The 144,179-nt window shown below is 41.6% G+C and overlaps 3 protein-coding genes and 2 non-coding genes across 5 annotated transcripts; 3 read left to right on the top strand and 2 right to left on the bottom strand.

The window, feature by feature from the left end:
• Positions 1–26,764: 26,764 nt before the first annotated feature.
• Positions 26,765–59,958, bottom strand: Ndufs1 (NADH:ubiquinone oxidoreductase core subunit S1). The gene is made up of 19 exons (XM_048344895.1): positions 59,802–59,958; positions 57,360–57,424; positions 56,643–56,740; positions 54,694–54,801; positions 53,646–53,722; positions 52,744–52,825; positions 52,524–52,654; positions 51,654–51,839; positions 50,465–50,599; positions 48,313–48,427; positions 46,872–47,017; positions 46,324–46,452; positions 44,245–44,374; positions 42,092–42,267; positions 38,259–38,413; positions 34,656–34,831; positions 31,535–31,669; positions 31,362–31,434; positions 26,765–27,214 (listed from the first exon to the last, which is right to left on the bottom strand). The coding sequence occupies exons 2-19, from the start codon at positions 57,418–57,420 to the stop codon at positions 27,123–27,125; spliced, it is 2,205 nt and encodes a 734-aa protein (XP_048200852.1). The 5' UTR covers positions 57,421–57,424; positions 59,802–59,958; the 3' UTR covers positions 26,765–27,122.
• Positions 59,959–60,159: 201 nt separating this feature from the next.
• Eef1b2 (eukaryotic translation elongation factor 1 beta 2) lies at positions 60,160–63,637 on the top strand. The gene is made up of 6 exons (XM_048344896.1): positions 60,160–60,547; positions 61,023–61,145; positions 62,042–62,168; positions 62,689–62,755; positions 63,093–63,218; positions 63,322–63,637. The coding sequence occupies exons 1-6, from the start codon at positions 60,468–60,470 to the stop codon at positions 63,474–63,476; spliced, it is 678 nt and encodes a 225-aa protein (XP_048200853.1). The 5' UTR covers positions 60,160–60,467; the 3' UTR covers positions 63,477–63,637.
• Positions 62,526–62,606, top strand: LOC125350932. Its single transcript, XR_007210841.1, has one exon. It is a non-coding gene; the product is annotated as a small nucleolar RNA SNORD51 (small nucleolar RNA).
• Positions 62,863–62,997, top strand: LOC125350939. Its single transcript, XR_007210847.1, has one exon. It is a non-coding gene; the product is annotated as a small nucleolar RNA SNORA41 (small nucleolar RNA).
• A 2,362-nt stretch (positions 63,638–65,999) lies between the features above and the next one.
• Cmklr2 (chemerin chemokine-like receptor 2) lies at positions 66,000–121,999 on the bottom strand. The gene is made up of 3 exons (XM_048344195.1): positions 121,860–121,999; positions 115,777–115,897; positions 66,000–67,369 (listed from the first exon to the last, which is right to left on the bottom strand). The coding sequence occupies exon 3, from the start codon at positions 67,338–67,340 to the stop codon at positions 66,279–66,281; it is 1,062 nt and encodes a 353-aa protein (XP_048200152.1). The 5' UTR covers positions 67,341–67,369; positions 115,777–115,897; positions 121,860–121,999; the 3' UTR covers positions 66,000–66,278.
• Between the last annotated feature and the right edge of the window lie 22,180 nt (positions 122,000–144,179).

Genomic DNA, 144,179 nt, shown 5'->3' with positions numbered 1-144,179 from the left:
CCCACCACCCAGGAAATTCCAAGGGATTTAGGAGCTCTATGCCAGGAACTGGGAACAAAGACCAGATATTAGAACAACAAAAGATACTCCTTTCTGTCTTACAGGAAATTACCAGAGAGAGTTATTAGAAGCTTTTAAGGGACAAAGACCACATATATATCTCTTACTATGCCACATGCACATACTAATTGCTTTCTTTGAAACAAAAGCAAAAGGCAGCTATCAAAACAAAAAAAATTCTCTACAAAGGCACTAAGTTTTCTAAATTTTCATTTTCGAATTGCCTTTGTGTGTGCGCTGGTGTTGGGCTTGAACTCAGAGCTTGGGCACTGTTCCTGAGCTCTTTTGCTCAAGGCTAGCACCCTACCACTTACGCCACAGTGCCACTAATACCTTTTTGGATGATTAGAGATAAAAATTTCAGGGCTGGGAATGTGGCTTAGTGGTAGAGTGCTTGCCTACCATGCACAAAGCCTTGGGTTCAATTCCTCAGCATGACATAAACAGAAAAAGTCATAAGTGGCACTGTGGATTGAGAGGTAGAGTGCTAGCCTTGAGCATAAAAGAAGCTAGGGACAGTGCTCAGGCCTTGAGTCCAAGCCACAGGACTGGCAAAAAAAAAATAAAATCATAGACTTCCCTGTCCAGGCTGGCTTCAAACTGTGATTCTCAGACCTCAGCTTCCTGAGAGCTAGACTGTACAGGTGTGACCCACTGGCACCCGGCTTGAGTAGCACCTTTAATACATTTATTTCACTAATTTAGACTATTGGATCAAAATCAGTACAATGTTGAAGCTATCTTAGAGAAAAAATGGAACTATTGAAACAATAAGCAACATAGCTGTTGGTATTTCAGCTAAAAATATTAAAACCCATCACAAACACTTCATCTCAACAACTGGAAAAAGAACAAGTTATTGCCGGTGAATTACTGGATTACATTGACTATGTCCTCAACTCTAGGAAGAACTAACTAACAACAGGCATGTTTTGTTGTAATTTTGTTAACTAAACTATGATTTTTATGCAGCTTTCGCCAGATTCCCACTTTTCTAGATACCGAATTTGCTGTCCTTCCTGACCATGACACATTACAAGAGTACCGGTCTTAATTTGACAGACTATGTTTCATTTTGGTTTGGGCTGATATTTTCTCACGACTAGAAGGAAGTATTGTTCGGGTCAAGAATACAGATGTGATGGCTTGTCACCTGTCATAGGGCAATGATGTCAGTATATTATTACTAATTGTCTGTTTTTCTATTGTTGCCATAACAAATGGCCATAAATTTAGCAGCTTCAAACAACACTCAGGTTTGCAAGTATGGCTCAGGTGGTAGAGCACGGGTATGAAGAAGAGAGCTAGCTGAGCAAATGCAAGACCCCAAGTTCAACCCTGATGGCGCAGCACCAGATACCAGAGGAGTGAGCATGCATAAGGTCCTGACTTCAAGCCCCAGTACTTTCCAAATTTAGGCAAAGTATGACTGGCTCCCTGGCTCTGTCAGGGTCTCACGAGGCTGAACTCAAGATGGAGACTGGGCTTCCATTTCATCTGGTGTTGGGATCATCTTCCTGGTTTAGGCAAGTTGTTGGAAGTATTCAGTTTCATGAGGTTATAAACTTAATGGCTGGGCTGGGAATATGGTCTAGTGGTACAGTGTGCTCCCCTCGAATACATGAAGCCCTGGGAATTCCTCGGCACCACATATATAGAAAAAGCCAGAAATGGCGGTGTAGCTCAAGTGGTACAGTGCTAGCCTGGAGCAAAAAGAAGCCAGGGACAGTGCTCAGGCCCTGAGTCCCAAACCCCAGGACTGGCAAAAAACAAAACAAACAAACAAATAAACTGAAGGGCTTTCTTTTTCTAAAAGGCATATAAAATTATTGTCCACCGTATACTATTACTTCCAATAAAGTACATGCTATATACTTGGAACATTATGAATACTACAGAGTTGTTTCTCCTAGTTTCTGCTTAGCCATTAACCCAAATACTGAGAAGTTTGAGTTAGGGAAAAGAAAAAGCATTGAGGTCAATAAATCATTTAAATTTTTTTAAATTCAATCTAATTACAGACATGTTCCCACATTTATTGCCAACATCTATAACCAGCTGATTACATTTTCACGAACCAAGACTTAGATTTATTTCATGATTTGGTGACACTGTTTTAAACTTACCTTTAAATATCCACTTAGTTTTGCTTACTAAGTAAAACAAACCAGGATTTATTATCTAGTTTCCTCAAAACATAGGAATCTCCCCATCTGGTTGGGGAGACTGTTGGTAACAATAAAACTTTTCCTCTCAGGGAATTTTATAAATGAACTATTGCATTTAAGTGTCTGTAGAAAACCAAAGCAACCCAGCTGTGGTGGTGAATGCCCGTAATCTCAGCATTTGGGGAACAGCAAAAGGGCTGCAAATTATAGGCCACCTTGCGCCACCCAATCTCCAAAAAGAGACCTTATCTCAAAAACAAGAAAAACAACCAAATGAACAAGGACTTGACATATGGCTCAGTGGTAGAATGCTTGACTGGAACTGTGGGATCAATCTTCAGCACCTCAAACAAAATTTACATTAGCCTAAGCTCACCAGTGGCTCACACCTGTAATCCCCGCTATTCAGGAGGCTGAGATTTGAGGATTAAAGTTCTAAGCCAGCCTGGAGAAGCAAAGTCTATGAGACTTCTAGTTCCAGTTCACCACCAAAAACACTGGAAGTGAAGTGGTAGAACACTAGATTTGAGCAGGCTCTTGAGTTCAAGTCCCAGGACCAAGGGGAAAAAAAAAGCATTTTATGTATATACATGAGAAATATACCACAGAGGTGGATACTCTTAGGGAAGAAACATAAAGGCACAATGCCTACGTGCCTCTGATCATATAAAATAATATTTATCAAAATGATTTCTAGGAAATGGAGACAACAAAAAGAAATATACTATGATATTACATACTCTTCCGATAAAAGAGGTAGCTACAGAAAGCTTTTATTTGTTGAAAGTAACCAGAACTATTGACACAACAACCCAATTCTGCTAGTACTACTTTCCAAATGAATTCATCAAACTTGATTTTCATTAGAATGTAGTTATCTTTCACACTAGTAATTAAAAAGCAAAGATTCAGGGCTGGGAATGTGGCTTAGTGGTAGAGTGCTTGCCCAGCACACACAAAGCCCTGAGTTCGATTCCTCAGTACCACATGCACAGAAAAAAAAAACAGAAGTGGAGCTGTGCTAGCCATAGGCAGAAAAGCTCAGGGACAGTGCCCAGGCCCCAAGTTCAAGGCCCAGGACTGACAAAAAAAAAAAAGCAGAAATTCAGATTATATATAAGTGTCACACACTTTCCTGATTAGGCTAGCCTTGAAACCTGATCCTCAGATTTCAGCCTCTCAAGTAGCTAGGATTACAGGCATGAGCCACCTGCACCCTGCTTGGTAGAAAATTTTAATCACATATTTGAACCACTATCATTCAACATCTATGGTGCTCAGGTTGTAGATTCTGCAGTCAAAGGCCTGCATGTCTTGAGTACTAGACAGGGTTTGAACTTAGGACCTAGGTGCTGTCCCTTAGCTTTTTCCACTCAAGGCTGGTGTCCTACTGTTGTGCCAAGTCGCAAGACCACCCCCAAGAAGACCACCGAGATTCAGACACTCCAAAATGCAAAAGCAAGGCAAGGCTTTATTTAACGAGCTGCCAACTCGGGCCTCGTCCTACCCACCGACACAGCAGAGGTTAGGAGGAAGCCCCGAGCTGTGATTACACAGGGCTTATAAAGGCAAAGAACAAGGTTACAACAATCAGCTGTGCAAGCAAGATTAGAACACAGGTACAAATCTGATTGGCTCAGGGTTCGATTCTAAAATGGGGTTCATGTGGTGGGGCCTGACTTCAAAGTCTGGCACCTCATTTCCCCCTTTTTCTTTTTGGTACCTTGGGAGCCAATCATGGCTCCATTCTGTCCATTTCAATGGCTTGCATGTCTAGGGGATGATATAGAGGTAAGGCATGGGCCAGTAGGGCCCAATGTAGTAAACAAATGGCCTGTCACCATTTCTTACAAGAATATTCTCTGTACCTCTGTTTTGCATGTCTCTAGTTTATCCTGCCTCATCTTCCCAAAAACAACTCTGGTCCCTTGATTTTAAAGGGGGGCTGATGGGTGAAGATCATCCATCTTCTGTAACTTCTTCAGGCTGACTCAGGGGCGTAGACCTTACCTAGCCAGGAACCTATAACCTTAGTCTCAGTCTAACTTTCTTTTCTTGAGGCGAAGGCAAAGCGGCTGAGTTGGGTGCTTGGAGACCTCCCATGTTCCATCACGGTAGTTGTCATCCAGGGCAAAGGGGTCAGCTGGCCTGGGGTGGAAGCAATGAACCCAAGTGGCGATGCCGTCTAGGGTTCCTTCCACCGTGGTTCTTAGGATTCAGTCCCCTGGTCTGAATAAATGGGGGGTAGGGACAGAAGCAGAATCATATAATGCCTTAAGTTGGGGTCACATTCTTGTACACGAGCTGCAAATAATCGAGTTTACACAAAAATTCAGCATTATCCAAATCAGCAAGCAATTCAGTCTGAAGGCTAGGGATAATGGGTGGGGGGTACCCGTACATTATTTCAAAAGGAGTAAAGCCAAGCTGATAGGGAGAATTTCTTACTCTAAGCAGAGCAAAAGGAAGGAGTGACACCCAGTCTGCGCCAGTCTCTAAGGCCAATTTAGTTAAGGTCTCTTTTAGAGTCCGATTCATTCTCTCTACCTGTCCTGAACTCTGGGGTCTATGAGCACAATGCAATTTCCAATCCGTCCCCAGTGCTGCAGCTATTCCCTGACTTACTTTTGAGACGAAAGCCTGTCCGTTGTCTGACCCAATGGTGGATGGGAAGCCATACCTGGGTAGGATTTCTTCCAGGATCTTCTTAGCCACTACATTCGCAGTCTCATGCTTTGTTGGATAGACTTCAACCCATCCTGAAAAGGTGTCTACAAAAACTAGCAAATATTTGTAATTTCTGTGAAATCTACTTCCCAATACACGCCTGGCCTATTCCCACAGAGGCGAGCTCCTTTAGTAATCTGTTGATTGGGGGCATTGGTAAGCTGACAGATCTTGCAATTTTTAACAATATACCTTTGCAGGCCTTTAACAGATCTCAATAAGAACACAATCTCAGGTCTACAAGCTTTCTTTACTAAACAGATATATGAGCTTAAAATTCTCACTGCCAGTCAGGGCTTTGAGTAAATGCGGGGGGTGAGATTTTAATCTATCCTCTTATTTGACAAACTTACCCTTACTAACCACTATCACAGATGACTGGCAAATTCCTGCCCAGTAGACAGACATGGGCATTGGAAAGGCATGCTTATGAACTATTCTTCTAGGACTTCCCGGCTTTAACTTTTGAAAGGCCAACAGTAGTGACTCTAGGATCTGACACCATCTCTGCCATCCAAGCAGTAACTTACTGCCTCTGGATGCTCCATCACTTTTGTCCCAGGAGGAGTGACTTTCCACTGGACTTGGACTCAGGGCCTGAGTGCTGTCCCTCAGCTCTCCAGCTCAAGACTAGCACCATACCACTTTTGAGCTCCACACCACTCCGTTCCCAGCACTCTGCTGGCTGATTAGAGACAAGTCTCTCACAGGGACCTTTCTTTGCCCGGGATGGCTTCGAACCGCAGATTCAGATCAATGAGTCTTATAAGGGGCCACTTTACTCCAATTATAAGCAACAAGGTGGTCCACACAGAAGTAGTTTTTAAGCATGCTCTCTTACCTGGAACTTATTAAGGGCCAGTATTAGATCTTGACAAACTTGTAGGAATCACCTGTGTTTCTCTGTGGGCCTGCTGGAAACTGTTACAAAAAAACCTACAAAGAAGCTGGAATGGCAATTAAACATTTTGGTAGCCATAATTCTCCTTTTCTCACTTTGCAATAATTATTTAGGACAATTTTACTTCCAAATTTCTTCCAAAAGGCTACAAAAACAAAACAATTAATACAAAAGGAGGAAAACACACAGGCCTAAGAAAAGCTACGAGTTGGAGATCTCCCAAGCTGGCCCACAACCTCCTACAAGGGTGCAGAAGGAATGGACCCGAGTTGGCCCACAACCTCCTGCAAGAAGGAGTGGACCCGAGTTGGCCCACAACCTCCTGCAAGGGTGCAGAAGGAGTGGACCCGAGTTGGCCCACAACCTCCTGCAAGGGTGCAGAAGGAGTGGACCCAAGTTACGAGTTGGAGATCTCCCAAGTTGGCCCACAACCTCCTGCCAGGGTACAGGAGGAGTGGACCCAAGTTGGCCCACAACCTCCTGCCAGATAGGAGGCCCTAAGCAGAAGGAGCAGACCCAAGTACAAGGTGGGCGGGTTGAGTCTCGTTTCCTGGTCAGTTCCGGCCAAAAACCAAACTGACTCGTGCCCTACAAGTATAAGCAAAAGCAAAACAGACAGACAAGACAAATGAACAGTGCTGTTTCCTTACCTTCGGAGTCTGGGATCTCGGGGTCTCTGGGGCTATCCCGGACGAAACCCCAAATGTTGTGCCAAGTCGCAAGACCACCCCCAAGAAGACCACCGAGATTCAGACACTCCAAAATGCAAAAGCAAGGCAAGGCTTTATTTAACGAGCTGCCAACTCGGGCCTCGTCCTACCCACCGACACAGCAGAGGTTAGGAGGAAGCCCCGAGCTGTGATTACACAGGGCTTATAAAGGCAAAGAACAAGGTTACAACAATCAGCTGTGCAAGCAAGATTAGAACACAGGTACAAATCTGATTGGCTCAGGGTTCGATTCTAAAATGGGGTTCATGTGGTGGGGCCTGACTTCAAAGTCTGGCACCTCACTACCACTTAAGCCACAGCTCCACTTCCAGCTTTTTGCTGTCTTAGCTAGAGATAAGTGTCTCACAGACTTTCCTTCACAGGCTGGCTTCCCATTGTGATCCTCAGATCTTAGCCTGTTGAGTAGCTAAAATTACAAGCAGGCATGAGCCACCAGCATTTGACTATCTGAACAGTTTTCTTGCTGAATGGCAACTAAAGATCTCTCTCAGCTCCCATATGCCATGCCCAAGTTCTACTTGGCACAAATTTTCCCTTACTACAGCCCTTCTCATACTTCAACCCTCCACTTCTACACTCAGATTTAAAAGGCTTGTATGGTTAGACCAGGCCCAAACTGACAGCTTTGCTTTCTTAAATTCACCTGAGCCATATAATAAATCTAATCACAGGATAAAGTTTATCATTACTATGCAGGGCATAGAGAACTCAGTGGGAGGGAGTAAGCATCTCAGAACTTCAACTACCAAACAGGTGATACCAACATTGATTACTGGTTAATATGTTGTCTTGTGGATTTCTCCACTATCATGATCCCTTCCTTCCCAAGTGCTAGGTAGTATGCCACTGTGCCTGGCCATATATTAATTTTGACACGTATCACCGTAACTGTAAGTACTTCATTACTTATATCACTGTGGATTCTTGAGTAAACGTTTTATTTGGGTAGATAAACTAACACGCTCCTTATTTCCTTATTCAAAATAGGCCATTCAATGGAGTTCTTTCTTTGTTGTTTTCTATTTTTTTTTCTTTTTGGCTATACTAGTGTTTGAATTCATGCTTCCTATGCAGATACTTTTACCATTTGAGCCAGGCCTCCAACCATGCTTTATTTTTTGGATTCTTTTTTTGCCAGTCCTGGGGCTTGAATTCAGGGCCTGAGCACTGTCCCTGAGCTGCTTTTGCTCAAGGCTAGCGCTCTACCACTTGAGCCACAGCGCCACTTCAGCTTTTTCTGTTTATGTGGTACTGAGGAATCAAACCCAGGGCTTGACACATGCTCGGCAAGCGCTCTACCACTAAGACATTTTCCCAGCCCACTTTATTTATTTTAGGTAGGTTCTTGAATTTTTGTCCAGGATCAGCCTCAAGAAAAAAAAAATCCTCGTACCATGCGTCCCTGTAGCTGAGATCACAGGTACATGCCCAATTTACTGAGATAGGTTTTCACTCCCCTTTTGCCCACTCTGGATTCAAACGGATCCTCCTGGTCCCTGCCCCCCTCATAGCTGGGATTGCTGACCTGAGTGACCATGCATGGCAAATGTTGGCACTCTTGTATTAGTTCTTTTGTTCTTTCACATGTTCTCCAATCTTCTCATCATGTCTTTACTTCCTGGCTCATAAAATGTTCTAAATTCGTCTTTATACTTTTTTCTTCCTTAGTCTCAGAATAGATCACACTCCTAAGGATAACTCCAATTTTACACTGAAAGAACTCAAGGTAGCCTCTACTTGCTACAAAGTAGTCTCTCCATAGGTTAAGTGCAGATTAATGAAGGCACAGTTCTCATTTGCTGCCCCGATAAATTACAAATTTAGTGGCCTAAAGCAACAGAGATGTATTATCTTACCATTCTGGAGGCTAAGCTTCTAAAATTGAATTTATCGTGCTACAATTAAAATGGCAACAAGGCCATATTACTCCTGGAGGCTGGGGGAAGTATCTACTTTGCGTTTCCCAGTTACAGGAGGCTACCTGCATTCCTTGGCTTAGGCGGTCCTTTTCTTCATCGTCAGAGGCGGCAGAACAGAATCTCCCAATCTCTAACTCTAGTTCCTTGGCTCTTACAAATATCCTGATATCAGATCCACGTGGATAAGCTAAGCTCACTGCCTCTTTTTTTTTTTTTTTTTGGCCAGTCCTGGGGCTTGGACTCAGGGCCTGAGCACCGTCCCTGGCTTCTTTTTGCTCAAGGCTAGCACTCTACCACTTGAGCCACAGCGCCACTTCTGGCCATTTTCTATATATGTGGTGCTGGGGAATTGAACCCAGGGCCTCATGTATACGAGGCAAGCACTCTTGCCACTAGGCCATATCCCCAGGTCCATTTTAAGACTCTTAACTGGGCTGGGGATATGGCCTAGGGGGTAGAGTGCTTGCCTTGTATGCATGAAGCCCTGGGTTCGATTCCTCAGCACCACATATATAGAAAATGGCCAGAAGTGGCGCTGTGGCTCAAGTGGCAGAGTGCTAGCCTTGAGCAAAAAGAAGCCAGGGACGGTGCTCAGGCCCTGAGTTCAAAACAAAAAACAAAAACAAAACAAAACAAAAAAAGATTCTTAACTTAATCACAGCCACAAACTCCCTTTAGCTATGTAAGGTAACCCATTCATAGGTTCCAGGATGAAGACACAAACAAATTTGAGAGCCACTGTTCTACCTTCCCACTTGAATGGATTTGGACCATAATTAGGCAAAAGGAAAATATCTACTCCTTCCCTCCCTTTTTTTTTTTCTTTTTTCAGATGAGTCTCACATGGACCTTAAACAGATGCTCCTCCTGCCTCTGCCTCCCGAGTGCTGGAATCACAGGCATGCACTATCATACCTGGCTGGCTAACCTTTCCTGAGGGAGTCAGCACTGGGGACCACAGCCATGACCGCCTGGCTGCTGGGCTGCTGCTCTGGAGTTGAGCTACATCTCTAGCCCATAAAATATTCTTCTAATAACATACTATGGTTTCTTAGTTCAATGAGTAGCTTTTGAAATATATTTGTATATTTGTCTTAATCCTTCATAAAAAATAAAGATCACGGGCTGGGGATATAGCCTAGTGGTAAGAGTGCCTGCCTCGGATACACGAGGCCCTAGGTTCGATTCCCCAGCACCACATATACAGAAAACGGCCAGAAGCGGCGCTGTGGCTCAAGTGGCAGAGTGCTAGCCTTGAGCGGGAAGAAGCCAGGGACAGTGCTCAGGCCCTGAGTCCAAGGCCCAGGACTGGCCAAAAAAATAAATAAATAAATAAAAATAAAGATCACAAATCCTCAATTGGAGAATAATTAATGCCTATAGGACATTGCTTTTGAAGTTAAAAACTTCTGTTGATCATCTGTCTGTCTTTCTTCACATTTGTCACCAGCACAGACGTTTTCCCAGTTGTAAAAAGCAGTGATTATAATTTGCATAATGCTTTACACTCCGTTGTTATGTGAACCATATTCATGTTGTTGGGTGGGAATTCCTAGAGCCAAATGAAAAAGTTACTGATGTTCTAAACCAGATACAGGGCTGTGTATAGTTCCAGCTACTCAGGGAACTTGAGGCAGGATTGAGTTCAGACATTTATGGTCAGATTGGGTGACCTATTAAGACATTGTCTCCAAAAAAAAAAATGTTCTTTTTGAGTTCTTTTGTTTTTTTTCTTGCAGTACTGAGGATGGAACTGAAGGTTTTATACTTTGCTGGGCTGGTGCAAAATGCTGACTCCAGGGCTGGGGATATGGCCTAATGGCAAGAGTGCCTGCCTCGTATACATGAGGCCCTGGGTTTGATTCCCCAGCACCACATATATAGAAAACGGCCAGAAGTGGCGCTGTGACTCAAGTGGCAGAGTGCTAGCTTTGAGCAAAAAGAAACCAGGGACAGTGCTCAGGCCCTGAGTCCAAGCCCCAAGACTGGCCAAAAAAAACAAAAACAAAAACAAAATGCTGACTCCGGCCTCCAGCCCTATTTTTTTTTTCTTGCTGGTTATTTTTAAGATAGGGTTTTGCTTCCTGCCAGGATATGCACCTAGACCACAGTCTGCCTACTTTTCAGGAGCAAGCCATAGCACCTAACTCTCCTCTATAGAGACAGAATCTTTCGGAATTTTCTGCCTCACCTGGTCTGAAACTGGTCCTCCTGACCTCCACCTCCCATATAGTTTAGGGTGAAAAGTCCATGCTATTGTGTCCAGCTAGGTGTCAAGAAAAGGTCTTGAGGAGCTGGGCATGTGGCTTAGTGGTAGAGTGCTTGCCTAGCATGAATGAAGCCCTGGGTTCCATTCCTCAGCACCACATAAACAGAAAAAGCCAGAAGTGGCGCTGTGGCTCAAGAGGTAGAGTGCTAGCCTTGAGCAAGAAGTAGCCAGGGACAGTGCTTAGGCCCTGAGTTCCAAGCCCCAGGACTGGCAAAAAAAAAAAGGGAAAGGGAGCTTGCAAACTTTTCTTCCCAACCTGGCCTGGAACTGTTTCTCCTAATCCATCTTCTGAGTAGCCAGGAAAACAGGTATGAGTCACCAGCACATGGGCTCATACTCTCGGTTTTACTTTCTATTCACTTGTATTCAGCGAGTAAATGTTCATTGAGTATCCAGCTTTGCAAGATACTACAATAGATATTGGTGACAATAAGATGCAATAAATTATATTTCAAAATAAGGAGACACTGTTTTTAGTAGTTATCTTAGAGAATAATTCAAGTATCTAATTAACTTACTATCTTATGACTAGCAGGTAGTTTCTAAAAAAGATTTCCCATTCTTATTACTTTCTAACTGACTAGAAATAAAATGACCAGTATAAAGCACTGTGTGTAAGACCATTTAAACTGGACATGGTAGCATACAGTTGTAATCCCAGTAGTTATAGGAGGCTAAGGCAGGAGGACAGAGTTCAAGGCTAGCCTGGGATACCTAAGGAGACTCAATCTCAAATGAGACTATTGACTTTTATAATGATTGATACTTGGGCTTAAACTCTCACCTGAGGGGCTGGGAATATGGCCTAGTGGCAAGAGTGCTTGCCTCCTATACATGAAGCCTCTGGGTTCGATTCCCCAGCACCACATATATAGAAAATGGCCAGAAGTGGTGCTGTGGCTCAAGTGGTAGAGTGCTAGCCTTGAGCAAAAAGAAGCCAGGGACAGTGCTCAGGCCCTGAGTCCAAGCCCCAGGACTGGCAAAACAAAAACAAAAACTCTCACCTGAGTTTTTCATTCTTAATGGGTATTCTAACCACTCTAGCTACACCTCCAGTCTAGTGTTTATATTTATTTATTGATTGATTTATTGATGGTCTAGAATCAATAAAGTTCAAACTTTATTAATAAAATTATATTTTAATAAATGTATTTTGTTATAATAAAATTATATTATTAAAACTTCATTAATAAGTTAATAAAAAATAAAAGGATTACTAAGTTCGAGCAAAACACTCTGGCAGAGTGGCTAACAAGGGCTAACTGGCAGGAATCACCAGTTTGATGATGATGAGTGAGAATACTTTATGGTCACTTTTCTAGGAGAAGGAAAGGATAAGGCACAATACAGTTAATTTAAGGGCAGGCAAGCTACTTCATAATTAAAGAAGTTCTAATTGACAGTGACTTGTCACTTAGAGAGTGAAAAGGGGACTAACACTTTAGATGTTAGTTTGGTGGAGAGCTGGAGAGAAACACTAAGAACTCTGGGCTTTATGGAAATGATAGGAATTGGATAGCTGGTATCTGTTTGGTCAGTAATGTGAACAGATGCAATACTGAATCAGACTCCAGCAGAAACAATAACTTCTCAACCATGTTGTGTGATCATGCTGCGTCAGAGGGTGAGTCAACCCCTCTTCCAGGAAAAGGCTCACAAGGAGAAAGGAATGACCTCTTCCTGAGCAGAAGGGTCTACTTAGCCCAATCCCTTAATCAAGATCTTGGTGCCTGGGGAGAATTATCTGTTATTCCCAGGAGTAAGCACTTGACTTGTTCTACTCAACACTGGGACAGGACATAATAATCAGAGTTAACATCAGAATGTTCACTGTTAAGAGGATGTTGGCCACTGCCCAAGGTATAATATTGAGTACGCACAGTCCTTACCTTGTAGCCTTAATTGTAAAGCTACTTAGGGTAACAGTGTGTTATTAGAAGCATAAATCCCCTAATGGTCCCTTTGGTGTCTCATCTAACTGAAGGGTTCCTGTGCCTTTTGGGTATTTATCATTTTTCTCTCTGAAAATTGTTTCTCTTGCAATGTACTGACTGGATTAAACCACAAATATGAGTAGAAGAAGCAATCAAAACATTTGAGACTTGACTTTCAAGAACCAATATATTATTAAAAATCATTACAGGGGGCTAGGAATGTGTTCTAGTAGTAGAGTACTTGCCTAGCATGCATGAAGCCCTGAGTCCAATTCCTCAGCACCACATATACAGAAAAAGTCAGAAGTGGTACTGTGGCTCAAGTGGTACAGTGATAGCCTTGAGCAAAAGAAGCTCAGAGACAATGCTCAGGCCCTGAGTTCAAGCCCCAGGACTGGCAAAGAAAAAAAAAATCATTACAGCCAGGTGCCTGTGGCTCATGCCTATAATCCTAGCTACTCAAAAGGCTGCGATCTGAGGATCACAGTTCAAAGCCAGTGGGGGCAGGAAAGTCCATGTGACTCTTAAGTCCAATTAACCACCAGAAAACGAGAAGTGGCACTGTGGCTCAAGTGAAAGAGAGCTAGCCTTGAGCTAAAGAGCTCAGGGACAGTACCCAGCCCAGAGTTCAAGCCTCACAAAAAGAAAAAAAATTACAGCCAGGTACCAGTGGTGGCTCATGCCTATAATATACTAGCTACTAAGGAGCCTGAGATATGAGAATCTTGATTCAAAGCCAGCCTGGGCAGGAAAAGTCTGTGAGACTTTTTTTTTTTTTTTTTTGCCAGTCCTGGGCCTTGGACTCAGGGCCTGAGCACTGTCCCTGGCTTCTTCTCGCTCAAGGCTAGCACTCTGCCGGTTGAGCCACAGCACCGCTTCTGGCGGTTTTCTGTATATGTGGTGCTGGGGAATCGAACCTAGGGCCTCGTGTATCCGAGGCAGGCACTCTTGCCACTAGGCCATATCTCCAGCCCTGTGAGACTTTTTTTTGTTTAGTTTTTGTTTCTGTTTTTGCCAGTCCTGGGGCTTGGACTCTCAGCCTGAGCACTGTCCCTGGCTTTTTTGCTCAAGGCTAGCACTCTGCCACTTGAGCCACAGCGCCACTTCTGGCTGTTTTCTGTATATGTGGTGCTGGGGAATTGAACCCAGGGCTTCATGTATGGGAGGCAAACACTCTTGCCATTAGGCCATATCCCCAACCCTCTGTGAGACTTTTAGCTCCAATTAACCAACAAAAAATCAAAAGAGCTGTAACTCAAGTTGTAGAGCACTATCCTTGAGCCAAAAGGCTCAGGGACAGCACGCAGGTCCTGAGTTAAAGCCCCAGGACCGACATTAAAAAAAAGAAAAACAAGACATCCATTTTTAGCACTCAATAGGGGATTTAAAGAAGGTATCACATTTTTTAAAAATCACTCCATGATACTGTCCTAACATCTCAATTTTTGATAGGAAGCATTCCAGTTTCACCAAAGAGGATAAATATATTTGGCAAGCCAAGTAAAGGACAGAAAAGGTGCACCTTAGGTGTAATAGGTGCTGGTGGCTCAAGCCTATAATCCTAGCTACTCAAGAGGCTGAGATGGGAGGATCGTGGTTGAATGACTGCATGGGCAGGAAAGCCTGTGAGATTCCTATCTGCAATTAACCTCCAAAAAGCTGAAAGTGGACCTGTGCCTCAAGTGGTGGATCACTAGCCTTGAGGGGGAAAAAAAGCTCTGAGACATCATCCAGGCCCTGAATCAAACCCCAGTACTGGCACACGCGCATGCACACACACGTGCACACACACAGACGTGTAATCATTTTAGTTCATGACATGACAGTATGATTGGGAATGATGTGAGAGGCACATATTACTTAAGAACATTAGAGGCAAGTCTCTTCTGGAACAAAAACTTTGAAAAGAGATGGACACAGACACTTGCAGAGCGAGGAGAAGGATAAACAAGAAGACACACAAGAGCTACTAAAGAATAACCCATTGCCCAAGGGAGTGGGGCTGCCCAGGATACTTTTCCCTAACCCTTTCCCTCTGGGTTTACAGATACAAAACAACCCCAGCTCAAGAAGAGGTATGGTTGTTTAGTTCTTGCTAAGTAAACAAAAAATTTCCACTTTATTATTTTACGGAATTATAGTTTGTGAAGCTATAAGGCCCTTGTTCTATTATTTAACTTTATCCATGCAATGATACACCTCAAACAAAGACTAGGTTGCTTCCATTATTAAAGGGGGAGGGAAAAGGGGACAATATATACTTTTTTTTTTTTTTTTTTTGCCAGTCCTGGGGCTTGGGACTCTGGGCCAGAGCACTGTCCCTGGCTTCTTTTTGCTCAAGACTAGCAGTCTACCTCTTGAGCTACAGTTCTATTTCTGGCTTTTTTTCTGTTTATGTCGTGCTGGGGAATCAACCCAAGGCTTCATGCATGCAAGGCAGGCACTCTACCACTAAGCCACATTCCCTTTCTTTGTTTTCATTCTTAAGTCCCACTTCACTATTTCTTTTTTTGGGGGGTGGGGGGGGGTATTGGTTCGTGAGCCTTGGACTCAGTGCCTGCACACTGTCCCTGAACTTTTATGCTCAAGGCTAGAGCTCTATCACTTTGAGCCAAAGCTCCACTTCAGTTTTCAGGTGGTTAATTGGAAAGAAGAGTTACATAGGCTGTCCTGCCTGGGATGGCTTCAAACTGCAACCCTCAGATCTCAGCCTCCTGAGTAGCTAGGATTACAAGCATGAGCCACTGGTGCCTGACTCATTATGCCTTTTTGATTTCAGATTAGCCCCAAACTTTCCACCAGCAAAGTACATGTTTATGGTCTAGAACTAGAAGGCAAATTCTTCTTGGAAGGGCTTAAAACATCTCAATAGGCTGTTCAGTTCTACTTTGCCCCATGACTATGCGTGATCCTCAGATCTCAGCCTCCTGAGTTGCTAGGATTACAAGCATGAGCCACAAGCACCTGGCATGATTATTTTTTTCTAATTCAGAAAATATATTAATGATAATATAATGTTCCATTGTCTTGCAGGGAGGTTGCTTATCTTGCTAAAATACAGTAAATCTCATACAGCAGAAATACAGAAGAGGATATAAAACTGTTTTGGGGGTGCATTCAGACATAAATTGTGGTTTGTGAAATATTACTTCATACTCAGCCTCTAGCAACCCAGGCTAGACAATCATGAGCAACCTAACAAAGAACCAGTTTCTCCTATATAAGCTTAACCTCAGAATGAGCATTTCAGTTGTACATGCCTAACTTCTTGAACTACATTAAAAGCTTAAATAATCTGAACTAGGGTTGGGTGTGTTCAATCTAGTGTGTGCACACACATACACACACACAAAAGAAACCGTATGCTGTCAAAAATATTATTCTATGTACAACACGGGATTTGACAGCTCTGTACTAGAGAGTATTGTATGCAGCAAGCATGTATCTTAAAATGTATTATGGTCTCTTCTCTATATGTCTATCTTTATTATTGCGGTATATACATTACAGGGCCTATGGGAAGATCTAAGTATCTGTTCTGTTCTTGTGTTCTTTTTGTTTGCTGTCTCCCTATGTAGCCCAGGATGGCCTCAAAATCAGGGACTTACCTCTGCCACCTGGCTGCTGGGATTATAAGCACGAGCCAACACCTGGCTGGTTTTAACTTTTTTTTTTTTTGCCAGTCCTGGGGCTTGGACTCTGGACCCGAGCACTGTCCCTGGCTTTTTTTTTTTTTTTTTTTTTTGCTCAAGGTTAGCACTCTACCACTTGAGCCGCAGCGCCACTTCTGGCCGTTTTCCGTATAGGTGGTGCTGGGGAATTAAACCCAGGGCTTCATGTATACGAAGCAAGCACTCTTGCCATTAGGCCATATTCCCAGCCCTGGTTTTAATTCTTTAACACTCCTTCCATACAGAAGTAAGGTGAAGCTGGGTGTAGTGATACATACCTATAATCTTGGCACTAGGAGGCTGAGGCAAGAGAATGGAGAGTTTGAGGTCAGCCTGCATTAGATAGCAAAGCCATGCCTCAGAAGACACACATGTACATGCACAAGAGGACGGGAGGTAGGGAGGAATTGATGGGAAATGTTTCCTCCTGAGCTTTAAGACTGATTTTATCAATAAAGTGCAGTAGAAAAAATGCTGTGTAACTTCTTGTCATATAAGCCTTGTTGATCTCTAATAAAATACTCAAGAGACCGGAAGCACCCTTTAAAAAAGTCAATCACCCAGAAACTGCCATGTTGGTAGATACAGAAGCCATGGAAAACAATCCCATTTGAACATGTCAGTCAAGCGAAGGAGCAAACATGCAAGCCAAGATGTCAGCTGGGAGCTAAGTCCTCCCACTGCAGCTGTTGCAATGATTCCAGCCCCAGCCCCTTGAGCTATCTATCTTTTAATATTCCTATCAGGGCCCCAGCCTTGTGGAAAAAAAAAAGAGTTGTTCTTATCTCTGCTGCGTCTTCTGTATTGTGAACCCACAGAATCTTACAAACATAATAAAAGTGGTTTTCTACCACTGTTTTGAGATAGTTTGTTGCACAGAAAGAGACCTAGAATGTCCTCTTAGAATCTCCTTTTAGTTTGGTAGATGGCTTCCTGGCTACACTTCTTGCCCTTCTCTTTGCAGATGAATGTATATGTAAGACTTGTCTATGGCATGTGAGTGAAAATAATACAATTCCAAATCATATCAATACATTAAATGCTACACCTCTATTGCTTTCCTCTTACCAGTTCTTACTGGCTGATATAGTGATCTCTGGAGCAGCTATCTGGGATCTCACAGCTACTAACAATGGATATCCTGGATTAGATTCTCCAGGAAGCAGACTTTGAGTAGCATTTAATGTGCACAATATTTAATGAGTTCTTTGGGCGTCAACACCTAGGTAAGAATATAAAGCAAGTGTGTGCAAAAGGAAAAGCTGTGCTGTAATGCATATTCAACAACAGCTTTAGCCAGTCCCAGGGATTAAACTGTCCTCCTTTGGGCTGGGGTAGCCAGGCCCCTTTTGGGGGGATGAGAGGAGCTGGGGTGCCTATCCTGGGGCTTGAACATGTAGGCACTGTCTCTGAGCCTTTTTTTTGCTCTGTAATTAGGCCTTTACATCAACACTTTACTTCTTCACTGGATATGGGTTATGCTGGCATATACTTTTGTAGTTATTGTAATCATAGTTTATTAGGTATCTATTACTACATAATAAAATAACCGAGAACTTTAAAATGGCTAAGAACACAATGGCTTTATCTCACAAGTGCTATGTGTGGGAATCCAGAAGCACAAGGCTAGAGGCTTTTGGCTCAAGCTATTTCATGAGGTTGCAACTAGGCTCTTAGCCTAGGGTGGCAATTATCCCAGCTCTACTAGGGCCAGTGGAGTCATCTCACCCAGAGTTGCGGGCAAGCTTCTTAGGTGGTATCTTCCCAAGAGTACCTAGAGACCAAGGGAGAAGCTGCCTAAGTGTTCTCACAATATACTTGATTTGAGGAGCGATTTAAAGAGTAAGAGAGCCTGAGAGGAAACCACAGTCCTTTCAAAACCTAACATCAGCAATGACACACATTCAGTAGAAATGATCAAGTCCAGTTCACTCAAGGGGAGGAGATTACAAACACAGCATGAATCCCAGTAGGCAGGGTTGGTCAGGGTCATCTTAAAGGCTGCCTACCACATGTAGCTTGCATGTAATTTTGTATCTTTTTTTTTTTCCTTTTCTTTTCTTTTTTGAGGCAGGTTCTCCCTATTTGCCCAGGCAGGCCTCAAACGTGCCTCTGCTTCCTGAGTGCTAGGCTTATAAGCAAGTGTCACCATGCATCCATGCATGGCTCAATGTTAGCTTTTTTTTTTTTTTTTTTTTTTTTTTTTTGCCAATCCTGGGGCCTGGACTCAGGGCCTGAGCACTGACCCTGGATTCTTTTTGCTCAAGGCTAGCACTCTACCTCTTGAGCCACAGTGCCACTTCCGGCTTTTTCTATGTATGTGGTGCTGAGGAATCGATCCCAGGGCTTCATGTATGCGAGGCAAGCACTCTACCAGTAGACCATATTCCCAGCCCCTCGATGTTAGCATTTTCTAAAGCAAAAAAAACCCCCTCACATTATCACTGCTTTGGCTGCTAAACCTACTATATTTCCCTGGGTAGCTTGAATAGTAGATGGATGATTCTGATCCCAACAGGCAGGCAGTTTACATTATCCCGGGGGTGTGGGGTGTGTGTGTGTGTGTGTGTGTGTGTGTGTGTGTGTGTGTGTGTGTGTGGTGTGTTGTGTGTGTGTGTGTGTGTGTGTGTGTGTGTGTGTGTCTCTTTCCTGCCCAGGCTGACTTTTAACCTGTATTACATGAATGAGCTACCTGGCTGCCACTGTTTCCTCTTTGGTTCTTCACTCAAGCTAAGCATTCTACCATTTTGAGCCGCAGCACCACTTCTGATTTTCTGGTGGTTAACTGGAGTAAGTCTCATAGACTTTCCTGCCTGGGCTGTATTTGAACTGTGATCCTCCTGAGTAGCTAGGATTGCAGGCATGAGCCACTGGCGCCCAGCCATTGCTTTGCTCTTAGAAATGACTCTGAAAATATTAACTGCAACTGGTAAAAATTCCATCAAAATGAACACAGAGTTCTCCATGATATTTTCATCAGTCTGACGGGCTGTAGTAGCACTAGGTTAACCTCAGACAACTCATTAAATTTTTATGAGTCTAAAAGAAACAAATTTCTTTTTTTTTTTAATTGCCAGTCCTGCGACTTGAACTTAGGACCCTGGGACTGTCCTTGGCTTCTTTTTGCTCAAGGCTAGCACTCTAAAACTTGAGCCACAGAGGGCTGGGGATATGGCCTAGTGGCAAGAGCGCTTGCCTTGTATACTTGAAGCCCTGGGTTCGATTCCCCAGCACCACATATACAGAAAATGGTCAGAAGTGGCGCTGTGACTCAAGTGGCAGAGTGCTAGCCTTGAGCAGAAAGAAGCTAGGGACAGTACTCAGGCCCTGAGTCCAAGGCCCAGGACTGGCAAAAAAAAAAAAAAACCAACTTGAGCCACAGCGCCACTTCCAGCCCTTTCTGTTTATGTGGTGCTAAGAAATTGAATCCAGGGTTTCTTGCATGCTAGGCAAGCACTCAACCCCTAGGCCACATTCCCAGCCCCAGGAATGCATTTCTTTAGGTAAACATAAGCTGGAGGTTATACAAGGGACTTTCCTTCACAATCTATGGAACTGAGTTTTTCACTTGGCTTTTAGTTTTCGGATCAATGACACTCATGGAAGGGCTTTCACTATAAACTCCTGAAACTGTCAGCGGCTTTTTTTTTTGTTTTTTTGCCAGTCCTGGGGCTGGAACTCAGGGCCTGGGCACTGTCCCCTGAGCTTCTTTTGCTCAATGCTAGTACTTGAGCCACAGTGCCACTTCTGGCTTTTTCTGTGTACGTGGTACTGAGGAATGGCAAGCACTCTACCACTAAGCTACATTCCCAGCCCAGTCAGCGGAATTTTGAATGTGCATTTTCAAATAATGATAGTACTCAATTATTCAGTCCTCTATTGTATTTGCTGTCATCAGGAAATAGGTTACAGTTTATATTTTTCTGTTTGTTGTTAGCTCTGTTTTGGTACCAGTCTGCCTTGGGCTTAAACTGAGGGCGTGGGCATTGTCCCTAAGCTTTTTAGCTAAAAGGAAGAGCTCTACCATTTGAAACAGTTCCACTTCTGGCTTTTGGTGGTTAAAGATAAGTCTTACAGATTTTCCTACCTGGACTGATGTTTAACCAAGATCCTCAGTGCCTGCCTTCCCCCTCCTCCTACTCCCATAGCAAAGATTACAGGCATGAGCCACCAGTACCAGGCAGGTTAAGGTTTTTATTTTTTTAATTTTTTGTCAGTTATGGGGCTGGAACTGGGCTTGGGCACTGTCCCTGAGCCTCTTTGTGCTCAAGGATAGCATTCTACAACTTGAGCCACACACCGCTTCTGGTTGTGGGGTAGTTAATGGAGACAAAAGTCTCAAGGGGACTCTTCTGCCTGAGCTGGCTTTGAACCACGATCCTCAGATATTCGCCTCCTGAGTAGCTAGGATTACAGGTGTTAGCCACCAGTGCCCAGCCAGGTTAAGGTTTCTATAAGCTTTCTAGTTTAATCTTCATTAACAACCCTATGATGTCAGAAGTAGTACAATGAATACAACCTTTTGATTTTCATCTTACAAAGAACCAGCTTTTCAACAAGTAAGGAACAGTCAGTAATAAATGGTTGTAGGATAACATTAGCAAGCACTCCTGTAATCCTAGCACTGTGAAGCAGAGGAGAGAGGATTATAAATTCAAGACTAGCCTGAGTTACATGGTAGAACCCTGTCTCAAAAATCAAGCACTGGGATTGTAGCTCGGTAGCACAGTAATTGCCTAGCATTCGTAAGGCACTGGATTAATTTCCCACATCATCAAAAAACAAAATAAACCAAGCACTACTGGCTCGCTGCATGTAAGCTAATCAGGAAGCTAAGATCTGAGGATCTCAATTCAAAGCCAGACTGGGTAGGAAAGTCTATGAGACTACCAACCAAGTACCAAAAAGCTGTAAATAGAGCTGTGGCTCAAAGTGGTAGAGTACTTGCCTTCAGGACAAGGCTCAGGGACAGTGCCCAAGCTTTGAGTTCAAGCCCATGAACTGGTACCCCACAAAAGAAGAAAAAAAAACAAAACAAAAAAACAAAACAACAACAAAAAAACGGGGTCGGGAATATGGCTTAGTGGCGAGAGTGCTTGCCTTGTATACATGAAGCCTTGGGTTCAATTCCTCAGCACCACATATATAGAAAAGGCCAGAAGTGGTGCTGTAGCTCAAGTGGCAAAGTGCTAGCCTCGAGCAAAAAAGAAGCCAGGGACAGTGCTCAGGTCCTGAGTTCAAGCCCCAGGACTGGCAAAATAAATAAATAAATAAATAAAAGTAAGTAAGTAAATAAATAAATAAATATATATATATGATTATAAACTGGTTATCAAGAAAGTTTGGGTCAGCGACCTTACATTATGTATCTAAAACCAAACAACTACTAAACATAAAAAGGTCTAAAATAGAACTCTCAGTGGATCACAATAGCTCAACAGCTATGTATATATGATCATATAAGACAAGGATAGAAAGGGAATACCAAAATTGAGAGACACGGGGTAAAAAAAGAAAAACAACCACAAAAGCAATACTTGTAGAACTGTTTGGTGTAAGTGAACTGAACACCTCATGGGGGGAAAGGGAAAGGGGGAGGAGGGAGGGGGGTATGAGGGACGAGGTAACAAACAGTACAAGTAATGTATCCAATGCCTAACGTATGAAACTGTAACCTCTCTGTACATCAGTTTGATAATAAAAATTTGAAAAAAAAAAGACAAGGATAAGCAAACTCTTGTTGATATTTAAAGTTCTAGGTGAATTTCCTTTGGCGTACACCACGTGGCTACTGTATATGATTTTGGTACACTGGGTATTGTATATATGCCTACTTGATCCAGGGAAGGGAAAGAAAAACGAGGGTGTAAGATATCACAAGAAATGTACTCACTGCCCTATTATCTAACTGTACCCCTTTTGCACACCTTGTCAACAAAATTTAATTAATAAAAAAAAGAAGTCAATGAAAAAAAAAAAAGTCTCACAGCTTTCTTTCCAGAGCAGGCTTCAAATCTGGATTTTCAGACCTCAGTTTCTTGGGTAGCTAGGATTATAGGCATGAGCCCACCAGCCCTTGTTTGCTTATTATTATTGTTTTTGTCTTTTTTATTTTTGAATTCTGAGCTTTTGAACTCATGATTCCCCCCCCCCCCCAAAAAAGAAAGAAAGCATGATACTTACACACTGTTGCCCTAAGACAAAACAAGGTGGCTTTCTCCTGTATCCCCAACTACTCAAGAGGCTTAGGCAGGAGGATCACTTGACCCCAGAAGTTCAAAATCAGCCAGGGCAACATAGAAGACAAAATACTCTTACTCAACACATACAACAACAAAAAAAAAACCCACTCTAGACTGTTAGTCTCTAGCTCTGTAATTATAGCAAGTTATTTGACATTGTTTGAACCTCAATTAATTCCTAATTCCTATCATTAGCAAGTTTTCATGCAATTAGCCATAATTTATTCAAAGCTTTAGCAGCAAATATTTAGAAAGTCCTCAATAAATGGTATTACCAACTGAAGACTCCCTCTTCATCCAAATGGAATTAGCCTTGAGGTGACTCTATCACTGCTTAGGTCATGATTCCAACAGGTAGGTTATTCACATTCATACTCACATGCACACTTATTCTCATATATACACACATTTACACATGTATATATGTTTTGTCTTTTTTCCCTAGCAATTATCTTTGATGTTCATACTCAAAATATCCTTAATATCTAGCATTACATTGTATGTGCCCATCCCACATATTCACGTTCATGTCAAATAAAAACTAGCATACTTTACTAAGCACTAACTCCTGACAATTGCCATAAAAATACAATTTGTTAGCCAGGGGCTGGGAATATGGCCTAATGGCAAAAGTGCTTGCCTCGTATACATGAAGCCCTAGGTTCGATTCCTCAGCACCACATATATAGAAAACGGCCAGTAATGGTGCTGTGGCTCAAGTTGGCAGTATTAGCTTTGAGCAAAAAGCAAGCCAGGGACAGTGCTCAGGCCCTGAGTTCAAGGCCCAGGACTGGCAAAAAAAAAAAAAAAAATGTTAGCCAGGCACCAAGGACTCATAGCTATAATCCTCAGGAGGCTGAGATCTGAGGATTGCTATTTGAACCCAGCTTGGGCAGGAAAGTCTTCTGAGATTCTTTTTTTTTTTTTTTTTTTTTTGGCCAGTCCTGGGCCTTGGACTCAGGGCCTGAGCACTGTCCCTGGCTTCTTCCCGCTCAAGGCTAGCACTCTGCCACTTGAGCCACAGCGCCGCTTCTGGCCGTTTTCTGTATATGTGGTGCTGGGGAATCGAACCTAGGGCCTCATGTATATGAGGCAGGCACTCTTGCCACTAGGCTATATCCCCAGCCCATTCTGAGATTCTTATCTCCAATAAACTACTAGGAAACAGGAAGTAGCACTGTGGCTCAAAGTCATGTAGCACTAGCCTTGAGCAAAAGAGCTCAGGGACAGTGCCCAGGCCCTGAGTTCAAGCCACACAACTGATTTTTAAAAAGAAAAAGGAAATGACAAATTGTTCAATACATGGTACTTAAAAGGTGTTCCAAAGATCCTGGATCAATGTAGCATATCTTCTCCATGTGGATATCCTCTTAGCCTCTTACCAACCCCATGATGTCTAAACACATTCACTGACGAGTCAAAATTGGGAATATATTTCCTGGAGGTCAGCACAGTGCTAATGGGTGAATAAAACCAAAAATTAGAAAATTTGTGTTGGATTCAAACAGTTTCAGCAATGAATTTATATAATTTCAGGCAAGTAATAATTAAAAAGAAAAACTGGATTTTGGGTTCTGGGGTTTTAATCTAGGATTCCAAGCATGCAAAGCACAATATGTAAAAATACAGTACAATCCCAGGTCTAAGCAAAGAACTTGAAGCAAAGTATACAACCTCACAATACATCATGAAAGAAGATAGGCCACATTTCTAAAATGTCTTTAGTTTGTATGATTTTTTTTGTGTGTGCATTGGTAATTCAACCTAAGGAATCATGCTAGGTACATGTCCTACCACTGAGCTATTAACACTTGTCCTATGCTATATACTAAAAACTTTATTATTATTATATTCTATCAGAAAAATGAAATTCTACAGGTGGAGTGACTCTAGTGAAAATTGAAAGCAATAAAGATCCTAAGACAAAGGAGGCTAGGCATTGCTGGCTCATGCCATAACCCTAGTCACTCAGGATCAGGGTGATCAAGGCTCATGGCCAGGCTGGACAAAAAGTTCATGAGAGTCTATCTCAATCAATATGCACAGTAGTTGCTTCTGTCATCTCAGGTATGGTGGAAGCATAAAAAGGAGTCAAAGCTAGACCGTGATGGCTTACTCCTGTAACCTAGCTACTCAGGAGGCTAAGATCTGAAGACTGCAGTTCAAATCCAGCCCAGGCAGGAAAGTCCATGAGATTCTGTCTCATCTCTAATTAACCACCAGAAAACCAGAAGTGGAGCTGTGGCTCAAAGTGGTACAGCACTAACCTTGAGCAAAAGAGCTCAAAGACAGTGCCCAGGCCCTGAATTCAAACCCTATGACTGATAACACCTCCCCACCCCTCCACCCCCAAAAAAGGAGGATCACAGTCTAAGTTGGCCTGGGCAAGACTATCTTAAAATAACCAGAGCAAACTAACCATAGCTCAAGTAGTACCTACTTGTCTAGCAAATATGAAACCCCAAGTTCAAACTACAATATTGTTAAAAGGGGTAAGAATAAAACAATAGTGAACACATATTATTTTAAAAAACAGAAAATCTACCTTTAGATTATCTCTTATACTAATTGGAAAATTTTATTTCCTTTTTGACAATTGGAAAGTATGAAAGCTCCTAGTTTTGTCTTCAAAGCAGGGGGAATGTTTTGCCACTGGGCCATTTAAGAAACCTCAGACACTTGGTCTGGCCCTCCCAGGGCAACCACAGGCACTATTTGAAATTCAAGAAACATTAATTTTTAAGCCGATAATTTTATATGGCCCATAAATGATGCTATAAATATCCAAATGGTCGTTGGCAGAGAAAAAATTCCCCACCTGCCTGGAATAATCTAGTTGGCTTAACACTGCACATGATGTTAATATAATACAGAATAGTACGTAGAGTCAGGAATATATAGCTCAGTGGTAGAACTCTTACCTAGACATGCTGAAGCCCTATGTTTGATCCCTCATATCATAAAAAAGCAAATAGGGCTGGGAACGTGGCTTACCAGTAGAGTGCTTGCCTAGCACATATGAAACCCTGGGTTCGATTCCTCAGCACCACATAAGCCAAAAAAGCCAGAAGCAGCGCTGTGGCTCAAGGGGTAGAGTGCTAGCCTTGAGCAAAAAGAAGCCAGGGGCAGTGCTCAGGCAGAGTCCCAGCTCCAGAATTAGCAAAAAAAAAAAGGCAAATAAATAAATGATACAAATGATATTTCTTGAGAACTCCCTCATTCTAAGGATGTGTCCATGTCCTGTTATGCAAACAAAAAAAATGCTACATAAATCACAGAGTTATCAAGAGAGAATAGAAAAATGTGTTACCATTAAGTTTAACAATCCTTAGAAATAACAAGAATCTGTGTTAATGAAAGGGAATTATGTACAGCAGGGAACAATGGACTCTGGAGTAAAGCAAGAGTAGAATCTTGCTGATAATTTTTTGCTGTGTGGCCTTGGGCAAGCTACTTAACATTGGGCTTTAGTTTCTTCACTTATAAATGAAATAATACTATCTCAAGGGTTGTTGCCAGGGCAAAAGGAAATGCATATCAAACCAGAGTGCAAAGCACATAGAGAAGACTGAATAATTACCAGTTATTATGACTTAGTGTAATTGTCCATGATATATACTGACATACACATTTTATATATGTATATGACATATGCATGTATGTATGTGATATTATTTCTACGTGCCCAGTTTGTGCATGCTTATGTGTGCTGTTCCTAGGACATGAACTCAGGGTTTGGGCACTATCCCTGCGTGTTTTTGCCCTAGGCTTGCACTCTACCACTTGAGCCACAGCTCTACTTCTGGCTTTATTAGTGCTTGACTGGTGTAAGAGTCTCCCAAGACTTTGCTGCCTGGGCTGGCTCTGAACTGAGATTCTCGAATATCACCTGCTGATTAGGTTGATTATAGGTGTGAGCAATTGAGCTGGACCTATTTGCCCAGGGTTACAGAATGCTTTAATCTTCTTTGGCATTAGAAAAGTGTGAGGCTTAATCAAAGATTTCTGTCTCTCTTTTTCTGCAGTGCTGGGGCCTTATATCAGGCACTTACTTTACTGTTATGGTATGTCCCCAGTCCTGAAGATTTCTTCACCTCATCCATTTTACAAGCTTAAAAGATATATGAAAATAAACAAAACAATTCACATTTTAAGGTTTTCTTTGTATTTATCACAAGGCTTACCACCACTTTTACATGAAAGTAAATGTATACAGTTGTTTTTTTCAGTGCTAGGAATTAAACCCAGGGCCTCATGCATGCTAGGCAAATATTCTACCACTGAATTGGCCTACATCTCTAGCCCCTAAATACAATTCTGTCAAACATTTACACACAATATACAAATTTGAAGCTGACAAGTTCTTTGATAACTGTAGGACATAACTTTAAATATTATGTCAGATTTTTTTTTGAAAGAGATAAGGTTTATAAGAGATTACTCCAATGTAATTTTGTCCATGCGGCATTTGAAGCAAAGCAGGGTTCCTCAATAGACCTTTCAGCATATGGATGGTTCCTCTACTGCCTGGGCACCCTCTGTGACAGCTTTGACACACTTGGCCATTGTCTGTGAGGCTCTGCTAATTGAATCTGAAAGATAGTTAAGAGAATGTTTGTTTTCAATACAACTTTTTAAAAAGCACACAGTAAAACTTTAATATTGCACTCACTCAAAAAGGTCTATAAGACTTGGGCTGGGAATGTGGCTTAGTGGTAGAGTGCTTGCCTCGCATGCATAAAGCCCTGGGTTCAATTCCTCAACAGCATATAAACAGAAAAAGCCAAAGTGGCGCAACAGAGTGCTAGCCTTGAGCAAAAGGAAGCCAGGGACAGTGCTCTGGCTGAGTCCAAGCCCCAGGACTGACAAAAACCAAAAAAGGTCTATAAGACCCTATACAATTATATGTAACCAACAAATTCTAAAAAAAAAAGCTCCATATTGGCCAACTACTTTTAGTAACTACCTCTAGCAATAATGAATCATTTAAGAGCTAGGCAATATACAACTTTATTACTGCCAAAAATGCCATGTGCTGGTGACTCACACCTATAATTCTAGCTACTCAGGAGGCTGAGATCTGAGGATTGCAGTTCAAAACCAGTCTGAGCAGGAAAGCCCATGAGATTCTTATCTCTAAAAGCCTGAGGAAGAGCTATGGTTCAAGTGGTAGTGTTAGTGTAGAGAATAAAAAGCTCAGGAACAATATCCAGACCCTGAATATACATCCCAAGACTTGGCACTGTGTTGTGTGTGTGTGTCTGTCTGTGTCTTTAAAATGCAGGCAAGCTGGGCACTGGTGGCTTACACCTATAATCCTAACTACTGAGGAGGCTGAGATCTGAGAAATGCGGTTCAAAGTCAGCCCAGGCAGGAAAGTCTGTGAGACTCTTATCTCCAATTACCCAGCAGAAAACTGGAAGCAAAGTTGTGGCTCAAGTGGTAGAACCCTACTAGCCTTGAACAAAAGAGCTCAGGGACTGTGCCCAGTGCCTGAATTCAAGTCCCACAACCACACACACACACAAAAGTCATATTGTAGTATCATTACCGAGAAAAAGTTTACAAAGTTTAGGCACATTTTATACTTTTTGGATTAATAAAAAATAATATTGCCAGGTACAAGTAGCTCATGCCTGTAATCCTAGCTACTTAGAAGACTAAGTAGAGAGAAACAAAGTTCAAAGCCATCCCAGGCAGACAACTCTGAGACACTCATCTCCAATTAACCGGCAAAATGTCTGAAGTTTAGGTATGACTCAAGTGGCAGAGTGCCAGCCTTGATTTCAGAAAAGCTAAGTGAAAGTGTGAGGCCCAGAATTCAAGTCCTGGTACTGACATTTAAAAAGGAAAAAAAAAAGTGTACATATGTGTTTTATGTATGTATATATGTCCCTGGAAGATGAAAAAAAAAAGTCTGTTTTTCTTCCTAATTTACTTGATTGTTGTTTTAGAGGTGATATACAGCAGGGTTACCTTTACATACATCAGGCAATAAGTACCTTTCCTTTCATAGTGTCACCTGTTCCCTTATTCCCTTCCATTCCCTCCTCCCATCTTCACCCATGAGTCACACAGTTCACTTTTCATCAATGTCCAGTGTGCTCCACTGCTGCACTTTGAAATAAACATTTTAGTTTGTTTTGTTTTTGTTGCAAGTCCTTGGGCATGGACTCAGGGCCTGAGCACTGTCCCTGGCTTCTTTTTGTTCAAGGCTAGCACTCTACCACCTGAGCCATACCTTTAACCTGGCAGCTGCTAGTTATTTTGGCAATGGGAGCTTCACAGACTTTCCTGCCCAGGCTGACTCTGAACCATGATCCTCAGATTTTCAGATTCCTGTATAGCTATAATTCAGGGATGAGTCACAGTACTCTGCCTGCCAAAAATCATATAAATAAACTCCTGGGGCTGAGGCCATACCTCAGTGGTACAGCAATTACTCAGTATATATCTGATGCCCTACATTTGATGTCCAGCATAGCAAAATGGATAATAAATAAAGTGGTATCTAGTCTTACGTCCTTTTTCCCCCCCTTTTCCTTAGCAAGACTGGCATTTGAACTTAGGATCTTGAGCTTGTTAGGCAAGTGTTATACTACTTCAGCCACACACCAGACTTTTTTTTGCTTCAGTTTTTTTTTTTTTTAAAGATAAAGTCTCCTATTTTTTGTGTAGGTCTGGCCTCTGTCTAGGATGCTGAGAATCCTCTAACCTTTTGCCAATAACTTCCAGTAGCTGGAATTGCAGGCCTATTTAGTAGGTTAAGACATGGTCTAACTTTATTTATTTTTTCTACCTGTTCTAAACCTAGAGTCCTTCTAATCTCCACCTGCCGAGTAGCAGGCATATGTCACCATGCCCAGCCCTTCTGTATGTGCTCAGACAGGAAATTATCCTAAACACTACATCATTATTTTAAGTATTTTTGTTTATTTGTTTTGGTTTTGTTGCCAGTCCTGGGGTGTGGACTCAGGGCCTGAGCACTGTCCCTGGCTTCTTTCTGCTCAAGGCCTAGCACTCTACCTCTTGAGCCACAGTGCCACTTCCAGCTTTTTTCTATATATGTGGTGCTGAGGAATTGAATCCAGGACTTCATGTATACGAGGCAAGCACTTTTTCCACTAGGCCATATTCCCAGCCCTATTTTAACAACTCTTTTGAAATCCGCAGAAAAGAAACTTTAGTATTCCCTAAAAATATTTTTTCCAAACAATTTACATCAGAGGCACTGGCCCACATTTAAAGATTTGACTTTTTTTTGTAGGTGGTGGTTGTATGGCTTGAACTCAAGGCCTGGGCACTGTCCCTGATCTTTTTCGGTCACTCTACCACTTTCAGCCACAGTACCATTTCTGGTTTTCTGGTAGTTAATTGGAGATAAAGAGTCTCAGGGACTTTCCTCTGCAGGCTGGCTTTCAACCATGATCCTCAGATCTCAGCCTCCTGAATAGCTAGGATTACAGGTGTAAGCCATTAGCACCTAGCTAAGATTTGACTTTTCTTTTTTTGCCAGTCCTGGGGCTTGGACTCAGGGCCTGAGCACTGTCCCTGGCCTCTTTTTTTTGCTCAAGGCTAGCACTCTGCCACTTGAGCCACAGCGCCGCTTCTGGCCGTTTTCTGTATATGGGGTGCTGGGGAATTGAACCCAGGGCCTCATGTATACGAGGCAAGCACTCTTGCCACTAGGACATATCCCCAGCCCAAGATTTGACTTTTCTATCTGTAATTCTCAGAAAAAAACTTTGCTGCTACTTACCACTCAAAAATTCTCCCCAAACGGCTACATAAACAGTAATTTTATTTACAGTAGTAAAATCTTAAATCTAAAATCTACTTTTTGTGGATTCTTTTTTTGGGGGGGCCAGTCCTGGGCCTTGGACTCAGGGGCTGAGCACTGTCCCTGGCTTCCTTTTGCTCAAGGCTAGCACTCTGCCACTTGAGCCACAGCGCCACTTCTGGCCATTTTCTGTATATGTGGTGCTGGGGAATCGAACCCAGGGCTTCATGAATACGAGGCGAGCACTCTTGCCACTAGGCCATATCCCCAGCCCTCTTTGTGGATTTTGATTACATTTCAGAATAAGTGCTGGAGCCTATGCCAAGAATGTATAAGGCTCTGGGTTCAATCTCCAGCTTTGGAAAAGAAAGAAAACAACAAAAAGCAAACATTACAATATAATTATATTAGTTCTGGTGTTTGAAAATATTCAGATTAAAAGCAGTAAATATGGGCTGGGGATATGGCCTAGTGGCAAGAGTGCTTGCCTTGTATACATGAGGCCCTAGGTTCGATTCCCCAGCACCACATATACAGAAAACGGCCAGAAGTGGCGCTGTGGCTCAAGTGGCAGAGTGCTAGCCTTGAGCAAAAAGAAGCCAGGGACAGTGCTCAGGCCCTGAGTCCAAGCCCCAGGACAAAAAAAAAAAAAAAAAAAAAAAAGCAGTAAATATGTCAGGTGCTGGTGGTTCACGCCTGCGCCCCTGGTTACTCAGGAGACTAAGATCTGAAGATCAAGGTTTATAGCCAAGGCTTACAGCCACCTGGGAGGAAAAGTCCATGAGACTCTTCTCTCCAATTAACCACCAAGAAGCTAGAAGCAGAGCTGTGGCTTAAGTGGCAGAATGCTGCCTTGAGCAAAAAAAGCTTAGGAAAAGCACCTAGTGGTGGTTTAATACTAAGTGGGGTTCTTTAATTCCTTCTCATGTTTCCTATCTGGCAGTCATGTTGATAGTTACCTGTCATGTAGAAGTCTTTTATAGTTAGCTGAGGTGGAACCAAAGGATCAGCAAGAATTTGCTGGTTCACTAGCTGCAAAACAAACAAACAAACGTAAGAGATCAAGTAATACTGAAATTTAGTACTATTACACTGGTAGATATACCATCATGAAAACTATACGTAAGCAAACCTTAGAGAGCTCATTTGCTTGTTGAAAGTAATTGGCTCCTTCAACATCATCATATCGAACAAGATTTGGAGAGACCTCTTCTAATCGGTTCCTCACTTGATCCAGAGTCTCATATGGAAGAGTCATACCAGCAATCTATAACAGAGCAGATTCACAATAATGACACAAGCTTTACTACTAAAAAATGTTAGACCAGAGCTGATGGTAATGGCTCCTATAATCCTATAATGGCCTATAATCCTAACTTCTCTAGGGGCTGAGACCTGAAGATCACATTTTAAAGCCAGCCTAAGTGATAAAAACCTGTGCAACTCCATCTCCAAAAGCTAAACTAGAGGTGTGGTTCAGGTGGTAGAATGCCATCTACAAGCAAAACGACTGAGCAAAAATGAGGGCTTGATTTGATTTCATGTCCCAGTACTGAAAAAAAGTAAATAAGCCAGATACCAGTGGCTTATGCCTATAATCCTAGCTACTAAGGAGTCTGAGAGCTGAAGATTATAGTTCAAAACTAGCCTGGGCAAGAAAGTCCACGAGACTCTATTCTCCAACTAAACACACACCAACAAAACAAAACAAAACAAAAAACCCCCAAGAAAGCCAGAAATGTACCTGTGGCTCAAGTGGGTTTGTTTTTTGTTTTTTGTTTTTGCCAGTCCTGGGGCTTGAACTCAGGGCCTAAGCACTGTCCCTGGCTTCCTTTTGCTCAAGGCTAGCACTCTACCACTTGAGCCACAGCACCACTTCCAGCTTTTTCTATATGTATGGATCTGGGGAATCGAACCCAGGGCTTCATGTATATGAGGCGAGCACTTTACCACTAAGCTATATTCCCAGCCCCTGTGGTTCAAGTGGTAGAACACTAGTCTTGAACCAACAAGTTCAGGGACAGTGCCGAGGCCCTGAATGCAAACCTCAAGACTAGCATCAAAAATAAGTTAATTAATAAAATAAAAGTTAAATTAAAAAATAATAAAATGTCAGGGCAGAGCTAGCAGTGTATTCAACCCTTTGCACCAACAAACATATAAACAAAAAAAAATTAAAAATGTTTAAACTAGCCAGGAAACAGTGGCTCATGCCTACTTAGAAGGCTAAGATCTGAGGATGAAGCAAAGGCAGGGAAAGTCCATGAGACTGTTATGTCCAGTAAGCTACTTAGAAAAAGCCAGAAGTGGCATATGGCTCAAGGGGTGGAGTGCTAGCCTTGAGCAAGAAGCTCAGGGACAATGCTCATGCCAAGTTCAAGCCCCAGGACGGGCACACACAAACACAAAAACGATTAAAGTATCTTTCATTTTTAATATAGTATATTTGTTTTATATAGTCATTAAACATTAAGTGCATTGCTTTTATGTATTAATATTACTAATAAAAATAAAATCAACTGTCAACTGGTATCTGTCAGTAGATAATGAATTTTTAAGGAACCATCAAATGAGGAACAAAAATGTCAAAAATTCTACTTCAGGGCTGGGAATATGGCCTAGTGGTAGAGTGCTTGCCTCTACTTGAGCCACAGCATGCATTTCTGTCTTTTTCTGTGAATATGGTGCTGAAAAATTGAACCCAGGGCTTCATGCATGCTAGGTAAGCACTATACCACTAAGCCATATTCCTAGTCCTTTATTTTTTTTATTGATTTTTTTTTTTTTTTTTGGCCAGTCCTGGGACTTGGACTCAGGGCCTGAGCACTGTCCCTGGCTTCTTTTTGCTCAAGGCTAGCACTCTGCCACTTGAGTCACAGTGCCACTTCTGGCCATTTTCTATATATGTGGTGCTGGGGAATTGAACCCAGGGCCTCCATGTATACGGGGCAAGCACTCTTGCCACTAGGCCATATCCCCAGCCCGTCCTTTATTTTTTATAAGAAAAAGAGTTTATAAAAAGTTTTTTAGAAAAATCCATAAAGGACAAATCAATAAAAACATTAATTTCAAATCTGTTCTTTTTTTTCCTTATGCCAGTATCATGGTCATCAATCTGTGCTTAGCGCCTCTCACTTGGCTTTTTTGCTTACTTTTAATGCTCTACCGTTTGAGTCACACGCCTCCAGTCTGGCATTCTGCTTGTTAACTGAAGATGGGAGTCTAGTGGACTCTTCTGCTGGGGCTGGATTCAAACTCTGACCCTCTGATCATAGCCTCCTAAGTAGCTAGGAAATTACAGGTGTGAGCCACCAGTTCCTGGCTTCAAAATCCCATTTTCTGAACACAATTTTACCTGTTATCTACACAAATCCTCTTTGCAGTTCAGACAATATATAATATTTTAGCTTGAAGATTACTTTTTAGAATTTTTTTTTTGGGGGGGGGCAGTCCTGGGGCTTGGACTCAGGGCCTGAGCACTGTCCCTGGCTTCTTTTTGCTCAAAGCTAGCACTCTGCGACTTAAGCCACAGCGCCACTTCTGGCCATTTTCTGTATATGTGGTGCTGGGGAATCGAACCCAGTGCCTCATGTATATGAGGCAGGCACTCTTGCCATTAGACCATATCCCCAGCCCACTTTTTAGAAATTTTTATTATCTTTAAGGAGTTGTACAAAGCAGTTGCCTTTCAGCATAGTAGTTTGTTTATATGTTAGTCATGGGGCTTGAATTTGGGGCCTGGACACTGTACTATCCCTGAGCTCTTTTTCCTTGAGGCTAGTGCTCTACCACTTTGAGCCACAGTACCCCTTCTAGTTCTGTGGTGATTAATCAGAGAAAAGAATCTCCATAGACTTTCTGGCCTGGACTGACTTTTTTTTTTTTTTTTTTTTTTGGCCAGTCCTGGGCCTTGGACTCAGGGCCTGAGCACTGTCCCTGGCTTCTTCCCGCTCAAGGCTAGCACTCTGCCACGTGAGCCATAGCGCCGCTTCTGGCCGTTTTTTCTGTATATGTGGTGCTGGGGAATCTAACCTAAGGCCTCGTGTATCCGAGGCAGGCACTCTTGCCACTAGGCTATATCCCCAGCCCCGCCTGGACTGACTTTGAACCATTATCCTCAGAACTCAGCCTCCTGAGTAGCTACGATTACAGGTGTGAGCTAGTAGCACCCGGCTCAGTTTATGAATTTTACTAACCTAACATGGCCAATAATCCTTAAGCAACACTACTAAGAAATGTCTCAAAAATAATACCTCAGAGAGAGCTCTTAGAATTTTCCAGTCTTCTCTAGCCAAGCCAGGTGGTGTCACTGCTACTTTAGTCTGCTGAGCTCTACCCTCAGTATTAACGTAGGTAGCAGACTTCTCTGTGTAAGCAGCTCCTGGGAAAATAACATCAGCTATGGGAGCTCCAACATCACCATGATGTCCTACGAAAAGAAAAGAAAATGATGCATTGTATTTTACTAAAAAATACTGATTAATAAGCCAGGTGTGTGGAACATATCTGTAATCAAAGGACTTGGGTGTTTGAGGGAAGGAGACTCTTCAGTTTAAGGTCATACTATGCTATACACTGTGTCTCAAAACAAACCAACCTCTATTTCCCCAAATAAATGGATTACTGTAAGACAGTATAAAACTTTAAAATCCCAATTTTATAATTGACTACAAAAGAAATATAGAGTGTCGTGTAAGCTATGCAATCAATCTACCACTGAACTGAAAATAAAGGCTTCTAACTCTTATTTTCCACTCTATAATTACAAATTTTTTTAATTAAAAGGATACAGTACTGGATACAGTACTAGATGAATACTTAAAGTCCATCTTATCGACAGTGTTAAGATATTTAGTATCTATCTTCCTATTTTGTGTAAATGCAAAAATATGTATTTCACACATATATAATGGACAGATATATCATGCGTACAATAGGAATAGTATTTACAAAGTGGTAATGCTTAGACATGCCCATTAGTGGAGGTATGTGAAGTTTAAGATAGGAGTCTAACAATAATAATAATAAAAATGACCCAAAGAAAAAAATGTAGAACAATATTCTAAAAGACTATCATCATCCACTAATATTTTTATAGAATCAATGAAAGAAAAGGTTACTCAAAAGAGAACCAGTTGTTTATGCCTGTAAATCTTATTCATAGGAGGCTAAGATCTGAGAATCATGGTTCAAAGCCAGCCCAAGCAGAAAAGTCCATGAGATTCTTATCTCCAGTTAACCACCTAAAAGCCAGAAATGGAGCTGTGGCTCAATGAGCAGAACACTAGCCTTGAACAAAAAGGCTCAACACAGAGGCTTAAGTTGAAGCCCCAAGGCTGGCACACATATACACGTACACGTACGCACACATACATGTACACACACAAACACAAACACACACACACACACACACACACACACACACACACACACACACACACAGAAACTTTAGAAATAGACTTCAGGGGCTGGGGATATGGCCTAGTGGCAAGAGTGTTTGCCTCGTATACATGAGGCCCTGGGTTCAATTCCCCAGCACCACATATATAGAAAATGGCCAGAAGTGGCGCTGTGGCTCAGGTGGCAGAGTGCTAGCCTTGAGCAAAAAGAAGCCAGGGACAGTGCTCAGGCCCTGAGTCCAAGCCCCAGGACTGGCAAAAACAAAACAAAACAAAACACTAGAAATAGACTTCAGCTAAACGAAATAAAATTTCGTAATACTGTTAGGTCTCAGTATAATTTTACTATTCTTTTGGGGCCACTGGGGTTTGAGGTGCCACTGAGTATTGTGGTTGTATTGGACTTTTTATTTTTTGTGCCAGTATTCAGGCCTGAACAGGATCTTACATTCTTGCTTAGTTTTTTCCACTTGAGGCTGATGACCTATTACTTGAGCCACACCTCCACTTCTAGCTTTTTGGTCAGGCTCTTGGATTTGTCTGCCCAGGCCAGATTTGAACCTTGTATCTCAGCCTCCTGAATAGCTAGGATTACAAGCATGTGCCACTGGCACCCAGCAGGAACATGATTTTAGTATACCACTTTGGTTTAACTATATCAAACTAAAGTTATACTCTATAAGGCATCTCATGTCAATAAAAGCCTAATATAAATTGTTTTTCATGTATAATTACAGAAATTTATGCAACACTGTTATCTGTATAATACTTGGGACTACACAACAACTCGTCTATACCAGGAGAATTTAATTACATTTACAATGAGCAGAACTAAAAAAAAAAAGGGGGGGGAGAACCAAACCTCAAAAGCCACACATTTCTGGTTTTTTTGTGCTGGTACTCAAGCCTGAACTCAGGCCAAGCACTATACCTCAGCTTTTTTGCTCAAACTGGGGCTCTACTACCTGAGCCACAATTCCACTTCCAGCTTTTTGCTAGTTAACTGGAGATAAGATAATCAGCCTTTCTTGCCCGAGCTGGCTTTAAACCATGATCCTCTGGTCTCAGTCTCCTGAACAGTTAAGATTACAGACATGAGCCACCAGTGTCCCGCCCAATCCACACTTTTCTACATTAAATGTAATTCATTATAGTAACTATGCATGATTTACATTTGAGCAATAAAGAGATCAAAGCAAAAGGATTGACTTTTAGAATCCCACTTGGGCTACAAAGTAAGTTTAAGCTAGCCTGAGCAACAAAATGAGACTTTGTCCCCACTGAGCATGTAGCTCAGTGGTAGCAGAGTTTTCTAATATGCCCAGGCCCTGGGTTTGAGCCCCACAAAACAATGAAAGGTTAATTCATTACATGTCCTGTAACGAAGGACTTAAATAATTTTACACTGCTTGTATAAAAGTGATTCAAGAGCTGGGAAAGTGGCTTAGCAGTAGAGTACTTATCTAGCATGCATGAAGCCCTGGGTTTGATTCCTCAGTGCCACATAAACAGAAAAAGTAGCACTGTGGCTCAGGGGCTGGGGATATGGCCTAGTGGCAAGAGTGCTTGCCTCGTATACATGAGGTCCTGGGTTCAATTCCCCAGCACCATATATATAGAAAATGGCCAGAAGTGGCGCTGTGGCTCAGGTGGCAGAGTGCTAGCCTTGAGCAGAAGAAGCCAGGGACAGTGCTCAGGCCCTGAGTTCAAGCCCCAGGACCGGCAAAAAAAAACCAAAGTGATTCAATAATATAACAATATAAACATTCTTTGAAAAGTTGACTGTTTTTCTTTGTTTTACTATGTAGTTCAGGTTAGTGTTGAATTTAAAATCCTGAGGATTGTAAGTATGTACTCTATAAGTAAGATATAATTTAACTTAACTATTCCTGCCAATATTTGGATCACTTCTAATTTTCTATGTCTCAGTTATTAAGTAGTATATGGTAATAATAATACTTAGTAATGTCAACTTTGACATTATGATAACACCTATAGACTGGCTTCAAAAATTGGCTGGGGGGGGGCTGGGAATACGGCCTAGTGGCCCTGAGTTCACGGCCTAGGACTGGCCCCCCCCCCCAAAAAAAAATTGGCTGGGAGGCAAACTTCAAAGGAAAACATTCAGTCAACCAAATATACTGCCAAATAGTGTTTTTGAAACAGTGAATACTCCATAAACACACACACACACGCACACACACGAGCATAGGCTCACCTCAATGGTATGTGCTACAATTCCTAGTGCTAAATAGTTTACTAAATACCATGAATCAAAGGTGGTACAAGGTGGGAATGGCGGTGCACATTTTGAATCCCAGTACTTATTAGGAGGTTGCAAGGGTAATTCAAGGCTAGCCTGTGCTACATAATAAGACCCCATGTCAAGGAAAATAACACACACACACACACACACACACATTTTCTTCTGGTTTTGGTGTCACAGGTGCTGTTTACCTTGATAAACAATGAAGCAGTCCTTTGGTAAGTCCTGTCGTGTGATACAACCTCCATCTGCTCCCAGCAGAAACAGCATTTTGGGAGGGTGCTTTCGAATTGCTTCTACCCCAGGTTTATAGCCAAGGTCTAAAGCAGCTACCTGGCTCGCAATCCTGTTAAAAAGTTACAGAGTTTTAGAATGCTATGTAAAAAAAATTAAATGCACTGTGTGGGCAGGAATGAAATAGGAAACTGGTGGACAGTAAAGGAAGGGGTAACATTGTCATAAAAAAGAAATGTACTCATTACCTTATTTATGAAATGGTAACCTCTCTGTAGAAGAACACCTTACCACTACCAAAATGAGCAGGGCACTGGTGGCTCATGCCTGTAATACTAGCTACTCTGGAAGGTGAGATTTGAGGATCTCTGTTTAAAACCAGAAAAGGTCTTTGTAAGGCCTCATCTCCAATAACTTCTCAGAAAAGGCCAGAAGTGGCTCAAGAGTTAAAGCACTAGCCTTGAGCAAAAGAAGCTCAGGTCTAGAGTTTAAGCCCCAGAACTGGCCACAAAACAAAGAAGAATATAATAAAATTATTTTTTAAAAATTAAATGTGATTCTTAGAATCACAGTTTCTTTTATATGCAATGCTATTGCAGGCCATTTTCTAGCTAAATACAATATACTTAGGACATTGCATGTTTCTCTAATTTGTTTTCTAAGATACTAGGAGCTGGGTGCCAGTGGCTCACACTCATATTCCTAGTACTCAGGAGGCTGAGAACTGAGTCTCAAAATTCAAAGCCAACTTGGGCTGGAAAAGTCCACGAGACTCTTATCTCCAATAAACTACTCATTAAAAAAATAAAAACAATTTTTTTAAAAAAGGGCTTGGAATGTGGCTTAGTGGTAGAGTGCTTGCCTTGCATGCATGAAGCCCTGGGTCCAATTCTTCGGTACCACATAAACAGAAAAGGCTGGAAGTGGCACTATGGCTCACGTGGTAGAGCACTAGCCTTGAGCTAAAAAAAGCTCAACACAGCACCCATACTCCAAGTTCAAACCCCAGGACCTAGACCAAAAACTACAAACAAACAAAAATACTGGGAAATGAGTTCAGGGTCTTGTAGAGACTAGCCAAGTTATATCACAGAGCTACTCAAGCCCTCTTAACATTATCTCTTCATGAGATAACATGTAAAAGAATATAGTAATTCTGGAAACTTTATGTCAACTGTAACTGCTTTAACCTCAATTCTCATTCAATATGGTACTAAAACAGACATTAAATCAAACATACTCATTAAAGAAAAATTCTACAATCTCAAAAACAAAATGGGCCAGATATAGTGGTACTTGATTATGATTTCAACACTCAAAAGACTGAAGCAGGAGGATTTCCAGTAACCTTGGATTGCATAGGGTTACTGGAACTTTCTAACAGGTGGATTTTTTTTTTGTATAAACATGTGTAATAATAACCTTTAAAACAATAACCCTTAAAAGGATGATATTTAAAATAATTCTACTTTGAACAGTAGGAGTCTTTTTTTTTTGGTCTGTTGTAAGGCTTGAACTCTGGGCCTGGGTGCTGTCATTGAGCCTCTTTGTGCTCAAGGCTAGTTAGTGCTCTACCACTTGAACCACAGCACCACTTCTGTTTTTTGAGTAGTTAGAGATAAAAGTTTCATAGGGACTTTTCTGCTGGCCTCGAACCTCAATCCTCAGATCTCAGCCTACCACGTAGCTAGGCATAAGCCACTGGCACCTAGAACAGTAGGGTTCTTTTAGATTAGTTGCTGTTGCTAGTTTTCTAGAAAAAGTATACATTATGAGGCTCCATAGTATATAACATTAGTAAATTGGTACAACCTTTCTAATACAAATTAGAAACATGTATCAACGGCTTCAACAATACCTGGCTGAGCTGGCACTGATAGCTCACCCCTGTAATCTTACCTACTTAGGAGGCTGAGATCTGAGGATTGTGGTTCAAAGCCAACCCAGGCAGGAAAAGTCCATGAGACTTGTATCCAATTAACTATCAAAAAGATGGAAGGTGCTGGGAGCAGGTGCTCATGTCTATAATCCCCAAAGACAGTATCAGGCCCTGAATTCAAGTTCCACCAGAACCAGCACTAGTACCAAAGTATGCCTACTTCTAGAGATACTTCTACTTTTAGGGTACTAAAGAAATCACCTAAACTTTAGATATTGCTATACTATCACTTCTTCCTTTATTATTTATCATTCTTCCTTTCATTTTTCTTCCATCCACTTGTTAATTCATTGGTGCCAAGCCGTTTCACAGGCAAGGGAAGCAATCTACAACTGAGCTAGACTCATAGCCATTCACTGGATTATTTCAAAATTCCTTTAAAAAATTATTACTATTAACTTGTAGAATGTACATGCTAAAAAGAAGAAAAAAGATTACTTACAGAGAATGAGGGACCAGCAGGACCACATTTTATATGTATATGAAAAAGTCATACTTAGAGGAGAACAATGGAGAGGCACACAAATGGAAGTAGAGTGAACAAATGCAGTAATGATATTCAATGTACGTTACATAAAGCTTGAATTATGTAACTTGAGAGTAGGGATGAGAAAGGGGAAAAAGTCAGGAGCATGATGGAAGGGATGAAGATACATTTTACTCATTACCTCACTTACGGAATTGTAACCTCTTTATACATCTATTTAAAAATAATTTGTTTGTAAAACTATTGAAAAAGGGCTAGGAATGTGGCTTAGCAGTAGAGTACTTGCCTAGCATGCACATGAAACCCTGGGTTCGATTCCTCAGCACCACATGAACAGAAAAAAACAGAAGTGGCACTGTGGCTCAAGTGGTAGACTGCTAGCCTTGAGCAAAAAGAAGCCAAGGACAGTGCTCAGGACCTGAGTTCAAGCCCAGGGGTGGCCAAAAATAATTACTGAAAAAGTCATACTGTACTCTAGTATTGTGTATAATTAATATGTTGGCAAATAATTACTATGGGTGGGGAAAAAGTATATGAAAATATTTACTTGAGATATATGAAAATGAGAGCAAGGAGCTAATGACTCACTCATATAAAATCCTAGCTACTTAGGAGATCTGAGAATAGAGGTTCAGGGCATTCTTGGCAGAATTTTACCTCCAATTAATCAGCAAAAAGCCAGAAGTAGAGGCATGGCTCAAGTGATAGAGCACCAGCCATGTGGGAAAATCCAAGCAAGAGCAAAAGGCCTTAACTAATCTTAAGCCCCAGTACTAGCAAATTAAGCAACATGGGGAAAAAACAACAACAACATTAGATTACCATAAAAATATTTGGTACTAGCTCATAGAGACAAAGCAGGTATAGTGTACATCTGTAATCTCAAAATTCTAAGTTCAAGGTTAGCCTCGAGTATGCAATAAGACATCCTTTACTATAAAACAACAACAAAACAGTCAACTTTTCAAAGAATGTTTAGCATTGTTATATTATCTGGAGAAATCACTTTTATGCAAACAGTGTAAAATCATTTAAGTCCTTAATAACAGGACATTTAGTGAATACTTTCTCCTTTTTTGTTGTGTGGGGATAAAACCCAGAGCCTGGACATACCAGCGCTGGGCACACAACTGCTCTACCACTGAGCTACATTCCAGTCCTCAAGCTGGCTTGAACTCACTTTGTAGCCCACACAGGCCTTGAAATCTCTATCGTTTCACCTCCTGAGTGCTGGGATCAAAATCATGCATCACTACCTCAATGAATTACATTGAACACAGACATGCTATTTATCTGAATTTGACAGTGGAAAAGATTGAGTATATAGAAAATTTAAAATTTTAGTGCATAAAAAATTAACAAACCTATGAAGGATATTCATAACTTTCCAATCAGCAGGAACACCACTAGTCACGCGAATCTTCTCTGCGTGAATCTTCTGTGCAATGCTAGAAACAGTGGCAAAAATAGCTGCTCCATCATTTCTCTGGAGTGCAGAACTACCTAAAACCACCATTGGTTTTTTAGCATCCTTTAAGACCTATTAAAAAAAAAAAAACCTTGATATAAAAGTCTTGCAAGTAAACTAAACTCTAACTATATAGCTGCCCACAATGCAAAGGATTGGCATATAGCTAGGCATGATGATGTACACCTGTAATTTTAGCACTGGGAAGTCTGAGACAGGATGATCATGAGTTCAAGGTCAGTTTGGGCTACACAGCAAGATCTTGTCTCCCAAAAAACAGAAAAAAAAAACCCAGAGAACTTTTTTTTTTTTTTTTTTTTTGGCCAGTCCTGGGGCTTGGACTCAGGGCCTGAGCACTGTCCCTGGCTTCTTTTTGCTCAAGGCTAGCACTCTGCCACTTGAGCCACAGCGCCACTTCTGGCCGTTTTCTGTATATGTGGTGCTGGGGAATTGAACCCAGGGCCTCATGTATACGAGGCAAGCACTCTTGCCACTAGGCCATATCCCCAGCCCCAAGAGAGAACTAGTTTTTAATAGCATCAAAGAAAATAAAAAATAGCATACTTGTGGCAGGCACTGGTAGTTCATACCTACTCAGGAGGCTCAGATCTGAGGAACACAGTTCAAAGCCAGCCCAGGCAGGAAAGTCCATGTGACTCCTATCCGCAAATAGCTACCCTAAAACTGGAAGTGGAGCTATAACTCAAAATGGTAGAATGCTAGCCTTGAGCAACAACAACAAAAAAGTATATTCTTTCTCATTTCAAAGAATGAAAGAGCAGCCAGGTGCTGGTAGCTCATGACTGTTAATCCTAGCTACTCAGGCAGCTGAGATCCTGCAGATTGAAGTTTGAAGTGAGCCAGAGCAAAGTCCACAAGGGTCTCCAAAATACAAAGCAAAAAGCTAGGCTGCTACTGTGGCTCAAAGAGTAGAACAACAGCAGAACAAGCAAGCCAATCAAGCATGAAGTCCTGAGTTCAAACCAATAATGATAGTTAGAAAACAAAAGGAAAATGGTATGACATGTACAACCACAGTATTTTAGACTATTACCAACTATTTTATCAAGAATAAAACAGACATTCTTTAGCAAACAAGATCTCAAGAAATTAGGTAGCTAATTTAAAGAAAAATAAACCCAGAAATAAATTAATGAATTACATAAGGAACTGAGAAGTGAAGGAAAACACATAGAACCAAGTACCAATGGCTCATACCTATAATTACACCTACTTGGCAAGTTGAGAGCTGAAGGATAGGACTTTGAAGCCAACGCAGGCAGAAAAGTTCTTGATAGCCTTATCTCAAATGTAGACAGCATGGGCTGGGAATGTGGCTTAGTGGTACAGTGCTTACCTACCACATGCAAAGCCCAGGGTTCAATTCCTTAGTACCACATAAACAGAAAACGCCAGAAGTGGTGCTATGGCTCAAGTGGTAGAGTACTCATCTTGAGTTAAAGAAGCTCAGCTCAAGGATAGTGCCCAGGCTCAGAGTTCAAGCCCAGGACTGGCTTAAAAAAAAAGTACACACACAGGGCGCTGCGAATATGGCCTAGTGGCAAGAGTACTTGCCTTGTATACATGAAGCCCTGGGTTCGATTCCCCACCACCACATATATAAACGGCCAGAAGTGGCGCTGTGGCTCAAGTGGCAAAGTGCTAGCCTCGAGCAAAAAGAAGCTAGGGACAGTGCTCAGGCCCTGAATCCAAGGCCCAGGACTGGCAAAAAAAAAAAAAAAAAAAGTACACACGCACACACAAGAGCAAAAAACCAGCCTAAACAGAGTGAGTTCAAACACTAGTACTACCATGAAACAGACTAAAATATGTAGGATAAAAATTTTTTTCTTTGATGAATTACATGGTAGAAACAAAAGTTCATCTACTAGTGAGTTACAACTCCAGCTCTGTGCTTTACTTTCTTCTATGTTCTTTTCTGCTACTGCTAAAACTTCTAATCATAACCACTGTTATTACAAAACTAGTAAACTTTAAAAATAAGGTTTTTAAAAAGAATAATGGTAGATACATATAACTTGAGATCACCTGGCTGAATGAATGGCTGCCCGAAGCAATGTCTTGTAGAATCTGGGGGGAGTCTCCCAGGTGATCATATGTGTATGTGAGATCCACTGGACTGCCTATAAGGGCCACTTTTAAATCATTATGAAGCCAGCTGAAATAAAAACAACACTGTTTTTAGAGCTAAGTAAGTAAAACACAAATCTATCATCTATTTACAACTAGAAAATGTTAAATACACTTAAGAACTCACAGAATACTTAACCTTAGCAGACATAATTTACATAAGAGTGTTGCAAAAATATATGCGAAAGAAACTCAATGCCTTGATTTGGTACACAGGAATAATAACTGTAAATGCTAACAACGACAGAATAACAAGTGATTTGAAGTTTTAATTTTGCAGTATTTATATAACATTCAAATATCTTTCTTATTATCTATTAATAACAGTTCATGTAAATATGTACACAGTAAACATATGTAAACAGCTCATGTATATGTTATTTGCAAACAACAACTACAGATATACTTACTTCATAAAGTTGTAACTGACTACATATTGTGGTTTGTTCATAGTGCTCATTTTTGTTATCAGGAAGTAATAAGCAGCTACCTCTTTTACTTTAAATAGTTTCCCAATGTAGACAATATATTACATGATTTTGTGTTTTAGTAAAAACAAAAAAAAGGGGGCTGGGGATATGGCCTAGTGGCAAGAGTGTTTGCCTCGTATACATGAGTCCCTGGGTTCAATTCCCCAGCACCACATATACAGAAAATAGCCAGAAGTGGGGCTGTGACTCAAGTGGCAGAGTGCTAGCCTTGAGCAAAAAGAAGCCAGGGACAGTGCTCAGGCCCTGAGTCCAAGGCCCAGGACTGGCCAAAAAAAAAAAAAAAAAAAAAAAAAAAAATTGGGGCCAGGCATCGGTGGCTCATGTCTGTAATCCTAGCTACTCATGAAGCTGAGATCTGAAGATCAGTTTGAAGCCAGGCTGGGAAGGAAAGCACTCCTCAACAAACCCATGGCAAGAGTGGCATGCACTTATTATCAGTTACTTGGGAGTGGAAGAATCAGGGTTCCAGGCCTGACTGGGGAAAAAAAGTTCATGAATCTCCATTCCAACAGAAGCTGAGTATGGTGGCATTTTGCCTGTCACTCCAACTACTGTGGGAAAAAGGAATATACTAGATGTGTGGCTCAGTAATAGAGCACCTAACTAGCAAGTATATGGCCCTGAGTTCTAACTGTAGTACTGGCATTCCAAAAACAAAGCTGACAAAACCCAAGGCCTGAGGCTGGGAATATGGCCTAGTGGTAGAGTGTTTGCCTCATATACATGAAGGCCTGGGTTTGATTCCTCAGCACCACATATACAGAAAAGCCAGAAGTGGTAGAGTGCTAGCCTTGAGCAAAAAGAGCTAGGGACAGTGCTCAGGCCCTGAGTTCAAGCCTCCCCCCCCACCAAAAACAAAGCCAAGGCCTGAACATTCAGGAGGCTGAACCAGATCCAGAGGATCATGGTTCAAATGTATTTGAAAAAACTGGCTCAGGGACAGAACACAGGCCCTGAATTCAGCCCAGGCACAAAAAGAAAGAGAGAAAGAGAGAGGGAGTCAGTCAAGACCAATTGTTCCTAAGTCTATAATTACAAAATAAATACCTGCATTATTAGAGAGAGAAAGAAGAGGAGGAGAAAAAGAGAAGAGGAAGGGAGGGAGGGAGAAAGGAAGTGAGGAAGGAAGTAAAAAAAGAAAAAAGGAGGAAAAAAGGAAGGAAAGTAGGTTGGTTAATTAGTTCAAGGCCAACCTGGAAAAAATTAGTGAGACTATCTTGAAAACAAAACAAAACAAAAAACACTAGCAGTTTAGCTCTAGTGGTAGTACATTTAACTAGAAAGCAGGAGGCTCTGGGTCAATCCCCAGTATTGTATAATAAAAGTTAATTAAAGAGACGGCATGGTGGTAGGTAGAAGGTCAGATAGACCTGTATAAAACTATCTTTCAATTAACTTTAACACTAGTAATCAACTAAAATATTATTTGTTATATAGCAAGCGAAACAAGTCACATACTTAAAAAAACTCTCTATATATTACTAACCTCTTTCGAATTCTAGCATTAAATAGTGGTGCTTCAAACCGTGGGTTTGTACCAACCAGAAGGATTACATCTGCTTCTTCCACACCAGCAATTGTAGTATTAAGGAGGTAATTGGAACGCAAATCTGTACTAGAAATACAATATTTAAAATATCAGTTTTGTTTAAAGCTGAAAATCCATGGAATATACTATCATCAAATGCATGGCACTCCCCCAAAATTTCACGAAACATGTGTACATTAAAAAAGACTTCCAATACCTATTATTAACTAAATCTCCTAAATTCTCCTTTAGCTCTTGGTTTGATTTTGTTCTTTAAGTAAAACTGTATTGGTGACTATTTTGGAGAATATATTCTATATTACATATTGATTCACTAATACCATAAATGTGCTTTACACTAACTGTGTTTTACACACAATTGTAACCGAATATATTCTATATTACATATTGATTCACTAATACCATAAATGTGCTTTACACTGTGTTTTACACACAATTGTAACCGAAAGGAGTAATGTGAGCCTGTACCATAGCTTATTTCTCACCCAGCTCCAGCAGTGGGGAAGATCTCTTCAGTACATAAGATGTCAGAGTCCACTCTATTCAGTATATCTTTCAGAGCTACTAGGGATTCAGCATCCACCAAGCCGCCTGCAATTGCTGCCACCTCCTTGCCTTGGAAGCTCTGCAACTAGAAATGGATGATAAGGAAATCATTAACAAATCTATACAGTCAGCAGACAATGAGTTGCTCAAAAGAAAGAATAATCACTTTTATGTACCAAAAAGGAACAAACTTTTAATCTAATCTAAAAGTGCAGGGCTGGGAATGTGGCTCAGTGGTAGAGTACTTGCCTAGTATGTATAAAGCCCAAGCCCTGGGTTCGATTTCTCAGTACCACATAAACAGAAAAACCAGTGGTGCTGTGGTTCAAGTGGTAGAGCGCTAAGCCTTGAGCAAAAAAAAAAGCTCAGGAACAGTGCCCAGGCCCTGAGTTCAAGACTGGCAAAATAAAATAAAATAAAATAAAAATAAAAATAAAAGTGCAAGCAGTAGAGATGCATGTGAGGCAAAGCTAGTTAATAACCTCATCTTAGAGGGAAGTCATATTTAGGAACAAAGGAGCTGAAAAAGGAGTTCTAGAGAATGAAGACTATGGAGTCACAGTTACCTGAAATGTAGCCACTTCTGAAGTACTATCCCCTCCAGGCCTGAATTCTGTGTCTACCTTGCCTTTCTCTAACCAGAAAACTATTCTGTTTTCTTTGTTGGAACACAGGCTTCATTCATGCTAAGCACACATATACCATTGGGAATGACCCAATTCTCTCCACTTTTAGTCTGACAAGATCACATTTATACTCAGGATTTACTTAAAAACAAAAAACCAAACATCTTATTGGAAGGCATCTTGATACTCTTAACTAGAAGGTAGGTCTACTACTCCTATGTGCTCTCTCTAATCAGCCCACAAATGGTACCTACTTAATGTTTCTTCCTCTAATATAACATTATGGGAGGTAAAGATATTGTGTCAGTGGTCTTTATATTCCCATATGTAGCATAACAACTGATAAACAGTTCTCAAAAACTATCAACTGGGGGGCTGGGGATATGGCCTAGTGGCAAGAGCGCTTGCCTCGTATACATGAAGCCCTTGGTTCGATTCCCCAGCACCACATATACAGAAAATGGCCAGAAGTGGTGCTGTGGCTCAAGTGGCAGAGTGCTACCCTTGAGCAAAAGGAAGCCAGGGACAGTGCTCAGGCCCTGAGTCCAAGGCCCAGGACTGGCAAAAAAAAAAAAAAACAAAAACAAAAAACTATCAACTGGAAGATTAATTATAATCTTTATAATACAAGACAAGGAAGCAACCCATTCACTAACTTATGGCAAAGCTACTTCTTAAAAATCACATGCTAGTTAGTCTATATTTCTTTCCTTCTCTTTCACTTCTTTCCTTTTTTAATTTTTAAAACTTTTACCATTCCAGCTACACGAGAGAGTGCATCCTCCCAGGAGGTATGGGTTAAAAGTCCTTTTTCATTTCTGACCATCGGCTCAGTAAGTCTCTGACGTTTCAGCCCATCATAGGCAAATCTAGACAAAATAAACCACATCATTTATAGAATCTCACTAAAGAAGCAATTATAATTCATTGTTGGTAGTGGTGGTCATGGGGCTTGAACTCAGAGCCTGGGCATTGTCCCTGAGCTTTTTCTTTTTGCTAAAGATTAGTACTCTACCACTTGAGCCACAGTAACATTTCCAGCTTTTTCTGAGTCTTATGGCCTTTCCTGCCGAGCCTCCTGAGTAGCTAGGTTTACAGGTGCAAAACAACAGCACCAAGCTAGCAACTATAATTTTTAGGTTTAAAAAAATTTATAAATCTATAAAATCTATAAATGTTAAAGTGACAAGTAGAATAAAATCTCTAGATATTACTATTCCACAATTTTTTGGAAAGGAAGTCAAGACTGTCTTATAAACATCTCTTAAAACCAAACTACCACCTAATAAGATCTGATTTGGAGCTGGAGGTGTGACTTAAGTGATAAGAGCATTACCAGCAATCCAGAGCAGAGCCCTAGATTGAATACCCTGCATACAAAAAACAAGTTTCTTAAATTTCTAACCTGAGTGAATAATCTTAAAACTTACAACAAAAAATACATGATCACAACCAGCAGGCACAATGGCTCAAGCTTGCAATTATAATTACTTAAGAAGTTAGATAAAGGGAATCAGACTTTTTGTTTGTAATCACAACAACAACCAGAAAAACAGTACACACACAAACCAAAACACCTCCACAAAAACAAAATGATCAAAAGACTACATATCAACCAATGGCTTGGTACCAGTGGCATGCACCTGTTAGCCCAACCATGGTGAAAGCATCAGGTAGACTGCAGTCCAGATCATAAAGACCCTTTCTCAAAAATAATAAACATAAAAGGTCTGGCAGAGTTGTAGTTCAAGTGATGGGAGTACTACTTAGTAAGTGTGAGGCCCTGTGTTCAAACCCTAGAACTACCAAAAAATATCCCCCAAAACCAAACACATAGCTGAATAGCTAAGTCATTGTTTATAAAACTTGAGTACTTCTATTTTATTGAGATTTTGTTGTACAAATTCCTATATTTAACATGTTACTCCACCTCAAATTCTCTAGGTGGAAGAAAAGTGATTTATCTCCAAATTACTAGGAAAACTAGCGATACATTCAAAATTATTTTTTCCCATTCTGTATATAAAACCTCAGACTTAGCCAGGGCTGGTGGCTTATACCTTTAGTCCCAGCTACTCAGGAGGCCAATACCTAGAGCATCAGTTTGAAGCCAGCCTGCACAGAAAAGTCTCAAAAGTCTATCTCCACAAAAGTCTATCTCCAATTAACAGACATAATGCAAGGCTGGAAGTATGGCTCAAGGGTTGAATGCCAGCCATGAACAGAAAGTCATGCCATGCATGTGTGCACAGGAGCACATACTCAGTATCACAAAAGACGCCAACTCATAGGAAATGTGTGAAAGGTAGCGTGGCACTGCTCTTTCTAGAAAGGACATGACAAAGAGCATTAGCCTAAAATATACAGTACCAACTAATATTTCAGTTCTAGGGATTTTTGAGTGAAATTTGTCTGTACCCTAAAACATGGGAGTTAGATGAGGCACAGCAAAATTATTGTAAAGCCTGTAAATGTATGTAAATTACATCAGAAAATATGCATCTGTTAATAAAACATGGCTTGAGGAAAAAAAAAAGTCATGCCACAGTGCCAACTAATATTTCAGTTCTAGGGATTTTTGAGTGAAATTTGTCTGTACCCTAAAACATGGGAGTTAGATGAGGCACAGCAAAATTATTGTAAAGCCTGTAAATGTATGTAAATTACATCAGAAAATATGCATCTGTTAATAAAACATGGCTTGAGGAAAAAAAAAAGTCATGCCACAGTGCAAAACCTGGAGTTCAAGCTCCAGTATTGGCGCCAATAAAATAAATAAACAAGTAAATACAAAATCCCTCAGATTTCCATAATATTATTTTCATTAACTAATTTTCAAATTAAGATTCATAAAAATTATTATGTAATTATTTCTCATCAAATACAGAAGTTCAGTAAGACAATACCGGGTTTTATCAGAGATCCACTCTTCATTGATGTCCTCATGCATTCGTGGCAAAATCCTCATCACCTCTCCAGTTCTTGTGCTAACCACAATATTACTTCCAACTGCATCCATTACATCAATGGATTCTGTCTTTCTGAGAAAATATACAAATATGCCATGTTGTGAGAATAAAGTTTCTGATAGCTGATTTATCAAAACAAAAGTCTATCAATTCTTATTCTCAATTTCAGAAAACTAGCACTAAAAATCTCCATACTGTACATGTATCATGTAAATTCTTAATGTGATAAAGCCTTTAAAACTAGTTCCTGACAAGGGCCAATTTGAAGGGGATCCAACTAGTTAAATAGAGACTATATATTTTTTTGTCAGGGCTTGAACTCAGGCCCTGGGTGCTGTGCTGTCTCTGAGCTTTTCTCCTCAAGGTTAGTGCTCTATCACTTTGAGTCAGAGCTCCACTTCCACTTTTCTGGTTATTAACTGGAGATGTCTCAAAGATACCCCCCTCCCCACTCCCCCAAGCAGGCTTTGAACTTCGATCTTCATATCTCAGCCTCCTGAATAGCTAGGATTACAGGCATGAGTGATCAGCACCCAGCTTATTAGTTATTTTGACAATCAAATTGCCCCAGCCAGGTAGGTGTAGGTGGCTCATGCCTAGCTACTCAAGAGGCTGAGTTCTGAGGACCCCAGTTCAAAGCCAGCCCAGGCTGGCTGGAAAGTCTGTGAGACTCTCATCTCCAATTAACCACCAGAAAACCGGCGCTGTGGCTCAAAGTGGTAGAGTGTTGGCCTTGAACAAGAGGTCAGGAACAGTGCCCAGGACCCAAGTTCAAGCTTCACAACCGACACACACACACACACACACACACACACACACTGATTAAATGAAGTATAATATTTTCACATGGTTGAAACTCCATACACAGTAAGAGAGGAAACTATAAATAAGAAGTATCAAGACTTTTTCACTCCTTAGAATAGGTATAAAAAAGGTAAATACTTAAACATAATCAAAAAACTACAATTTGTACAAGTTCATCCTATCCTTTAATGGGATTATTTATCTTCAAATAAAAGAATGTTTATTGATCAAACCAATTAAAATTTAGGAAGACAATAACACTGAACCTTTGACTAGCAGTCAAAATAGAAAAATAAGCTGACATGAATTGAAAAATAAATACCTTGTTTCCCAAGGTCGGGCAGTAAAGGCATATGGCTTAGAGGTTAGGGCACCCACAGGGCAGATATCAATGACATTCCCAGATAATTCAGACATAAACATCTTCTCTACATATGTTCCAACTTGCATATCATTTCCTCTGCCTGTTGTTCCCAAATCATCAACTCCTGCAATCTCACTTGCAAACCTATAATACAAAAATTCATCATCAAATGGTTGGGTCTAGCAAAGTTATTTTCTAGTCATAAGGATAATGATTTTTAAAACTCTAAAAAGACATTTATTTTCAATGGCAAGAACAGTCCTTGAATTAAAAAAATTCAACAAATGTTTGATTTTAGTTTGAAGTATAATATACAAACAGAAAACTGTACATTCATATGAATAAGCTTGGCAAGTTATCACAGAACGAATGCTTGTAGATTATTAATTTTAAAAATCAAATTGAGGGCTGGGGATATAGCCTAGTGGTAAGAGTGCCTGCCTCGGATACACGAGGCCCTAGGTTCGATTCCCCAGCACCACATATACAGAAAATGGCCAGAAGCGGCGCTGTGGCTCAAGTGGCAGAGTGCTAGCCTTGAGCGGGAAGAAGCCAGGGACAGTGCTCAGGCCCTGAGTTCAAGGCCCAGGACTGGCCAAAAAAAAAAAAAAAAAATCAAATTGAAAGTTGATACTAAAAGTGAATTGTTATGTTTTGGTATATGCCCTCCCTCTTCCCCCCCCCCCAAGAAAAACCCCCCACCAATCTATAAAAATAGCTCATTCTCCTACTAAACAAAAGTTGTCATTCTTTCCAGTTTAATTATCCACTAAATTTTAGAGATGGTAGGTACAATAATATTCTGGAGCACAGAAGAGGAAAAAATACCTGATGCACCGGGTACACTGAATGCATCTAGTCATAATGGTCTTTACCAATGGCCCAATGTTCTTGTCCTCTACTGCACGTTTCCCCTCTAAAAACCGGCTTCGATCACTTCCAAACATCATGGATTGGTCCTTAAGAAGATTAGGAAAGAGTTAATCTAATGCAGCTAATGAAATTAAAAGAAGACAATCAAAAAGATTTACAAAGGTCTATTAGATACCTGCAGATCACATTCTCCTCCCTGGTCACAAATAGGACAGTCCAATGGATGATTTGCTAGTAAGAACTCCATCACACCTTCTCTGTATGAAAAATTGTAATACATAGTTACCCAAATAGTTACCACTCCAAAAGACTTATCTATATGGGCTGTTTAAATAGATAATGTTCATAGATACTTTATTATAATTACTATTAGTTTTATATTTGCTATAGAGATGGTAATATATCATTCTAGTAGGATTAAGTGCACAATGTAAAAATGTTTATAAAAGCATAAAGAGCGCTGGGGATATGGCCTAGTAGCAAGAGTGCTTGCCTCCTATACATGAGGCCCTGGGTTCAATTCCCCAGCACCACACATACAGAAAATGGCCAGAAGTGGCACTGTGGCTCAAGTGGCAGAGTGTTAGCCTTAAACAAAAAGAAGCCAGGAACAAGGATCAGGCCTTGAATTCAGGACCCAAGACTGAAAAAAAAAAATAATAACATACATCAGCTGGGCACTGGTAGCTCACATCTGTAAACCTAGTAGCTACTCAGGAGGCTGAGATCTGAGTACTACAGTTCAAAGCCAGCACGGGCAGAAAAGTCCCCTTAAGACTCCTAAATCCAAATAACCACTCAAAAACTGCAAGTGGCTCTGTGGCTCAAGTGGTAGAGCAATAGCACGGTCCTTTAATTTCAGCTCTGGAGGGGAAAGCAGGAGGATTGTTGACTTGTGCCAGGTTAGCTTAGACTAAGGTAGAAAGGCCCTATCTCAAACATGAAATAAAAACAAAAGGTCTAGGAGGATAGATCAAGCAATAAGAGTGCCTATCAAACATGTTATAAAGCCTAGAATTCAATCCTCAATACTAAGAGGAGAGAAAAAAAATAAGTAAAATGTACATTAGTAAATACCTGGCTTTCTTAGTTTTTTCTGAGTTTGTCAGGATATTCCAACCCTTCATTACTGGCATAGCACAAGCAGCTACAACCTAGAATTTCAAGAGAAAAAACAAAAACTTGTATTTATTTATAAATATAAGCAATCGAATGTGCAAAACACTAAATTACATAAAACAATTACATTATATATACTTTTAAAAAGCAGTATTTTTTAGAATTTTTCATCTCCATAATCATAATGTGCCAATCTGACCTTTCACCTTCCTCTAACAAACAAATAAAACATTGCTACGGTTTCATTATGGCCTATCCCTCACAGGCTCATGTGCTGGAAACTTCCTATCTAATAGCACTGAAAGGTGGAAGGACAGGACCTTTAGAAGATGGGGTCTAGTGAAAGGTAATTTGGCTATGAAAAATTGTGATTTCTGAGTAATTAGGTCCTGTAAGGGTAAGCTCTCATGCCGGGCACCAGTGGCTCATGCCTGTAATATTAATGGTTCAAAACCAGCCTGCACTGAAAAGACCTCATGAGGCCCTTATTTCCAATTAGCCACCAGAAAACCAGAAGTGGAGCTGTGGCTCAAGTGGTAGTGCACTAGCCTTGAGCAAAAGAAGCTCAGGACCAGCATCCAGGCCCTGAGTTCAAGACCCAGGACTGGCATGAAGAAAAAAAGTAGCTCATACCTGTCATAATTCTAGCTGCTCTCAAGAAATTGAGATGTAAGAATAGTCCAAAGCCAGACTAAGAAGTTAAATCTGAGAGAGACTCATCTCTAATTAACCAGAAAAAAAACTGGAGGTAAAGGTGTGGCTCAAGTAGGTAGAACACCAGCCTTGAGCTAAGCAAGTGTGAGGCCCTGCCTGAGTTCAAGCTCTAGTACCAATGCATGTATGCACATGCACCTTTAAAATGAATCCCACACAAAAAAAATCTGAATTTGTAGATGGAAATAAACAGGATGATGATATCCTCTACAGCAGTATTAATAAGGTTTGCTACAAGATTTAAAGTCTTCTACCTTCTACAGTATGGTGTGGAATTCTAGTTATCAGGTACCTTGGGAGCTTTCTCTATTTCAACCAGGCACATCCGGCAGTTTCCAGCAACAGATAACCTTTCATGATAGCAGAATCGAGGGATCTGCATGCCAACCTTCTCACAAGCCTATAAGATGAAAGAAAAACGTGGTTTTGCACTAGAATAACTTGATATTACCTTGTTCTTGATTAATTAGAAGGGGAAAAAAAGAGGACATCATATTAATTTTACCCATAAATATTTCTTGAGCTACTTTCTATGTTTGCTTTCAATCACTGTCCACAAAGGCTTCCTCTTCAAACTCTGATCTTGTGGTTACATACCCAGATTTCCATCTTGCTTCCTCTGGGCTCCCTTCCTTTCTCACACTATCTAGATGGCTAACATCTAGTTCTGTCTTTGGTTGGACATACTCCACCTAGAACTCACATTCTCTCTGGCTCAATCTCTTCCCAGTTTCTGTTTTCCCCAATAAGGTAAGTTAAACCTACACCACAAATTATTACTCCTCTTTTTCTGTTAATTCCTTTCTTCTGGCCTATAACTATATTTATAAATTCCAATTCGTTCTCCAACCCTCAGCTTTTACTGTGAAATCTTACAGCTTCCAATGTTTTACCTATTTAGTCAACAAAAATGTATTAAGTTTTCATGTGACAGATGCAGCAGGCATGAAGGTGGACAAGACAAATATCATCATCCCAAACTTGTTCACATATTGTATGATTACATCTAGGCTTTCACTTGCAGCTACAGTCCTCTTCTCCAAGCTTCAGACAAAAATAGGCATTTACATATGTATATTCAATAGACAGCTTAAATTTAGCCCGTTTTTCCAAACCTACATCCTCAAATAAGCTAAAACAACAAAAACAAAAAAACACATTGTTTCCTCAGTCTTCCATCATTCTGAAGGCCTGCTCATCTATACACTTATTCTCTCCATCTTGTTTTCACTCACATTACTATTATTTTAGGTTTTTTAAAAAACTTCCTTCTCTGAAAATACAACATACTCTTTCCTTACCTTCTTCAGTTTTTCTTCTTTCCAGATATCAACTTCTACAGTCACAGTCCAATTACTGAGTAGCTATTAAATTTGTGGATGGATATACCAAGTTATTTAATTAGCAACTAGTTATTTTATGACTAGACCCTCTGTGCCTCGATTACTTGATATCCTGTCACCTCATCTTTCACTTGTACCATGTTTTATCAACACCAAATTTTGAAGATTCCTGGACATAATAAGCATCTATTTTAGCAAGTTACTTTTTCCATATAAAATGCTTGACCATTTTCTTCACATATAAATGTGTATTTTCATCCTTGGGATCAACAGACACCATTGAAAACTCTTCCTACCAACTCTTATTCATGCCAAAATACTTTTCCCAGTGTCCCTTGAACACAGTTTTGTTTCGTATTTAGTACTTACATGTGTATTCCTGGGAGAGAGTCCAGAAATGAATGCTAAAATGAACAACATTTAGCTCTGTGATAACCTGCAGATGGAATGAAGCATCACTTCTCCATGACCAAATTTGTTATTTCTAGAGAAATTAAATATTTAAGGTATGAATTCAAGAACACACTCCCTTTCATATACCTGCCTTATAGAACATACTCATAGAAATGCCATTAAGAAAAGTATATGAAAGTGAAAAGGACCACACAGGTTCAAAACAAACTGTTACTGTTTCACAAACTAACCTATGGCAACTAGCAATTTATTTATGGTAATTTCAAATTTCTTAATGGGTATCACTTGGAAGATAGAAATAAAACCAAAGAAAGTTCCATGGTATATAAAAGATTGATCATTTCGAAATGTGAAGACTGAAAGTCAAACTATTTTCATATAATTTTGAAGTTTACTAAAAGGTATAAAGGAAATAAATCTGTGTTCTTAAAAAAATCAGAAAAGAAAACATACATTCACAAGAATAATTAAAACGTGTGCTTACTTGAAGGACAGTAGTTCCAGGTTCTACCATGATAGACTGACCATCAACAAACACTTCAATCAAGTTGCTTGCTGCTGTTGCAGTTGTTCGAACTGACCCTAAAAATAATGAGGTACAAAACAAATTAGTAAAGTTGACTTCTTAGAGCACAGATTAGTAGACTAACTGTATATAGAATTTTCTTCATCTTATACCTTTTCTAGATCCAACTGTTTGAAATACTGAATTATGAAAAAAGCTTTTTCAGTCTTGAGTATTAAACATTAAACAGAATATGGTCATTAAAACTGGTAATAGGGTAGGGAATACGGCTTGGTGGTAGAGTGCTTGCCTCGCATACATGAAGCCCTGGGTTCGATTCCTCAGCACCACATACATAGAAAAGGCCAGAAGTGGCAGTGTGTTAACCTTGAGCAAAAAAAAAAAGCCAAGGATAGTGCTCAGGCCAAGCCCCAGGATGGGGGGGCGGTGTGTGTGGAGGGGACTGATAATAAAAGTAGTTTAACCTGAGACTTTTAATACCACTTTTCAAAACAAAATAATCATTGGTATTGACATACACATCTACACTGATTTTTGTAACTAAGGTTAAGTTTTATTTTGAAAATTATTTTGATAACTTATTACAGGTTTAGAATTTGTGAAGAAATATCCCATAGACACATAAATTTACAAAGATAAAGTATATTGCTCATTAATATTAAAAGACAAACTCACCATATCCTTTCGGAGAATTGGAAAGGCCTGTTAAGGCCCTTCTAACAGGTATCCTTAACATATTGCTAAAAATAAAACAAAGAAGAGTCAAATTATTGTAGGAAAATCTCCACCTTATTATAAACTTTTTGGTAGATTTCTGTTTTGGGGTTGTTTAGTAACATGGAGTTTTATAATACTTCATATACATTGTCATTGAACATTCCCAAATCCTAATGTTTTCCCTCAAATTCAGTAGTTGCAAATACTCAGTCTGAGACATTAACCTGTGCTATATCATCAGCTAAGAAGCAGTGCGTAATGTTAATGCAATGGATTGGGCAGTTTTATAATCCTAAGAAATAATGAAAACCTTAAAAACACTATGATACAGTTGGCACATGATTATAATCCTAGTACTCTGAAGTTTGAGCAAAAAGATTTTGAGTTTTAAGTCAACCTGGGGAATATAGTTAGCACTTGTCTCACAAAAAACAACTACTAAAAACTGGTGTTATATAATAAAATAGCTGAATTCCTGAAGGTACAAAGAGATTCAAAATCAACAATCAATAGGTTGAGGTTACTGCTCAGTGGTAGATAGCTTGTCTAGCATATATAAGGCCCTGAGGTTCAAAACAAAGCATCCCTAAATTAAGAAATCAATCATCATTTTAGACAAAATTAAAACTTTAAATTTCCTGTCTCTAATACAACATAGAAGTAGTGTTCCCTTTAGCCAATGCCAATATCAAATGGAATTACATAGCCCCAACATAAAAAAATAGATTTGAGGCTGGGAATGTGGCTTAGTGGTAGAGTGCTGGCCTAGCATACATGAATCCCTGGGTTCCATTCCTCATTATCCATAGCAGAAAAGGCCAGAAGTGGCACTGTGGCTCAAGTGGTAGAGCACTAGCCAGGAGCAAAAAGACAATGCTTAAGATCTGAGTTCAAGCCCCAGGACTGGGAAAAAAAAAAAAGATTTGCAACTTACAGCTGTCCCATCAGAGTCCTAATTAGAATATGTGAACAAGATTAATATGATTGGAGGTGAACAACGCTTAAAGGTCTTCTGAAGAGAGAATACGTATATATATATATATATATACATACATATGTATACTATGTATATATAGTAGGTGTACATTTCACCCTACTGTGTTCAGCTTTGTGCTTGGTGTGTGGTCAACTTAGGTTCTGCTTTTTGGAACTTTCTAAATTTTTTTCCATAGTATTTTTTATCTGAAATTCATTGTGAATCTAAGGATGAGACACTTCCAGACATGGAGAACAACTGTACCTTTATTAGATGGGAAAATGTTAATAACCAATCACTTGTAAAACTAGATTTGACACTTTTCCACACTTGAAGTATGCTAACCCACGTTCTACACCATTTATCCAGCATCCATTCACTCCTTTCCCTCAAATGTATTACCTTGAAATAAATGGATACCACCCAAGTCCAAGTCACCATCACCTCCTGCCTGGACTATTTCAATAGCCTCTAATCAAGTTTTCTCCCTTCCACAGTTTCCACACCAGTCCTCCTCCCAGTAGTTACTCAGACAGGCTGAAAGGTTTTTCTCTTGGCACCTTGCTGTCCTTCTCCCAGTAGTCTCTCAGGCTGAAAGGTTTTCCAGGCACCTCCCTGTCCTTCAAACCTTTACTTACCCTTTCTTCAACAGACAACTTAAAATTTTCCTACCTCCCACTCCGTTTTATCCTTCTTTATGTAATTACTTTCATACTCTAGCACCTGCTCAATAACTAACTGCTAAATGAATTCCTGGAATTAAAAGGTGGCAGGTGCCCTTGCAGCCTTATAACGATACACAAATCAGTAAAAGAAAAAAAAAAGAACATAGGGAGAAAGGAAACTTGGTGCATGTTCATCAGAACCCGACGTCTCATCTTTTTAATACTCTGAATTCGTGGTGAACAGTTATGTTTGGTGCATGACCTTAGGGCATACGAATATGATTCGCAGTGTGAACTTTGGGCAAACTTTAACTTTTCAAATGTCTTTTTTTTTTCTGGTCGATGAAATAAACAAAAGGGACCAAGTGTGAGATCTGGGAGATTGCTAGAGCTGTATCAACGAGACGGTGTTCTGTTCCAGGTACAGCAGGTGGACATTCGGAGAAAGTGCTCGATGTGCAAGACAAGAGGGGATGGCAGTGCCTTCTCCTCGCAGGGGGAGTAGCCCGCTTTCCCCTACACGGAGAGGAAGGAGCCTGCACTGGGGCCCCCTTCCTTTCCGCTCCCTGAGGCCAGGACCCCAGGTGAGGGACCCTCCCCGGCCGGCACTCCCGGCTGAGGTGGCCCGGAGGAGGCGGGGCCCAGTCAAGGACAAGTGGGGGAAATGAGTCGCGCCGGCTCCAAAGAAAACAGTCCAGGTCAAGAAATAAAACCCCAAGGCCGAAACACCTCAACCTTCCCGCTGAAATACGACCTCACCTTCTCCCCGGAGGAGTCGAGGGGGCCTCTGCAGACGCTTCGGGTTCACACTGACCCCTCTCTAAGACCCGGCCGCTGCTTCAATATGGCGGTCTCGGCTGATTTCCGTCAGCCGGAGACCGGCGGGACGGAAAGCCAAGAGGGACTAGAAACTGTAGATTCGACAATACGCCGACTTCCGTCCGTCCGAGGGAGAGTGGGTGGGTGTTGCCGGCGAGGAGGAAGTCTAGGACCTGCAGTTCCGCCGGAAGCGGCTGAGCCCGGGCGACCGAGCGTCTTCGGTCATCTCCGGCACTTCGAGGGGGCGGGACCCTTTAACTTTTTCGGAATCCCAGAGATACGAATTGGGGGTGGGTGGGGGCTTTTGTTTGTTTAAAGGCATGCCGCTTTTTATTCATTTAATTCTGGATGCACGGAAAGTGCTGCGGACGGCTTCTGTGCGCATCACTGAGTTCCGAACCCCCAATTTTGCCTCGAAGGAAGTAGTGACGCTCCTTGACCTTTAACCTCCCGCTGGCGCGGCGAGGGCAACGCCTCCGTCTCTATATAAGGAATTTTCCGGCCGGTTTGGACCCTTTTTTTTCCCTCTCTGGTCTTCACGCCGGGCGCGGGCTTCTTTCGCTCTTTCCCTTCGCTGCTACACAGCTCCCGGATACGGCCGCGGCCATGGGTTTCGGAGATCTCAAGAGCCCCGCGGGCCTCCAGGTGCTGAATGATTACCTGGCGGACAAGAGTTACATCGAGGGGTGAGCGGACGGGGCGGCTGCCAGCGCGGGCCGGGTGGACGGGGCCACGTGGCGCAGGCTCGGCCGGCGCCCTGGAAAAGAAGGCCGGGCCTGGGAGACTTGGGGAACGGGGGTGGGGAGGGGTTCAGCTGCACTTTCTTTCCCATTTCCCGGGTCACCTCGGGCCTGGCCGCGTCTTTACCTAGTTAGCCAGTGTAACCTGTAGCTAAGAGAGCTTTTACAGGTGAGAGATGGCAACCTTGGAGGTCTCCTGAGGGACAGCCGTTCCTCCACAGAAGCCTCTCGACCCAGAGAGAGGGCCTCTGATCTCAAGCAGCTTCTCATTAAATACGTTTAAGAAAGCACAGGCAGCCTGGTAATGAATGGGTGTGGTCCCATTAATTAATATGGCGAGTGTAGGAGGCGTCGAGGTGTGCTTGCTGGTGTTTGCCTTTTCTTTCAAGGGGGTATGTAATTGTTCTTGTGTCATCTGCAGGTATGTGCCATCACAAGCAGATGTGGCAGTATTTGAAGCAGTCTCTGGCCCACCGCCTGCCGACTTGTGTCATGCGCTACGTTGGTATAATCATATCAAATCCTATGAAAAGGAAAAGGGCAGGTAAAAGCATCTTTATACTCATTTGAAAAAGTGAACTTTCTAAGCTTGGTCAGGATTTTCACCCACAAGATTGTACCCACATTATTTTGAGCCTTATTAGGATATTGTAAATTTCTCTGTGATCCTAAAAGGTCAATGTTAGGTCCTCTCCCTGAGGGCTACATGCAGATGCCCCCACCTCATTAAGTCTCCACCCAGTTACCTGGGTAACCAGCAGACCTGGAGGCAGTTACCTCCCCTTTCCCTGAGTTCACATCCTAATCCACCTGGCCACACCCCTTGCCCCTGCCCTAAATAAAGCAGGGCTGGGTGGGGGTCTCTCTCTCCATGGATCATCTTGGCCACAGGCCAGCAGTTCGGTAATAAACTTTTTTTCCTGCCTGAATACCTTGTGGCGTTCTCCTTTACCGGTTACCTTCTTTAAAAACCTAACAGTCAGTAGACTGAAGTCTTCCCTTTTTTCACAGAACAGATAGAACATGGACAACAGCAGTTCAGCTTTTCCCCATACTGCCTTGCCAATATGCTCCCTCCCTGCTGGTGGGGAGGGGAGGCATGAAGTGAGAAGGTGGATTATTCATTTCACTCCTTGACCATTCTTCTGAAACTGCCAACAAGGGTGGAAATTTGGGAGAGTGCTCACTAAGACTGGAATTGAGCATACTTAATGAGATCTCTCAAACAGAAATGTTGATACTGAAAGAGTTAGTTGTAGTGAGCATTGATTGTAATGTCTCTCTGCTACCCAGTGTTTGTTGGGTGAAATTACTTACCTGGGATTGTTACAGGGTATTAATTACTAGTACAAGAGGAACCAAGTATAGTGAAGTTCTCATTGATTGTCCAGCAAAAGATGTTACACCAACCTGTAAGTCATTTAAAATAATTTTTTTAAGCCTGCCAGGAGTGAAGAAATCTTTGGGCAAGTATGGCCCTGCCAATGTGGAAGACACAACTGGAAGTGGAGCTGTGGAGAGTAAAGACGATGATGACATTGACCTCTTTGGGTCTGATGATGAGGAGGTATGTATCTTTAACCAAGGAAGTAAGTGGAGAGGCAGTTTATCTTTGTGCATAAGCATAGGTGTTAGCCATATTATTTGGATTTGAACCCTGGCTTCACTTGATCATCTCTGCCTTTTAAAAAATTCTCACTGGTGGGGCTGGGGATATGGCCTAGTGGCAAGAGTGCTTGCCTCTTATACATGAGGCCCTGGGTTCAATTCCCCAGCACCACATATACAGAAAATGGCCAGAAGTGGCGCTGTGGCTCAAGTGGCAGAGTGCTAGCCTTGAGCAAAAAAGAAGCCAGGGACAGTGCTCAGGCCCTGAGTCCAAGCCCCAGGACTGGCAAAAAAAAAAAAGAAAAAAATATTCTCACTGGTTACATGATGAATAAAATCAAATCACCATCTTTCGGCTGAGCCTCGTGATGGATTTGCTTTTTTTCTGATAAAGCTGGTCATTTTTTGTGGTTCTATTGCCAGCAGTGAGCAAAAAAAAAAAGCCAGCATTGACTAAGTCTATTATTCTTTCTACACAGGAAAGTGAAGAAGCAAAGAAACTAAGGGAAGAACGGCTTGCACAGTACGAGTCAAAGAAAGCCAAAAGTAGGTCATTTGACAATTACTAACTTGCATTCATTTCATAATTGAATAATCTTTTTTAAACATTTTTGTTAATAGGCCAAACCTATGAAGTTTTGTTTTTATATAATTTCCACAGCTACTGGTCTGCAGCTGTTCTTAATTATAACAGTTGTGGCATTCCTCTGTGGGAAAGAAACTGTTACACAGTTACACACCTCTTTCTTAGCCAAACAGAAAGAGGGCTCACAGTGTGACAGACATAAGATAAATTCTCAAATTTTGTTTGAAGATCCATTCATTTTGGATTATGGTGGGGGGAAATTTTACTATTTAAATAATGCTGTTTTTATTCTTCTAGAACCTGCGCTTGTTGCCAAGTCTTCCATCTTACTAGATGTGAAACCCTGGGATGATGAGACAGATATGGCAAAATTAGAGGAGTGTGTCCGAAGCATTCAAGCAGATGGCTTGGTTTGGGGCTCCTGTGAGTTTAGCCTTTGTATTTTGAAACGAGAATTTAATTTGCGTACATTTTCAACCTTTGCACATCAAGGCTTTTCTGATGTTTTTCTTAATCCTCTTTTTAGCTAAACTGGTTCCAGTGGGATATGGAATTAAGAAGCTTCAGATACAATGTGTGGTGGAAGATGATAAAGTAGGAACAGACATGCTGGAGGAACAAATCACTGCTTTTGAGGACTATGTGCAGTCCATGGATGTGGCTGCTTTTAACAAGATCTAAAATCGCCCCGGATCATTGCATTTAAATAAAAGTTTGGAAAAGAAGCCTTGCTTCTCCAGCCTGTTAAATAAAGGATGGTGTATATTTTGTGCAACAGAAACTACTCAACCAAGGGGAGGGGCGGTGTCTTCTCAGAATTGGCAATAAATTGGTGAACACGCTGCACCTGTGCTGCATTATGATTTGGGGTTGTTATACTGGGAAGAATACTGTAGGTTTCAGAGTGCTTAAGCAATGGAGTATTTAATTTGGGTAGGGAAATCCAAAGGTAGATATTGGGGTGCAATAGTGGTATCAGCTATCTGGGATTGAACCAAGGACCCTTGTGCTGATAAGTGCTCTACCTTTCAGTTACATCCTCAACCCTTTAAGGTATACTAGTTTTTGTAAAGTACAGAGCTTGAAAGTCAGGGTGTTTTGTTTTTTAATTTAACAATTTAGTTTGGGGCTGGTGTTTCCATTCAACTAGGCAATGTGTCAAACAGACCCCACCCAAACGTGGAAAATTTGCAGGTTGTTACGGGAACCAGCAGAGGGCAGCACTTCTTTTTCTTTCTGGAAAGCCAGAGAGCTACTATGGAATACTGGAGATGTAATCGGTAGTGTAAAGGTCTTAGTCATAAACTAGTGTCCAGGTGTTTTACGAGCATGCATTCTCTGTTTTTGTTTTTTGGCCATTCCTGGGGCTTGGACTCAGGGCCTGAGCACTGTCCCTGGCTTTTTGCTCAAGGCTAGCACTCTGCCACTTGGGCTACACAGCGCCACTTCTGGCCATTTTCTGTATATGTGGTGCTGGGGAATTGAACCCCGGGCCTCATGCATATGAGACAAGCACTCTTGCCACTAGGCCATATCCCCAGCCTGTACATGCATTCTCTGAAATCATTCTGAGACTGGCCAGCCTATATGCTATCTGGATGTTAGTGTTAGAATTCTCTAATATATACTTGCACCTAGCCAGAATTTTCCAAAAATACTTAAAATGGTATAGGGAACTAAAGATAGAATATTCTGACAAGTACCTCAAGAGATAGGATTCTATGTATCTTTCCTCTAAAGCCAGCCTAGTAGGCCTGCATTAGCCAGTATAAGCCGTTTGGCATAGGATGCCATTTGTAGCCCTTAAAAGGATTAGAAATTTCTACCTTGGTTTTCAGCTCAGGCTACCCTCTGAAGGGCCTAGAGCCAGAACTGCTCAGCTAGCCTTCCCTGCCTCCCCCAGGCCTCTTCCATTTGCATCATTATACTGCAGCTGGGGCTTCAGACAAAGAAGCAGAGATAAAATCCCCCCCCCCCCATTGTTTGAGTTCCTAAGTCCGGAATTGTGAAAAATGGTACGGCTTTAATTAAGGTCTTTATTAGCATATATTAGTTCTACAAGGGGGACTTCATTGTGACATTTTCACACATGCATACAATGTACCCTATTAACCTCTCCCCACCACTCTCCCATGTAGCCTCTTAAAACAATTTCATCAGGCTTCATTGTTCTATTTTCATATATGCAAATAAAGTACTTCAACTTAATTCACTGCTCCCTTCCTGCTGATACCCATCTCAACAGAGCTTGTTTTGCTTTTCTGTCATCCATTTAGTGTGTATTAGTAAATTATTGTTTTAAGCAACTAGATCTGTGGGCAGATTATTCAGCAGTTAACTAGAAGTTCAAATATAACCAACTAATTCATAAATGTATGCATAGGTTGAATATACATATATTGGGAATTCACTATATCCGGGTACTGATGGCTTACCCCTATAATGTTAGCTACTCAGCCCCGGCAAACAGACTCATCTCCAATTAACCAGTGAAAAGCCAGAATTGAAGGTATGGCTCCTGTGGTCAAATTTCCCCTGTGAGCCAAGATTCAAGCCCTAGTAGCTGCGCGTGCCCACACATACACACACAATAAGTACAGTTAAGCAAAATGAAATTTTTAAGCAAATACACTTTAACACTTTTGAAATTGTATGTTTTGTTTTGTTTTGCAGAATGAATTTAGAGCTTTAAAACTTGGGCTGGGAGTATGGCTTATTGGTAGAGTGCTTGCCTAATAACATGAAGCCCTGGGTTTGATTCCTCAGTACCACATGAACAGAAAAAGCTAAAAGTGGTGCTGTGGTTCAAGTGGTAGAGACTAGCCTTGAGCCAAAAGAAGGCCAGGGAAGTGCCCAAGCTGAGTTCAAGCCCCAGGACTGGCATAAAAAAATTTTTTTTGATGGTTAACCAGGAATAGGGTGTATGTAATTCCAGTTATGAGGAAGGCTGAGGCCTAAGTATCACTATTTTAAGGCCAACCTAAGCTACAAAATGAGACTATCTCAAAAAGAGAAAAAAAATATGTATGTAGGTATGTATGTATATATGTATGTGCAATTGAAAAGGCAATATCAAATGAGAAAACAAACACAAAGAAAACTCAAAATTGCTGCAACAGTGATTAATCCATTTTGATAAATTTTATGTTATAAAAAGGATTTATCTAATCAGATGCATATACTATTAAATACAATCTTTGCTAGGCACTATTTAGCTGAACATATGCAGCCTAAAATTGTAGAAATGTTGGGGTTGTCATTATTACAAGAGCCAGCAGAGGGCAGCTGGAAAGACATCGTTTAGCTGCGCAGGGAAAAATAAAATGAAGATCTTTCAAGCGCAAAAAAAAATAGGAAGGCAATAAACCGACCAAAACCAAAAACTCGGTCAGTTCTAAATCTTAGTACTAAATTTAATCTGGAAGCACTTGCCAAGAGACCCACATGAAAACGTTACATTGATATTTTTGGAAAAGTAGTAAGTTACTGGGCTGTTTCCAAGAGAGGCAGAGCCTTGGCTTCAGAGTTCCTGAGCTGTTCACTGACTGTGCCAGAACAGCTGACTTCCCACAGCTTATGCTTTAGCATCTCAGCAACAGAGGCCCTGAAGCGGGCTTGGAACTTTTTACTAATTAGGACATAAAGGATGGGGTTCAAGCAACTATGGAGGAATGCCAGACCAGTGGAGAGGGGGAGTCCAGCCTGCAGCAGGGGGTAGAAGTAGCTATTGTGATGAATGGTGAGCTCCAAAATGCTGAAAAGGTGATAAGGAGTCCAGCAAATCAAAAAAGCCATGACTACAGCTAGGATTGTCCAGAAATGCATACTGGACATCAAGATGCTTCGCTTCTTCACTTTGCAGATGAGACATAGGTAACAAACGCTCATCGTTAGCAAAGGGAAGAGGTAGCCAACAATAAATTTCATCCAGGTGAGAACATGGTGTCTCATCAAGGTGAGATTAGTGTCATGCTCATGGAATTTATTATAGCAAAGAGTGCTATTATTGACCTCCACTGTGTCCCGGAAATACAGGGCAGGACCACTAATTAGAGAGGCTAAAAGCCAGATTAATATAATAACAACCAAGCAGTTCTTCAAGGTTCGGTACCGTTGAGACAAAGCAGGATGGATTAAATGAATGTAGCGGTCCAGGTTGATGGCTGTCAGGAAAAAAACACTAGAAAGCATATTCAGCTGGGCAATGAAGGAATTGGCCTTGCACAACCAAATGCCAAAGGGCCAATGGAAATTCATGGCTACATAGGAAATGTACAGGGGCAGGAAGAGAACAAATACGAAGTCTGCAATGGCCAGATTGAGGAACCAGAGCGTGGTAACTGTCTTCTTCCACTTGAATCCTGTGAGCCAAATGACCATGGCATTTCCTGGAATTCCCAGAACAAATGCTAAGCCACACAACACCAGGGAGACCCATTGAACAGCGCCCAGGTAGACTTTCTCCTCCAAATCTGGCTCTGGGAAGGGATAGTCCACGTAATCGGGATAGTACTCATACTCTTCAAATGCTTCTAGATCTTCCATGACTTGAGAGGTAGAGAAATAGGAAATCTCTAGAAGCAAAATTGAAAAGGAAAAAAGTTCAACAAAAGAGAACAAAAACATTAAAAAGTATTTTATCTTTGAACAAGTTATGGTGCACACACATATATATGTACTGAAGCATGAACTCAGGGCCTGGGATCTGTTCCCTAGCTTTTTTTTTTTTTGCCAGACCTGGGTCTTAAACTCAGTACCTGAGCACTGTCCCTGGCTTGTTTTTCCTCAAGGCTAGCACTGTATCACTTGAGCCACAGCATCACTTGTGGCTTTTTCTATATATGTGGTGCTGAGAAATAGAACCCAAGGCTTCATGTGTATGAGGCAAACACTCTACCACTAGGCCATATTCCCAGCATCTCCCCCCAGCTATTTTGCCCAAGGCTGATGCTCTACCACTTGAACCACAGCTCCACTTCCAGTTTTTTTCATGGTTATTTGGAGATAAGACTCTCTTGGACTTTTCCTGCCCAAGCTGGCTTTGCACCCAAGATCTCCTGAGTGGCTAGAATTCCACCAGAGGAATCTTAATTTTTTTTGTTGTTTTGTTTTGTTTTACTTGGAGCTGGTGGAGTAGCCTGCTTAACAAGCATGAGGCTCTGAGTTCAAATCAAATCTGAAAGAAAAAAAAATCCTCTGGCATCAGTACCTTACTTGTAACATTAACTTCACTGAAGGCTGAGATACAGAGGACTGCAGTTTGAGGACAGCATAGGCAGAAAGGTCTGTGACACTCCATCTCCAAAATAACCAGCAAAAAGCTGAGATGGAAGCTTGGCTTATGAGATAGAGCACCAGTCTATCAAGCTCAAGGCCCTGAGTGCAAACTGCAGCATGGCCTGAAATGGGGAGGCCCCAGAAAAGCAACCAGAACAAGCTTTGTTTCAAACCAAGGTTCATTTATTGAGTAAAATGACTGGCCCAGGCTAACTCAGCTCTGGAGTGAGTAGCCCCGAATCTCAGTAGCAAGGGGTTTATAAAGGCAAGCAAGCTGATTCACAGGAGCAGAATTTAGTAGTTAATGTTTAAAGCAAGTGAGCCAGCAAGCACTTTACAGAAGCCACAAGGTCACTGTTAGCTCTATCTTAACAATGAACAGGTATGGTCATCTGTTTTTCTCCCTTTGTTTTGCAGCTGCAGTCTATCACTCTTTGGGGGAGGCAGATTCCCACAAGGCAATTTAGTGATAAGTCAGGTGGGCCATTTTAGCCTGCCCGGTGTTTACAGGAGTTATAATTACAAAATTCCTTGAAAGCAAGGTGTGACTAGGATAGGTGAAAATGGTGCAGGTTTAAGAACTACTTATTTTAGACAGTAAAACTCTAGGCACCCCAGTCCTAGGGCAACTTAGGAATCCATGCTCATGCTTCATTTCACTCTGCCCTTTTCTTTTTGCCAGATTAAATCTTTAGTCTGAGTCAACTTCAGCACTGTATACCGGGTTGTAGTTTGTTCACAGTACCATAAGTTTTACAGCCTGGATCCTATTTTTAACACACTGTGTAATGGCATTAATAACACAAGGCCCAACTAATAATGCTACAAGTAATAGGACTTTGGGTCTAGCCAGGACAGAGAGCAAGGTTGTTAACCCGGGGGACCAATTAAAAAGACTCTACTAATTCTTGTCTCTCTCTTATTCTTTTTTGTACTATAGCTAGCTAGACTGTCCTTGATCACACCAGAGTTGTTGGTGTAAAAGCAACATGTTTCTCTTAAAGCCATACAGAATCCTCCTTGTTTTAGGAACAATAAATCGAATCCTCAGTCGTTTTGCAGTAAGACTGTCTCTTCTCAGCTTCCTCTTAAGTTATATTATCAACCTAAGTTATGGAAAAAAATGGAAATACTTGCTCCTATCTCTACATAATAATGTGGCTCAGGATTCAAGTAGTTACAGACATTTACATGAGGAGATCTTTCTGGTTTATATTTAGATAACATCACACAAGTCCCTTAACCTCACAGATACAGATAAACATAGAGAATAGTTTCACATTAATGCACCAATCCTGACCCTATTTATATTATAGCTAACTTGATTACATACCAACTTCACTCATAAGCTCCAATTTTAAGACATACTCATACCATTTGCTACATACTCAAACTTTCTGGGCATTGTCTTCCTCGCTTCTAACATCCCAAATCCTTTCTAACTTGAGCCATCACAGTGACTGGTTTCAATATTCTGTGGTAATTGAAGACCATCCTTACCTTTCAAATCTCTTTCTTATCTAGAGGAAACCATTTTTGTTTCTTCAGTCCTTTTCCCAAGGATTTCTTTATTAACTTTCTGCTTTCTTTACATTTGCTCAACCTTGAGCTTCATTGCAGCTTGAGTTTAAGACTGCCTACATTTTTCTTATGGCTTGTGGAACCAGGTTTATCGCAGAACTGCATCAAGGCAATTTACTGTGACTCCACCCACAGCTGCTGGGGAGAGCAAAGATGAGACAGGACCAGTCTGGTGGGCCTGCTGCTCCTAAGCTTGCACCCAGAAAGAAACAGGTTACTATTATATCAGAGTCTACTATCATGAGGACGTTACTTATTTAAAGTGGATTTCTCCAGTTTCCTGTGCCTTGAAGTGCCTAAGGTTGGCCAGTTATATCCAAAATTCTTTATAGAGCCAGCCAACTGCAGTCAATTTGGAGGAGTAGGAATGTTACCACAGAAAGAATGTCCCTCCAAAATCTTAATTTCAGCAGTTTCAAAGCAGCCTTCCACCAGGAATCAGCTACATGTAATGGAGTCTTGTTTGCTTTTACCACGGTAGAGGTGGTCAGGATGAAGATGTAGATTCCTCCAGACTGTCAGGCCGTCCTTGATCTTAACCCAAATGGAATGGGCAGGGGCAGTGGCAGCGACACTAATAGCATGTCACATCTTCTGCTGGGTTGCCTGCAACTTTCTGCACAGACTGGTTAAAGAAGCTTAACCGAAGGCCTGACTTTAGTGAAATCTCTTAATATTTTCCTGGTTGCCTTTTAAAGTACATTAGCTTTTGCAGGCTGGCACCCTACTCATTTTGAAGACAGCTTTAGGCAGTGACACTTGGGTAATTTTACCAGGGTGATAACTTTTATTAACAAGATATTTTAAAATAAGGCAAGGATTTTCTAGGCAGACATAGGTTTGGCCTGAAACCACCTCTCAAAGGTGCAGTCTCTATTCTTGTACACTTGTTACCACTGTTTTCCATGCCTCTAATTTATCCTGCCTCATTTTCCAAAAAATGGTTCTTGTCCCTTGATCTTAAAGGGGAACTGATGGGAAAAGATCGTCCATCTTCTGTAACTTCTTCAGCCTGACTCAGGAGCGCTGACCCTACCTAGCCAGGAACCTATAACCTTAGCCTACTTTACCAAGGGGTTGCCAGGATTAGATGTCCATTAGGAGCTTTACTCCAAACTGGAAATTACATACAACAGTTAACTTTTAACAACTGCACAGACCCTTTTTGAGCTACAGCAATGTAGCCTTTTAACATTTTGGTTTGCAAAAGCAGTTTCCTGGCATCCCGGGGAAATTGATCTTTGATGACCTAATAATGCCTAAATTACCTTTGCAGGCTTTAGACAGATCTCAATAAGGACATGATCTCAGGTCTACAAACCTTTTTTTTTTTTAAATAAATGAATTTATGTGGCTGGTGTCAGCCCCAAATTACCTAAGTCTACCATCAGGCTTCCACACAGTTTAGGATGGAGTTGGCCCACACTCAGGATAGAAGTCTGAGTTTCCATTAAGCCAGTACTAATCAACCTTTTAAAGAAAACTCTCAGTGTTCTGAGAGTACCTTGGGAGAAGACATTCTGATTTCCCAATCCTTTTGGGGTCTCACAGGTTGGATTTTCAGGCTCTCATACAGGAGGTTGGGATTTTTAAACTATCCACCCCATTTGACAACCTTAGCTTTACTACCCATTATCACAGATGACTGGCAAGATCCTGCCCAGTTATTTAGTAGACAGACATGGGCATCAGAAAGCTATGCTTTCAAACTATTCTATGACCTCCTGGCTCTGATGACCTTTGAAGGGCCAAGCACAAGTGACTCTAGGATCTGACACCATCTTTGCCATCCCAGCAGTGGCTTACTGCTTCTGGATGCTCCATCACTTTGTCCCAGGAATGACTTTTCCATGCTGGGATAAATGCATCTTTTGCATTTCCCTTGGTCAGTTGCTGGACTTGGACTCGGCCTGAGTGCTGTCTATCAGCTCTCCAGCTCAAGGCTAGCACTCTGCCATTTTGAGCCTCAGAACAACTCAGAGCACTCTGCTGGCTGATTAGAGACCAAGACTCTCACAGGGTCCTTTCTCTGCCTGGGCTGGCCATGAACCCCAAGATTTCAGATCAATGAGTCTTTCAAAAGGCCACTTTGCTCCAATTAAAAGCAACAAGGCGGTCCACACAGAAGGAGTTTTGAAGCATGATCTTACCTGGAACTTTTTAAGGGCCAAAGTTACATCTGACAAACTTGTAATAATTGTCTGTCCTTCTCTGTGGGCCTGCTGGAAACGATTACAAAAACCTATAGGCAAACTGGAATATCAACTGAACAATCATTTTTGCAGTCCTAACTTTCCTTTTTCCAATTTGAACAACTTTACTTCTAATTGTTTTTCTAGAAATCCTTTCTTGATTTTTGAAACTTTTTTTTTAACTAACTTCTGCTTTAACACTTACATTTTAGCTTTCAATTGCTTTTGAAGAACTCTCAAACCTAGAAGCACTAGGCGCATCCCACTGCCTCCGGGTGGCTCATTTTAAAAGGGCCATTTTTTTCCCCCTACAGTCTGAGTTACTGTCTAGAACACCTCAGAACTCAAATGACAGTTTTTCCTTAATGCAAGAATTTACAAGCACCAGATTTACAAGCACAAGAATCCAGACTTAGCGTCTTTTCCCTTTTTAAAAAATTGTAAACTAGCACAGAAATCAAATTACATTATACAAATAAACTTTTTTAACCCTCGTTTTAAAACGCTTTCAATTCTTAATACATCCCAAGGGGTAGTTTTAGAAATACCAACCAACTCATTCATTTTTTACCATCTGGTTTCCTGTGTCCACCTGAAAGGAAAAGATACAGGACAAAGAAAGGCCTCCACTGACCTGTCCTACAGAATGTGCATGTACCCATTTTACTCCTAGGGGCTTGATGAACTGCCTTTGGGCCAGCTCTTTTACTCACCAGTGTTGCCCAAACCTGGGTCCACCAGAAGAGGTTCCACGAACGTGAAGTCCGGGGCTAAGGAATGTCTCTCAGAGGCCTTCCCCTGGGGTCACCTCACGGACTCTTCCCTTTTGGTAGAGAGCCAAAGCTGGAGCTGGGGGGTCTTCTCCAAGAGATGGAGATCTATCTCACTGAGGCCTCCATCTGAAATGGAGCCACCCCCCCAAAAAACAACCAGACCACACTTTGTTTCAAACCAAGGTTCATTTATTGAGTAAAATGACTGGCCCAAGCTAACTCAGCTCTGGAGTGAGTAGCCCCGAATCTCAGTAGCAAGGGGTTTATAAAGGCAAGCAAGCTGATTCACAGGAGCAGAATTTAGTAGTTAATGTTTAAAGCAAGTGAGCCAGCAAGCACTTCACAGAAGCCACAAGGTCACTGTTAGCTCTATCTTAACAATGAACAGGTATGGTCATCTGTTTTTCTCCCTTTGTTTTGCAGCTGCAGTCTATCACTCTTTGGGGGAGGCAGATTCGCACAAGGCAATTTAGTGATAAGTCAGGTGGGCCATTCTAGCCTGCCCGGTGTTTACAGGAGTTATAATTACAAAATTCCTTGAAAGCAACGTGTGACTAGGATAGGCGAAAATGGTGCAGGTTTAAGAACTACTTATTTTAGACAGTAAAACTCTAGGCACCCCAGTCCTAGGGCAATTTAGGAATCCGTGCTCAAGATTCATTTCAGGCCAAATAAAACACTCAAAACATATACATATGTTATTTCTGCAATATTCAAAATAAAGTGGAAAAGATAAATAATCTATTCATTTCATGGAGCTATAATCATTTTTAATTGGCAAATACATAGTAAAAATTGGCTTAGTAAAGAGGTCAAAACATATTGTGTTGCTCACAAGCTTGTCAAACTGAACTATCACTGAATTCATTATCTTAACTAAAAGCCTTTTGAGGAATCTGTAAGTGCATAATTACTAAAACAAAAGCAACTCAAAGCTTCTTCCAAGACCCAGGCAACATGGTTTTGTTCTTCAACATTCCACACAAATGCCACTTTTCCTTGTAACCATTTCATGGCACTACCTGCCTGCAGATAATTATGATCATAGCTATAATTATTATAAATAATTGTGTGGTTGTGAATTTAGTAGCCACTGGGCATGGATAGTCTAATTTGATCCTCAGAGATGTTAGGCATTCAGTACTATGTCTCAATTTCAAGAAAGGATGCAAGGCCAGGTACCCATGGCTCAGGCCTGTAGGCTGAGATCTGAGGATCACATTTCAAAACCAGCCAGGGGCAGGAAAGGCCCAGAGACTCTTTATCTCCAATTAACCACCAGAAAACTTGAAGTGACCCTGTGGCTCAAAGTGGTAGAGTGTTATCCTTGAGCTGAAGAGCTCAGGGACAGTACCTAGGCCCGGAGTTCAAGACCTACAACCAACAAAAGAAGAAGGAAGGAAGGAGGGAGGGGAGGGGAGGGGAGGGGAGGGAAGGGAAGGGAGAAGGAAGGAAGGGAGGGAGGGAGAGAGGGAGGGAGGGAGGAGGGGTGCAGAAGCTTAGAGAAGCTTGGTGAATTGTCCAGGCAGGAGCACACAACCTGCTGTGCAGTGTCAGGCTATGGAATGACATCTGCTGGCCCCAGCTGGTAAACCACTGCAGCGTCCCTCTCCTTTCTTCCCTCTCTCCACCCTCCCAAGCACTAGCCTCACATGTCTCTCATCACACTTAACACTCTATATTGACATTGATGTATTTTTAATTTCCCCCCTACCAGGCTGTGAACTTGTAGGAAATAATGGCTCTTATCTTTGTGCCCTACAGGGCCTCATACAAGTTGGAATATATCACAGATACTTAACGTTTGCTTAACAACTGATTGGTTCTGAAAGGTATCCTATTCAGAACCAAAGATAATGTAAACGCTTCAGGAGAATATTTGAGAGTTTACCCCAAGCCCATGCTGCTGCCAGAGCTCTATAACCTTGACCTGTAGTTAGTTTGACTCCTTGTGTTATTCTGCTGGACACCAAATGCTCTCTCCAAGTAAGCAAGAACTGGCTTATTTATTACTGTTATTATTTGTTATTATTATATGGATAAGGTCTATCATGTCCTAGGCTTTCCTTAAATTCATGATCCTCCTGCTGAAATTATAAGCATATATTATACCCAGCTGGCTTCTGTCTCGCTTCTCCCTGGGTCTTACTTTTACTCTTTCATTCCATCTGGTCTCCTACCCTCCCCAGTAGCAAATCCCTCGCAGCTTACATTCAAACTCCTCTGTCTTGGTTTTCTACCTGTGTGCTAGAAAACTTTTACTCTCCTGGTGCTGAGGTTCTTTTAGGCTATTAGTAATTATGTAAACAAATGACCCAGGTGATAAAACTCTCACCTGTGAACAGAAGGAACCTCATTCCCCACACAAAGAAGAGCCAAGGAAACCTCCTAAGAGCTCACACTAGTCTCCTCATGAACATCCTGAGCCTCCCTCTTCCACACTCAATTCCAATTCAGCTTGGGGAGAATGAAAATGGCAAGACCTGCTGAAGGACACCAGACTCTTCTTCCTAATTTATATGTGTGTGTGTACACGCACATCCACTGGTACTGGAGGCTTAGACTCAGGACCAGGGAGTTGTCCTTTAGCTTTTTCACTCAAGGCTGGTACAGCGTCACTTCCAGCTTTTTCCTGGTTAATTGTAGACAAAAGTCTCCCAGACTTTCTTTCCCAGGCTGGCTTTAAACTATGATCCACAGATCTCACCTTTCCAGGTAGTTAGGATTACAGGTGTTAGCCACTGTGCAGCACAGCTTCTGGTTCTCTTGAGGTGAGCCCAGGGAATACCTTAAAGATGAATAAAGGAATTTTCTGAACATAATTCCTTCAAACAGAAACCAAAGAGGCTCCTAATCTTCTAGAAAACAGATGAATAGATCCAGAGACCAGTTCAGGCTTGGAGAAAAACTTCAGTAGTTGTTGGATGCTACCCAGCTGAATAGTGCAAGATGAATACAAGCTAGGCATTCTATCACTCAGGGCCAGTGTGTTTGCAAGGTGTTGATAGTGAGGGTAGGGACATGATGAAGAGAAAAGAAAGACAGAGTTCAGCAACTAGCTACAAATGTTTGAGCAGTCACAGCTAACCCTGGAGGGTATATTCTTATTGAATGATTATACCTTGTTTATATATTGCTTTACAGTGTCCAGGTTCTTGCAGATCTAATTAAGTTTCCAAACCTCACTTAGACTTACCCAAGTATCTGGAGACTATCCGTTTCCTAGGTAACAAGGCACCATAAAATATGCGACCCATGCAGTAGAAGATAACAGTCTTATTGTCTCAGTCAGAAGGTTAGAAATATGAAATCAAGGCTGTCTCATATTCTGCAGTAGTGAGGAAAATCAGCATCAGGCTTCTTGCTTATCTTTTGCTGGGCCACTGGAGAACTGACATTCCCTGATTTGTATTTTCCCAGTCTCTCCCTCTCCCTCTCCCTCTCTCTCTCCTTCCCTCTTACCCCCCCCCCCCCCCCCCGGTGCTAGTATTAGGGCTTGAACTGAGAACGGGCACTGGCTCTAAGATTTCTCACTCATGGCTGCATTTAGCCACTTGAGCCACAGCTCCATTTCCAGCTTTTTGCTGGTTAATTAAAGAGTCTCACAGACTTTCCTGCTTGGGCTGGCTTTGAACCTGCATTCTCAGACATCAACTTCCTAAGTAGCTAGGGTTACAGGCATGAGCCACAGGCACCAAGCTTATGTTCCCAATTTGTGCTTCATTTTTTGAGTGACATTCTTTCATATGTTGTATGTTATGAGTCCAAATTTGTTCCCGTACTAATCAAGGTGACCACAACTTCTGAACTGTTTTCCCTGTTTTTGTTTTTTGTTTTGTTTTGAGATAGGGAGGGTATCACTGTGTAGCCAAGGCTAGCTTTGAACTGGAGATTCTTCTTGTTTTAGCCCTTGAATGCTGGGATTACAGGTGTGTGCCACAGTGCTTGGTACCATGTCTAAATCTGGTCACTCATTCAGCAAATACTTTTAAAGTGCCTAAATATGCCAGGCACTATTTTATATGGTTGGGACTCTTCATTAAGTAAGACAAATATAAGCCAGGTGCTGGTGGCTCACACCTGTAATCCTAGTTACTCAGGAGGCTGAGATCTGAGGATTGTGGTTCAAAGCCAGCCCAGGCAGGAAAGTCCATGAGACTCTTATCTACAATTAACCACCAGAAAACTGGAAATGGCACTGTGGATCAAGTGGTAGAGTGCCAGCCTTAAGCTGAAGAGCTCAGGGACAGTACCCAGGCCCAGAGTTCAAGCCCCATGACTGACCAAAAAAAAAAAAAAAAAAAAAGACACATATTTCGTCTCTCTTAGATTTTAGATTGCAGCAGGCAGAGATAGACAGTAAAGCACAAACACAGTAAGAGAAGTAAATTAAAAGATGTTAAAAGTTGGTGTTTTAGAAAAAAATGAAAAATGACAGGGCAAAGAGGATATTCATTCATTTAGTGCCAGTATTGGGGCTTGGAGCTGTATCTGAGCTCTATCCCTTAGCTTCCTGCTCCCCCAAAGCTGGTGTATGCTCTACCACTTGAGCCACCGTCCACTTCTAGCTTTTTGCTGGAAGATAAGATTGGCTATAAAAGTCACATGCACTTTCCTACCCAGGTCTCTAAGGCTCTGAACCACAATCCTCAGATCTCAGCTTCCTGAGTAGCAGTGATAACAAGTTTGAGCCACCAGCACCCAGCTTTTCATCCCTTATTACTCTCAAAAGCTATACTAGGGCTGGGAATATGGCCTAGTGGCAAGTGTGCTTGCCTCCTACACATGAAGCTCTGAATTCCATTCCCCAGCACCACATATATGGAAAACGGCCAGAAGGGGCGCTGTGGCTCAAGTGGCAGAGTGTTAGCCTTGAGCGGGAAGAAGCCAGGGATGGTGCTCAGGCCCTGAGTCCAAGGCCCAGGACTGGCCAAAAAAAAAAAAAAAAAATAGCTATACTAGTGGTTCTCAACTAAAGTCCATTTTGCCTTTCAAAGGATATTGGGCAATGTCTGGAGACTGGTTGTCAAGACAGGCATGGCGGGTATGTGCTACTGCCATCTAGTGGGAAGAGTTGGGGACTGCTCCTAAATACCCTATAATGGACAGCCATGCCACAAGAATTGGCTAATTTAAAAATGTCAGTGAGGCAAAGCTAAGAAGCCCTGATTCATGCATATTGAGCTCAGTTTGAACCCCTTGCTTGTATTTCGTTAGAGCAGAAGCTCCTCTTTTCCAGTGGGTGCTCTCACTTCGGAGCCCTCCTGGCTCAGTTTGGTCTGGTCCATCCAACTACCTAGCAACCATGCTTCATAGATAGTGCGAACTGTTGGTTTGTGTGTTTAACTTGACTGAAATGGTATTCCAAATGTTTGATGTAGATGCTAATATTTAAACACTGGGAAAGTTCACAAAAAGATTTTTTAGTGTCTCCTGGTGCTTTATATTATCTGGGTGTAAATTTCCTCTGGCAGCATTCGAATTCCATTTTAGACAGGCTATACATGTAATCTCTTATTTGCTCTCATCAGCTCCAGGTCTGAATCACTTACAGTATCTTCCAAGATGCTGTATGCAATTGAATTTGCAATCTGTAGAAGCACTGTGCTTTGTATACAGTTAAGAAATAAAGTTGATTTAAAAAATTAAGACTGAGCAGGGCACCCCTCACCCCCTGGTGGCTTTTGCCTAGAATCCTAGCTACTCAGGAAGCTGGGATTTGAGGATTATGGTTCAAAGCCAGCCCAGGCAGATAACTGCATAAGGCACTTATCTACAATTAACCAGCAAAAATCCAGAAGTGGAGCTATATCTCAAGAGGTAGAGACTAAACTTGAGCAGAAAAGCTCAGAGACAGTGCCTTTGCCCTAAGTTCAGAATACACACACATACACACTGTACACATATGAGAAACTTCAATTTCATTCCAAGTGAACATGGGGTTGACAAAGAAATCTCTCTGCATTTTTATAACTGAAGGTTTATAGACAGGTCTTTAAAAACTATTAAAAAGTAGAAAATAAGCCAGGTACTAGTGGTTCATGACTGTTATTTTAACAGGAAGATAAGATTTGAGAATTAAGGTTTGAAGCCAGCCCAGGAAGGAAAGTCTGTGAGACTCTTACGTCCAATTAACCATCACCAAACCTGAAGTGGAGGTGTGTTTTGGGGGTTGGGGAGCTTTAGCCTTGAGCAAAAAAGCAAAGCAAGAGTATAAGACTCAGCCGGGTACAGGTGTCTCAAAGCTGTAATACTAGCTAAGTGAAAGGCTTAGACCCAAAGAACCTGGTTCAAAGCCAGCCTGGGCAGGATAAAGTCCATGAGCCTCTTATCTCCAATAAACTACTTAGAAAAGCCAGAAGTGGTGCTGTGGCTCAAGTGGTAGAGTGCTAGCCTTGAGCCAAAGAAGCTCAGGGACAGAGCCCAGGCCCTGAATTCAAGCTCCACAATGAGCACACACCCACGCACAGGAGTATGAGGCTTTGAGTTCAAGCCCTACTACTGGCATACAACAAAATCAATAACAACAAAACCCCTTGGACACTGGTAGTATTACATACCTATAATCTTAGGACTACAGAGGATGAGGCAGGAGGATCATACAATCAGGGCCAGGTTGGGCAACATAGTGAGATATTGTCACACACAAAAAAAACACCCAACCACCAAAAACCTCTTACTTGACTTATATGACTGTAAACCCTCTGTAATCACCTTTATAATCACAATAAAAACCTTTTAAAAACTGAAAATGAACAAAAATTGGAAGCTGCCAAGATATAGCTCAGTGGTAGAGCACTTGCCCAGCATGTGTGAGGTCCTAGGTTTTATCTACACCACCTCCAAAAAACACAACAAAACCCTAAAACAAATAATAATGGATGCAGTAGCTCTTGCCTGTAATCCTAGTTGCTCAGAAGGGTGATATCTGAAGGATTGTAGTTCAAGACCATCCAAGGAAAGAGGGAGGGAAAGAAGGAAGGAAGGGAAGGAAGGAAGGGAAGGAAGGAAGGAAGGAGGAAAGGAAGGAGGAAAGAAAGGAAGAAGGGAAGGAGGGGGAGGGAGGAATTCTGCAAACCCTCTTTTTACTAATAAAATGTTGGGGGCTGGGAATATGGCCTAGTGGTAGAGTGCTTGCCTCATATGCACGAAGCCCTGGGTTCGATTCCTCAGCACCACATATACAGAAAACGGCCAGAAGTGGCGCTGTGGCTCAAGTGGTAGAGTGCTAACCTTGAGCAAAAAAAAAAAAAAGCCAGGGACAGTGCTCAGGCCCTGAGTTCAACCCCCAGGACTGGCAAAAAAAACCCAACCTAATAAAATGTTGGGTACAGGTGTGTACAATGACAGATGCAGGAAGTATAAATAGGAGGATCACAATCTGGGCTGGTCCAGGCAAAAAGTACAATTGAAAATGACAACAAAGAGGGCTGAGGACATGGGTCAAGCATTTAGTGCCTGCCTAGGCAGATAGTCCTAAGGGCAAGCCCTACCACCAACAAAATAAATAAGTGAATTAAAGATTTTTTCATAAGTGTCATGGGGCTGGGCCCATGATGGCAGGTGGTGTGAGCCTGTAGACCCAGCTACTCAGGAGGCTGAGGCAGGAGGATTACTTGAACCCAAAAGTTCTCCTATGTCTAAATAAGAGAAACAGCAAAAAACTTACTCTTCTATATAACCCATCACATTGTATTATACTTTTTTCTTTTTGCCAGTCCTGGGCCTTGGACTCAGGGCCTGAGCACTGTCCCTGGCTTCTCTTTTGCTCAAGGCTAGCACTCTACCACTTGAGCCACAGTGCCACTTCTGGCCGTTTTTTATATATGTGGTGCTGGGGAATCTAACCCAGGGCTTCATGTATACAAGACAAGCACTCTTGCCACTAGGCCATATTCCCAGCCCCTGTATTGTACTTGTATTATACTTCTCTACTTACTTTTGGTGCAATCAACAAGAGAAAGGCACAAATGATATAGGTAAATGGAATTTTTTTTTCAATTTAGCCAATTGGAGATAGATATAATAATACACAACACACACATTCGTGCATGTATGCATAAAACTTTTTTATGGAGGGCTGGGGATATGGCCTAGTGGCAAGAGTGCTTGCCTTGTATACATGAAGCCCTGGTTCAATTCCCCAGCACCACATATGTAGAAAACAGCCAGAAGTGGCGCTGTGGCTCAAGTGGCAGAATACTAGCCTTGAGCAAAAGGAAGCCAGGGACAGTGCTCAGGCCCTGAGTCCAAGCCCCAGGACTGGCCAAAAAAACAACAACACTTTTTTATGGTACTTGGGTTTGCACTCAGGGTCTTGAGCATTCTTGACCAAAGTAAGCATTCTACTACTACTCCAGTCCCGCATGTTCTTATTATCTGGGGGGTGGTGGGAGGTGTGAATGAAGTCTCAGAAGTGGACTAGAGGGATTTGCTCTATGCGCAATAGAAAGCAGCCATGTTGAACCATGGGCAGACTAGGTCTTTAAGCTTCAGTTTAGAGGATGTCTTATCTCTAATTATTAACTATGGCCAAGAGGTCTTTTCTGAGTTTGGAAGAGCATAGTAACAATGTTGGAGTGAGGTTTTTGATGACTGAAGATAGAAAGTAGCTACTGTGTCTTCAACCCTATGTTCTGCTGAAAGGCCAAGAAATAATTCTGACTGAAAAAAAGACTAATAAAGATATTCATAATCATAAAATCTGAGAGTAGCCACTCAAATAACTGACAGGCTGCATTGTGGACATGGATATATGTAGGTCTACCCAAATCTATTGCTTCAATAATACGCAGTGTAGAGCCAAATTCAGAGAACCATCCATGAAGTCAGTGGTTTCGTTTCCGAAGAATGCAAAGTGAATATTTACTTCAGGGACTCAGCTGCTGTGAACAACCACATTATTCCTGGCTTACATTTATTTTTTTTTTTTTTTATTTTTTTTTTTTGCCAGTCCTGGGCCTTGGACTCAGGGCCTGAGCACTGTCCCTGGCTTCTTCCCGCTCAAGGCTAGCACTCTTCCCCTTGAGCCACAGCGCCGCTTCTGGCCGTTTTCTGTATATGTGGTGCTGGGGAATCGAACCTAGGGCCTCGTGTATCCGAGGCAGGCACTCTTGCCACTAGGCTATATCCCCAGCCCCTGGCTTACATTTATTTAGGTACTCAGAATGTCTGGTTTTGGTGTATATGTGTATTTATTGAATTAAACAAATTTGATTTCTGATCTATTCAGAATTAGTAGGTGGTAAAGCTAAAATGCTTGTCTGAACAACTAAATTTTTATTGTTAAGAGTCCTGGCAGAAATGGTAGTCACAAATACTCTATAAAATCCAGATGACTTGGGGGGAAGGACATCTGGTACAAATGTGTATCATTACACTTTTAGACAAGGGGTGACTATAGAGGGAAACATTTTTGTTCATCTATCTTGACAAAGCACAAAGATTCCTTCTGGCAAGACATTTGGTGAATGCAGAGATTTAATTTAGCTCCATAATGCTGAGTTAGATGGGTTTTCATGAACAATTGCAGAAAAAAAAAGGATGTAGCTAACAAAATCTTAAAGGAGCTTACGTTTTAACCTACTTCAATAGAGGAAGAACTAATGTTGTTGGCCTTTCTCTATGTACATTGTCTATATAGCACACCCCATCCATCCTCATAAAAAGAAACTCAAGAGTTGAAATGTATTTCCTCCTAGCATCATGTGGTCCTTGGAAGTACATGTGTTTTGTCCTGAACTGGCTAACCAGGAATGATTAGAATCTATTTACATGAGTTCTAATGATAACCATAAATCTATGATCCAGCAAATATATATGGTCACCAAATCAGTTTTAAAGGTCTCTTTAGGAATGAATGAATTTTGGAAAAGTGTGGGAGGAAGAGGTATTCGGGACATTGGTCTCTACTAATTGTCAGACATAAATCAGATGCCACACCCCAGAATATACTCACCATGTTTGACACCAGCACTGCATTGTGCTACTCCGTAGATGAACAATCTCTGCTTGGAAGGTGTTGGGGCACAGCAATGTTTTATGAGAAACCCTATTTATTTACCCAAAGAGATTTCATGTATTTCCCAATGTGGAAGATCAAACTTACTGCCTCCCACATGCTAAGTGACAATGGTACTTAAATTAAAATGGAAGGTTGGGTGGCAAGATTGATTAACCTCTCCTGGTTGGAAGGTAGTAGAATAGTGATTGTCAGATTCATCCTCCTAAGCAGGGCACTGGTGGCTCATGCCTGTAATCCTAGCTACTCAGGAGGCTAAAATCAAGGATCGTGATTCAAAGCCAGCCTGGATAAGAAAGTACAGGAGACTCCTATCTCCAAACAAACAAAGAAGGAGGGGAGGGAGGGAGGGAGGGAAAATAAGAGAAGAGAGAGGGGAGGGAAGGAGAGAAGAGGAGAAGAAAGAAAAGAGAAGAGAAAAAAACTACTACACCACACCCTCCCATTTCAAGCCCTGGCAGAGTTACCTTTTTGTTGTTCCCATGTCATTTATTGCTTAATGCCAGACACAAAAACAAATGAAAATATTCTTTGGTATATTACAAAGAATGGAATGGAGTTATTTTTATTTGGCCAGAAAATAGATAACACAAAAGGGAGTGTCCTAATGATGTCAGACTTTTCAATTCATACTTAAGGATTTGGATTTTATTCCGGCCAGTTAGGAGCAAGTAAAAAATGTTTGATCAGGGAGTGACATGACTGCAACTTTGTTTTTGAGGAAAAAAATAATCTGAGAGCAGTTTAGAAGATAGGTTCAAAAAGGATTTCGATGGCAATAATAAAAGCAAAAAGACCATTAACACAATTGAATATAAAAATAAGGGGCCTTAGATACTAAGAGTTAGAATGAAGATGAGGGACATATTTGAAAAACATTGATTTAGCAAATGAACTTAGAATCAGGAAGCTTAGCTGAACAATTATAACCTTTATACTAATGCTTTCTTTTGAGTTGGCATTGGAAATCTACCTTGAACAGAAAATCTAGCTGATTTTAGACATGTTTTACTCAATTTAAAGGCTGTGAAGTTGGGCAACATTTTTCTTTCATTAAAAAATACAATGTCTCCCTCACTGAGAATAATTAGTACACATCTAGGATAGTCCTAGCAGAAGATCACAATAGCTCAATAGCTATGTCCACGTGAACACATAAGATGATGCTAAGCGAAATGAACTCCAAGTTGTGGAAACAAGTGGTTTATCATTGTTGTTATTTTCAATGTATCATGTGAAATTATGCCCTTTTTCTTTTGTCTTTCTTTCCCATGGTTTTACCCCTGATATCACTGTAACTGATTTCGGTACATTGGATGTTGTGTATACGTATACTGGAACTAGGGAAGGGAAAGGAAATACCAAAATCAAAAGACAAAGGATAAAAAGACAAACCAATGCAACGGCAATACTTACAAAATTATATGGTGTAGACCAACTGTACATCTCATGGGGGGCAGAGGGACATGGGGAGGGGGGAAGGTGAGGGAAAAAGGGAGGAGGTAACAAGTTGGGTAAGAAATATACGCTCTACCTTACATATGAAACTGTAACCTCTCTGTACATCACTTTGGTAATAAAGAAATGAAAAAAAACAAAACCCACAAAACAAAACAATAGAGAGTCTGGCCCTGGTACCTCACACCTGTAATCCTAGCTACTCAGCAGGCTGAGATCTGAGGATGGCAGTTTAAAGCCTGCCAAGGCAAAGATCACGAGGCTGTCATCTCCAATTAACCACCAAAAAGGCCAGAAGTGGAGCTGTGGCTCAAAGTGATAGAGCACTGGCCTTGAGTACTTCAGCTCTCAGACAGTGCTCAGGCTCAGAGTTCAAGACCCAGGACCAGTAAAAACAATTGAGCTGGGTGCTGGTGGTTCACCCCTGTAATCCTGGCTATTCAGGAGGCTGAGATCTGAGGAACATGGTTCAAAGCCAGCATGGGCAGGAAAGTCTGTGAGACTCTTATCTTCAATTAACCACTAGAAAACTGGAAGTAGAGCTGTGGCTTAAGTGGTAGGGTCCTAGCATTGAGCTGAAGAGCTCAGCAACGGTGCCCAGACCCAGAGTTCAAGCTCCATGGCTGACAAAAAGAAAAAAAAAATGAACCAAGTAGAATTAAAATGATATTTATTTTTCACTATGCTGGAATTAAATTCTCTTCATGAAAGGAACTTGCAAGTTGATCTGCACATCTAATTCCCATACTTTACTCAGACAGTTTGAGAAAGAGAAGAAGAGCACATATTAGGAATAAAGACTTACTTATGTACTGGTTATTTTTATTCCTCATCCACAAATTGGGGTCCTTTGCAAGGCACCAGTGACATATGCCTGTAATCCAACCTGCTTAGGAGGCTGAGAATTGCGGATCCTGATATGAAGCCTGTCTGGGCAGGCAAAATCTGTAAGACTCTTATTTCCAATTAGCAAGTAAAGTAAAAAGCTGGAAGTGGAGCTATAGCTCAAAGGGTAGAGCACCAGGCTTGAGCAAAAATGCTAAGGTAGAATACAGGATCCTGTTTTCTAGCCCCAGTACTGCCATTGGGATTCCAACTTGTAAGATCTTGTCTTTAAGGTAATTATCACCAGATACAATGTAAATATCTGCTGTTACAGTGTCATGGGCTCTGAAATCAGAAAATCTGCTTTCAATGCCAGTCTTACCTCTTCCTGGCTGCAGAATCTTGGGCAAGCCACCTGCTACTTTGAAACCTCATTTTCTTCACTTGAATAATAATAGAGGCTAATTCATAAAGTTGCTGTGATGATCACAGGAAGAAATCTTCAAAATGTGCTTAGCTCTGTGCCTGACACAGAAAGCATGCTCAGTAATCCTAAATACTGATCATTACTGGTTTCAGCCGGTAAGCAGCAGAGAGCAGAGAGGAGTGGAGTGTGTGGGATATTTCTGAGTTACACAAGAGATAGGTAAGAAGATTTTAAGAATACAGATGCTTAAATATACTTTGTTGTGTGGGTTTCATATATATATATATTTTTTTGGCCAGTCCTAGGCCTTGGACTCAGGGCCTGAGCACTGTCCCTGGCTTCTTCCCGCTCAAGGCTAGCACTCTGCCACGTGAGCCACAACGCCACTTCTGGCCGTTTTTTCTGTATATGTGGTGCTGGGGAATCGAACCTAGGGCCTCGTGTATCCGAGGCAGGCACTCTTGCCACTAGGCTATATCCCCAGCCCCTGGGTTTCATATTTTTAAACTCTTAAATGTATATAGAGTTCACATATTGCTATATTCCTGCCATTGGAATTGAAGACCTCTGTGCCCAGTCCCAAAATGTCATATTTATCCCCATGCTTAATTACATATGTCATATGCAGGTACTGGTTGCAATACCATATGCCAGGTACTGGTTGCTTGTGCCTCTAAATCTAGCTACTCAGGAGGCTGAGATCAGAGGTTCAAAGTTCAAAGCCCTTCTGGGCAGAAAAGTCTATGCCATTCCATCTCCAACTACCTAATCAAAAATGGGGCTGGGGCTGGGAATATGGCCTAGTGGTAGAGTACTTGCCTCACATACATGAAGCCCTGGGTTCAATTCCCCAGCACCACATACATAGAAAAAGGCAGAAGTGGCCTTAGAGTGCTAGCCTTGAGCAAAAAAGAAGCCAGGGACAGTGCTCAGACCCTAAGCCCCAAACTCCAAGACTGGCAAAAAAAAGGGGGGGAGGGGGATGGGGGCACAGGCCATGTGGTAAATGACAGCTGTGATTATGTAAGCCCAGAAAAAGTTCAAATCCTGAGACTGGCATACACTCAAAAAAAAAAAAAATCACCACCATCAATAACAAAAGATTTCAAAGTTCTGGTCGGCTTGGAGAAACGATAAAAAAACCACCACTTTCTTATAAAGGGATTGCTAAGGAAACAATTAACATTTTTTGTTTGTTTTGTGCCAGTCCTGGGGCTTAAACTTTGGGCCTGAATGCTGTCCCTGAACTTTTTCACTCAAGGCTAGTGCTATACCACTTGAACCATACTCCATTTCTGGCTTTTTGGTGCTTAATTGGAGATACAGTCTCATTGACTTTCCTGCTCAGGGTAGCTTCAAACCCAGATTCTCAGATCTCAGTTTCTTCCTCCTCCTCTAGTAGCTAGGATTACTGGCATGAGCCACTAGCACTTGGCTACAATTAACTTTTTTTTTTCCTGTTCTCAGGATTGAACCCAAGGCCATGTGCATTATAGGGGAATGCTCTATCCCAAGCCCTACAAGGAGTTTCTGTTAGGAAGAATTCAGACACTGGATTCCGAAACCTCCTGACACAGGAATCCTGCAAATTTATTTTAGTAGGACTTATTTATGAAAAGCTACTAGAGATCTGAATCTTTTAACTTATTTGCAGGTATGTTAATCCAAGTAAATAAAGATAACATCTGAATCCCTTTTTATTATCTTCTTGGAAATGTTATGTTGATGAAGAATTCTCAAGCAAGAATCAGCAAGGGATCCAACAGATTATTGAACTTCTCGCAAACAAAGAAAAGATTTAAGAGATCATTAAAGGCAAATAGGGGCTGGGTATACAACTCAGTGGGAGAGCATTTGCCTGCCAAGTAAAAGCCCTGGGTTCAATCCCCAGCAGGTCAAAAAATACAAATACAAAATTTAAAAGGACAAGGCTAAACATGACTGGGCTTGTCTAAGTTTAGAACCTTTAACCATGACCTGAAATCTCTAAAAACCAAGATAGGGCTTGGGAGCAACTAGAAACACACAGTAGGGGTTTGTGCTGCTATATCTCTGGCTATTTCCTCTTTACTTGGCACTAAAGATGTTTTGATTCCCAGTCACATATTGTCAGGGACATTTATAGAAGTCCAGAGGGGATACCAGGATTAGGGTGGAAACTAAATTGGCAGCCCCTATATTCTTATTTTAATTTACATCAAGACATTTCCTGTTGAAAAGAAAAAGGAGGCTCTGCTAAAGGAAGAGGAACAATAGTCAGGGAACCTGCAGAATATATTGAGCTGAAGTCACTTGAAGGAACAATACTCTTTAGCATGCCGAGGTAAATGTGAGCTTGATGAAGGGGGTGGAAAGGAAATTTGTTTGGGTAGTAACAGTAATTCTATTTTACCACAACAACAAAAGAGGAGGGGGAACAATTTAAAACTTCCCTTCATTCATACAAGGCTATGCTTAAACATACTTGCCTTTTTCCTCCTAGGAGATCACAAGGGGTGTGGGCTAGAAGGTAGAAATGGAAGATAAACGAAAGCACAATTTGGAAAACTTGTCCATTACTCACAAGCAGACAGTATGGATGCCTGATTCATGATCTGGATGGTTTAGAGATACTCATCACCAACCCTTTAAATTATTTTATGGGAATGAAAACAGAACCAGGTTCTGAACATTACATCAGGGTCAGCTTACATCAGGACTAGTTTACTAACTTCTCGACCAGACTTTGAAAAGATGACGGAGGGAGTGTGGGGAAAGACAAATGTGTAAAATAGGGACTGTTTGGGAAGAAGTCAGTGACAGAGATGGGGTAAATATGTCCTAGGCATATTCATACATGTAGGACAATGAAACAATGAACCTGTTAAAAGTTGTTTTCAAATGGGGAGGAAGAAAGGTGTCTGGCTCAGCCTATAATCCCAGCTACTCAAAAGGCTGAGATCTGAGACTTGTGGTTCAAAGCCAGCTTGGGCAGGAATGTCCACGAGAACCTTATCTCCAATTAACCAGCAAAACACTGGAAGTGGAATGCCAGCTTTGAGCAAAAATATGAAAGGAGAGTGCTCAGGCCCTCAGTTGAGTCACTAACACTGGCACAAGAAAGAAGTAGGGGGGTTAAGAGAGAGTAACAGATGGAATGAAATCTGTTCAAAATATCTTATACGTATATGTGTGACACTATCACAATGAAACACTTAGTGCAATTAAAATATGCTAATAAAAACAAAATGAAATAAAATCGAATTGGGGGCATAAAAAAGGGAGGAAAAAAGGAAATATCAGAAAACAAGTAGTATGAGAGGAATGACTCAGGAAAATAAGGGAAAGGACTTGAAATCATGAGTTTGATGGTGAGAGAGGAAGATGAAGGGAGTTTGATAACTTTTTCAGAACTATAAAGACGAGGAAAAAATATTATTATTTCAAGTGGTTCAGATTTGAGGACCAGGGCTAAAAATGTTAGTGTAATAGCTAGGACAAAATTTGACTTAGAGAATAAAAAACTTTCATCTTTTCAAAACTGAGAATAGATTCCATCAATCAACAAATCAAGCAGACGTATTACATTGGGTGAGCAGAACATGAGCTTAGACAGCTTTAGGATGGAGACAACATTAAAAGATGCTGAAGCTTATACTAGGGGACTTTTAATATCCCTCTTCAAGGGCAAGGATCTAAGTAAGAGAGTAGATATGGTAAATGGACATGGCTAGAATTCTTACCCCCCCCAAATTTTTTTAAAAAAGAATTCTTATCCAAATTGGTAAGTAACTATATTCTTACCTTCTCAACTTCTGGGACCCAAGAAACCTCTAAGCCCACTGGGAGGATTTCAGAGTGTCTAGGAACAATGCTGAATTTAGAGAGGAAACTTAGTTTCCTTTTCTAGAGTTGCATTAATGACTTAAAAAAAAAAACAACTCCCAGAAAACAAGAATAGCTAGATAAGAGGAAGCTCAGAACAATAAGGAAAAGAAAGCACCTTGCTTCTTCTTAGACACTTTCTTGTCACTCTTCCCACTTGCACCTTTAGCTCCAACTCTAGGTCTACATTGGCCAGTTATTTTGTTTGTTTTTTGCCAGTCCTGGGGCTTGAACTCAGGGCTTGGGCACTGTCACTGAGCTTCTTTTGCTCAAGGCTAGCACTCTATCACTTGAGCCACGGCACCACTTCCGGCTTTTTCTGTTTAAGTGGTTCTAAGGAATTGAGCCAGGGCTTCATGCATGCTAAGGCAAGCACTCTATCACTAAGCCGCATTCCAAGCTCCAACTTAACAATTTTTTTTTCTGGCCCTGGGTCTTGAATGCAGGGCCTGGGTACTGTCCTGAGCCTCTTTGTGCTAAAGGCTAGCGCTCTACCATTTGAGCCACAGCACCACTTCTTGTTTGTTTTTGCCAGTCCTGGGGCTTAAACTCCAGGCCTGGGGACTGTCCCCATAGGTGCCTGGCTTGTGGCCAGTTTTTAAGAACACTTTAAAAAATTTTAATGGTTATTATTATTGTTTAAATTTTATTAATTTTGTTTATTTTTGGTTGATGTGGTAACAAGGAATCAAATTCAGGGCCTCATGCATGCTAGGCAAGTACTCTATCACTAAGCCACATTCCCAGCCACTAAGTACATTTTTTTTTTCATTTCCTCTGCTTCTAAGAATACTTTTAAACCAAACTCTTCTCTCAGATCTGTTTATTAGTACTGGGTCAGAAGTCCTGCTAAGACCAGGATCTGTTGTATTTCTGAGGCTGGTTTGGAATCTGCTGTTAAAGGCACAGCAAGATTACTTTAAAAGAGTGCCAGAGTTCAACACTCACTGGTGACTCACCTTTGTAATCCTAACTACTTAAGAGGCCAAGATCTGAGCATTGAGGGTCAGAGCCAACCTGGACAGAAAGCCCACGAGATTCTTATCTCCAAACCAGCAAACATAGGAAGTGGAGGTGTGGTTCCAGTAACCTGCCAGTGTGAACATAGGAACTACTTTTGGTTAAGGGTTTGTCTTTTCCTCTGGAACGCCAGCAGGATTTCTTCTTAAGGTCAAGGGTATTTTTGAATGATGGCAATCCAGGTCAATTATTAATATGTGAGGCACAGGAGACAGATGAGCAAAGAAAATTTTGTTCCCAGGCCAAAGAAAATTTTAAAGGGGAGGGCTTGGAGGCATGGTTCAGGTAGTAGAGCGCCAGCTAATGAGTGAAAACATTAGATACCGGAGCTCCAGGCCCAGTCTTGGACAAGAATTAATCAAAGGGAGGTAATTGTAATTTTTTTTTTTTTCCCTAGCACTGGGGTTTGAACTCTGGGGCCTTATGTTTGCCAGCTAAGCACTCTACCACTTGAGCCATACTTCCTGCCCAAGGATGGAGACAAAAACCAGTTTTCTTGTTTTAATTGAAGCAAGAAACTTGGCTATTGTGTGAAAAAGCCAAGCAAAAAGGCAAGGCTCTAATTTCAAGCCCCAGGACCCTCTCCTGCCCTCACATGAACATTGCGACTCAGTAGAGATAGCTGTGACCCTTAACTGGATAGTTCACCCTCTCACCCTGCCTCATCCAAAATACATGGGACAATCTAGTTCATATTTATTTACTTATGCTGAAGATCAGACCCAGGGCCTGGGAAGCACTCAGTCTACCACTGATCTCATCTACCACTCATCTTAAACTCTCATGATTCCATCCTTGGACTTTCCTAAGTAAGCTCAAAGATGGCAGAACATTGAAAGTATTCTACCTTTAAAAATATATATATGTAGTTATATTATTAGTTTGTGTGGTACTGAGGAATTGAACCCAGGGCCTCATGCATGCTAGGTGAACACTTTGCCACTCAGCCACTTTCCCAATCCCATTTTTTTTTAACTCTCTACAACTCCACAAGTACCAAATCCACCATTCTGCATGCAGTAGACTTTCAAAATATGCCATCATGCTCTAAGGGGCATGTTCAGACCCCATACTTTAGAGGCTTAGAGCCAGTAGTAGCTTCTGAGTAGGAGGTCCATGACAGTCTCCTCAAAAGATGGAGCAGTCATAGCAGGTGTGGGCATGGTAGCAGACACCAACTCATGTTCCCTGGTGGTAGGTTGTTGATGGCTCAATACCCATTCACCCTGACGAGAGAGATGGACTGGAAGACAAAGATGATGGATATGAAAACTGACAATCAAGAATAACTATCAATGGGAAACTGGTAGAGAGTGAAGGAAGAGGTGACATTGTCCAAAAAAAAAAAAAAAAAAAAGAAAAGAAAAGAAATGTACTCATTACCTGATTCATGAAATGGTAGCCCCTCTCTACAATACCTTAATAATAACAACAATAAAATGATGTCTGTCTGTCCATCCATCCATCTATGGCTATCCCATGTGACAATGATGAACTCCAGAAAGGTTCAGATTGCATCAAGAACCAAACAAGACACTGAGTGTTAAAGTGCATGTAGCCATGTGAACCCAGATCACCAGAGGCTGATTCAGAATGGCAAGCTCAAGACCTCCCTGGGCTGTATAGTAACATCTTATCTTTACAAAGGGGAAGGCTGAGGATTATAGTTCAAAGACACTCTGGACAGGAAAGTCCAAGAGAGGTTTTTTTTTGCCAGTTTTGGGCCTTGAATTCAGGGCCTGAGTACTGTCCCAGGCTCCCTTTTGCTCAAGGCTAGCAGTCTGCCACTTGAGCCACAGCACCGCTTCTGGCTGTTTTCTATATATATGGTGCTGAGGAATCGAACCTAGGGCTTCCTATATATGCAGCAAGCACTCTTGCCACTAGGCCATATTCTCAGCCCCTCCAAGAGATTCTTATGTCCAATTAACTAGCAAAAAGCTGGAAGTTGCACAGTTGCCAGACTTGAGTGAAAAGCTCAGGGACAGTACCCAGGCTCTGAGTTCAAGCCCCAGGACTGGTATGAAAAAACAAAAAAGGAGAAAGGAGGACAAGAAGTTGAAAAAAAAGCTTGCTATTGATGGAACAATATCATGCTATATAAGTGGATCAAGTATATGACTGTTAACAAAGGGAGACGGAGAGACAGTAGAGACCAAGCCTGTGAACACTGTATATGTGCTTGATACATTGTATATTGCATATGTGTCTACCTGACCTAGACAAGGGATGGAAAAACAGGTTGTAAGATATCACAAGAAATGTACACACTGCCCTACTATGAAACTGCACCCTCTTTGCACAACACCTTGTAAAAAAATTTATGTTCAATTAATAATAAAAAAAATAAAAAAAAAGAAGTGGATCAAGGGAAAAACCCTTACATGGTAGAAAAGCCACTACATTACATGTGGTTTTTTTTGTGGAACAAGCTGTACCAAAAGAAATCATGGTACCAAGGACATGGACCATGTGATACAGGTTTTATTTAGCAAATATGAACCTCTGGTCTCAGTTCTCAGTACTGGGGCGGGGAGAAGTAGTGGTTTCTGACTTTATTTATGTTTCAGGAAAGATATGAAAATTCCTTTGACAAGCCATTTGGGCTCACAATGGGGCTGTTATTAGACTGATATGCCAGAGGAAGTTTCTTGTCAATGTGATTGGAGTGCTAAAAGGATTTAAGAGGACTAATCCATATATTTCCTTGAAATGTATAGAATATTTCAGTCAACTGAAAAACAATACGAACATAATTCTACTGAGACTCTTAAAGAGGTTTCCAAAGAGAGCCAATGGAGTGGCCAATACTGAACACACTCTGAAAATTATATATCTGAATGACAGGCTGGAGGAGCTTTTAGAAAAGTACCTGAACGCTTACAATATTGAATTAGTAAGAGATGAATCATGAGTGGGTGTGAAGGCAAATGCCTGTGACTCCGGCTACCCAGGAGGCAGAGGCAGGAGTTCAAGTCTAGTAGACCAGGCAAAGCTAGCCAGACCCCATCTCAAAATCAAAGTCAAAACAAAAGAGCTGATGTCTTAGTTGAGATGGTAGAACACTTACAGACTGGAGTCCAAGGGTCAATCCCTAGGATGGCAAAAAATGACAAAGGAAGTGAATCATGGGAGATTATTAAATCTATTATGCAGAAGATTCTATAAACAGGCATTCTTCAAAAAGACTTCTTTCTGGGGAATAACTAATGTAAGACCTGCTCATTTGTTCAACTTGCAAAAAGGCTCTTATTTACAATATATTCTGACTCTTGAAGTTTTTCTTTTACATAACTGAATATTTTCAATGTGCTGGATCCATCAATTGTCAACTTCTTTCCCCACCTGACTCAATGCACTCCTCACTATTATTTTTTGAACAGATAAAAAAAAAAGACAAATGTCAAAATTAGAATAATAACTGCATTTTTTTCTCTATTGAATTTTGTAGCTTAATGTTATTTTGTAGTTTTGAGTGTATATGTGTGCAGGCACATGTGCACATGTGTGTAGGTACATGTGTGTATGTGCACACATGCCAGCATTGGGGCTTGAACTCAGGGCCTAGGCACTGTCCCTTAGTTTTTTTACCCAAGGCTGGTGTTCTGTCATTGAGCCATACTTCCACACTAGCTTGTTTTTGTTGTTTTCTTTTTCATCTTAAAATCATTCATCAGCCGGGTTGGGAATGTGGTTTAGTAGTTGAGTGCTTGTCTAGCATGCATAAAGCCCTGGGTTCAATTCCTCAGTACTACACAGCCAGAAAAAGCTAGAAATGATGCTGTCACTCAAGTGGTAGAGTGCTAGCCTTGAGCAAAAAAACACAGGCCCTAAGGTCAAGCCCCAGGACTGCCCCCCACCAAAAAAACCCCCACCAAATCTTTAAACAACTCTTTCTTTTTTATTAAAAAAATGTTTATTACAAAAGTTATATACAGGGGCTGGGAATATGGCCTAGTGGTAGAGTACTTGTCTTGTATACATGAAGCCCTGGGTTTGATTCCTCAGCACCACATATATTAAAAAAGCCAGAAGTGGCACTGTGCCTGAAGTGGTAGAGTGCTAGCTTTGAGCCAGGGACAATACTCAGGCCCTGAGTGCAAGGCCCAGGACTGGCAAAAAAAAAAAAAAAAGTGATATATAGGCTGGGAATGTGGCTTAGTGGTAGAGTGCTTGCCTATCATGTATGAAGCCCTGGGTTCAATTCCTCAGCACCACATAAACAGAAAAGGCCAGAAGTGGCACTGTGGCTCAAGTAGTAGACTGGAGTAGACTGGAAAAGAAACAAACAGAAAGTGATATATAGAGGGATTAGTTAAAGTGTACACTCTTTTTTTTTTGCACAGTTACCCCTTTCCTCCCTTTCTCCCAGTTTTTCCTTCCTGTCCCCATGCACAAATTGTATATATATATATATATTTTTTTTTTTTGGCCAGTCCTGGGCCATGAACTCAGGGCCTGAGCACTGTCCCTGGCTTCTTTTTTGCTCAAGGCTAGCACCCTGCCACTTGAGCCACAGCGCCACTTCTGGCCATTTTCTGTATATGCGGTGCTGAGGAATCGAACCCAGGGCCTCATGCATACAAGGCAAGCACTCTTGCCACTAGGCCATATTCCCAGCCCACAAATTGTATAGTTCATTTTCAATATAGTGTCTAGTGAGTACCACTGCTATGTTTTTTCACCCTTTGTCTCGCTATTTCTGTGCTCCCCCTTACCCTCCCAAAGACAGATACATGAACAATGCAAAAAGAAAACAAGAACAGCAACAAAGAAAAATCCTCTAGTTTCTATTTCCTGGAGTTCATGCCAATAAGTATTATTTTATATGATCAGAAGCCACTTCTGGCTTTTTGCTGGCCATTTGGAGAGAAGAATCTCATAGACTTTCCTGTCTGGGTTGGCTTTGATTTCAGTCTCTTGAGTGGGTAGTATAACAGGCTGAGCCACTGGCACCACACTTACCATGTAGTTGTAGTCTTTTTGTTTTGTTTTGTTTTGGTTTGGGGCTTGAGCTCTTTTGCTCAAGGCTTGCACTCTAGCACTTTGCACCACAGTGCCACTTCCAGTTTTTGAGTGGTTAATTGGAGATAAGAGTCTCACAGGGGCATTTCTGCCCAGGTTGGCTTTGAACCGCTATCCTCAGAATTCAGTCTCCTCAGTAGCTAGGATTACAGGTATGAACTACTGGTGTGCTGCAAGGAATATTTTTTTAAATTTATTTTAAGTAGGTGTACAAAGAGCATTCAGTTCAACAAATCAGGTTATGAGTAGTACAGTGCATCTTGATCAATATCACCCATGAAGGAATACTTTTTACATGTAAAAGTTAACAAAGAAATTTTATGAAATAGGGGGGGGGGGGAGGGGGAATGAGGGAGGAGGTAACAAACTGCCTAATGTATGAAACTGTAACCGCTCTGTATATCAGTTTGACAATAAAATAAAAAAAAATGTACATGGAAACATGTAAGAGAGATAAATTACATCAAGGACTACTGATGACCTATTGTTCCCCTCATTGCATATTCATAAGGAAATTGTATTTAACATATCTAGAAAATAAATCTTAAACTTATAATATAGAAACATATCCTAATAATCTAGAAATTAATTTGTTTTCCAATCAAAATGTAATTGAAGTGTCAGATTTGCACAGACCTATTTTTTTAATTACAGAAAGTATTGTGTACATTCACTGTAAGCAACGTGATTTGAAATACATATATAAAGTGGAAATGTGTTATCCAGTTTCTTAATAAATGCATTAACTCATTAAAAAAAGAAATTTTATGAAATGATAAAATATTTACCATGTTGTTTTAAGTACCACCGATCTTTTTGGTAAGTGGGATGAATTATGAAGATAGTCTCAATCTCTTAAAATTGTGTTTTGATTATTTTTTCAGAAGCAAATCAATATTTACCAGAAGCCTCTGGTCTTTAATACTTGAAAGATAAACAAGATGACTGCCCATATGCCATGGATCATTACAAAATGTTCCATAGTGAAATCCTAATAATAAACATGAAATGAAAAACCTTTTTAAATTTTTAAAATGAAAAAAAAAATTCACAATTGGAACAAAAATGGGCCAATGTCCAAGAGAAAAAGCCCACTCAAGTGAAAAAAATGTTTTATAAATGAAAACAAAATCTCCCCAAATAAAAACATATTTTCCTTCCTTTATTGGTACTATAGAAATCTGAAATGATTGGTCTTTCTGTTTCATTTAAACAGGACAGAGTCTTGTTGTCTTTTTTTATTTTTCTAGGAAATAGTCTATCCGATTTTCAGGTTGTGATTGAAGCTGGCTTATGCAATCACTCAGCCCTCTGGGATTTCTTCCCATCTGAGGATCCACGTACCACCCCGATGAGTCACATTTCATAAAATGTAACATCTGTGAGAGAATGTTATAAACATTACAGTGCCCCAAACAGCTGTAGAACTTTAGGAGAAACAGAATCTCTACTTTCCAACAAGTTCTTCGTATTTCAGTTTGCATAATTAAAAAGAAGACAACCTTCAATTCCACACGTCACCCACATACCTTTCCTTTTTTCTTTGAGAAAGAGAAAAATTGGGGTGGTGGTGGTGGTGGCTGGGAATATGGCCTAGTGGCAAGAGTGCTTTCCTCGTATACATGACGCCTTAGGTTCGGTTCCTCAGCACCACATATATAGAAAAGGCCAGAAGTGGCACTGTGGCTCAAGTGGCAGAGTGCTAGCTAGCCTTGAGCAAAAAAGACATCAGGGACAGTGCTCAGGCCCTGAGTTCAAGCCCCAGCATTGGCAAAAAAAAAAAAAAGAGAGAGAGAAAAATTGGGGAGAAGGAAAGGAATGGGAGACCAAAAAGAGATCTGGGTTCAAGGATAAATATATGATTAATATTTTAAGAGGTCTTTGAAAAATTATTAGTAATTTACATATGCATACTGTCTGAGACTTCTTGACAATAGTGCTATATAAATTGTTTCTGAACATTAATGGCATATAGCCATTATGCCTATAGAAAATTATTTAACTTTTTGGTCACGGAGCTTGAACTCTGAGCTAGGGCACTGTCCCTGAGCTCTTCAGCTCAAAGCTAGCACTTTGAGCCACAGTGCCATTTCCCATTTTCTCCTGGTTAAGAGATTAAGAGTCTCATGGACTTTCCTGCCAAGCCTGGCTTTGAACCTTGATCCTGCCCCGAATAGCTAGGATTACAGGCATGAGCCTCCAGTTCTTGGCTCTTTGTTGTTTGTTTTTGGCCAGTCATGGGGCTTCAACTCAGGACCTGGGGGCTGTTCCTTTTCACTAAAGGCTAGTGCTCTACCACTTTGAGACATAGCTTCATTTCCAGTTTTCTGGTTGTTAATTGGAGATAAGAGTCTCACAGACTTTCCTGCCTAGGTGGGCTTTGAACCAGGATCCTCAGATCTCTCAGCCTGTGAATAGCTAGCATCATAGGTGTGAGCTACCAGTGTCTTGCTTATGACTTAAGTTTATTTTTATCCTTCTTTCATATTTAAAACACATTATCCTAGAAACAAAGGTTTAGTATTTGAGAAAAGCAAAATGGATCTTGTAAAGGTTATTAAATATGGCGACTCATACAATGATGGATGTAGGCATATACCTGCACTGTCCCTGTGGTGACAAGGACTTAGATAACTGAAGACAATTGTGTCACCAGGTACTCAAGTTCAAGAACCTACTGAGAAAATATCGTAGCTCCTGTACAACTAATATAATACACTTTCACTGAGACATAATGAAAGTGGTTTACTTCCTGACAAGGAACTCAGCAGGAATTCAGTTAATAAATCATCTGACACAATACAATTTCTCTGTAAAGATTCTACTTTTCGAATAGATTCCTATATTTTTTCTCTACACCCACAGATTTTTTTTCTCAAAGGCAGTGTCAAATAGACAAACCATTTTATGGCGAAAACCTGATTCTCTGAAAACAAACTGAAAATGTGTGTGCCAACATATTACACACACACACACACACACACACACACACAAACATACAAATCCCCCCAAAGGAACTTGAAGTTTGTTTTAAAATTCAGTGGGATAGATTTACCAATAGCAGGTATATGTATCATCAGTACAAGACATTTTGATTTTGCCTGCACTCAAGGTAGTTACAAGGTTCTGAGAAGAAATCAGAATGGTCACTCCAATATTTCTAAAATTATCTAATTCCATTATACTAACCTAGAAATTGCAAGGAACAAGCAGTGCCCAAAGGGATGTGCAAAATTACCTGTTATCTTCCATTCCAACATTCCCTTATTGAGCAACACCAACACTGAATTTTATGCTCTTAAGTACTAAGCAAACCACTGTTCCAACTGGTTTTCCTAGCTGATAATGTGCTCTAGGAGTAGGTACAGGCCAGAATTATTCTCTAAGATGGATTTGGTAAGCCTACATGAAAAACACACATAATATTGGCTAATGGCATATTCAGGTCCACCATCTGCCATTAGAGAATGGGACCTTTACATTTACAAACCAATTTCCAGTCCTTAATCTTCTGGAAAATGCAGGCTTCCCAGTGGAGCTAAGTTAGTCAACTTTGATAATGTCGGAAGGGATAAACAGCCCCTGCCCCGCGGCGCCTGTGTCCCGGCAACCCGGGTCAGCGTTCAATTCACTTTGTTTAGAATGTGGGTTTCCGGCCTAAGCCTCGTGCACACCAGACGCGCCCATGGGACTCGGGCCCCAGCCCCCAAACACACGCACAGTCCATCACCCCAAAGAACTAAGTTCCACCGTGCCAAGTCGCCAAGCCCCACCCGCCATTTCCCATCTCCTTGTCTCTGTGTGCCACCTTGCCCAGTCTCATTCTTAATTCCCTAACACATGTTCCACCGTGCCGCGTCCCATCTCTCCAAGAGACCGAGTTCCACCGCGCCATTCCCCACCACCGTGTCTCACCATGCCATGTTCTATCTCTCCAAGAGGCCAGGTCCCATCTGCCATGTTGCCAAGCCCCATCCACCATTTGACACTGTACCGTGTCCCATCGCTCCAAGGATCCACATCCCACCGTGCCACGTTGTCAAGGCCCATCTGCTGCCATTTCCCACCACCGTGCCGCGACCCAAGTTCTCCAAGAGACCGGGTCCCACTGCGCCGCGTCCCATCTCTCCAACAGCCCAGTCCCACCGCGCCATGTTGCCAAGCCCCATCGGCCTTTCCCACCACCGTGTCCCACCGTGCCCCAATCCCAACTCTCCAATGGACTGAGTGCTACCATGCCGCTTCACCAAGCCCCATCCACCATTTCCCGCCTTGCCGTTCCTGTCGCTCTACGGGTCCAAATACCACCGCGCCATATCGCCATATTCCCTACCACGTTGTTCCACCGTATCACCTCTCATGGCTCCGAATCCCACCCCGTGCCATGTCCTCCCATCACGGCCCATCTTGCCCGTGGCCCATCACAAGCATGGCCTGTTGTGCCGCGTCGGTGTGTCCAATCAATTGTTCATCTGGTGCAACCCAGTGGTGCCGAGATGCCTTACCAATCCATTCCTGCTTCCCTTAAAATTCAACCCGCAGAGGTGTTTACTTCCAGGAAACCTCCCTCCCTGCCCGCCCCAAGCTTCATTCATTCACCTACCTAGTACCTTGTACTCGCAAGAAGAGCGAAATGGGGTTATCTTGCACTAATAAATCATGACCCCAGCCTGGTCATCATCACATCCATCCAATCCCCCTTGTTGGAGCGGGGATTAGGGGCTGAGGAATGACTTAATTACTAAATGGCCAATGATTGAATCCTGCGTCCATTAAATCTCTGCAACTTCCGGCCTGGTGAACACTGAAGAGGATCCTAAATCGTGGTGCACTCAGAGCAGCATGGGACGCGTCCCTGCCATCAGCCAGTTCCGCAGTCCTGTCCTCCTTCATAAGCCCCGACACTTGTAAGTAAACTGTTTTTGCTGGTTACTTCAAGTTGTTTTGGTAAACCATGAAACAGAAGGATGGGTATGGAAACTTCTGGTTTATAACGTGGTTATTTGCATACGTAAAGACCTATAAGCTGGCACTTGGGAGGTGGGTAGTCTGGGGATAGCCATGGGGGTTGGGGCTATTTCTGGGTTACATAGGTGGAGAACTGAATTAATTTGTACAATAACCAGTAAGAGAAATGAAACACTGAGAACATTATGAATATAGAAGAACAGTAATAGTCATCTGTACTGAAACATTCTATTTCCTCTCTCCTATTTCCTAACTTCGTGTGTGTGTGCGCGCGCGCCATTCCTGGGGCTTGAAATCAGGGCTGGATCCTGTTCCTGAGTTTCTATGTTCAAGGCTAATGCTCTACCACTTCAGCCACACTTCCACTTCTGGCTTTTTAGTGGGTAATTGGAGATTTAAGAATCTCATGGACTTGGAACTTAAATTCTCAGATCTCAGCCTCTTGAGTAGCTAGGATTACAAGCATGAGTCTGTCTGGCTCATAATTTCCTTTTCTTTTGCCAATCCTGGGGCTTGAACTCAGGGCCTAGACATTGTCCCTGAACCTCCCTGTTCTCAAAGCTTGTGCTCTACCACTCGAACCATACACAGTGCCACCTCTATCCTTTTCTGTTTATGTGGTACTGAGGAATTAAACTCAGGGCTTCATGCATGCAAGGCAAGCACTCTACCACTAGGCCACATTCCTAGCCCATTGTAACTTCCTTTTTTTTTTTTTTTTTGCCAGTCCTGGGGCTTGGACTCTGGGCCTGAGCACTGTCCCTGGCTTCTTTTTGCTCAAGGCTAGCACTCTGCCACTTGAGCCACAGCGCCACTTCTGGCCATTTTCTGTATATGTGGTGCTGGGGAATCGAACCCAGGGCCTCATGTATATGAGGCAGGCACTCTTGCCACTAGGCCATATCCCCAACCCCTGTAACTTCTTTTTTTAAAAATTATTTTTATTTTGGCTGGGAATGTATGCTTGCCTAGCATGCATGAAGCCCTGGGTCCGATTCCTCTGTACCACATAAATAGAAAAAGCCAGAAGTGTAGATGTGGCTCAAGTGGTAGAGTGCTAGCCTTGAACAAAAGAAGTTCAGGGACAGTGTCCAGGTCCTGAGTCCAAGCTCCAGGACTAGCAAAAAATAGTTTTCTTAATTTATTTTATTGTTATTATAAAGGTGATATACAGAGGGATTACAATTACTTGAGCTAGGTAATGAGTATTTTTCCATTTGTACAATGTCTTCTGCTCCCTCCCTCTACCCAGGATTTGTATAGTTCACTTTCATTTTTATCTAGTAAGCTCCACTGCTGCATTTTTTCAACATTTTCTCTCAAGTTCTGTGCCCTCCCCCTCCATCCTCCCAAAGACATATACTTGAATACACCAACATAAAGAAAACAAGACAAAATCATCACATAGAAGAGAGATCTCTTGTTTCCATATCTTTGAGTTCCTTTTGATATGCTGTATATATATATATGGCATATATTAAATCAAATTATTTATATGTGAATTATTATGCATTATTAGTAAATTAATTGTTATGTATTATATACATATGAAGTGGCACGTAAACATTGTGCCTTTTTGTTTCTGTCCTATGAGTATATTCTTTTGGTCTCACTGTGTGAGTATCTAGAATCCTGTATATTTTATCATATCCCAGTGTCTTTTAGATCTAATTTCGGCATATTAGAGAAAACATGTGTCATTTGTCTCTCTGAGCTTGGCTTACCTCACTTAACATGATTTGTTCCAGTTCCATACATTTCTCTGAAAATGACATTGTTTTATTGTTTCTAATGGGTGTGTAACATTCCATTGTATATAGATACCACATTTTTTTTAGATCCACTCATCTATTGTGGGGCATCTGGGCTGTTTCCATATCTTGACTATTGTGAATAGTGCAGCAATAAACATAGATGTGCTGGTGTCTTTATCATTTCCTGGATTGTGGGTAGATGTTCAGGAGTGGTATGGCTGGGTCATAGGGAAAGTCTATGTTTAGTTTATGAGGACGCTCCAGACTGCTGTCCAGAGTGGTTATACTCGTTTACATTCCCACCACCAGTGCAGTAGGGTTCCTTTTTCCCCACATCCCTGCCAACATTTGTTGTTGTTTGAATTCACAATGTTGGCCAGTCTAACTGGGGTGAGATGGAATCTCAGAGTTGTTTAGATTTGCATTTCCTTTATCACCAGGGATGATAAGAATCATAACTTCTTTTTACTAGTATGTCCTTATTTGTTGCAGATTGGGGATGAAATCCACATCTGAGCTTACTAGATAAACACTCTACCACTATGCTACATCTTCAGTTCCTGGTTTTAGTTTGAGACCAGATAGCAGTATAAAATCCAAGGTAGCTTGGAACTCTTAATCTTTCTGTTCCAGCTTTCCAAGTGCTAGGATTTCTATCATGTATCACCACTCCTGACTACACAGTTTTGTTGTTGTTGTTGTTGTTGTTTTGTTTTGTTTTTAAGCTGGTCCTAGGTCTTGAATTGAGGGCCTGAGCAGTGTCCCTGACTTCTTTTTGCTCAAGGCTAGCTCTCGACCACTTGAGCCACAGCGCCCCTTCTGGCTTTTTCTTTGTATGTGGTGCTGAGGAATCAAACCCAGGGCTTCATGCATGAAAGGCAAGTACTCTACAGCTAAGCCACATTCCCAGCCCTACACAGTTTTATGTTGTTGTTGTTGTTTTGGTTTGGTTTGCCAGTCCTGGGGCTTGAACTCAGTGTCTGAGTACTGTCCCAGAGCCTCTTTGTGCTCAAGGCTAGTTTGGGTTCTAGCACTTGAGCTATAGCACCATTTCCAGCTTTTTCTGAGTAGTTTATTGGACATAAGTATCTCATATTATCTTGCCCTGCTGGCTTCAAACTGTGCTCCTCAGATCTCAGTTTCCTGCATAGCTAGTATTACAGGTATGAGCCACCAGCTCCTAGGTTACTTTTGTTGTTGTTGTTAAAATCAATTCATGTGTTTAATCTGAGAAGAAAACTCATAAGTAAACTAATACATTCTGAGTTCTAAGAATTATATGAGATAGTGTACTTAAGTTTTAAGCATGCCTGGCTCAAAGTAACAACTCAATGTAATAGAGTCTTATGATTTTGCTCAATGAATCCTTTCATTAAAGGAGTGAACTATAAAATAATTCATGTAACTAACATATGATTTTGTGTGAAGGAAGCAAATATGGGGGCTTCTAGAGAATTTAATATTCAGTGGCCAATAATCTCTAATGGTTCATTTGAAGATGTTATTAGGGTTATATTTTTGTTGCTTTATTTGTAGTATTGGTGATTATACCCAAAGCCTCAAGCATGCTAGGAAAATGATCTACCATTTTACTATATATCGTCAGCCTCATTTGCTGTTAGTTCAACAAAATTTTGGATCTATATTTAATTCAAAGGGGAAATAACAGATACCATTACAAACAACAAGAAAACTATGTCCTACTGTTCTGGTTAACGTAAGACTACTTTGAGATAATTTCTTTCTAAAAATTTTCCCCCAAATCAGGACATTCTGATCCTGTGATAATGTTCTAGTAAAGGAGTTTGTTTATTTCGCATCAAATCATCCCATAGATGAGTTCATTTCTGGTGATGAATATCTGGAAAACACAGCCGAGCTTCTAGCTATGGTGTCACTGACCTGCTGTAATCCAACTAGCTTGAGAGCTAATCAATTATCTCCCTCAGCAAGACAGAAATTCTGTCGGGCACTCTCTGGTTTGATGAATATATTACATGCTGATTGCCTGAGAAAAAAATGTAAAAAGCTAGAGATGGTCATTCTGTAGGAAATTACTGAAGAGTGCCCAATCAATTTTAGCAATTTTGTTTATAATAGCTAGAACACAGGTTTGTTTCTTTGTTTAAATCAAGCTTTTATTTATTTTAGTCTGAAACAAACGAATATTCTTATAAATATTCCAGTAAAAACATCAAACAGCCAGATATTCTATAAGTTATTTTCTTTTCTCCCTGTCTTTTGGGAGATAGAATACATTTCTGAGCATATCTGAAAACACTACATTGGTATTTCTCTGCTGTATTATAATCCTTATGGGACAGGCATTCATACCCATGGGCTGAAAATTTCCAAGTTCAATAAACTTCCTCCAAGCAAAAGGCGGAGGAGGTGGAAAATGCTTATAGTAGCATTTGAGAGCAAGCATGTATCTTTCCTAGACAAGGAAAAAATAATTTATCTAGTGTGCTTTATCATTTTCCAAATTGTTCCAATAAGAAATTGTAACTAATTAAACATACAGTAAACTTGCTTTATTATGCATGCTTTTAACCACGCATGATGAAAAAAATAATAATGAATAAACAAAATTTATTCCTCTCCTCTTTTTTTGGCGGGGGGGCAGTACTGGGCTTTAAACTCAGTCTTGTTGGGCAGTGCTCTAGTACTTGAGTCATTTACTCTGCCAAAAGAAGTGTCAAAATTTTTAAATTTAAATGTCCATGTGCATTGTGCTGTTGGTACAGAGACTCTCATTCAAGCTCTGTTGTTATTAGTTGTGCTTAAATCATTGTGTGATCTGCTGAACATTTTTGTATCCATGATTTTGAGAAAATTCACCCCCCCCCCCAAAAAAGCAAATGGAATCCAAAGGACAAAATTAAAGTGAATGTGCTTAATTTAAGTGGTAAAGTGAACATTTTTGGTTTGTTGAGAGGTGGCAGGTCTGTAGTGGTAATTTAGCTATGTGATGAGAAAAAAATGAATCAGACATCACACTGCATCCTGAGCATGCTTGACTTTTCCTCCATGGCAGTCAGTCTCCTTGGAACCACAGACCTGTGGATACCAAAGTTCCATTGAACATTTGTGTGTGTGTGTGTGTGTGTGTGTGTGTGTGTGTGTGTGTGTGTGAGAGAGAGAGAGAGAGAGAGAGAAAGAGAGAGAGAAATGAGAAAGAGAGAGAGAGAGAGAGAAATGAGAAAAATCATTCCAGAGATCGGCAATTTTAACTACAGTTAACAAAATGGAAGCAGAGCAGAACACAATGAGAAACCCAAAGGTCATGTTTAAGATTAAAAATACAAAAGGGGGCTGAAGGTGTGGCTCAAGTGTCACAGCACTACCCACAATTGGAATGGGTTGGAGTTAAAGAGTGTAAGTTCGAGCTCTAGTCCCAACACACACACACACACACACACAATTTGGTGATTGAACAGTTTCTATCAGCTTATATTTTCCATAAGTTAGCCATACAATTGATGTGACTTTTATTTTATCTTGCTAATGGTGCTGAAATTGAGTTAACTTTCCTAAATAAATTCTCGTCAGGCCTCCAGAAGCCTCCTTCGCAGTCTAAAGGAAGGTCCTTGTTCTGTATCCTTCCTCAGAATATTGTTAGTTATGTATTTGAAAGCTTTTTTTTTTAAATCTTCTGTTTATTTGTTTTGTTTTTGTTGCCAGTCCTTGGGCTTGGACTCAGGGCCTGAGCACTGTCCCTGGCTTCTTTTTTGCTCAAGGCTAGCACTCTACCACTTGAGCCACAGTGCCACTTCTGGCTTTTATCTATATATGTGGTGCTGAGGAATCGAACCTAGGGCTTCATGTATGCGAGGCGAGCACTCTACCACTAGGCCATATTCCCAGCCCCTTTGAAAGCTTTTCTGATGAATGTCTGTCTCCTGTACCACACTCTAGTTGAGCTTACTGGTGTATCATGGATCTTTACCACTTGCCTGGTAAACAAGAGAAGTCACAAGAGAATAGTGGGTGGGTTTTGAAGAAAGGCACTCATGCCTGTAGGCATCTCTCAGCTATCTGATAAAAGGTAGGGAGAATGAAAGGGAAGCAATGAGAGGAAGAATGAGAGGACCTAGTCAGAGCTTGCCAAGTATGCCAGCAGTACCAAAACTGTGTTAGCAACTGGGTGTGGAAGACATAACTGTAGTCTCAGTACTAGGAAGACTAAGGTAGGAGGTTTGTGAGTTTGAAGCCAGCCTAAGCTACATAAAGAGACCCTGTCTGTAAAGTAAACAAACAAAACAGAACTACACTCTTTAGTACTTATTTCTACCCATAGTGTGTAGAAATAAAGAATAAAAATTAAACATTCATACAATAGAACACATGATTAGATATAAATATATTCTGCTTTTCTTAAAAGTAATGTTCCATTTAATGTTAAAGAAATTTTTTTAAAAAGTAATGTTCCACAGTGTTTTGTTCTATTTGATGATTTCTGGGATTACAAGCATGAGCCACCATGCCTAGCTTAATCCATATTTATTATTTATTTACTTATTTTTATTTTTTGCCAGTCCTGGAGCTTGGACTCAAGGCCTGGGCATTGTCCCTGAACTTCTTTTTCTCAAGGCTAGCACTCTACCACTTGAACCATAGCTCCACTTCTGGCTTTTTCTATATATGTGGTGCAGAGGAATCGAACTCAGGGTTTCGTGTATGCTAGGCAAGCACTTTACCACTAGGCCATATTCCCAGCCTCCCCATATTTTATTTTGAAGCACATGAAAGTGCTTCATTAAGTCAGACATAGTTTGATAAGATTATAGTAAGGTACATGTAATAAATGGAAACTTATGTGAATTTTTGTACAATTACCAGAATGCTCCAATACCAGACCTTTTTTTTCTCTTAGAAGTTAATCATTGTAAACTAGTAAAACCAATTTTATAGTAAGTATGTTCTATTTATTTGCACCTTCTTCTAGGTTCAGTGATTGACTTGGATGTAGCCTTATATTTCATATTTTCATACCATTGGAGATACTGGTCCTCAGAGAAATTCAACCAATATGTACAGGTTGTAATCTATGCTCTAGTCTTCCTCAGGTACATTTGTTTTTGTTTGGTGCTGGTACTGGGGCTTGGACTGAGGGTTTGGGTACTGTTCCCTAGCTTTTTCACTCAATGCTGGTACTCTACCACCTGAATTACATTTATTTTATTTTATTGTTTTGCTAGTCCTGGGGCTTCGACTCAGGGCCTGAGCACTGTCTCTGGCTTTTTTTTTTCTCAAGGCTGCCACTTGAGCCACAGCACCACTTCTGGCCTTTTTGTATATATGTGGTGCTAAGGAATTGAACCCAGGGCTTCATGTATATGAGGCAAGCACTCTTGCCACTAGGTCATATTTCCAGCACCCTGAATTACATTTTCACTTCTGGCTTATTTGTGGTTATTTGGAGATCAGAGTCTCGTACAGACTGGCTTTGAACCAAGATCCTCATATCTCAGCTGCTTGAATAGCTACAATCATAGACATGAACCACTGGTGCCAGGTCCTCTAGTACTTTTGTAGTGATTGAATGACCTATGTTTATAGTGATTACATTTATAGCTGATTTTTTTCCTCCTTCCAGTACTTGAACTTAGTCCTTCACTCTCTCCATTCATAGCTGGCACTCTACCACTTGAGCCACATTGCCAGTCTGGCATTTAGCTGATTAAGGCTGGTTTTAAAACCCTAATCCTTAGATCTTATCCTCCTACCTAGCTAGGATTACAGAAGTGAGCTTCCAGTAACCAGCCTGAATATTTGTCTAATTGTAGCTGATTTTATAAGGCATTTGTAATGGAATGACTATTTATAATAAATGAACTATATATAACTCATTTTTTTGTCAGTCCTTGGGCTTGAACTTGGGGCTTGAGCACTGTCCCTGGCTTCTTTTTGCTCAAGGCTAGCACTCTACCACTTGAGCCAGAGCTCAAAAAAAAATTGTTTTCTATGTTATGTGGTAGTGGGGAATCGAACCCAGGGGTTTCATGTATATGAGGCAACTACTCTACCACTAAGTCATAGTCTCAGCCCTTATATAACTCATTTTTATTTATTAGGTGACAGTTTGAGTACAGATAATTAATAACTTTTTTGCATTATAAAATCAGAAAATTAGCACCTCAGGGAGTCGCTTGGATGCCATAAGAATCCCCTGTGAGGTCTGCTCTGTTTCTGTGAGATTCCCTAAGAGAACACTAGGACTTCTTATTGAATCTGTGCCAAACTTTATGAAATGAATTGCCTTGTTTCACTTTGCTTGGAACTTTGACATTTAGGAATTACGTGTGTGTGTGTGTGTGTATGTGTGTGTGTGTGTGAGTGTTAGTTACCAGAATATGTATATAATCCACTGGTGACTCTGAAATCTTTTCCCACTCTAGACTTTAATTTCAAACGCCACTCAAAATCTGCTTAGAAATTTCCTGGTCCCAATTTGGGTTGGCCTGGCTTTGATCACTGCCAACGTCATCTGTTATCTTGATTACTTCTGAAAGATGTATGTAGAAAATAACATAGATAACAATTCTTTTTTTTTTTGCTACTCAAAGTTGAACTCAAGAGTCTCACATTTGTTAGGCTGGCACTCCACTACTTCCATGGTAAAGGGCCCTCTAACCAGCCTTTGCTTTTGGCTGGTTGTTTTGGAAATGGAATTTTTTCTTTTAAATTGTTATTATAACGGTGACATACAAAGCAGTTCTAGATACATAAGTCAGGTAATGAGTACATTTCTTTTTGGACAATGTCACTCACACTGCTTCCTTTGCTCTCTTCCAGTTTGGAAATGGATCTTATCAAACTGTTCTGCAGGAGCTGGTCTGAGCTATAATCCTCCAGATCTCAGTCTAGTAAATAGCTAGGATTATAGGCATGAGCCACCAGGGCCATGCTAGATAACAGGCTTGTGAGAATTCAAATTAGGTCTGTATTATCCATAAACTGGGTAATACTCCACAGTGATACAGAGATTTGGACAGTGAAAAGTGAAAACTGCTATGTAAATATATTTTTGCTGAAACCTGAAAATTATCTTACGGGGAATACAAATGGGGTATTATTTAGAGCTTTAACTCAGAGTTCATTAATGTGCTATTTCATCTGTGCACTGTGTTGGCCTGATGAATATATTACATTTGAGAAGACTTGTGTGTGTGCGCACGCGCATGCGTGTGCTTAACACATGCCAGTCCCAAGGCTTAAATTCATGGCCTGGGCACTCTCTGAGTTTTTGTTGTTGCTTGCTTGCTTGCCTAATGCTAATGCTCTGCTACTTGAGCCACTGCTCCACTTCTGGCTTTTTGGTGGTTAATTGGAGGTGAGATTCTCATAGATTTACCTGCCCTGGTTGACTTTGAACCACAAGCCTCAGATCTCAGCCTCCTGACTGTTGGGTAGCTAAGATAAGTGGCTTGAGCCGCTGGTGCCCCACTGAGAAGGGTTTTTACAAAAGAACCATATCCCTATATAGGGGTGGTTGTTTCTGTTTCTAGGCCTCCTGTGGCTATTAACATTGGTGGAGGCTTAATTTGTTTATTGCTGGTCTTCACTGTCAGCTTGTGAGGAACAGCTCAAGGGCAGTGAAGAAGCACCCAGGAGATTGGTAAGGGTCTCCACTGAATCTACTCTTACCAACCAGAACAGGAAGCTAACTATGGTCGGCAGAAAAAGATAAATCTTCAATCAACAACAACAAAATGCATATAAAAGGGAGACAGAGATCAAAGGAAGACAGACTGAGGTGGCTAGTAAATCAGAAAACAAGAGAAGCACATACAAACAACAACAACAACAACAAAAACCCCCGAGAAACTAAGAACAGGGATGTAGCTGGAGCGAGAAAGAGGTTAAGTTTGATTAATACCGTTAAGAACCCTGTGGTTCTTCACAGTGGCCCTGTCTCCCTTCTGGTACAAGCAGAGGAATCATTTCATCAACTGCTTGCCAAATATACGATGGAAGTAATCCTACTTTATCCTATTTAAAAATATAAATGATTCTTTTTTAAAAGCAAAATCATTGGTAGGTAGTGGGGTTTTGTTTGTTGGGATCCCCCCCCCCCAGTAAAACCAGAAAACAGTAAGATAATGAATTGGGGGGTGGAATTAGCCTATCTTGAGGGTCTGCTGACCATTTTCAGGGTGTGCAAAAGTAGCAGTGGGAATAGTCCATATGTCCTATCATACGCATTTCTGGTAAATTGTTACATTTCATGTCTCCCCAGCATCTATTTTCAATTAAGTTGGACTTAGTCATAGCAAAAGGAAGGCTTAGTCACCCTTGACACTTTCCAATTTTCCCTGGTACTCAAGGTGATGGATACAGATTTCTACCTTATACAGCTGTCTCCTGGAGACAGCCAGCTCGCCTCGCTACCGACGCCCACACCGTTTATGGACAGTGCAGATCTGCCACACTAGTCACTTCTCAGACACAAAATGTCTGCACAGAATTAGTTCCCATTTACTCTAAGCCTATGAGCAAATTACAACTCCCCCATGGGAACCCTGCCTGGAGACATCTTGAACCCAATAACCTGGGGGCCTGTCATGTTCTTTTCCCCACTCCCGCTGGCACTTGGTGCAGCTTCCTTCGTCCTGAGCTCTGCAAAGCTTGCTCCCTTCCCCCTGGCTCTGTGAAGCTTGCTCCCTTCTTCTCTCTGTCTCTGTAATTAATTATAACAGGGCCTGTCGTGTTTCACACTCTGTCTTCCCTGACCTACACACTTGAACTCTTCTCCTGATCAATGCCGTCTTAGAGAGTGGCTATCTTCCTAAGAGTAAGCTGGACAGAAGACAGACAAAAGCTGTAGGATTCTGCCAAGATAGACAGACAAACCGGACAGAAGAATTTCTACTTTGAGGTTGCTTGGAAAGTGACAGGCATTCACTGGGTACCGTACTTCATCATTTGAATTCTGATCTTTTTCTTGGCTAGCAATATTCAGCTGTATACACTTCTTCAGATGCTGGGCAGGGCATACAGCCACAGCTCTCAATCAGCCATGCAATCACGAGGAAGAGAGAAAAAAAAAATACACTGAAGTGCACTGTGTTGCTAAGCAACGATGTTCAGAAGGTTACGCACATTCAATCTGTTTTCAATTGAAAATATTTTCAGCTTACAATGGTTTTATCGGGTGCAACCCTCTCATAAATCCTGGGACATCTGTACAGACAAACTTTCTCTGTGAAGGACACCTGGTCACAGGTCAGACATTTAACCATAGGTCAGTCTAAAGAAGTACTCAGAGAAAGGCCTGGTAACCTCTAGGACCATGTCCACTGGAGCTCTGCCCGGGAAAAGCCAGGTTCTGCTCCTTCTCTTAGGACCAAATTAGGGGAGATGCAGTGGAGAGCAGGGTATGTAGTTGTGACCATAAGGCGCACAACATAATATTTTTGTCCTGTCCTCAGCCTCTGGTGTAGCTTTCACACACATATGCAAGGTTTGTTACCTATGTGTGCATGAGTGTGCACACACACAGACCTGCAGGGAAGCAGGTCTGCACCTAATACCTGTCTTGTATGTGTGCTGGACAATGCCTGATGCCTATTGCCCGCCTTTTCTTCCCAAAAGTATTGTTGTTGCCTGTATCAGCAAAAAGTCCTTCCAGTGGGATGCTGATGGCTCAGGCCTATAATCCTAGCTACTCAGGAAGTGGAGATATGCGAGTCATGGTTCAAAGCCAGGGTTAGGAAAGTCTGTGAGACTCTTATCTCCAAATAACCACCAGAAAACGGGGAGGGGAGCTGTGTCTCAAAGTGGCAGAGCGCTAGCAAAAAAAAAAAGTTCAGGGACAGCACAGAAGCCATGACTAACAACAACAACAACAACAACCCTTACAAAGAGAGCAAACTGACCCTGACCCTCATCTCTGCTCTAACCTGAGCACATACCACACAGACAGCCCAGAATGACTCACAAGAAAAGACAGAGGGTTTTTACTTCTGGCCAAGTAGAGCCATCACCTCTAACCAAGGTGAGACAAGTCTCCCAGCAAGGGAACCACGAGATGTCCCTGTCACTATGCAGCCAGAGTCATAGCAGGACTTCCCATCTTAAATAAGGAGAATAAGCTGGTGACAGGAAGCTAACGGCAGCACCACAGGGGAAATAAAGCTGAAGCCTGGGGTTTCTTTGGGGTCTTTCTTTGCTTCTGTTGCTCTTTGTCCTTCGACCTTAGCAAGAAAGTGAGGGGGCAGGCAGCAGGCGGTGAACCCAGCCAGAGACAATGAAAATGGAGGCTGCTGCTCCCAGCAGGGGCAACTTGATACGACCAGGAGCCTGGCAGTGAAGCAGCCAAAGAGTGAAGGAAAAGAATACTGCACACACATAAAAAGACAAATCTTTCTGTAGAAGACAGATTTTACTTTAGAGGAAAAAAAAAAGGCTGAGGCTAGTGATGAGCCTTGGAGGTAAAATGAGATCCTAACACGTGCAAAACCTAGGCCACAGCACTGTTAAAAAATAATAATAATAATGTAGGGGGAGGGGAGACCCTTAATTATGTTGCAGTTGGGGCTTGGAGTGCCAGGTCAGTTTTTGCTGCTTTATTTCCTCCTACCGAAAAAGAGACAGAATCTAAAAACTCCAGCATCGGATGGATACAAAGCCACAACAGCAATAACAACAAAAATGTAGGGGAGGGAAGGAAAGATATCAGTCAGGTGACCTCAACATCAAATTAGAAAGATTTATATTTACCAAACAAAACCTTACTAAATGGCAATTTGGAATCATAATCCTGTAATTAACATGTCTTGAATGGTTTAAATTAATTGTACTCCAATATTGTTTTTAGGTGAATTGTTTGCTAAAGAAAAGCTCTCCTGATCAAAGCACACTGTCTGTGGAAATATAATGAAACACCTTTGTACAATTAATGTGTGCTAATGAAAACAAAAATCTCTCCTTGCTCTGGGCTCTTCCTGTCACAATTGGTGAGCACTGTTCTATCTTTCTTGTGGGAGTCCAGTTTTTCTAATAAGCTTGTGTTAACAGACTGTGGGCTGAACAGTTCAATGTGTCACTTACGATATTAAATTGTGAATTAACAGCTTTCTGACACTCAAAGACATTGATACTTGGTATCCCCTTAAGGAAACGTTTAGGCTGCAAAGAATCATAACTACAGGCTAATTTAAAATTTCAGAACAGTATATTAAGCATTAAAGACAAATGGAAATGCATCTATTCTAAGGATCCTCGGCACATCCTGGAAAATCTCAGCTGTGTAAGAAAACAAGGGCAGGCAGCCTCCATGGCTCATGCCTTTAATAATCCTAGCTACTCCAGTGGCCATGACTGAGGACTGTGGGTTTTATTGTTTGTTTGTTTTGTTTTTGCTAGTCCTGGGGGCTTGAACTAAGGGTCCGGAGCACAGTTGTTGGCTGACGCTGAGGAATCCAACCCAGGGCTTCATGTATGCCAGGCAGGCACTTTTCCACTAGGCCATATTCCCAGCAGAGGATTGTATTTTGAAACCAGCCTGGGCAGAAAAGTTCTTGAGACTGGAATCTTCAATTAACCAGTAAGAAATGTAGCTGGGCACGGGTAGCTCATACCTGTCATCCTAGCTACTCAGGAGGTTGAGATCTGAGGATCACTGTTCAAAGTCAGCCCCTGCAGGAAACATCTGTGAGACTCTTAGCTCCAAATAACCAGATGGGATGCCGAGGCATTAACCTTGAGTGAATATGCTACAGGCCCTGAGTTCAAGTCCCACCACCAACAAAAAGAAGAAAAAATAAAACAAAAAAAAGGTGGAGGGCTTGGGAATGTGGCTTAGCGGTAGAGTGCTTGCCTAGCATGCACAAAGCCCTGGGTTCGATTCCTTAGCACCACATAAACAGAAAAGGCCGGAAGTGGCGCTGCGGCTCAAGTGGCAGAGTGCTAGCCTTGAGCAAAAAGAAGCCAGGGACAGTGCTTAGGCCCTGAGTTCAAGCCCTAGGACTGGCAAAAGAAAAAAAAAAAAAGGTAGAAGTGGAGGTCTGACACAAGTTGTAGAACTACAGCCTTGAGTGGAAAAAAATGCCAGGCCAAGAGCACCCTGGCCCCCTGAATTCACGCTCCCCCCCCCCCCCCCCCGCCCCCATGAAATGAAGACCTGAGGTTACCAAGAACTAGAAGACTGGACTGGTTCTAAAAGTTCCAATTTGCAGGATGAATAAATTGGGGGTGGGCGTGGGGGTCCTGCCACCTCCATGGAGGAAGGTCCACACCACCAAACCGGTACACGTAAAGGCGTTTACCATGCCAACTTCACTGCGCATTCTACAAGGGGGAAACGAAGGAAAGGTTCTGAAGCAGCACCGACGCCGCCGCAGGGCAGATTCCAGCGCAGCCTCTCTTATCCGGCCCACCTCACTCCCCTTCCGCCCTCGGCTGGGGGACCCGCGCTTGCGCGCGTGCGCTCGCGTTCCTCCTTTTCCAGAGGGCCGGGTGAGTACAGCCAGCCAGGCCCTCTTCCGTCCTGGGGGTCGCATTCGAGTCTCTATCCGGCTCTGTCCGCTTAGAGGGGTGCCGGGGACGCGGGTCGTGCCGTTCTTGCCGCGAGTGCCACGTGGGCACGGTGGTCACCGCACTTGGTAACTACCCACACCGATGCAGTCAAGCTCGTGGGCAGGGCCGCGCTTGGGGCCTGGCGCGGTGGCCACGGCCGGCGAGGAGGGGGGTGGCGGGGAAGGGGGTTGCTACTTGTGTTGTTTTTGTTTCGCTCTGTGTGTGTGTGTATGTGTGTGTATGTGTGTGTGTGTGTCAGTGTCAGGAGTAGGCCTGCACTTTCTCGGCCTCTGATCGGTGAGTTAAGGGTGCTGACTCACCTCTGAGCGTGCGGCCTGGCCTGGCAAGGCCGCCCCCCAAGAAGAATCTGGGCATTTGGGAGTGTCACACGGGCGATCAGCCACCCCAGCCATGTGGTATGCCGTAGGGACCATGACACCCGGGGGTCTCATCGGGGGACCAGAGAGGTCCCTGCCACGTAGCGTGGCCTGCGGCCCGGTCCCCGCCACCGAGCCTAGCCTGCGGCCTGTTCCCCGCGGCACGCCTGGTGCGCATTGCGGCACAGTTACTGTTAACCAGATGCGAGAACAGAGGGGCGCACAGCACCCGCAGAGTTCCCAGACCAGACTGGGGCAGCTGGCTAAAGGAGACGGCGAGTAGCGCTCCCCAAAGACGTTCATTTCATGAGCCATCCTTGCGATCGTAGTTATTCTAGGAACGATGCACAAGGAAGTTTCCGGAAACACAGCCAGAACAAAGAAACGAGGGAGCGAAACCAACCAGACTAGATTGGGCAATGTTTTCTGTTTTGTGTTTCTGCCTCGTGGATTAAAAAAAATAGTTTAAATGTCTGAGTTTTCTTTTTCCTACTTTTTCTACAGTGAACTTTCCATAACTAAAATTTAACTTCCTGGCTCACAAGTGACTTACAACCCAATTTTATGAGTTCTTATAAACTAGCTAAAGAATGAGAAAATAACCGAATATTATTATACTGCTCCTCCCCAGTAACTTTTTCTGTCCTTTTGGTATTTTCTTTTTTTCCTTAAATTTTTTTTTCTTAATTTATTAACAGCTGTAGACAATCCTTGGACGATGGTCAGGCCCAAAGATAGGCATTTTGGAAACTATGAGAGAAGTTCTTCCTCTACTTTTTTTTTTTTAAATTATCTGGTAGCAAGTCCAAATGCTATTTTGTAAATAAGTCATTTCAAGAATCCTCACCAGGTCAGTAGAATTTTTGTCAGTTTGAGGAAAATATGTAAAACACTTACCAGTTCTATGAAGAGTGAAGCTATTGTGATTTCTGGGTGTAACCTCCTTGCTCCGGCATGAAATGGAGAATGTTTTTTTTTCCAACAGCTAAGTTGTACTCTTCTGGCTCTGGGAATGACACTGTAGGGAAGAATGATGCTGGGTCTTAAATATGGTTCTTTCCTGCTTCCACCACCCTTTTACGGGGGGTAGAAACCCACGTGTACTCCAGGAACTAAGTACGTGGTGAACATACTGTACAGATTACTTCCTTTACTCTAGTGTTTGTGACACAGGTCTGCCATTTAGAAATCATTGCTCTTGCTGCTCTGCTTCAGGCAAAAAAAAAAAAAAAAAAGTGATGTAAAACTTTCCCCGCCTTCTTCCACTCTATCTGAGAAGCTTTGCTTATGAAAAGTTAAGTTGTATTGGCTGCAATAGAATGAAAAGAAGCCTTAGAAAGGCAAAGAAGCTTATTTGATATAAGCTTATTTGATATAGTGCAAACTACAGAACTCATTATAAGAGGTTTTATTATTTTAGCGGGTAGGGGTGGTCCTGAGGTTTGAACTCAGGGTCTGGGCAGTATCCCTGAACTTTTGCTAGCCATAGGTCCACTTCCAGATTTTTGGTAATTTACTGGAGATGGGACTCATATCTAGCCATAGCTCTACTTCTGGCATTTTTTTTTTTTTTTTTTTGGCCAGTCCTGGGCCTTGGACTCAGGGCCTGAGCACTGTCCCTGGCTTCTTCCCGCTCAAGGCTAGCACTCTGCCTCTTGAGCCACAGCGCCACTTCTGGCCGTTTTTTCTGTATATGTGGTGCTGGGGAATCGAACCTAGGGCCTCGTGTATCCGAGGCAGGCACTCTTGCCACTAGGCTATATCCCCAGCCCTACTTCTGGCATTTTTGGTAATTTAGTGGATGTAAGAGTCTCACAGACTTCCTGCCAGGACTGACTTTAAACCATGATCATCAGATGTCTGCCTCTTGAGTAGCTAGGATTGTAGCGAGAGTTGTTGGTGCCCACCTATTGTTTTTTATTTGATTCATTTATTTATTTTTGTCAGTCATGGGGCTTGAACTCAGCCTGGGCACTATTCCTGAGTTCTTTTGCTCAAGGCTAGCACTATACCACTTAGAGCCACAGCACCACTTCTGGTTTTCTGGTGGTTAAGTGGAAATAAAAGTCTCATGGAATTTTCTGCCCAGGCTGGCTTTGAATTGCAATCCTCAGATTGAGCCTCTGGAACTTGACATTTAAAGTATATTTTAAACAAGAACGGATTGGTCACACATATAATAATTATGTAATTTGTCTGTTCAGGCTGTCTTGGAACTATAGTCCTCCCGTTTTAGAGATCTAAATCTAGGGATTGTGGTTCGAAGCCAGTCTTAGCAGACAAATCTAAGAGAATATTTTATTTCCAAGTAACCAGTAAACAGTAAGAAGTAAAGGTGTGGCTCAAGAAGTAGAGTGCAGCTATGAGTGAAAAAGCCAAATGAGCCAGGTGCTGGTGGCTCAAGCCTGTAATTCTAGCTACTCAGGAGGCTAAGATCTGAGGATCGCGGTTCAAAGTCGGGCTTGGCAGGAGAGACTGTGAGACTCTATCTTCAATTAACCACCATAAAACCAGAAGTGGCACTGTGGCTCAAGTGGTAGAGCACTAACTGAGTTGAAGAGCTCAGGGACAGTGCCCAGGCCCAGTGTTCAAGCCCCACGACTGACCAAGAAAAAAGCCAAATGAATGTACAATCCTGCGTTTAAGCCCCAGTACCTTCACACACAGATACAAAAAGAAAGAAAGTATCTTGCTGGGCACTAGTGGCTCTCATCTGTAATTCTAGATAGTCAAGAAGCTGAGATCTGAGGATCAGATTGGGGTTTGAAGCCAGCCTCCAATTAACTACTAGAAAATTGGAAGTGGAACTATGGCTCAAAAATCATAGAGTTCTAGTCTTGAGCACAAAAGCTCAGGGACAGTACCCAGGCCCTGAGTACAAAGCCCCATAACTGACCAAAAAAAAAGAAAAAAAAAAGAAAAAGGTGTCTCAGTGTTCTATTTTTTTTACTCTTTTATCTGAGTTTAATACCATTTAAAATATTACAAATAATTAATTTCATGCATTTAAAATGCAAGTCTAAAATGTTCCATCTGTTTATTTTCATAGGTGTTTTGAAAGAGAACTGTGCTCATTTAGAAAAAATTAGAAGTTTGATTTTTATCCCTTAGGACCCATCTTCCGGGGCCCTTGCAGATGGGCACATATCTACGAATGTGAGACAGGACTCAGAAGTGAGAACATCCAGGCATGAAGACTTGGTGGACCAAAGGTAAGCAACCCAGGATGTGCTTAGCTGCCCTCCATGGAACTGTCTCGCCTTTTATTCTTTTTTATTTTTTGAAGTAAGGGTGAACATCACCTTGACCATGTGATATTTGAACCTGAAGTTTTTGGCCACAAAAGGTCAGATGCCAGAGAAAGCACAGGATTTTGTGTTTGCCTGCTGTCAATACCAAACTTAGGAACGTCTTAAAGCAATCATTCTCATGGTGGCAATGGGCTGGGGTGGATGTACTTTTTCAAACCACAATTGTCCCTGGGTTGTGGAAGATGGTGCGATTCCAGTCTTGCCCTTGTGGAAGCCTGGACATTCTAGAGACTGGCAAGGTTCAGGAGTTTGGTTAGTTTTTTTGTCTTCCAACTGTCTGGAGCCTACTCATGGTCAGTAGGGTGGCTGTCTCCTCATTCCTACGCCTGTCCATTAGCAGTACTAGCATTTACCAATAGTGCCCTACTATGTTTACTAAGAGCTCTCTAATCACACCAAAGCACAATTACATCCACAAGAGGCATTTCCAAGAATTTCTAGAAAGTATGGTTACTTTCCCATAGTTTGGTGGAGTAATTCAGGAAATAAATAACAAAGTAACAAAGACGAAAGCAGCAAGAGAAAAGACACTGATTGCAGAATGTATTCTGTGCATTATAATGTGGAATATACTTTTGTTTTTATGCTAAGCCACATTTAAAACTGTGGAGCTGGCGGGGAATGTGGCTTCATGGTAGAGTGCTTGCCTAGCAAGCATGAAGTCCTGGGTTCAATTGCTCGGTACCACATAAAAAGAAAAGCCACAAGTGGTGCTGTGGCTCAAGTGGTCAAATGCTAGCCTTGAACAAATAAAAGAAGCTCAGAGACCGTGCCCAGGCTCCAAGTTCAAGCCCCAGGACTGGTAAAACAAAACAAAAGGAAAGAAAACAAAAATTTGTGGAGTTGAGCTGGGATATGGTAGCTCACTCCTATAATCCTGACTATTTAGTAGGCTGAGACCTGAGGACTGTGGTTCAAAGCCAGCTCAGGGAAGGATATAGTCTGTGAGATTCTTACCACCAGTTAACCACCAAAAAGCCAGAATTAGAGTTATTACTTAAGTGATAGAGTGCTAGCCTTGAGCAAAACAGCTCAGGGATAGCGCCCTGGTCTTGAGTTCAAGTCCCCATCACTGGTGGCTCAGGCCTGTAATCCTAGCTACTCAGATGGCTGAGAGGATTGTCGTTTGAAAGCCAGCCTTAGCAGAGAAGTTTGTGCGACTCTAATCTCCAATTAGCTAAACCTCTCTGCCCCCCCCCACCACAAATAAAGCTAGAAGTTGAGATGTGGCTCAAGTGGTAGAATGTACAAAATAACAGGGACAATGCCCAGACCTGAGTTCAAGCCCCAGGACCAGCACATAGAGAGAGAGAGAAAAAAAACAGAGAGAGACAGAGAGAGAGAGAGAGACAGAGAGAGAGAGAGAGAGAGAAAGAAAAGAAAAGAAAAGAAAGAAAGAAAGAAAGAAAGAAAGAAAGAAAGAAAGAAAGAAAGAGAAAGAAAGGGAGAAAGAAATTAGTCCAAGAGAGAGTAAGCAAAATTTTGTAGTAAATAAAATCTCTTTGTAAATGAGCACTAAAGTTTGTTATAGCATTTGAAAAGCATTTTTCTTCTGTTTTTCTTTTTCTTTTTGCTATTGTTCCACAGGCTGGCCTGGGTAATCCCCTGGATCTCCATAGGTGTCCACCACCTGGGCCTGCCTTTGAAGAGCCCCTCCCTCCTTGACAGTCTAAGAAAGTACCCTGGCAGCTAATGAGATTTACAAATGTAATAGCTGAAACTGAGGTGCTTAGGTGTACTAGATAATCTGTCTGGCACCTCTGAGCATTAAAGCTGCAACAGATAATACATAATAGATTAGCCAGGTTGTCTGGACATTGGTTAAGCTGGTAAGTCAGTTAATTGGAGATCTAGTATAGCCTATACAGAAAGGGGTAGGATTGGAGTTTGGTCCTTTAATTTTGACTCCAAAGACCATTCTTTTAAGAGATTTACCCATCTCCTTATTGGAAAATATGTTTACAGAATTGAATGAATGGAAGAAAGGAGTAGCAGTAACTTTTACCAGATAAGAGATTTCAGGACAGTTTCACCAGTAATCCATTTGCAAATTCTCTGAAACCTGTTACAGCTCCTGCTTCATGGAGTTGAAGGAATATATGTATGATTCATGCCTAGGAGCCATCTGGGCACAGCTGGGCAAGATAAACAGTGCCTCTGTCATATCCTTTGGCAAAACAGGATTATCCATAACGTAAAGCTAGCTTTTCCCCCCACTGTTAGAGAAGTATTCTATGTCATAGATATAGCATAAAAGGCAGAGATTTGTAGGAATTTAATGGAGTTCTAATACTTAGAAATAGTTGGGTGATTTTAAGTGAGTCATCGCTTCTATCTGTTTTAAGCCACATCTGCATAAAAAATTGGGGTTTACTTGGCTCCCTGTTTTCTTAATATTTTTATTTGCTTTAGTGTGTGTGTGTGTGTGTGTGTGTGTGTGTGTGTACAGGGGCTTGAACAGGGGCCTTACACTCTTCTTGCTTGGCTTTTTCCACTTAAGACTGGTGTTCTACTGCTTGACCACAGGTCTACTTTCTGGCTTTTTGGTGGTTAATTGTAGATAAGAGTCTTATGGATGTGTCTGCCTGGCTGGCTTTGCACCATGATCCTCAAATCTCAGTCCTCAAAGTAGTTAGGATTATAGATGTGAGCTACTAGCATTAGACAGGCTCTCCTCTCTTCTGAAAGGATCAAGAATAACATTGTTTCTCCTTCTTGTCTGATGTTAAAACAACAGAGATGCCCTAGGAAGCCTAAATGATGCTAGGAATTTTAAGGACATAAACTTGGAAAATACTATTAGTCCTGTTCATTTTTATCAATCATCATGCCTAATCCTGCTGTTGTTTCAAAAAAAACAAAACAGTGAGTCTACATGTGAACACTGGGAGATATACACAAAGGGACATTTTTTCTCACATTTTTTTTTTCCCCACAAGGAAGTTGATTTGTGAAAAATGGATCCACATTTAGATTCTTTGGCTCTTTTTTCATCAAAGATGATCACTACACATACAAAAGTCCCTTTTGGGCCTGCTTGTTCTTGCAGGTAGGCAAGGTTAGAGATGTGCCTTTGCGGCCTTTATTCTATTTGGTTTCTCAGTGGGGCCAGAATTGGTAAAGCTGTCTTCAGCTAGAAATGGCTTCATAGCACAGACTCTGTGGCCCTGTGGCTCTACATGATAACTCTGCCACAGTGTCATTTTCATGCTACTTAAGCCAGAGAATTCTTAAGGGCCACTGAGGACAAAAACCTCACCCACATTTTAGCTTTTTATACGTTAGGCATTGGATATGTTTCTTGTACTGTTTGTTACCTCGTCCCTCATACATTTTAGCTTTTGTAATCCTGTATGACCTCCTGCAGGAACTGAGCCTTGAGAATATGAGGGAACAAAGAGGTGGAGGCCCAGATTTGTCAAGAGACAGCCTCTCCATCTTTTTCACTATGATACCCGAAGTTCTGATTCTCTAAGGAAATAAGGGGAACAGCTCCTATTTTCTCTCTAATTTGAATAAACCTTCACAATCCACTAAATGTCAATTCAAATGAGATCTTGATAAAAGGCTTTCAGTCAATTTTTTTTTCTTTCTTACCTACTCTGACTCATCTGCACAGGAGTGTTCGAGTGGGAGGGTAAAGTTTTGGAGAAGCAAATAAATACTCACCTCTGGAAGGTGCCTGTGCTGTGGGCTGTGAGGGGGCCCGAAGGCAGGCGTGGAGCCAAGATGCTCGCTCTGAAGCCTTCAGATTTAATGCTTCTCTCTGGGAGAACTGGTCGCAGCTGCCTTGAGTCAATCAAGGAAGAAGTATTTTCTCCCTTTGGAACCAAGGGAGGTAAATAATCTTTTAACTTTTTGCCCTCGAAAAGGAAATGTGGTTTGCCAGCAGTTAAATAAATCTGTTGTCCATCAGTTAGCCCACAGGCGTCTGGGTGACAGCATCCTTGGCCCAGGCTCGGCAGAAAGGGCTGCTCTGGGAGTTCAAGCCACTCCCAACTACCTACTCTAATTACACGACTTTTCTCCTTAAACTGCACATAATTATGAACATGATGTAAGGGTATCTGTGGAGGTCTTGTAAAACATCTCGGTTTTAGGGAAGGAAAAAGGTCAGAGAATAAAGCATATTTTCTCTTTGAGCTGCTTCAGCTGCTAGTTTTGCATGTTTCATTAGGATATTGGTAGCCTAGGGACATAGCTCCAGCTGTGGGTATAATTTGTTTACATTGCAGTGTTTTCTAGAATTTGAATTAACTTTCTTTTTTCTTTTTTTCTTTTTTTTTTTTGTCTTTTTGGTCTGGGGCTTGAACTCAGGTCTATGCACTGTACTCCAAACTAGTGCTCTAACACTTGGGCCACAGCACTACTTCCAGCTTTTGTTTGAGTAGTTTATTGGAGACAAGATTCTCGTGGACGTTCCTGCCTGGGTTGGCTTTTGAACTGTGATCCTTAGATCTCAGCCTCCTGAGTAGCTAGGATTACAGGCATGAGCCACCAGTGCCCAGTTTTGAATTAGCTTCTAACATTAAAAAAAAAAAAATCAAGAAAAAAAATTTAAATGGTCACCTAGATTATTGACTCCTCATGGAAAAATCTGGCAAGTCCAAGAACACTGGGCAGTGTCCCATGAAGAAGATGGAGGTGGCGGAGTAGCAATGGTTCTCAGGCTGCCTGTCCCCTACGTAGGCATTGCTTCCTGCCCCACACCTGTCTACCCTGCCCTCCTTACTCATGGGCCCCACCTGTCTACATTCTCCAGCAATTTGCAGTTTTCCACCCCTGTGAAAGGCCTGTTGAATTCCTTTAATAAAATTGAACCCATGAAATGATAAGTACATTTGACAATCAGCCTTCCTTCCTTCCTTCCTTCCTTCCTTCCTTCCTTCCTTCCTTCCTTCCTTCCTTCCTTCCTTCCTCTCTCTCTCTCTTTCTTTTGTTTAAGATAATGTATTTTAGGTGTTTGTTTTCCTTGTTTTGCTGGTACCAGGGCTTGAACTTAGGGTCTAATGCTTGGTCAGCTAATGCTCTGCCAGTTGAACCTCCAGATCAGCTCCCCCCGCACCCACTTTTTTTTTTTTTTTTTTGGTCATGGGGCTTGAACTGAGGGCCTAGGTGCTCTCCATGAGCTTTTTCACTCAAGGCTAGTGCTCTATCACTTTGAGTCACAGCTTCACTTCCAGTTTTCTGGTGGTTAATTATAGATAAGAGTCTTATGGACTTTCCTGCCCAGACTAGCTTCAAACTATGATCCTCAGATCTCAGCCTCCTGAGTAGCTGGGATTACAGGCATGAGCCACCAATGCCTGGTTCAGATCAGTTTCTGGCTGGCTATTTTGGAGATGGAGTCTATATGTTTTTCTACCAGGGCTGTCTTTGAGCTTTGGTCCGCTAGATCTCAGCCTCTTGAGTAGCTAGGATTACAGGTGTGAGTCACAGTGCCCAGCAGATTTGTTCATTGGGCTGGGAATGTGGCTTAGTGGTAGGGTGCTTGTGTGGCATGCATGAAGACCTGGGTTCGATTCCTCAGCACCACATAAACAGAAAAAGCTGGAAGTGATGCTGTGGCTCAAGTGGTAGAGTGCTATCCTTGAACAAAAAGAAGCCAGGGACAGCACTCAGGCCCTGAGTTTAAGCCCCAGGACTGGTTAAAAAAAAAAAAAGTAGGGCTGGGGATATGGCCTAGTGGCAAGAGTGCTTGCCTCGTATACATGAGGCCCTGGGTTCGATTCCCCAGCACCACATATACAGAAAACGGCCAAGAAGTGGCGCTGTGGCTCAAGTGGCAGAGTGCTAGCCTTGAGCAAAAGGAAGCCAGGGACAGTGCTCAGGCCCTGAGTCCAAGGCCCAGGACTGGCCAAAAAAAAAAAAAAAAAGTAAACCTCTGAACTCAGGAGGATGAGGCTCTAGACTGCAGTTCGAAGCCAGCCTGGGCTACCTAGCAAAACATTGTCTCAAAACAACAACAAAGGGCTGGGGATATGGCCTAGTGGCAAGAGTGCCTGCCTCATACACATGAGGCCCTGGGTTCGATTCCCCAGCACCACATATACAGAAAATGGCCAGAAGTGGCGCTGTGGCTCAAGTGGCAGAGTGCTAGCCTTGAGCAAAAAAGAAGCCAGGGACAGTGCTCAGGCCCTGAGTCCACGCCCCAGGACTGGCAAAAAAAAAATAAAAAAATAATAAATTCAGGTATTTCCCTAGTAAAACCTGAATGCATTATAAAGGGTAAAGATACAATAAACTTCAATGAGCTTAGAACTATGGGATAGTTTTTGGTTTGGTTCTGTTGCAGTGCTGGGGATTGAAGCCAGAGCCTGGTGCTTGCTGGGCTTGCCCTTCTAAAACTTAACCAGCCCTTCAAAGGATATATAATAGGGAGCAATCCACACAGGTATAGGCCATAAGGGTGGACTGTCCAGGGAATTTAAAAACAACAATAAAACCATACCTTATCACAAGTAAGCAAATCTAAACAAGATCAGTGATAAAATATTCTTCCTCTCAAAAACTCTTCATAAGGGGCTGGGAATGTGGCCTAGCATGCATGAAGCCCTGGATTTGATTCCTCAGTACCACATATACAGGAAAAGCTGGAAGTGGCACTGTGGCACAAGTGGTAGAGCGCCTTGAGCAAAAAGAAGCCAGAGACAGTGCTAGGGTCCTGAATTCAAGCCCCAGGACTGCTAAAAAACAAAACAAAACAAAACAAACCCTCTTAATAAGTGAGAGACCCTAAGTCCAGTCCCCACTATGACCAAAAATAACAAGAGAAAGAAAATACAAAAAAGCATAAAATGATTTTTGAAATTCCTTATTATCATAAATTAATTGTTCAAAGAGGTTTATTACCTTTATACACATGAATATAAATATGGACTTTAATAAAATTCATCTGATCTGTATTACTCATTTTCAGCCTCTCCTAAAATCATCTTTAACTGCACCATTTAGAGAAGCCAATCTTGGGCTGGGGATATAGCCTAGTGGCAAGAGTGCCTGCCTCGGATACACGAGGCCCTAGGTTTGATTCCCCAGCACCACATATACAGAAAACGGCCAGAAGCGGCGCTGTGGCTCAAGTGGCAGAGTGCTAGCCTTGAGCGGGAAGAAGCCAGGGACAGTGCTCAGGCCCTGAGTCCAAGGCCCAGGACTGGCCAAAAAAAAAAAAAAACAAACAAAAAGAAGCCAATCTTGGCTGATATATATGATATTTTAAATATCTAAGTGAGATTGATTTACACGTGGAGTTTCATTACCGACCCATTTTACTTACATCATGAGCATTTTTTTCAGTGTCACTAGGTATTACTCAAAAATATTGCTTGTAGGGAGGGAAGAAATGACATTGTTCAAAAACAAATGTACTCTTTTCCTGACTTATATAACTATAATCTCTCAGTATGTCACCTTTATAATAACAATTTTAAAAGTTTAAAAGAATTGCTTGTTGGGCTGGGAATATGGCCTAGTGGCAAGAGTGCTTGCCTCCTACACATGAAGCTCTCAGTTCCATTCCCCAGCACCACATATATGGAAAATGGCCAGAAGGGGCGCTGTGGCTCAGGTGGCAGAGTGCTAGCCTTGAGCGGGAAGAAGCCAGGGACAGTGCTCAGGCCCTGAGTCCAAGGCCCAGGACTGGCCAAAAAAAAGAATTGCTTGTAGTCATGGCTCATGCCTGTGAATCTAGCTACTTGGGAGGCTGAGATCTGAAGTTTGACATTTGAAGTGCTCTGGGGCAGGAAAATTCATGAGACTCTTAGTTCCAAGTAACGACCGAAAAGCTGGAAGTTGAACCATTGCTCAAGTGGTAGAGTGTCCAGGCCCTGAGTTCAAGCCCCAAGACCAGCACACATATACATCCACACAAAAATTGCTTGTAACAACTTTGTTAGGCTCTACAGATGTTCTTTTTAAAAGTGGGAACTTAGCTGGGTACCGTAGCCTCATACCTATAATCCTAGCTACTTGGGAAGCTGAGATCGGAGGGTCACAGCAGAAAGTCTTAGCCTGGGCAGAAAAATCCATGACTCTTAAACCCAATTAATCAGCAAAAATTTGGGAGTGGAAGATTGATTCAAGTGGTAGAGCACCAGCTATGAGTGAAAAAGCTGAGCAAGAGTGCAAGGCTCTGAGTTCAAGCCGTAATAGTCACACACACACACACACACACACACACACACACACAGCAGAAACTTGACTGCTAGTCTAGAAAGTTTTGGTGTTGTCAAATCATCTTTCTAAGCTATTACAGGTTCATCTTATACAGAAATAAAGTACTTTCAAGTTGGCTTCTAACATAAGCAAATTTTAAGAAATATTAAAGTGAAATATAAAATCCTAGCACAGGCTACAATTTAGGAAAACTAGAAATAGATTCTGGTGTTATCTGTCAACAAACAATTTAGGAAGCTATTTGATAAAATTAAATAATGTGATGTGTTATACACTGCACTTATAGTGAAGTAATTACCATAATGAGACATCTTTAATATAATAAGGCTCCTTGTTTTTAAAATGCTGTCATGCAGAGCATGCTACTTGGAGCTGCCCTGAGCAACAACATTTAAGTTTTGTGAGACCTAGGAAGCAAAGAGGAGATATTTTTGTTGAATTATAAAACATGTAAGAATGGGGCTGGGAATATGGCCTAGTGGCAAGAGTGCTTGCCTCACATACATGAAGCCCTGGGTTCATTTCCCCAGCACCACATATATAGAAAACAGCCAGAAGTGGCACTGTGGCTCAAGTGGCAAAGTACTACTAGCCTTGAGCAAAAAAAAGCCAGGACAGTGCTCAGGCCCTGAGTCCAAGGCCCAGGACTGGCAAAACAACAACAAAAACAAAAACAAAACATGTAAGAATGGGGCCACATGCCAGTGGCTCCCATCTGTACATGTCTAGCTACTCAGAAGGCTGAGATCTGATGATTATAGTTCAAAGCCAGCTTAGGCAGAAAAATCCATGAGATCCTTAGGTCCAGTTAACCAGCTAGAAGTGGAGGTATGGCTCGTGGTAGAGCACTAGGCTTGAGCAAAAAAGCTCTGGGATAGAGCTTATGCCCTGAGTTCAAGCCCCAGTAACTGGCACAAAAACAAAAACATGTTGGTATTAAAAAGTGAAAACTCTTCCTGCATCCTCTAGAAAAGATTAGCTTGGAATTACCTATTTGTAGCTTCACCAAGCCCTCAATGAGGGGAGCACAAAGTTATGACACTTAGAGCTCAATAAAAGAGCATACTAGATGTTTGATTTCTTTTTCTCTTGTTCTATTGATCAAAAAAGTTGCAAAAATAATAATCAGAGAAATGTAAATCAAAACCACAATGAGGTATCACCTTACTCAACCAGGCTCAGTGGCTTGCACCCATCGTGAAAGCTACCCGTGAGGCTAAAGTGGGAGGATCCCTTAAACTCAGAAGTTCAGATCTAGCTGGGCAATATAGGGAGATTGCATCTCAAAGACAGAGAACCTATTTAACAAAACAAAAACAACAAATACCCCAGAAAGAATAGCTATTGTCAAAAAGACAAAAGATGGCAAGTGCCAAAGAGGATGTGTAGGAAGAAGATAACCCTTGCAGACTGTTGATAGGAATGTAAATTAGTGCATCCATTCTGCAACATAATATGAAGGTTCCTGTAAAAATTAAAAATGGAGCTACCATATCATCCAGCAATCTCACTTTGTGGGTATGTATTCAAAGGAAATGAAATCAGTTTGTCAAAGAGACAGCCACACTCCTGTGTTTATTGCGGCATTATTCACAATAGCCAAGAAATGGAAACAATCTCACTGTCCATCAAGTGATGAATGGATAAAGAAAATGTACTACATGTGTGTGTGAAATACCACTCAGCCATAAGAAGGGATGAAATATTGTCATTTGTAACAACATAGATGGAACTATGAACTGCAGATCATCATGCAAAGGGAAATAAGCCAAGTACAGAAAAACAGGCTTCACATGATCTCACTTACATTGGGAATCTTTAAAAAAGTTAATTTCTCAGAAGTTGAGTAGAATGTTGGTTGCCAGAGGATTGCAAGGTAGTAGGGAGGAAAGAGTAGGAAAGGTCAATTAACTGGTATTGAAGTACAGTCAGGTAGGAGTAACAAATTTTGGTGTTATTGCCAAGTAAGGGGACTGCAGATAGATTTTATATGTGTGTGTGTACACATATATACATATATATACACACACATATACACTGTATACTTCAAAATGCTAGAGGAAGGGATTTGTAATTTTTTTTTAACTATAAAGAAATATTGCTGAGCGCAGTGGCTCACATCTGTAATCCCAGCTACTGAGAAGACTCAGATCTGAAGATCATAGTTTGCAGCCAGCCCAAACAGAAAAGTCCGTGAGACTCTTATGTACAATTAATTATCAAAAAAGATGTGGAGGCTGGGATTATGGCCTACTGGCAAGAGTGCTTGCCTCCTATACATGAAGCCCTGGGTTCGATTCCTCAGCACCACATATGTAGAAAATGGCCAGAAGTGGCTCTGTGGCTCAAGTGGCAGAGTGCTAGCCTTGAGCAAAAAGAAGCCAGAGACAGTGCTCAGGCCCAGAGTTCAAGGCCCAGGACTGTCAAAAAAAAAATGTGGAGCTGTGGCCTAAGTGCTAGAGTGCATGGTAGTTGTGTTGGGTGCTTTGGGGTTTGTTTTGTTTTTGTGCCATACCAGGGCTTGAACTTGGGGCCAAGAACATTCAGCATTTTTGTTCAAGGCTGATGATGCTCTACCACTTGAGACACAGCTCCATTTCCAACTTTTGCTCGTTAATTGGGGGTGAGAGTCTCTCGTATATGTCTGCCCATGTTGGCTTCCAACCTGATTATATATATATATATATACATATATATATCATAATAGTGTATATAATACATAACATTATATATATATATATAATAGTCACATGAAGAGTAAGATCTGGAGGCAAGTGTGGTTGACCAACAAATGCCTGTAATCCTAGCACTCAGGAAGTTAAGGCAGTAGGATTGCAAGTATGAGAGCAGCCTAGGCTGAATAAGAAGTATTTGGAGAAAAAAAAAAGTGAGCCAGGTACCAGTAGCTCACATCTGTATATGAGGCAAGCACTCTTACCACTAGGCCATTTTTCCCAGCCCCTAGCTCACATCTGTAATCCTAGCTATTTAGGAGGTTGACATCTGGAGGTTCACAGTCTATAAGATTCTGTCTCCAAAATCAACTAGCAAAAAGCCAGCTGGAGGTATGGCTTAAGAAATAGACCATCTATTAGCAAGCCAAACAAGTGCAAGATTAGGAGTTCAAACTCCAATACTGCAAAACAACAACAACAAAAACCCCAAACCCCTCAATCCCTCCTCCAATCCCTCCAAACCCAGAATGTTATTCCATATTCATGTTATTAATGCTATTGATATTAATACTATATTATTTCTTGCATGAATTGCCCAGGATGCTTTCTGGTTACACTTACTATTAATAAGGTGCTCTTAACTTCACCTTGTAGCAGGCATCACATTTGCCTGCACAAAATGTAGTCTTCACTTTTTCCTTACCATCAACCGCCATCATTTCATTCAGGACAACAACATACACAGACAGAGCACTACGTTTCCTAGCTTTCTCACGGACACTGCCAATGGGCCACTGAGGTTTATTTTATTTTGATATTGGGGTTTGAATTCAGGACCTTCCACTGGCTGGGAAGGTACTTTGTCACACACACACATACATCCCCATTCCCCCAGACCCTCACACGCTGTGATTTAAGCTGAAAACATTGTGGGGTGGGGGGGTGGGGGTGGGGGGGGGAGGTCCAGAAAAGCTGGCTCAGCACTGTACTCACTTCTTGAAAGGCTCACAATGTATCTGTAGCTTCAGCAGGTCTTGAGGAAATAAAAGGGAAGGACGAATACAGGTGGAGGTAGGGGAAAAGTAATTTAAAAATCTAAACTCCCAGACATCTTAACCGTGAGTTCGTAAGAAATAAGGCCTCACTGCATATCTCAGGCTGGCCTTGAACTCCTAAACCTGTGCCAATATGTTGTTCTTCAACCTTGAAATTGTGGAGGCACCTAAATGTGATAGCAGCAACCTTCTTCTACCCCCACACTTCTTATTTGGAGGGAGATCTGAGCCCTTATGTGCACGGGTCACTCTTCCTTTGATTTTGTGAGTCTGTGTTGTCAAAATACAACTTGATGCATCATGCCGTGTCAAATCCCTTGAACAATGATGACCAGGTATCATTACATGAATCTGATTACATGTTTTGTTGTGTATTGACAGTACTGGGGTTTGAACTCAGGGACTCATCCTTGCTTGGCTGACATCGTAATACTTAAGCCAGTCTTCCAGGTTTTTGCTGGTTATTTTAGAGTTGGATACTTGCTAACTTTTCTGCCTCAACTGGCCTCAAATCTTGATCTTCTGGATCTCAGCCTCCTGAGTAGCTAGGATTACAGGCATGAGCCACCAGCACCAGGCAATAAGTTTGTTTTTAAAGCAACCAACAAAAAAACTGAATAACTCTGCCACATAGAATTGTTATAAGGATAGAGTGAAAAGAAAGCACCTAAGTTGGTTTGCTGAACATAGTCTCTGGCATGTACTCAATTCATTGTTGTTAAAATTCTAAGGCTACTTCTAAAGGAAGTAGAGAAAACTCTCGCTTGTCCTTGAAGTCGAAAGCAGGTGCAATTGTTTTTGTAGTTCATCAAAATGAACTTGTAGATGAACTTGGTGCTCATGATTGTAAGAGCAATAAGCCAGTCCCACAGAGACGAGTGGCACTTGTTTTCTCTTATTTGTGGAAGTTAGAAGAATAAATCCAAAAAGAAGGTCAAGGAGAATGAATGGAGAATGAAGAAACTGGAGAAGAGAGAAAGGACTAAAGAGTGATGGAGGGATGAATGTATCCAAGTGCATTGTGTGCATGTATGTACAGTTAATGTACACCAGTAAAAAGAAATCACAATGAAAAAAATGAACTTGGTTAATGAATTCATTCTTCAGTAGGACTTTAGCTCAGAAGTGACTGAGAAGACAAGGTTTTGGGGAGAGTCAATGGACTTCACCAGTCATGAAGCAAATGGTAATGTGGCATTCTCTACAAGTAGAGAATTTATTCTGTAAACTCTTGCTGTCCCATTTCTAGAGGTGACAGATCTTGTAACCGAGATCTGACCTGCTGTGTCACTGTCCAACAGGATTTAGGATCAGCAAAGAGCACTTAGGCTTGGGCTGAGAGCCTGGCTCACCATCTTCTGATTCTGCTTCTCATACCATCCAGGCATCCCAGCATAGAGTAGGGAAGAACCCTGAGGCTCTTTGTGGATGATTTTGAGATCTACAATGACCTCCTTCCCCTCAACCCGTGGTGGTCAATGTGACTACTGTCTAATAGGTAACTATAAAACTTCGCAATGAACATTATTGACCTTGTGGTCACTCTCTACATTCTTAGTCTGTTTTAACATCCTTATGATTTTTGTTAAGCTGTTAAAGAGCAATAAAATGGAAGAGATGGTTCCCAGATGATGTTTATTTATCTCATCTTAAGTTTATTCTCCCCTGACTTAGGAGATACTTGTATGAACTTTGCTGGTGGTATGTCCTGAGAGGCTGGTATCAGACACGGCATCCTGTTGTACAACTACAGTGTTCTCTGTGAGGAGGAAAACACAAAAGGTAAAATTACTGCTTCCTATAATTCTGCCTTGCTTATATACACCATGACCTAATTTAAGTGGAAGCGAACATTTTTCTATGATAGCCATTCACAGATATGTCGTGCAAGCTGTATTTCAGCTAATATCAGTAATTACGTTATAAAATTACAAACCTTTGGGGGATAATAGAAAACAAGGTAATTCAACTCTGTGCTGCTATAAAAGAGATATGTCTAAATCAAAGAGATTATAGTACATATACACAATGGACTCTGTTGTATATGACAAAGGAATAAAGAATATCTCTATTTTCTGATATTCAGTAATAACCAAGCTATGTTTTAAGAGGAAAAGAACTGACTCAGAATATATATTATGCTACTGTTTGAATAAGAAAGAAGGTATGTTTGAGCATGGATGTATAATTCATAATACTAAATTAAAATGATTATTTTTAGATGGGGTAGGATAAGAGCTCAATTTGTCTAAATGTACCTTGACACATAATTTTGTCTTGGTAACCATATTTTTATTATGAAAAGAGCAAAATTTAATCAAAAGAGGAGGCCAATCATTAAAACCTGAAAACAAGGCGTGACAAAGGAGCTCATGTTTGTAATACCAGTTCCCTCGGAGGTACGGATTGGGAGAATGATAGCGTGAAGCCAACCAAGGCAAAAAGTTAGCAAGAGTCTATCTTAATCAGTGTGCTGAGTGTGCTGAGTCCTGCCTGTCATCGCCAGCTATCCCAGGGGCCATAGGTAAATCTGGTCCTGGGCAAAAACTGAAGGTTTCATCTGAAAAATAACTCGAGCAAGCCAGGCTTTAGTGACTCAGACATGTAATCCTAGCTAATCATAAGGCTGAAGATCTGAAGATCTGAAGAGTTTGCCAGTCCTGGGGCTTAAGCTCAGGGCCTGAGCACTGTCCCTGGCTTCCTTTTGCTCAAGGCTAGCACTCTTATCACTTGAGCCACAGCGCCCCTTCTGGCTTTTTCTGTGTATGTGGTGCTGACGAATCGAACCCCAGTCTTCGTGCATGCTAGGCAAGCACTCTACCACTAAGCCATATTCCCAGCTCACTGAAGAGTGGTTCTGGGTCCTAGTGGAGCTCTATGTTTTTAGCCTTCTGAGGAATCTCCATATCGCTTTCCAGAGTGGCTGGACAAGTTTACATTCCCACCAACAATGAAGTAGGGTTCCCTTTTGGCCACATCCCCTCTAACATTTTTTATTGTTAGTTTTCCTGATAATGGACATTCTTACTGGGGTAAGGTGGAATCTCAATGTTGTTTTGATTTGCATTTCTTTTATGGCCAGTGATGTAGAGCACTTTTTCATGTGTCTCTTGGCCATTCTCATTTCCTATTCAGAGAAGTCTTTTTTTAAGTCTTTAGCCCATTACGACCCAGCAGCCCCACTTTTGGGCATCTACCTAAAAGATTACAAACAAGAACATGCTAAAGGGGCTGGGAGTATGGCCTAGTGGTAAAAGTGCTCCCCTTGTATACATGAAGCCCTGAGTTTGATTCCCCAGCACCACATATATAGAAAAGGCCAGAAGTGGCACTGTGGCCAAGTGGCAGAGTGCTAGCCTTGAGCAAAAAAGAAGCCAGGGACAGTGCTCGGGCCCTGAGTCCAAGGCCCAGGACTGGCAAAAAAAAAAAAAAAAAAAGAACACACTAAAGCCACCAGCACAACAATGTTCATTGCAGCACAATTTGTCATTGCTAAAATATGGAACCAACCCAGATGCCCCTCAGTAGATGAATGGATCAGGAAAATGTGGTACATATACACAATGGAATTTTATGCCTCTATCAGAAAGAATGACATTAGCCCATTTGTAAGGAAATGGAAGAACTTGAAAAAAATTATACTAAGTGAAGTGAGCCAGACCCAAAGAAACATGGACTCTATGGTTTCCCTCATAGGGAATAATTAGTACAGGTTTAGGCTAGTCACAGCAGAGGATCACAAGAGCCCAATAGCTATGCCCTTATGAACACATAAGATGATGCTAAATGAACTCCATGTTATGGAAACGAGTGTTATATCACTGTTGTAATTACTTTCAACATGCCATGTGAAACCATAGCTTCTTCTGTTGATGATCCTCTTGTATCCCCTTCCTGTGGTTGTACCCGCACTATCACTGTATCTCATCTGAGTACCCTGGATACTGTATATACTGGTATTAAAACTAGGGAAGTGAAAGGAAATATCAAAATTGAGAAACAATGGATAAAAAGACAACTCCAAAAGCAATACTTGCAAAACCATTTGGTGTAAACCAACTGAACAACTCATGGGGGGAGAGGAGAAGAGGGAGGGGGAGGAGGGAATGAGGGAAGAGGTAACAAATAGTACAAGAAATGTACCCATGGCCTTATATATGAAACTATAACTACATCACTTTAACAAATAAATAAGTAATTATTAAAAAAAAGAATAAAGGATTGAACACGGAAGCAAAAAATCCACAAAAAACAAAAAACAAGAAGAGTGGTTCTAACCAAGCAGGAAAGTCCATGAGACTCTAGTTAACCACTAAAAAGAGCAAAGTGGAGCTGTGGCTCAAGTGGTAGAGAACCAGCCTTGAGTGAAAAAGGCTGACAATGCTCAGGCTTGGGGCTGAGTTCAAGCCCCAGTACCACCCCAAAATAAATAAAATAAGAAAAAACAAGGGCAGACAGGCTGGGTTCTTGATTTGGCACAAGTTATAAAGTATCTGCCTAGCAAGTGTAAGGTTGTAAGTTCAATCTCAGTACTGCCCCCCCAAATTAAGTTAAAAACAAGCTAAAAATAATGAACCTAGTACATGTGAAGTTGGTAGCATATTCATGTGAGGGAAAAATACTTCAAATGTGTTTAAAGCTTATTTTACCTACATAGCCCTATGGAACAGAAGAATTACAAATAACTTAATAATTTAATAATTAGTGTTAGTAGGCAATATTGGCAGAATTATTTTGAAATTATTATAAATCTTCTGAAAAAATTAACCAAGATTAAAGTTCACATCAGTATTCTTCAGAATGAAAATATTCAATGTAAGAGCAAAGAGATAATGTACAAAAATTAGAGAACTTAAGCGAATACATTGTAACCATAAACTTGAACTACAAAGGTATGAATGGACACAAAATTATTTTTCTGTCTTAAAAAGGTACATTCTAGCTCTGCTCTTTCTCCAAGACACCTAGGAGCAACAAAAAGCCAGTAGCAATCACTACCAACATTGACCAGATGGTAGGCTCTAAAACCCCTTGCTGCTCCCTAGGGAAGTGACAGGAAAAGTGTAATAGGAGGTCAGTGCCCTTGTGCTGGAAAACAAAGATGCCTGAGTCGTTCCAGAAGGGCTCCCCTCTGGTCTGCAAAGAGGCACTCGGGGCAAGAGTCAGGATAAATCATGACTGCAACTCATCAAATACATTAAAGGTCTATGAGTTCATAATGATGTTTAAGGAAAAATTCCTTGGAGGTTGTTAAGGCGTCATTACTCATTTGCTCTGATTACCCTGGAAATAAGGAAGCGTTTTCCATGGATTTCCTGTAGACACTGTATTCCAAGATAGCCAAATCGTTGGGAAGGGAAAGTTCTTTACATAAAAAATCCACCTAATAATAAAAGTAGAAATTCACCATGTTGCAGCCTCTTTTTCTTTCTTTCTCTTTTTTTCTTTTTCTTTTTGTCTGAGGGATTGGATTCAGGGCTTCATGCTTGCTAGTATTCAACCATGTGAGCCACACTCCAGCCCTTTTTTACTTTAGTTATTTTTTGGATAGAATCTTGAGTTTTTTGCCCAGGGCCTCGGGCCTCCCATGTGATCAGGATTACAGGAGTGTGAACCCCGTCACCTGTGCTTCCATTTCATAACTCTTAAGGACATAATAGATCTAAGCAATGATCTTTAGTAGATGCTAAAATAACTAGATTAAAGGTTAATGGGGGGGTAGATTTTGCAATTGAGGAATCAGGCTATTAGTATCTGAACCCATGGATCAATCTTAGAGTCATTTAGAGTGGGATGACCAGACATTCTGTGCCTCTTGATGTGCTATAATCAAAAGGGCAAAGCATTATCTGTGAAGTTATTGCCTAAAATAAGCTGAACTAAATCTGATCAAGTCTCTAAATCTAATTACCATTTTATAGAAGCTGCAGGGGATAGAGATGTTAAATGACCTGAGAAGGAGACATGCTAGGTACATGCTCTCAAAAGAAGCCACCTTCAGCCCTCAGAGACAATTTAATATGTGCAGGGGTATTAAATGAGACAGGTCAAAACATTTTTTTTTAATCTTGGAACATTCTAAAGGATGATGCCAACAAATCTATGGTATGAAGATAATAGTATTTGAGAGGCTATTATAAAGTAAAAGAGGTTTAAGGGATAATCAGATAACCTTGTTAGAGTCATTATTGCTTTTTAGGCAATCAAGGAGATGTTTTCTTTAAAAAAAAACCAGGGGACCTAAATATGGAGACTTCACTGAGCTATATTTCTTGCTCCCAGGGAGATTTTAATGTGCAATGGCTTTTTTTCCCCCTGTCATTCCTGGGGCTTTGGTGCTGTTCCTGAGCCTCTTTGTGCTCAAAGCTAGCGCTGTTCCACTTGAGCCACATTGCTACTTCTGGCTTATTCTGAGTAGTTTTTTTTGGCCAGTCCTGGGCCTTGGACTCAGGGCCTGAGCACTGTCCCTGGCTTCTTCCCGCTCAAGGCTAGCACTCTGCCACTTGAGCCACAGCGCTGCTTCTGGCCGTTTTCTGTATATGTGGTGCTGGGGAATCGAACCTAGGGCCTCGTGTATCCGAGGCAGGCACTCTTGCCACTAGGCTATATCCCCAGCCCCTTTGAGTAGTTTTTGTTGTTTTATGATTGGAGATAAGAGTCTCATACTTTCTTTTTTTTTGCCAGTCCTGGGCTTGGACTCAGGGCCTGAGCACTGTCCCTGGTTTTTTGCTCAAGGCTAGCACTCTGCCACTTGAGCCACAGCGCCACTTCTGGCCGTTTTCTGTATATGTGGTACTGGGGACTTGAACCCAGGGCTTCATGTATGCGAGGCAAGCACTCTTGCCACTAGGCCATATCCCCAGCCCAAGAGTCTCATACTTTCCTGCCCAGGCTGGCTTTGAACTGTGATTCTCAGATCTCAACCTCCTGAATTGCAAGGATTACAGGCATGAGCTACTGGTATCTGTCTTGCATTGGCATTTTAAGTAAGCAGGTAAGACAAGTGTTGATGACTCATACCTGTAATCTTAGCTACTCAGGGGGCTGAAATCTGAGGATGGAGGTTCAAAGCCAGCCCTGGCAGGAAAGCCTGTAAAACTCTTATCTCCAATTAACTACCTTAAAAAGGCCACAAATGGAGCTGTGGCTCAAGTGATAGAGTGTTGATCATGAGCACAAAAATTCAAAGACAGTGCTCAGGCCCTAACTTCAAGCTTCAGGATTGACGTACACACAAAAAAAAAGACAGGTAAAAGATTTTTTGCTTTTGTTGCTGTTGTTGTTACTTTGGTGTTTGTGGTTTGAGACACTGTCTTGCTATTCAGCCTAGGTAGGTCTTGAACTCAAGGTTTTTCAGCCTCAGTTTCTTGAATGCTGGTTTATCCTGAACCAAGCATATACTACCACACTTGGTATCATGGAAAGATGGCTATATATATTTTTTTAATTCTTGGTACTTAGCAGTGCATACTGATGTATTTATGGGTTCAATTATATGCTATTTCAATTTTTTAAATATCCTGTGCTCTAATGCTAAATAAAAAAGACTTGAAGAAAGGTATGGCCACCAGACTGAAATCTTTCAGAAATGTCCAGTAGCCTAGATGAGGAAAAGTGTTCCTTGAGTGAAGCAAAAAGTCATTGGTGGCTTTGACAGAGGCATATATAGTTGGATTATTGAGGAAGCCAGAGCAAATGGTTTGGCAGGAAACAGAGGAACAGGGCAAATGAGTAGAGACAATGAGTACTTTGAAGGCTGGAAAGAAACCATTAGTAATAGTAATAATGACTTGAGGGGTTTGAGAAAGCTTGGCTTGCTGCTGACTTTTTGTTCTATCTATCTATCTATCTATCTATCTATCTATCTATCTATCATGCTAGTACTGGGGTTTGAACTCAGCACCTGGGTACTGTCCTTGAGCTTTTTTTGCTCAAGGCTAGTGCTCTATTACTTGAGCCACAGCTCCATTTCCAGCTTTTTTTTTGGGGGGGGGGGTGATTAATTGGAAATAGTCTCACACACTTTCCTGCCCTGGCTGGCTTCAAACCATGATCCTCAGATCTTAGGTAGGATTATAGGCATGAGCCACTGGTGTTTGGTTTGACTTTATGTTTTAAATGAAAAGATTCTATCAAGAAGGAAGGGATGAAAAGGAAATGCTGCCATCTTTTATGTTCTTTTTTTTCCTCCATTAGACAGGCAATATTCAGAGAATGCCTTTTTCCTTCCCTGGGCTAAATTGGACTGAGTAAACTCAGAACAGAGCCTCCAGCCACTGTGGGATGGATGTACAGTTACAGTGAGAAAATGAATATACCTTGGTTGTCATAAGCAACTGACATTTGGGGATTTTTTTGTTGTTATTGCAACGTAACTTCACCTATATAACTTGGGGACTTTTCTGTTCAAACTGGCTTTGAACTATGATCCTCAGATCTCAGCCTCTTGAGTAGCTAAGATTACAGGTGTGAGCGACCAGACCCTGGTTGGGGCCATTTTTTAATGTAATAAGGTATAGAAACTGTTTTTTATCTAGGGGCTTGAACTCAGGGTCTGAGCATTGTCTCTGTTTTGTTTGTTTGTTTTTGTTTTTGTTTTGCTAAAGGCTAGCTCTCTACCACTTGAGCCACAGTGCCTCTTCTGGCCTTTTCAGTTTATATGGTGCTGAGGAATAGAACCCAGGGCTTCATGCATGCTCACAAGAACTCTACTGCTAAGCTACATTCTCAGCCCTGTTTCATGGGTTTCGATGGTAGCTTTCATTCAGCAAGACATTGATGTTAATACTTTCCACTGTGAGCAAAGGATACATTAATGACGTCAAGTGCATGTTCCCCATCTCTGGGTTCTTACAGATCTCTGGGTTCAGATAAGTGTTAGTTTTTGCTTTTTGACTCTAGGAATAGCTGTGTTTATTCACTGAGCACTAGTCTTTGTCTCTCTAGTCAGGCCTCAGCTTTTTTACTCATCTTTTTGCAGTAATGAGCTTCTTTTGGCAGTATCATGCTACCTTCAACAGCATGATGCTGGCTGGCTCTTCTTTGCAGTTAAAATGGCTTCCCAAGCAATATACATGGCCCTAAAATCAGACCAGGAAGGGCTGGGGCTGCCTCAATTGTAGGACAAGACACCTCGATGTCTTTAAAAGTCTGGTAAGCATGCACAGGACACTATGAAGCCAATGGTTGGAAACTTGCCCTGGCCTGAGCACTCTGAAACCCTAGCCGAAAGCATAGTAAGAACTCCTTCCCCATCTTCAGGCAGGACCTGGAATTTGTTGTGTGCCTTAGTCTTTTCATTCCACCACAGCTTCCCTCTTAGAAGCTCTCCCTGTTTCTTTCTAAGGAGCCCCACTGTGCAGGAATGTGATTAATTTTTCCCATGGCCTAAAACCCTGCCTAATGCTTCTTAGGACTAGGCTTTGTCTTAGCACTTTCCAGTGGACAGAAAAACAGCTTGTTGTGGCTTGTGGCAGGATTAGGCACTGAGTGCTGGTGCTGGATCTGACAGAGGTAAAGGTCTGTGAGGCAGTGATTAGCTGGCTGCCGTGAGGGATGATACTATCTGCCTGGCCAGTAGGTTTATAGCCAGGATACCTGCTAGATGGCCTAAGTCCACTTCATCCCTGGATTCAGACTTCCTTGAGCACAGTCTTCAAGGCTGATGTGCGTCTGGGATCAGTCGTTTTGTACTGTGGACATATGGAAAATAAAATAATCTTAAGGGAAGAAAGAATTAAAGGTCACAGGCTTGGTCCAGAGGTGGTGAGAGGGCAAGATTCTGAGGATATTGTGACAGTGTATGGTTTTCTATCTTGCCCTCTAGGCTGTTTCCTGGCTGCCCTCTTAACTCTTAGAAGGAGCTGCAATAAACATTATGATAGTTACATGTGTTTACTTGGAGCTAGAGGCTCCCATCCATAATCCTAGCTATTCAGGAGGCTGAGATCTGAGGATCGTGGGTCAAAGCTAGCCCAGACAGGAAAGCTCATAAGACTTTTTCCTCCAGTTAACAAGCAAAAAAGTTGAAAGTGAAGCTGTGGCTCAAGTGGTAGAGTACTAGCCTTGAACATAAAAGCTAAGAGACAGCACCCAGGCCCTGAGTTCAAGCCCCAGGATTGGCACAAAACAAGAAGAGAAAGACAAAGCAAAAAGAGAGAGGGGGGAGAGAAAGAATGAAAGAGAGAGGAAGAGAAGGATGGGAGGGAGGGACTGATTGTGCTGTTTGCTTCTATGAAACAAGGACAGGACCTGATCTGAGAGCACCTATCTTGCCTCCTCGTCAGATTCTTGGTCCCGTTGACTTGTCCATCTTCCCTTCATCCCTCTTGATTCTTCTGTAGGAGTCCACATTTGAGACTCAGTAAAAACATTTACCAAGAATAGCTTTTCTTCTCTCTTTCAAAGACACCCCAAATAAGTTTTTTTTTTTTTTAACCAGTCCTGGGGATTGGAATCTGGGTCTGGGTGCTGGCTAGTGCTCTACCACTTAAGCCACAGCACCACTTCTGGCTTTTTCTGTGATTTATTAGAGGTAAGAGTCTCACAGACTTTCCTACCTGGGCTGACTTTGAACCATGATCCTCAGATCAGCTTCTGGTCCAATAAGATATTTCTACCGACATGTGACAGATTCAACTGAATATTTAGAGCCCAGAAATTGTATCCTGTCCCTAATACTGCTCAGCCATTTCCAGAGAGTCTTTCGTCTCCTCCCAAAGCAAGCTCTCAGGCAGAAGTCACCCGCTACTTTGGTGGCATGCTATCAGGGACATTGACCATTGCTTACCTCAAGACCCAAGTGCTTTGTTACCTAAGGATTGTCTCAGACTATAAGCCAATGACCAGGAGTGCCAGCCATCAACTGATGAGGGTTGCAAATAAGCAGATAAATGTCCTACTTTGCCAGTCTCCCACAGGACAGTCCAGTAGCATGTGCTGCCCCTTTTCTAGAGGATCCCCACAGGACTGAGCCAACAGCAGGGGATCCCCTTACTAACATCCTTACTAAACTCTCTTCCTTACCTTACTTCTGCTTCCTCACAATACCAAACCAACTGCGGCACATAAGCCTGGACAGCTTTACAAACACAACAGAACAAAGACACTTAGTTTCTGTGTGTTTCTTTCTTTCTTTTTTCTTTTTTTTTTTTACCAGTCCTGGGCTTGGACCCAGGGCCTGAACACTGTCCTTGGCTTCTTTTTGCTCAAGGCTAGCAGTCTGCCACTTGTGCCACAGCGCCACTTCTGGCCATTTTCTATATATGTGGTGCTGGGGACTTGAACCCAGGGCTTCATGTATATGAGGCAAGCACTCTTGCCACTAGGCCATATCCCCAGCCCCTCTGTGTGTTTCTTGTGTTGCTACCAATTTAAATTCTCTGTGCTCTTTTAGTTCATCAGCCTTTGCATCTTTCAGCTGAAGTCTCATTACCTCTGCAAAAGTATGTCTTCTACTCTATATTGCACACAGTGTAGGCACACAAAAGAACAGTGTGGTGGAGATGGCAGTATTTCAGTCTTCCTCCTCCAGTGGCTATAGATGAAACAGTGAAGAACTTTCTTCCTCTGGATGTAAATGTGTATCATTGTGGACCTTCGAAGACAGAAATGACTGCCCTTCCACCCAAAAGGGTCTTTTCCTCTTTGGATGCTCTTGGAACAGGAAGTGGATATAGTAACTCATGGAATGAAAGCAGAAAGGCTGTCAGACCTTGCGACACTATAATGGGTTCAGAGCCTCTGGCCCTAGTCAGAACTGGTCAGTGAGGCAAATGGAATTTTGCTTCAAGGGTTTTTTTTTTTCCTGAGAGACTCACCAGAGATAAACGATACCATTTGGGTGGAATTTGAGGGAGCATTAGATTTCCCAATTATGGATGAGAATGAAATCTAGGTCATCCATTTAGGTACTATTCTGATGATTTTTTTTTTTTTTTTTTTTTACCAGCAGGCTTATGTGTTCAGGAGGATAGGTGTTGCATTAGGATAGCTGTGATTATTTCCCTCATTCTCTATTGCTTGAGTCAACTGAGTATGTATACTAATACATTTGTAGATGAACTAAACACAAAGGGGTATTCTGGCAGATACTGGGAAATACCTTATAGTCAGCGTGGTTGGAACATTGTGTGAATAATAGAGATAAAAGCTTGCTTGGAACCTTGAAGGAAGCCTGAATTGGACATGATTTCAAGACACAAATCTGCTAAAAGTTCTCAAGGGAGATTATGTGACTTGATTCTTTGGAAAAATGAAACAGGGTTTAGTGAAGCTAAAAGTAATGTTTATTGATTGATTGTGTGTTTGTGTGTGTGTGCATGTGCACATGTCCATGTGTGCTCGTACCAGGAACTTGTGAATATGAGGCAAAGCTATTGAAGCAGTTCTGTATTGAATATGTTCTCGACTTGGATATATAAACTCCCTAAAATGTGAATGTCTCTTTCCCTTCCCTTCTTTCCCCTCCCCTTCTTTCCTTCCCCCTCTCCCTTCTTTCCCTTCTCTTTCCCCTTTCCCTTTCCTCTTCCTTCCCTTTTTCTTTCTTTCTCTTTCTCTGTCTCTTGGTTTTGAATCAGAGTTTCCTTATATAGCTTAAGCTCAGTTCTCTTGTCTCAGCCTCCAAAATGCTGGAATGACAGATGTACACCAATTTACCCAAGCCAGAATATAAACTTTTTCTGGAGAAAAGATTTTTTTCTTTTTTTGTGTGCTGGTACAGGGCTTAAACTCGGGGCATTGGCTTTTCCACAGGGAGAAAGCTATGCTGTTTTTTGTTTGCTTTTTCCCTCTGGTGCTGGGGTTTGAACTCAGGGCTTGTTAGGTGTGTGTGTGTGTGTGTGTGTGTGTGTGTGTGTGTGTGTGTGTGTGTGTGTCTGTCTGTCTGTCTGTCTGTCTTGGGCTTTAATTAAGAACGGGAGGCTGGGAATATGGCCTAGTGGCAAGAGTGCTTGCCTCCTACACATGAAGCTCTCAGTTCGATTCCCCAGCACCACATATATGGAAAACGGCCAGAAGGGGCGCTGCGGCTCAGGTGGCAGAGTGCTAGCCTTGAGCGGGAAGAAGCCAGGGACAGTGCTCAGGCCCTGAGTCCAAGGCCCAGGACTGGCCAAAAAAAAAAAGAACAGGAAGGAGAGGGTTGTCCTTAGGTTCTTTTTGCTCAAGGCTAGCTCTCTGCCACTTGAACCATAGCTCTATTTCCAGCTTTTTGGTAGTTAACTGGAGTCTCAAGGATTTTCCTGCCTGGGCTAGCTTCAAACTGTGATCCTCAGATCTGTTTCCTGAGTTACTAGGTGTATAGCCACCCAGCACTATGGTGTTTTATTTTTTGTTTTGTCAGTCACGGGTATTGAACTCTGGGTCTGGGCGCTGGCCCTGAGCTCTTCAGTTCAAGGCTATCACTCTACCACTTTGAGCCATAGCACCACTTCCGGTTTCTTGGTAGTTAATTGGAAATAAGAGGGGTTTGGGGATATGGCCTAGTGGAAATAAGAGTCTTACAGACTTTCCTGCCTGGGCTGGCTTTGAACCATGATCCTCAGATCTCAGCCTCCTGAGTAGCTAGGATTACAGGCGTGAGCCACCAGCGCCCAGCACTATGGTGTTTTTTTAAGAAGAAAAATGCTAGGGTCACAAAGCTACTGACATGTTTAAAAATACACACCTCTATTCCTATGTGGATTTTTACTTGAAAAACTAATGATAAGAACAAGGACCGTTACTACCACCTCCATAATTTGCCTGAGGATCATGGTTAAGCTGACATACACACTTTTGTATGTACAGTTGGAGTGGGGTTCAAGTCTCATATCTGTAATTTAATAATCATATCCACCTAGAAACGTCATTCCACTTAGCTTCCTTTTTCTCCTTTAAAATGAGAAACCTACCCTCATGTTGCTCGAAGGATTGGAAAGCGTGTATTTGACCTTGGACTTCCCTCTTCACGCTGGTAACCCTCTGTTTTAGCACTGAAATAGGTTACTATGTTGATTGCGGTTCATTTATAGAGCACTGAGTCTACTCAAGGTGATGTAAGTAGAAAAGTAGGCACCGTTTGGAGGCCCGAGTGCTCCAGAGTGAAT

Source organism: Perognathus longimembris, chromosome 4, assembly GCF_023159225.1.
Source record: "Perognathus longimembris pacificus isolate PPM17 chromosome 4, ASM2315922v1, whole genome shotgun sequence".
Taxonomy (NCBI): domain Eukaryota; kingdom Metazoa; phylum Chordata; class Mammalia; order Rodentia; family Heteromyidae; genus Perognathus; species Perognathus longimembris.
Note: the sequence above shows the minus strand (reverse complement) of the source record. Positions and strands in the feature narration are given on the sequence as shown.

What these genes read in the sequence shown, in the direction of transcription:
- Ndufs1 (XM_048344895.1), bottom strand. Translation starts at nt 57,420, where the DNA reads ATGTTAAGGATACCTGTTAGAAGGGCCTTAACAGGCCTTTCCAATTCT. An exon ending in CAGTGTACCCGGTGCATCAG is followed by an intron (nt 51,840 to 52,523) that starts GTATTTTTTCCT and finishes TTTGTATTATAG; the next exon opens with GTTTGCAAGTGAGATTGCAG. An exon ending in GTTATGAATATCCTTCATAG is followed by an intron (nt 38,414 to 42,091) that starts GTTTGTTAATTT and finishes ACTTTTTAACAG; the next exon opens with GATTGCGAGCCAGGTAGCTG.
- Eef1b2 (XM_048344896.1), top strand. Translation starts at nt 60,468, where the DNA reads ATGGGTTTCGGAGATCTCAAGAGCCCCGCGGGCCTCCAGGTGCTGAAT. An exon ending in CGAGTCAAAGAAAGCCAAAA is followed by an intron (nt 62,756 to 63,092) that starts GTAGGTCATTTG and finishes TTATTCTTCTAG; the next exon opens with AACCTGCGCTTGTTGCCAAG. An exon ending in TGGCTTGGTTTGGGGCTCCT is followed by an intron (nt 63,219 to 63,321) that starts GTGAGTTTAGCC and finishes TCCTCTTTTTAG; the next exon opens with CTAAACTGGTTCCAGTGGGA.
- Cmklr2 (XM_048344195.1), bottom strand. Translation starts at nt 67,340, where the DNA reads ATGGAAGATCTAGAAGCATTTGAAGAGTATGAGTACTATCCCGATTAC.